Source organism: Populus nigra, chromosome 1, assembly GCF_951802175.1.
Source record: "Populus nigra chromosome 1, ddPopNigr1.1, whole genome shotgun sequence".
Classification (NCBI taxonomy): domain Eukaryota; kingdom Viridiplantae; phylum Streptophyta; class Magnoliopsida; order Malpighiales; family Salicaceae; genus Populus; species Populus nigra.
Genome location: NC_084852.1, coordinates 20,570,829 through 20,683,892, shown reverse-complemented (window position 1 = coordinate 20,683,892; position 113,064 = coordinate 20,570,829). Strand labels below are relative to the sequence as shown.

Below are 113,064 nucleotides of genomic sequence, written 5' to 3'. Positions count from 1 at the left end.
TTTAGATTTTAATTTTTATCAATCTATTGGTTGGAGCTCCGCTACGGTCGGACTATTTGTTTTAAATGTAAAAAAAAGTTTATGACAGTGTTATTAAATCTGTTCAAATAGGCTAATCTTAAAAATTTTTTACTCAACTTTTTGACTAACTTGAATTTCCAGTTAAATCATAAAAGAATTAATTTAAATTGATTAATTTCATATATTTCAAAGACAACTTGTATTATGATTTAGTTTTTTAAAAAAACTACAAGATGATAATTTTTAAAAAAATATATTGTGAAAACGACATATTAAATTGACTGTGATTTCTCAGTAACCCAAATCATGGACTCTATTGGATTTAATATTTTTTTATTTAATAATTTTTTTAACTTAATTATATGATAAAAATATATTCTTGCAAAATTAAGCATTAACTCTAAAATAAATTTTTATTAGAGAAAGTCATAACCTTATATAAATTATGAAGGATGAGATAAAAAAATCAATTAAAGAAAATTAAAGGACCAAAAACAAAAAAAATATCCGACCGGTTGATAAACATTAAACTCATGAATCTAGTAACCCGGGCTAGCACGACAACATATAAACCTGGTTATGAAATCCACTAATATTATAGTTTGTTTTTTCAAAACCATTTTTTATTTAATTATATAATAATAAAAATAGACGATTATAAAATCGAACACCAATCTAATACCAACATTTTTTTTAGACCGCAATAACCTTATAAAAAACAAAATAAAACCAATTATAAAACTGAATTCTTAATTAACCCAATATTCAAGGATGAAATAAAAAAATAATTAAAAAAACTTGTTAAACCTGTGAATCAGGTCAATCAACCAAACTTGTGAATAAGTCCATGAATTTTTTAAAATTTGATAACTTAGTTTTTTTCTAAAATTATTTTTTTAACTATATAAAAAAAATATACGATAAAAAAATCAATTTTAATTAAAATAATAAAAAAATATCACACTAAATTTACAAGTTAGTGCAACTTAAGTTTTCTTGATAAACTCAAAAACGACATTAACTCTATAAAAAAAATTAAATAAAAGGAAACAAATTAAAAAAAAAAGTTCTTTAACTATCCTAATATAAAAATATAAAATCAACAAAAAAAAAAAAAAGTAATTCACGGGTGTAATGAACGTGGATCAACAATAATTTCGCCCATCACCTTTTAGTTTTTGTTAATAATTAATAACAATTAATAATAATAATGAACAAACATGAGGGGACTAAAGAGTATGCCATAGTATCGTATTCACCATCACATCTCCGTCTTCCTCGAGATTTTTTTTTTACCTTTTTAAATAATCCAGCGGTGGCTCATGAGCCTGGAACAATGAGGTTGAGGTGATGGCTTTTTTCCCTTCGCTTTGCTCTCAATCTGTCTCTTCCCTTCGCTTTGCTTTCAATGGAAAACAAAATTTTCATTGAAACGAACGCGAAAAATAATATAATAAGATGTTAAATCATTGCAGATAAAATGAGGGTCTTCAATCCGCGCTCAGCTCAGCTCCAAATAAGGTGGTCTCTGATGAAGAATTGCAGAACTGAAATTGAATTATCCTTCTTAGGTTTTAGATAAAAGACTACCAGCCTTTTTGTTTTTATATTTAAATTTGTTTTTTTTCTCTTACTTGAAATTATTTCTTTTTATATTTTCAGATTTATTTAATATATTAATATCAAAAATAATTTTTTCAAATAAAAAAATACTTTAAAAAATAACTACTTGAACAGTAACTATTGGTTGTATATTTATCCACTCCGATGACCGTGCGGCAATCATCTAAACTTTACAGGGGAGAGCAGGAGGCATTGCATGCCTTTTTATTTTCCTTTTCTCTGTTCTTTTTTAGGTCGCCTTCTGACCTCCTTCCCGCCATCAATGGGGGCTCCAAAACTAACCCTACCGTACGAGTAGATGCAAGCTGTCTATAGTCTACACCAGGGTAGTGTTAAAAAATGAAAAAAGAAAAAGAAAAAGAAAATAGCATGGGCCATGTAAACAAGCCTCAAAAACTCACGAGCCGCTAGAGTAGGCCTTAAAAACTTATAAAGTGGGCTTTTTATCTACTGTTCAATAACAAGAGCCCATGAAAATAACGGTTCAAAAAAAAAAAAAAAACGGTTACTCCCTTCTTCCTCTTTTTTAAACGCTAATAATAATAATAATAGACAGCGTCGTTAACCAGCTAGGGTTTTTGATTGCCGCCTATTCCCTACCCTGCTTAGAAGAAGAAGAAGAAGACTCTCTGTCTTCTACAGGTAACACTTAGAATGCATAACCTCTCTCAATGTACCTTTATTAGGTTTTCTTTCTCCTCCTTTCTATTCATTTCTTTAACCTTTTTTTTAAAAAAAAAATATTGAAGCTTTGTTAACCTCCAGTTTATACCGAATCGTCCCTACACGTTTCGCTCACCAAAGGACAGGGATTTATGCTTGTTTTCTAATTTTATATTTGACTTTATGCTCCTTTTCTTATTTTGTATTTGGTATTTTTATTGTTTTTCAAATTCCTTTTGTTTTTATTTTCAGAAATAAGCTCAGTTTAGTTGCTGTTGTTTCCTCTTATTTTTTTTTTTATAGTTTTAAATGCAACCCTGTGGTTGTTATTGATGCTTGAGCTTCAGCCTCACTGCATTTTGTGTATTTTGAAGATGGACTTTTCTGGGTTTTACTTATTCTTTGCATTGGTGTATGGTATATACAGTTTTAGCTCGAGAACATATTTTCTGGCATAAATGGGAAGCAAGAAAAGAAGCTCCAATTCAGCAGAGGAAGTTGAGGATTCAGATAATACAAATACAAAAACTGAGAATGCAAACTTGGAGGATATGAATAATGATATTGCAAGTTCAAATCTAAGTAGAAAGAAAATGAAGAAAGATAAGAATAAAGATAATGAAACCCTGGACGGAGATGCTTCTAAAGCAGGCCTTCATAATAATAATTCTAGTTCGCTGAAACCCATGGAAAGACGAAAGAAGAGGAAAGCATTGGATAAAGAGCGCCAGCATGCTACTTTAGACGATAAGGATGGGAAGACTAAAAAAATGGATGTTGATTCAAAGGTTACCGAAAATAAAGAGCAGATGGGAGCTTCCTCAAGTGGGGTGTTGCCGGAGTTTCACATTGGCGTCTTTACAGAACTGATATCGGCTGATGTGTCTGTGAGAGAAGCTGCAGTGGAGAGATTGGTCATGGAGTTGCAAAAGGTTCAGAAGGCGTTTGAAAATGCAGAGAATAAGGTGGTGGTAGAAGATGGGTTGAAACTGGAAGCGAAGAAGGATGATGGGTTGAATGACTGTGCTCCTTCTGTGAGATATGCTGTGCGTAGGCTTATTCGTGGTGCTTCTTCATCAAGGGAGGTATGATTGGTTAAATTGCAGACTGTTCTCTTCTTTCTTCTTTGTGAAAGCTATGTATCACGTACAAACTCACAACTTTTGAACCAAGATTGTGATTCTTTATATATGCTATGAGGGAATGGACATTTGATTCATAATATCTAACAGTGAACTTTTTACTTGTTTTCGAAGTTCAATCCTGTTAAGGAGAAGTGTTTCTTGGAGTTGAATTAACCTTAGGAACTGTCTTTTTAATGAAAATGGTACATTAGTTTAGTTTGATCATCACCTTGCTGCTGTGTAATAACTGTGCAATCATGTCTAATGCCTGCTGGGTTTTGAATTTGATGGATGATTATGTAAAACATGCATTCTCGGTGTATCTGTTACAATGGCGTATTTCTCAGTGCTTGTTCATCTTATTGTTAATACTTGCTTTGTATTTTGACTCCGAATTTTATATAACATTATACACATTATCTGATTCTTGTTTCTTGGGGTGTTATATCCTACTGGTTGTTATGCAAACATTCTTTATCAGGGCATTTAGATCTTACTAAAGCTAGATAAAATGTTAAACCATACAACATTAACTGGAAACTGAAAATGGTCAAATGCCCAACCTTTTTAGCATTATATAATTTCTTCCATAGACCATAGTATCTATTGCGTGGCTCTAAACTTGGGCTATCTATAACAAGAGGTTGTTTGCTAACTTGTGTATTTCACATAATCTGGTTTCCCTTTTGCAGTGCGCAAGGCAAGGGTTTGCATTGGGCTTGGCGGTGTTAATTGGTACAATTCCTAGCATCAAAGTGGACTCAGTGATGAAACTAATAGTTGACATGTTAGAAGTTTCTTCATCAATGAAGGGTCAGGTGAGCGAGGATTGCCATTTTGTATTCTGTTGCTATCTTCTCTATATGAAATTCCTGAAGTTGATTCTTTATGGCACCGCAGGACATAAGGGATTGCCTTTTAGGTCGGCTATTTGCTTATGGTGCTCTTGCCCGATCAGGAAGACTGGTGGAAGAGTGGATTTCTGATCATAACACCCTCTTCATTAAGGAATTCACCAATGTACTTATCTCCCTTGCATCAAAAAAACGATATTTGCAAGAGCCTGCTGTTGCAATTATTTTAGAATTGGTCGAAAAGGTATCTTACTCTGACAAATGAAGAAACTTGATTTTATTGGACATTTGCATCCTTTTTTATTTTTCCATGGGGCTTATCATATCTTTTTTGGGAGGGGGGGTTCTTTTGCTTCAGATTTCCTATTCATTATGTATGTCTTGCAATTCCTACTTTGTCTCTTGATCCCTCCACTGTTATGTCTTGTGATTGCAGTTGCCAACTGAGGCTGTGTTGAATCACGTACTTGAAGCTCCAAGACTGTGTGAGTGGTTTGAAGGTGATGCCGATGCTGGAAATCCTGATGCTTTGCTTTTAGCTTTGAGAATTCAGGAGAAAGTTTCTGTTGATAGTGAAATGTTTGGAAAGATTTTGCCACATCCGTTCAGCCCTAGTAGGCTTTTTGCATCTGATCATTTGTCCTCTATTATTAACTGCCTGAAGGTGACTCTTTAATTATTTGTGTATGAAGCGTGAGTTGTCAGTTTTGTAAAAGGTTTTATATTTACTCATGATATTATTGTTTGTGGAATATGGCAGGAATCAACATTCTGTCAGCCTAGAATTCACGGTGTGTGGCCTGTTCTGGTAAATATTCTTTTACCTGATGTCGTTATGCAAGCTGAAGATGTGGTATCAGCTTCTAATTCTCTAAAAAAGCATAAAAAAAGTCGCAAGTCTAGCTCTTCTGAAGAAGAAGTTGTCAAGATTGTTCAGTGTTTCCGTGAAGTTGTTATTGAAGGGTCCCTTCTTCTCTCTTCTCATGATCGCAAGCACTTGGCATTTCATATTCTGCTTCTTCTCCTCCCAAGGCTCCCCGCATCATTCATTCCATATGTTCTTTCTCAAAAAATTGTGCAATGCTTGATGGATATACTTTCAACAAAGGACTCTTGGCTGTATAAAGTCGCGCAGCATTTTCTTAAGGAATTATCTGATTGGGTAGGAAATGATGATGTCAGAAGGGTTGCTGTTATAGTGGCTTTACAAAGGCACAGCAATGCAAGATTTGATGGCATCACCAGAACAAAAACAGTTAGAGCTTTGGTGACAGAGTTTAAAACAGAATCTGGTTGCATGCTGTTTATTCAGAATTTAATGAACATGTTTGTGGATGAAGGTTGTTCTTCAGAGGAACCCTCAGATCAGAGTCAGACAACTGATGACAATTCAGAGATGGGTTCTGTCGAGGATAAGGATTCAAATGGTGCAATGGCAAACTCTGATTTCTTGAAGAGTTGGGTGGTGGAATCCCTCCCGAGTATTTTGAAACATTTGAAGCTGGAGCCTGAAGCAAAGTTTCGGGTACAGAGGGAAATTTTGAAGTTTCTAGCTGTTCAGGGTCTGTTCTCTGCATCTCTTGGCTCTGAAGTTACATCTTTTGAATTGAAGGAGAAATTTAAATGGCCAAAGGCAGCCACTTCAAGTGCAATTTGCAGAATGTGCATCGAGCAGATCCAATCACTGCTGGCAAATGCTCAAAAGATAGAGGGATTACATTCTTTGGCAAGTGGCCTGGAGCACAGTGATCTTGGATCTTACTTCATGCGTTTTCTCAGTACACTCGGAAACATTCCTTCGGTTTCTCTTTTCCGATCTTTGAGTGATGAAGATGAAAAGGCATTTGAAAAATTGCAAGAAATGGAAACTAGGCTGTCTAGAGAGGTAAACTGTGTCTTTCTTGCTTTCACCAACACGAATTATTCTTACATTTGAATATGGACATGAAATTGGTTCTGATTTCAGACTTGGGATGCATACTGAATCCTCAAATTACAGATTATGATGTATGTGTTGAGTAAACTTTAAAAATTGAATGAATGAAGGGCTTACCTTTTGATGTGATTCAGAATGTTTTCACCTGTAGCTTGCAAATTTTTTTCAGTATGGGGTTTCCCTCGTGTAGGACTTTTCCTAGTAAGTCTACCAATTACTGTTTTCCCTTGCATTATTATGGTTGCTTGAGAACTAATATATTTGCTCTTTGGTCTCAAATGCTAGCAAATCATATGTACATATGTTCTCAAACATCTCAGCTGTCACCTTTATCTGCCCTTTTATCTTGTGCCCAGCTTTTAAAATGTTTTAATGATGCAGGAAAAAAATTTTGTGGTTGGTGCTGAAGCAAATAAATTGCATGCAATGAGGTACTTGCTGATCCAGTTGCTGCTTCAAGTACTCCTTCGACCTGGAGAATTCTCAGAAGCTGCATCTGAACTTATTATATGTTGTAAGAAAGCTTTTGCTGCTTCTGATCTTCTTGACTCCTCGGGAGAAGAGGAGTTGGATAATGATGCAGATCCTAAGTTAATGGATGTCCTTGTGGACACATTCCTTTCATTGTTGCCACAGTCATCAGCTCCCCTGCGCTCTGCTATTGAGCAGGTGTGTGTAGTGATGGAAGGTTTAGTTTTGTATTTGTATTTGCACATGTATGTTGCATATCTATATGTCTCGACTTTAATTTGGCTTTACAATGCGCATTTATAATTAAAGTTGTGTATTACTTCATGATAGGATGAGTTCGAGTAATTAAAAGTGATTTTCTAAATGTTAATACATTGCTTCTTTGCGATTGTTTTTGACATTTTGGCATTTCAATTTGCCAGTGGAATTGTTCAGTTGGCTGTGTCCAGATTGAATAGCTGAACTTTTAGTCAAGTATGAGGTGCTTTTTACAATTCTTGTGCATGATGTGCTTAGTATTTGTTTCATAACTTATTTAGGGAAAAGGTCAATGCGCTTAGAGTGAAGGATTACTGAAAATGGCTCTTCCTACCCATGGATTCCCATTATCAACATGATATTAACTGTGGCAATAATTTATGTTTGTAGGTTTTTAAGCACTTCTGTAATGATGTGACAAATGATGGACTTCTTCGGATGTTGCGTGTCATTAAGAAAGATTTGAAGCCAGCTAGACATCGGGAAGAAGGCAGTGAAGATGATGAAGATTTTCTTGGTATTGAAGAAGAAGAAGAAGAAGAAATAGAAGAAGAAGAAGAAGTGGATGAAGCTGAGACAGGTGAAACAGGTGAAGATGAAGAACAGACTGATGATTGTGAGGTAGTGGTTGAAGTTGAAGAAGCTGGCAAAGAGCTGCCTGATGATTCTGATGATTCTGATGGAGGAATGGATGATGATGCAATGTTCCGGATGGACGCTTATCTTGCACAGATTTTCAAAGATAGAAAGAATCAGGCTGGGGGTGAAACTGCACAATCTCAGCTTGTTTTGTTTAAACTTCGTGTTCTTTCATTGCTGGAGGTTTACCTGCATGAAAATCCAGGCAAGTAATTGTTTCTTGTGTTTAGTTAGCTGGGATATGCAAATTAGACTCTTGTTTGTTTTAGCGTAATTGATTAATTCCTTGTAATTCTCTTCCTGCTGAATTTAGCAGTGGCTTCAGATCAATAAGAAAGTTATGATTTAGATATATATGAAAGTAGTTGTGTTGTGACTTGTCACAACTGCTAAATAATATTTCCTGTCAGGAGCTGGGCTTTGGCAAGCTGCTTGTTGTGGCTGTGTTGACAGAATCTCCAGTCTCAGTTGCAAGGAATATTTATTTCTACATTATGTTGCAATTTTAAAAATTCTATTTTTTTTTTTTTGCTTGGAAGGCCTTTTGTTAAAAAACTTATTTCTAATTTGTGCTTTCTTGCTGTCTTCATTCTACAGCTGAGCCTGGGGTTCTGATGGTTTTCTCGAACTTGGCTCAGGCATTTGTTAATCCTCAGACTGCAGAAATCGGCGAGCAGCTCGGACAGCGAATATGGGGAATTTTGCAAAAGAAAATATTCAAAGCGAAGGACTTCCCAAAGGGTGATGCTGTGCTACTACCTAATCTTGAATCTTTGTTAGAAAGGAACTTAAAGTTAGCATCAAAGCCATTGAAGAGAAAGAAATCTGCTGGTATCTTATCCAAGAAAAAACAGTCAGCCATGTGGAAACGACACAAAATGATTGTTTCCCTTGCTCAGGATTCCACCTTTTGGATTCTGAAAATTATTGATGCCAGAAATTTTTCAGAGTCTGAACTAAAAGGGGTTTTTGATATTTTCAAGGGTGAACTGGCACGGTATTTTGAGAGTAAAACATCTCAAATAAAATCTGAATTTTTAAAGGAAATATTTCGAAGAAGGCCATGGATTGGCCATCATCTCTTGGAGTTCCTTTTGGAGATATGTGGCAGTGCAAAGTCAGAGTTTCGTCGAGTTGGAGCACTTGATCTATTAATGGAAATATTGAAGTCAATGGTTCCTTCTGGTAATGATGAAAGTAACCGCGATGCATCAAAGAAAATCTTGAAAAATCATCTGCAAAAACTCAGTCATCTGATAAAGGAGTTGGTAACAAAAATTCCAGAAAAGCAGTCAAGGCGGGCTGAAGTACGCAAGTTTTGTGGTAAAGTCTTCCGGTATGTGTCAACATATGACCTGACCAAATGTTTTCTTAAATATCTGGGCCCAGAAGCCGAAGCTGCTTGTGAATCTCAACTTGGAGAGCTGTATCTCAATTTCAAGGAGGTCGAGAGTTAACTGTAACTGATAGTGCTGAGCCCTCGATAGCATTTTGTGCCTGGGGAAAACTTATTTCAGCTCCTGTTCTGTTCGAACGTGCCCAGGTACTATTCTGGATTTTCCCCTTGAAATGGGGAGAAGGAACTTCGCTTGCAAAATTTGCTTTATGATGGTTGCTTGGTGTTTAGCTCTATAACCTAGCAAGCTCTTATATTTTATACCATCAAGTTACATATTGGTACGGCTTTTTAAAGCTGGCGTTAGATGCTATGTCTTCAGGTTTTCTTTATATAAAGACGAATTATTCATTTGTTTTCATATAGGAAAAAGCTCAATCATAGTAGGGAAAAAAAAAAAAAAACCTTGAACCTACTTGTTCGCCAAATGATCTGCTTTTCTATTGAGAGAGGTGAAAATCCTTTGCCATTTTTGCCAAACACACGTGCTATCTAATCACCATTCAAGTTTATTTATTTACTCTCTTTGCTTGCTATGGAAAATTACCAAAGTTTTGATGTATGATGTTTCAATTTTGCTGATGATTTTATGCTCTCATGACTTTTGGATATCAAGTTTTTTTTTTTTTTTTTGAAATGTTTATGAAGTTGTCAAATAACATGGAGTTTCTAGAATATGGTATGCACAGGAAGACAAGAAGATCATGAACTCAGTTACTGTTAGTACATGAATTGACTTCCACTAAAGTTATCAAAGTCACCTCCAAGGCTTTTCCGGTGGAGTAGTTGGATCGGCAGTGAGCCCTCAAATTTGTACTAGTTTTGCACTGGTTTATTTATTACTCGACTGAGGATTCATGAAAATTAGCTAATGTAGTTGTGCTCATCGTAACAGAGCGTGTTTGCTTCAACTCAGTTAATGGGAGAGGGAGCAACTGGGTAGTCAGGGTCTCACGTAAAATTACTAAAAATCTCAAAGGCATGTCTTTTCACTGTGCACATGTTCTTCTCTTTTCTTTTTCATTTTGGTTAAATTTTTTTTGTGATTTGTTTTCATGATTACATCATTTTTTAGATAAATTGAATGACAATTAGATCAAGTTTGTTGAATAAGGATAAGATTGAAAGCTAGGAGATTAAAGTAGAAAAGACATCACAAGCAGATGATGATTTTAAAGTTCACATAAAAAATTTAATTTAGTCCTTAGAGCTTTACAAATTAAACATTTTCAGCTACTTTACTGTTTTTTCAATTCAATTTTGTTGATATAAAAATTCATCAGTCTAGCAGCCAAACTCTAGCATTCATGGCTGCGTTATGGATAGCGTATGTGGTAAAAATATATTAGGTTTTGTATTGGTGGCTGTTTTTTTCCCCCTTCTTGCCTTCTTTTCAACTCTAGAGTCTTCTTTTGCATATTTTTAAAGTAGTTTTTTGATTTATTTTTCTTTTAGATTTTTTCATTGTTTTTTATTGCTATTTATTTTATTTTAAAATATTCATATAATTAGAATTTTTTTCAATTTAATCCTCCTTTAGTTTTTTTACCTTTCGGAATTGTTTTCTCATTTTTTTTATTGTGATTGTTTTTAATAATCATGCTTTTAATTAAATTATCTTTTCAATTGCATCTCTCAATATTTTATATTATTTTTTCAATTGAATTATTCTTTTAATTGCATCCTTTAATATTTTAGTCCATTTTATTTTATATTAGATTTGATATTTATTCTTTTGATTACTATATAATCCTTGTTTATTAGAACTCTTAATATTATCCTTCAACATTTTATTAATCGGGATTTTATTAACCTTTCGGGTTACAGATTTGAAGGATTGAATCGGGTTGATTTATTATTTTTTTTTTTCAGATTCTTTTTTACCATTGATTTTTATTGATTCTATCCTAAGATTATCTCAATCTCATGAATTAAGTTATTGATTTTGATATTAACCCAACTTTGCTCAAGCCAATTATTTTTTTATTATACTTTCAAATTAATAAGTTGAATCCAACTTTCAAATTTCTTTTTCTGTCTTGGAAACACAACCGTCTCTTAAACAATTTTTTGTGGGCGTTGAATTTGTTTTTTGGGTACAACTTGAGATGTTTCGCGGCACCAATCAAGTTTAATTTACCAATTACCAAGCTGGAATGCTTCTTGCAAAATTGAAGCATGACACGATTGAAAACAGCATTTTTGAATTATTATTGTGTTAGTAAGGTCATTTTCAAACTAGGTTTTGCTAAGAAATATCTCAATGGTGGCTGACGTACAATCTTCAAAGCAACGCCCTTGTGTTCATACGAAACTTCCGTGGTAAAAAGTCCACCTGCAAGTGACTAGCAGGAAACTTCATTTATTAAAAAACATTACCGCTTTCTTCTTCTTCTCAGTGAATAATTTTCTGAACACAATGAACCACTGCCACTACATGAATTGCTAGTAGTGGCATCGCTAACTTCAATTTGGAGAGCCCAATTATTACATTCCTTCTCTTGTCTCTCCCCTCAGTTTAGAGCGTGTGAGAACCTTAATTCCACAGGATTTGGCGAATGTCTTACAAATTAGTGGCATGAAAGATTTGAAATTTCAACTCGATGACCGAAATGGACTGTAGCAAGTTGATTGCTAATCTTGCCTATTTACAATGGCGTTTCTTTCATGCATAATCAATTCTATCGATTCAAATCCATCTATCTACCATTTTAGTCCTCCTCTTAGGTCAAACTCTTAAAGCTCATGTTTCTCCTGACGTCAATGAAGTTGTTCCTAGGCAGAGACCTAGGATTTCAGTTGACGAGGAGACAGTGACGATAGAAGAATCTCCACGTTACTCTATTTACAATTAATTCCAAATATGACTAGGCCCCCCATGTTAGCCATTAGAAAGAACAAGGACATTAAAAAGAGGAGGCGAGCTAAGAATCCAATCTCTGTCTAACAAAAGCCTTGGAAGGCCAGCAACTCCTTAAATACGGCATGGAGAGCTCGCTCGAGTATTGGCCGTCTAATGGGCACAGCAAATTAACATTCGCACCTCGTCTCGTTCGAACGGTGGCTATGGACAAATATTTTTCCAGATGAGAAAAGCACATGGCCTGATCACACTTTTTTCCCATTAGGTAGCATAATAATTAAGTAAAGCACGAGTCCGTTGCCCCGCCATCAGATCAGCCGCGGGCTTGATCAATCTTTTTACACATAAAAAACAACATTAAAAGTGTACAGGGGATTATTATTACTATTTTTTATAATATTATTAAATTCTGACAAGCTGTAGCTGTTTATTGGAATGAGTTTCCAATTAAATTATATTAAAACTAATTCGATATGAATGATTAATTTTATAAATTTATAATTAATCTGAATAATTGATAAAAAAAATTCTTTTAAATATTAAAATAATAATACATTAGACGCTTTGAACTAATAAAAGAATCTTAAATTAAAAAACTAACAAAAGCAAAGAAGCACAAAACATGAAAGAAAAAAATAAATGAAGGGGTGAAGTTAAAAAAAAAACACAAATCTTAAGTAGAAAGAATAAGGACACTTTTCTACCAAATTTCACATGCTAATTAGTTGCACCTGTTGGATCTATTTATTTGGCACACCTGTCCGTTTAGCGAAATATCCATTGCAGAGATGGGATATTGCTTCGCTTCCTAGCTTTTCTGGCAGGGAAAGAAAGCACCGCTGATTTTCTGGGTATCCCTAGTCCAGTCCTCCTTTCGTGTTTGTGCAAAATGTTTAAAACTTGGGAATTGGGAGTGTCTTATTGGTTGTTCATCAGTTGATCAATGATATAAATCACGCGAGAGAGAGCATTCGCTGATGCTGAAAATCATGTATTAAGTGTTGTAACGTGTACAAGTGATTCAACTATCTCTCTTAAGAATCTAACAGTCTATGCTCTACCTTGTCACCACTTTCTTACCCTCCTAACCTACACCTTCATCTCTCTCTCTACTATTTTCTTCATCTTTTTACACAAAAGCTAGCGCTTTCGGCCCCCGGTCAATGCAAAGCCACTTCCCAGGCAGCAGCCCACCACCGCAACACAATTGCAGACCCTTCCCTGTACAAAAAGCACCAGGGTTCGTACAACTCCATCAGTCTTTTACTGGGGATGGAAAAACTAGATTTTCAACAGCAACGACAACAACAAGCGAATTGCTACATACCTCATCCATGACCCAATCCCAAAGAACCTCAAAGACCCTCTCCTGAAAAGCTTTAAAGCAATCCAGCATTCATTCAACTCGGAAAAAAAGAGCTCATCATGAATGCGCATCCTCTGAATCACTCCCTGAAGAACTCCCTGAATCAGAATCTGCAATTTAACTCAAGGTTAGCATTTCCGCACCACAATAAACTCAGTGAAATTTAGACTCCGCAACATCAGGATTGAGCTTTACCACTTGAAGATGAAGAATCATCACTTGAACTGCTGGAGCTACTAGAACTGCTACTTGCATGGCCATTATCCTTCTCAATCTCCACTGGTGGAAAACTACTCATTGGCATCTCGTCACCAATGTCCACATCTTCATCCCCGACATCCCCTTTCTTTGGCTTCTTCGCCTCATTTACCACTTCCATTCTATCATTCCCAGGAACATCCTACACAGTAAAACACCCATAAGCAAACCATATATTTACCACAAAACCGATAAAAAGCAAAGAAACAATGGCATACTAGAAAACTAGGACAGTTCACATACCTTATTATTGCCTTCGCTGGTAGAAATAGCACCCACATTGTTGTTTATACCCATCAAAGCTTGCCGCTTTATCTTGCTAACCATCTTCTTGTAATTAGTCACAAACCGATCCAACTCCCATAACGTCTCTGTATCAACAGCCTCAATATCAAGCTCAATCTCATCACCCTCTTGCCTCAAATGCCCATTCCTCTTCCTAATAATCTGCACAACTTGCTCCATTTTCTCTTGTGGCAAACTCTGCAACCCCACTCCCAGCTTATGCTTCTCTTCGAGGCTCATCTCTCTTTTATTTGGATCCTTTGCTTTCGGTTTTGGTTGCTTCACTGGCTTCACTTGGGGCATTCTCATTGGCGAAGGCGTCCTCACCAAATTAGGGTTTTGATTCAACCCGGTTGGCTGCTGTAGTGGTTGCTGATGCATCTGGTGCCCAATTGGATCAGATTTCGCTGTAACTTGCATAAAGTCATCATCAATTTGATTAACCCTTTCTGGCTCTCCTCTAATATGATCCCACGAACTCGCTTGCACTTCTTGAACCTGATCATTCTCCTCCTCATCAAAATCCTCACCCACCTTCTCCTTAATCGGCCGATAGAAATCCTCAAATCTAGTTAAAAACTGCTCAGCGAGCATATAAACCTCATGACCCTTAGGGTTATACTTCATAGCATTATTAAAAGTCAATCTAACATCAGCAGCGAAATCCCTTGGCGATTCATAAAAATTCTTGGTCAATTTTGACTTTACCGTACCCAAATCCATTGGGCTCTTGATTATATCATGATAATCATGTAATTGCATACCAACAACATCAACTGGAGAATTAAAAATATACCCTAATTTGTGCTTCATCAATTTTGACAAAATTTGACTGCAATTCTTCATCAATTGCGCATTCTCTGGATTCGATCGCTTCAAATTGTTAAAATTTGAAGGAGCCGGAAACGGCCGCTTGTTGCCTGATACTTTCTTGTTTGTAGAGGTTTGTTTTTTGTAGCTGAAATTGGAGGATTGCCGGATCTGGGAATCGGAGGATTCGATTCTATTTTTCAACTCTCGGATCTTTTCAAGCTCATGAACCAATCGATTTTTTAGCTCGATTAATTCTTTTTTTGAATACGAGCCAACATTGAACGTCACGACTCCTCCGGTGTTGAAATCTTGGTGATTGTTCTGTGGACGGCGGTTTATCGACGACGCGTCATCTGATGCGGCTGACGGAGACTCATCGACGTCGAGGATTTGCGGTTGTTGTGGTGGTTGAAATTGGCGTTTTTTGGAGAATTTAGGGTTAGGGTTAGAGAAAGGGATCTTGCCCATGAATTTAGCTCCACCACCGCGTTGCTGTGGCTGTGGCTGGGTCCAACTGGGTTCGTTCCGGTTCGCTAAGACAGCTGACGCCATGAGTCCGGTACGATTCCGGTAGATCTCCGGTGAGCATTTAACATGAATCAAGTGGAGCGTGACTGACACGCGTTGCAGGGATTTTGCCTCCACGCGCGCCAAGAAAATATAATTGGAAACTCCCAAAAGATTAAAAATCAAACAGACGTGAAGGGTTAGGGTTTGTGAGGGATTGATTTAGAGCGAGGAAGATAGGAGGCGGGGGTAGGTTCTTAAAGGCAATGAGATCTGCCCGAAGATGTTACGGTCAAGATCTGGGCCATTGATTTTAGTTTTGTTTCTTGAGAAGCTGCCCGGTAACCTGACCGACAGACCTGTCATGGATGGTGAGGATCTGATGTCGATGACACGCGGTGGTGTTTAGAGGCGTTGGATTGTGATTTTGATTTAGGGTGAATTTGGGTTGAATTTGTCGTGAATTTAGGGTTTTTCTAGTTGTGAGGGCCCAGTGGGGTGATGAGGTGGAGGGAGAACAGCTGGGTGGTCCGGCGTAAGTGAGAAGTTAACGCGCATGTGATAATACCGTATGCATGTGAGGGTAATTGAGTCATTTGATATCTGCATCGAAGGGAAGAATGATTGGAGTGGCGGAAGTGAGGTTTCTGCTTTAATGTGATGAGATTACAAAATCACCCTTCCCCACGCAAATATAAAAGGCAGGAGTTCGTTTTTTCTCTCTGATTTGCAAATATATCAAATTTTTGTTTCCGAAAGTAATCATTGAATGCAGTGGCTGAAGAAAAAAGAATAAATAATATATGAATTTGATCTCAGGCAAATTCAGTGCAGTACAGCAGCAGTATTTCATCAAGGGGAGGTACGGCAGTTTTGATGTAATTGTTTTTTAAAGAATATTTTTATTTTGAAAATAAATTAAAATAATATATATTTTATTTTTTAATATTAACACAATAAAATAATTCAAAAATATATAATTTTTGTTTTAAAAAAATACTATTTAGAACACTATTCTAAACACAGAAAAATGGTCCGACAGTGTTTTTAGGGAGGGAAAGTGAAATTTTAGACTCCCTCTCCCTCCGTTGCCATTGCATCCGTTTTTTTTGTTTTTTTGTTTTTTTTCTGGGAAGGGCGCTTTGAAGTTCTTGTTTATATGATGACTACATTGGTCCTCGCCGCTTAGAATGCATAAATAAATACAAGTGGGTGGGTTTTACTCTCTTTTTCCCCCCGGAGCTCCTCCCTCGAGGGACTAAAACAGGTACCGCTGCTATGCATCTGTAATATTTTAACGTGATTCTGGGGTTTGAAAGAAGGGCAAAGAGCAAGGCAAGTGCCATGAACATCTCCACTGCAAGATGTAGATAACATTAGGAACAGAGAACTGATCACAGTAGTGGAGTATTTCTTGAATTGATGGCATTTGATGATGAAGCTGAAAAGCAAATCTTACATCATTGCTTCAACTGTTGGCCATGTGATGTTGATTTTGTGTGAAGAAATCCGTCTTGCCTTCTCTTCTCTCTCTCTCGAGTGGTATTCATGCAAGTGTTAAATTGAGCGACAAGCTGTCCTTTTATTTGTTGAAGTATCGGGTCAAACCCCCCCATTGAGATCGGCAGAGAAATCACGAGAATCATCATCCATTACCTCTGTCCTTTCCTAGTTCGGCCAACCTGTCCCTTCCTATCTTTCTTGTGCTTGTTTTGTTTCCATGGCAGATCTACAATAATCTACTTATCCATATCCATGTTCCTGTTTATCAAATTATAAATCCGAAATCGAGGAAGATAGCCAGGGAGGCTGATTTGGAGTTTAATCCGAGCTAGGTTTTATAATGATTCAGACCTAGTGAAACCCAGGGGATTTTACAAGTTGATCAATGTCTTGATTTATAATGTGTTTAGAAACGTGGTGGAAATGATATTTTTAAATTGTTTTAATATATTAATGTTAAAAATTAATAACTTTTAAAAAATAAAAAAACATTTTAAACACTACAATCCAAACACAGCTACGTGGTTAATTCAAGTAAATATCCAGTCCACTCAACTTTAAATAATACACGAAAAAAACTAAAACAACATTATTTAAAAGAAGATGGTTGATAGGAAGAACCGAACCGAATGGAAGACGAGTGATGTCCCACAGGTATGATTATTAATGGAGACGAGGAGTGGTTCAACTTTCAAGGATGTTTTTTTGAGGTATTCTCAATGTTTTTTGCACATTTAAGATGACAAGACACATGTTCTTCCACTGGACTTGAAAAATTAACTCGTCTATCATCATCTCTGCAAAGTCTTTAATTGCATGAACTAATTCTTTGGTCAAATATATAGTTTTGGCCTCGGATCTTGATGATTTTATTGAACACCCTTGTACCAAGTTAAATCTTTTAGCCATCAACACAATCAACGAGGCTTCCCCCATTTATTTACTGTGTAAGTATGTATATCTATAATTATTTTTTAAAATGTTTTTTATATAAAAATACATAAAAATAATATTTTTTATTTTTAAAAAATTTTGACATCAACATATTAAAATAATCTGAAAATCTAAAAAAAAAAATATTAATTTAAAACAAAAATTTTATTTTTTTAAAAAAACTTTTGACGTCAACGTATTAAAATAATCTGAAAATCTAAAAAAAAATATTAATTTAAAATAAAAATAAAATAAAATAAAAATTAATATTTTTTAAGAAAAAACTTTTAAATTTTTTAAAACAAACAGGTCTTTATTCAAGGATTTAAGCATTGGATCTTTTTTTCTCACCACCAAAAACTAATCTAAGAATCAGGTTTTTATTTCTAAACCCTGATTCAATACTTCATTTTAGAGTTTTCCAGGATGTTCATGGATATCAAAAATAAATTGTAAAAATTAAAAAATTATTATTTAAATATATTTTTAATTAAAAAAATAATTTTAAAAATATTTATTAAACACAAACAAAAAGATTACTAACAATCCTGAGACATATAACTCAATTAGTCAAGTTTTATATTTATTTTTTAAAAATTATTAATTTAAATCTTATAAAATTCAGACTATTAAAAATTTATATAATTATTAATATCATGATATATAAGATTAGTCTATACATGCAGGTACAGAGATTCAGAGATTCATTTTAATAATAAGAATAATAAAAGGACCACCAGCTAAATTAGCAAAGATTCATGAGAGTGGGTGGGGACTTGGGAGACTTGGATTCTTCTTCTTCGATCACTGCACAGAACAATAACTCGATACAACTCACCGGTCAGGTAATGGAATGTCACTATTTTTGTACATGGCTTCAGAAATCCGTACGAGTTGAAATTCCCGCCAACCAAATTGTTAAGAGTAAAAAAGAAAAAGGAAAATGACACGTGTCGCCTTTCCCACTCCCTATTTCGCTTAGCCAACCTTTTAAATTAAAAGCTAAGAGCCTCGGGGTTTTCAATGTATAAATATGCCTTTTCTTACCGTTGATTGAAACAGTGAGATTTTACTCTTACAAAAACTATCCAAATGTTTTCTTTTCAGGGTAAAATGAAATTTTCAGTAGGTTAATTTGTCATTGTTATTATAATAATAACAAAATTAATAATAGTTATAATAACTACAAGAATAATAATAGTATTAATTTATTATTTCATATTAGATTTATTAAAAATTAACTTTTATTATTTTTTTATGTATGATATTTCTGATCTAATATCTCGGATAATTGGTTTGAAAGGTTTACGTGAGATCCTTTTATATTTTTTGTTTTATTGTTTTTTTTTAAAATTTATTATTTTATATTAGTTTTTTTAAAAATAATAAATTGTTATTGAAGTATACTTTAAATCTATTGAAGAAATCAATTCAGTTCGCTCTTATGTACTCATCAAATTCTTTTTCAGCTCAAATTTTATGAAAACGTCTAAGCTGGAGAAAAGGGCCCCCATTACTCTGCTGGCTTTTTTCGTTTTACTGTTTCTTCAGTCAGAAGGGTCGAATGTCAAATGGCAATGGTGATAGGACACTATAATGGTCCTTTCCTTTGACATTTGGTCCATTTTCTAGGACCCTAATGATCAGATGCTGTGTGTTGATCTTAAAGCATAGACGAAACCGTCCAAAGGTTGTTGCTTCACAAATTTCATGTTAGTTGAGTTGTCTATACAAAGAAATTAATCCTCTTGCTCTGACAATTCTCTTTCTTTTCCCATCTTGCAGAGGTTTTGGAATCACAATCACATATTTTGTGCTGTGCTGTGCTGTTCTTGTTTCACATCAAAGAAGGGCTATGCATAATTCACTTGGTTTTTTAAAAAAAAACCTTACAGAAACACAAACCTTTTTCTTCTTCTTTTTGACGAATGAGATCATTGTCTGGAAAAGGTTTCTCAATGGTGTGAGCTGCTTCGCTTTGGTGTTTGATTTGGAGAAATGGCCCAAGAAAACCCTGTATTTTGGAGGGCAAGTTGTTAGAGTCAATATCACAATTGGATGCATGTGGCATCTCTTGTTGATGAACTCGACAGAGAGATCTTGAGGTTCCAACATGGTATCAGGCAATAGGTTTTAATGAATCTGACAATTTTCAAACCCAGATTCCTCCACATTTTTAGAACATATTCTTTGAGTACTGATTCCATGATACATCTACTGTTGCCGGCCAAACTAATTTGGAAGTGCACAACTTATGAAAACTTCACCGCATATCTGTATACTCCATTGCTGCAGAATCTATGCACTTAAGACATAAAGAAAGACTGTTAATAATCTTATTATTTGTTCATGATGTTAAGCTTCACAAAAGAAATTGAGAAGATGGATATAAGCCTCGAAAGCAAGGCCAGTGAAACTTTTTTTTGACAATTCAGAAATCAGAATCCCCCTAAAGCATGTCGAGATTTTGAACACTTTGACATCCAAAAATGCTGATGTGTCATTTTCAGGAATCCTTGAGAAGCTGCTAAAATCTGAGAAGTGAGTTGGATAAATGCTTTGGCAACCAGCCCTGATGGATGCGCAGATGGCAATCCAGGTAATCGTAACAGCGGGGATTACCTCTGTTCAAGGGAGCATAGTACTGACAGGAAAGGGTTTATGAGCAACATCGTATACGAATTACTAGTAGCATTCAAAATCTCATTTTTGTGAAAATCGTGAGTTTTGGATTGATGAGGCAATCCCCATTTATATATGTACAGTGACTTGAATAAATTGAAGTGTCTAGATCATAATACCAGGTATACTTTGCCAAGTTTTATTTTGCTGGGCAGCTGGCTTGGCCTTACTAACTAACCAAATACTGTTGTTATACGTTATATAATTCAGTTTTGATATGCTGATGAAGTTTTTGGTCTATTCCTACCTAGCACACAGCAGCACAAAGTTCTGAACTATCCATGCTGAATTTCCTGAAAGAAAGTGATGATCTCTTCAAACTTCAGACCTTGTTAAGTTACATCAGTTTATTTTTTAAAAGCATATTGAATCGACATTTCATCTCTACCACTCCTGCTGCTAATCTATATGCAAAAGGGTAGCATCTGATATTAATTATGAAGATAAAAGGTAAATGGGAAAACTACATCCTGAATGTGCCAAAGCTAAATCCTGGTCACCGAAATGCACTAGAAAGATACTTCAAGATCAATAAAAGATAAATTTAATCCGAAAAAATATATGAAGGGATATTATAAGATAGCGGAATCATATTGCATACTCATCAATCAATTGTTTTATCTATATAATCAAACAAACACCTTTACATGTGTCCTAATATAACACACATAAAAACTCTTTGTGCCGTATAATCACAGGCATCATTAGGTGACGAATACAACTGCAGGGTCACAGCAGCACTCATCCAAGAGACAGCAGCAACATAAAGCTGCCAGACTGCAAATCACATGTACGATAAAAAGAACAATCTTTAGATCATCAACATGACAACTACTGCAGAGTTATGAGCATGTAGCAAATATAGAATTCATACCATCCCTCAAGAAAGCCTACTTGCCGTCACGGGAGGCGGCCCTTGATAAACTCCTGCATCATATTATTCTGGCCAAGAAAAACTAAAATTGCAAAAAAAAAATAAAAAATAAAAAAATTGGTGCGCGTAGCTTGCTTAGGATCCATTCAATTCTGCCGATTTATTTTGCATCTGTAAAATTAGTTTGTAAGCAAGGAAGCTGCCATCTAACCGTCGAAGCTAAGATTGGATTATCATTAGTACCATGATGACAAGAAGAAAAAAGTTCTCAGTCCATGACTTGGGATTAAATGCTGACAATGATGCATCTGTATGTATGGTGCAACATGCAAGTGCCTTAATTGATGACAGTAACATATAACCACCAGTACTGATGACAAAGAATTGTCATTCAAAGAGGAATAAGAAAGAAAAAATAAAACAAGTAATACCTTGAGGGTGGTACGGATAACCATACTTGGGGTCATTCATATTGGCAAAAGACAGATCAAAAACCAAAAAGAGTTGATGGAAGATGGGGTTTGTGGGCTTAGACGCTTGGCCTCTTTATCTGTGCAAGAAAGCTGAGGGAATATCTTGTGAGGAAAGGAACAGAAAGCTCCAGAGAGACATATCTGTCAAGTATTGCTAGCACCCCTAAAGTATAAACTATATATGCATTGGATGAACTGGAACATGTCCATTTTCAGACGGTCATCCTCTGCATTTGTGATGATTTAAAATTCTAATGAACTACGTTAATGTATTTTTTTAAATAATCACTGGGCGTTTTGTTAGTTCAGCTATGTTTTAATCGGTGGATACTGGGGAAGGATAGATATCTACACTATAGGCATGCAAATTGGAAAGCAATCGTGTTGCTCTAGATTTTAAGTTCTCCTTAAAAGAGGCCTAACCACCTGTTAAGATTGATCTGTTCCGGTCTGCATCCACTGTGCTAAATATTCCTACAGAAATGGAAAGCTTTCACATTAGCTTCCGGTTTGTAAGCGCGTATTAGTGGTCTTCATCAAGAATATTGAGTCCCTCTAGCAAATGTTCCTTGCACACTGTAAGACTTGTGTGGTTATCTTTTTCTCTTTTTTTTTGTATTAATATAAGTATTCGAATACCTTGCATGTAATTCGGCTAATACTACTGATCCTGAGAGTACCTTGTGTGGTTGTTTTATTAGCATGGTTGCAGGCTGAGTCCGTTTGGCAATTCATAGTTTTTTTTTGCTTTTTTCATTTCTTTTCAATAACCAGATTAGAACTGCGTTTAGTGAAACACGGGATCATCAAGAAATGATACCCATGTTTCCATTTCTGGCAATACTGTTTATCACTTGCCACGGTGCTTTGAGCACCTGAAAAATGTCTCTCTCTCTCTCTCTCTCTCTCTCTCTCTCTCTCTCTCTCTCTATATATATATATATATATATATATATATATATATATATATATATATATATATATAAAGAAACGATTCTCTTAGTTATGCTCTCATCACTTTACAGGGAATTCCATTTCACTTTATTCCCTTTTCCTCTAATAAAACAACTTATACCTTTCATCTTGTTGCAGGCCCCCCCTTATACAGCTCAACGTTTCTAGACATTCATGGTCTTTATGCATGCATTTTCTTTTGTATATCGTGTTTTCACTAGCAATGTCATGCCCTGCATTTTTCAGATGTGATAAAACTGATGTGTAAGATGAATACGCGAAGCTTTCACCATGCATTTTGGCTCTACTAGCTATGCTTCTGAAAGGTACCAGCTACCAAGCAGTATCCTCTTTCTTCGGTGAGCTATGAACCTTGGATGTGCTGTCCTGTCAATTATCAACGTAATGTGCAAACAAAAATACTTTTTGGAAATAGAGTGAGTCTAAATCCAATATTTCAAATTCTAAATCTACACCAACTGTATGTGCAATCTAGTGTGGAGGATCAAAGTAGACAAAAGCAGCGCATGAATTATTAAAGGGTGTTGATACCTTGTGTTCATATTGCAAAAATTAAAGCAGGTAAACATTTTTATTTATATAAATCATATACATAAAATGAATTGATCTTTATAGAAGTGGTCAAAATTAAAACCTTGGAATATACGAACGATACCTATAAGAGCTTGCACCATGCTGTAATTACATTTCAAGTCCACATTACGAGCACCAGATTGAGTGGATAATGAAAAACTAGATAATTTACCCGCCTTATATTGCAGTTTGGATAAAAAAAAATGAATATAAAAAAAAATTAAAAATTACTAATGTGGTTTTTAATAAAAAAAAATAAATTAAATCATGTGTAGATTGATATGATATGACTCAGTCAATTTGTCAGGTTCAAAAGCAACCTGGACAAATAATAAAAATATAGTTTCACTCAAAAAAAATTCAAAATGATTTTTTTTAATATTGAGACAACAACATATTAAATCATCTTGGATTCACCAGTAAAATCCATAATCTGGATCATAAGACCGTAATAGCCTTTTAGAAAGTAACTCAATATTAAAAGATAAAATTAAAAAAATCAATTAAAAAAAGATAAAAAAACTCAAGTCAACCAGTTTTAACCCACCGAATATGTGACTTGGATCATAAAACTGAAATAACCCCGTAGAAAGCAAATTAAAACAAATAATGACATGTAATCTCTAGTAAACATAATATTAAAAAATAAATCAAACAAAATAAAGCATTGTTACGTGAGAAAGTGAACAATGAATTTATCTTTTCTTTTATTTATTTTTTAACAATAACAACAACAACAATAAATGAGTGAGAAAGTTATTTTTGGAGGAAAAATTTCCATTTCCTTATAAATTTTGTATTTATAAAAACATATTTTTTTTTAAAAAAAAATCATCGTAATGTAAGTGGCTATATGAAAAAATAAAGTGTCAGAATAATTAATTTATAAAAACCTTATAAAATTAACAATCAAAAGACTATTTAATTCATATTAGGCTAAAATATATTTTTTTAAAAAAACCATTGCACATGCATATACATAGAAAAGTGTATTCTCATATGGTTAAAGCTCATTTTGATATAAAACACCTCTAAAATATAATAGAAACCTAATTTATCTCATTTTAAATCAATCACCCTAAAATAACTTTAAAAATAAAAAATCAAATCGTATTTAAAGTCTCGATTTACTTTTTTTTTGGAATGTTAATTAGCAAAACACCATCATTGAACTTTTTTTTTCAAGACAAACTCATGGACACTAAATTTAGCCTTATTGTGGCTAAAACATGACAAAGCAATTTTTTTCTCTTTCCTTGTCATTTTCCATCAACTTTCTCTCTCTTATTTCAAAACTCATGGACTGAAAGTGATAAAAATAAAGCTTGGGGATCAAAAAAGAAAACTATCAAATTTGAAGGACCGAGTTGTGAGAAAACAAAAATATCAAAAACAAGGTTATTTTGTACCCCAAGACTCATCAACATTGTTCATGTCAATACAACGCTACAACAGTCATATGAACAATGTTGTTGAGTCTTAGGATACAGTAAAACCATGTTTTCACATAGCATGTTAAACTATAGTGATATGAATTGTGATGATGAGTCTTAGGATATAGTAAAACTCGGTTTCATGTAGTATATTTTATAATTATAATTATAATTAACAGAAAAGCTAAATCGCGTAGCAAAAGTCATGTTTATCAAGACTTTTAAGACTATGGATTGGAACAGTATCCTGAGCCAACATACCCTTTCAGTTTTTTTTTCATGCTCGATCTCTACCTTTCATGCTAAGGTTCTCTCAAGCTTCATGTGACTGGGTTTGCTACCTATTTACCCTCACATTAGGTCTCTCTCCTGTATTGGAAAAGTTGTTGTGGTTTGCTTGGGGAATAACATCACATTTGTTTTAGACAAAGATTTCCACTCTCAGCATGTGATTTTATTGTGCCTCAAGTTGTGCTCTTCTTTTAGTCTAACCAGAATTTAGTTTTTTCCTATTCTTTTTAAGTTTGCAGGCAAGGCATTTTCTTTTGGTTTGCCTTTCGTTGTCTAAGTGCATGTGATGGGCTTTTGTTGGAGGTGTTTTTGGTTTTTCCTTTTTATGGTTTTTTGACATGGTGATATGTCAGTTCTTGAGTCTTTATGGTAAGGATTTTTCTTGGGGTTGAGTTATAAGGTTTCCAGATTGCTTTTCATTTTTGTGTTTCTATTACTTTTAAATTTAGGCATTACTCTTTGGTCATTTGTTGTTGCACCATTAGTTTAGTCATCTTATTTTTCTCTATTGCCTCTTCTATTATCTCTATTATTTTAGTTTTCTAATACTTCCTTTTTTTATCGTTGCTTCTTTCAGATGCTCTTAGTTTTTAAATGTTGTACATGTGCCTTTTTTATTATTAAACCTATTGCCCTTCACTGCTGTCAAATTGCTATTGTAGCTGAGGTTAACTGATCTTTGTACTGGGTTTTTGCTTAGTTATTTTAAACATTCTTCTCATTGTGCAGTTCGTACATATCCTCTACATTAACATTAGTGCTTTCTACAAGATTTAGCTGGGGTGCAATGTTATTTTATGTTGAAATTTGCATATATTTCTTTCGTTGCTGGCAAGGTTCCCAACTTTACTTTTTCTTTCATTGTGTTCCATTATACTTTAAGCTTTATATGTTGCTCTTTTGTCTTTGCTTTTTTAGTTTCTTCTTTGTTCCTCCCTTCATTGCATTTTTAATATGATTTGTGTTGTGCATTTATTTTCAACAGCTTTGTTGAGCCTTTCTAGTCTTTTTTCTAGTCAGATAATTGCTTTGTTAGGATTACGACTTGCATGTCTTCCTCTGCTGTTCTGTGTAAGTTTTTCTCGCTTGGAAGGTTTATTACAGTCTTTTTTGTGCTTGCTTGGATGTTGATGGGTCATGATTTTCTAAACCCCCTCATTCAAAGGCCATCACACGAAAGTCATAACCCAAAATAAGGTTATGTTTTTTGCGCGCCCAAACTCCAAGTCGGGCCATAACATGTTCGCGCCGAACTTCTCTTGGGTTCAGCTGTACACTTGGGTTTAGCGTGCAAGTTAAACCTATCTCCTCTTAGGTTCAGCGTGCAAGCTGAACCCACATATACCTGAGTTCAGTGTATAGCTTAAAAGTAACCTCACTCTAAGTCTCCTCTACTCTAGGCTTGGTCTAGTGATTATGATACCCATCACATTCCATTAATTATGAACAAGCAGTCTAGACTTATATTAATGAGATGTGATGGCATGAACAATGGAATAATATTATTTTACTATTATGAGATTACATCTTTATCCCTCATATGTCGTATGAAGCAAGTCAAGATAAATAATATAAAAGAAAGCTTGAGTACACTGAAAAAAGGTTTGAAACCTTATGCTCTCAGACATAAACACATTCTTTCTCTTCTTCTCTCACACCTACATCCTCTTTTACATCTCTTTCTTCTCTATCTTCATAAAAGTTCATTAATACCTTCATTAATGTCTTTTTATCACACAAAATACCTCGTATTGACTTGATCTTTGGAGGGTCTCTAAGGGACTTTGTGCAGGTATTCATTCAAGAGAAGATTTACAACCCTTGAAGATATCCATTAAAAAGGAAGCTGATACAGTTTGAAAGTTAAGGTCATAGAACATATTGTGAATGATCTACAAGGGTCTTCGGGAATAATTCCTTCCAGAATATTCCCTGTGATTTTATAGCCTTATTAGATGTGTTTGTAGTTAGTTTTTTTCTTTTCAATGAGCTTCAAGAAACTTGACCTCTTCTGTTGTAGCTTTGTTGTGCTTTACTTTTTGCCTCTCTATTTTTTCCCATGCCTTTGAACTTACCAGCAATGGCATTGTTTGCGAGAAGTTTGTTTTTAAAATTATTTATCCTTTGTTTTCTTCCTTTTTAAAGGCAGACAGATTTGCAGATTCCCCTCTTTTTTATAGTTCATCCATATTGTCGTATGCGTATATGCTTTTCATGGCTAACCTTTTGATGCCAGTAATTGGTTGGTGCAACATTGAATATGTCTTCAGTTTAACACCTTGCTTGAAATAATTAGTTAGTTAAGTTAAATTTGTTGTTATAGCTCTGTTATTTATATGCTCAGAGATTTATTGTCAATGTGGAGCACATAAACTGCTTTATAGGCTTTCATTTGATTTTTTTTTTCCTTTATATGTTAACAACATGGAGCCCATAACAAAGTGTAGAAATTCAAATTGTTTCTTTGATTTCTTTGTTAGTTAGGTTTGATAAGTTTGATTGGCTTTCTTTTGGAAAAAAAAGAAATAAAACCTTGGTTACAGGTCCACCCAGGTAAATAAATGATGTAGGTTCTGTTGAAAAATTCTTCATTCACAACATAAATGTCTTTGGAATTGTGGTTTGGTGGTTGAAGAACAAAATAAAGACGATGACCACAACATTTGGATCTTGGAATTTTAAAACAAGGAGACAAAGTGGCAGCGACTTAGTTCTGTGCATCCTCAATTAAGATGGGGGGCTAAGGGATTTTATTGCTTTTTTTAGCATGAATAATTTTGTAAGAACTACATGTAGTTGAGCTGAGATTGATAACGGTTATAAGCATGTTAGTTTTACTTTGACAAGAAAAGCAATATCCAGATGGTGTGTTTACTTGCTAGGATTAAGAGTTTTTTAAGCAGTAGGGGGTCATTATCATTGTTAAGTTGTCTTTGTTTGGGCTACATCTTAAGAGGCTAAAAAACTAACAATTTAGTGTTTTTAAATTGATTATGAAAACAAGTTGTCTTGTTTACATTGTTAGTCATTTTGTGTATAGCCATTAATTGTTTTTTAGTGTTTTTTTCCCATAAGTTTAGCTATCCTATTCTTTTAATTCCATTTATAAAAATCATGTTATGATTGTTTCAAGTGGTTGTATGTTAAATTTACCCAAAGTGATTTGTTATTTTAAGGACTTTTTCTTTATATCTTTAAGATGTATTGTTTTTGGACTAGATTACGATGTTTGTACACACACACACTAGTTTTCATATAACGTGTGGAAAGCATACATTGATATTTTTCCTTTTTCGTTGCTAAATTAGTATTTTCCAGATGTGGATCTTAAAAAGTTATTATTTACACAGTAATTCTCATGAATGATTTTAAGTAGTTAGACGTGGATTTGTCACAGACAAATTACATGAATGACCTAACAAATAAATTTATGGATCAATAGAACAGATTTAAACCCAAGAGTAGGTTTGATTGCGCCTTACCATAATAATGGCTCGAATGGACTATAACTTTTAATCCGACTGGAGACCATTTTCTTTAAAGTAGTCATAGAATCACTACTCTAATTGTCGGATCTTAAAATTTAAAAAACCTCATTCTAGGATCCTGGTTTTTGAAGTTTTATAGTTTTCCTTACAAACTAGTCAACCAATTTAATAAATTGATTGACCAGTTTAACAAACTAGTCAACTAGTTTGCCTTGAATTTCAATAGATTTTGCAGTGTACAACTATGATTTCACATCAATTAATTTTATCTTTTTCACAGTTTCCAACCACGATATAAAATGGATGGATGTCTTGATTGGAAACCACCACATTTAATTAAATGTTGCGGTTTGGAACATACAAAAATGTGTTGTTTTACCAAAACTTTTTGCATCCATATCATTTCATCATTTATTTGTATATTAAAATAATATTTTTATTATTATTTTTTAAAATTTATTTTTAACATCAATAAATTAAAATATATAAAAACATTAAATAAATATTTTTAAAATAAATAAAGAAAGTTACTATTACAATAATCATCCACCACAAAGCAAAAGTCAAGATTAAGATATCATCCACTATCAACCTCGAACTAACCACCTAAGTAAAATAATTATTTAGGAACACAAAAGGAACATGTTACTTCAGAGAAAAAGGGAAATCACTTTCAACAGCAGAAAAATTCCGGAAGAATAGTAGAGAGAGAGAGAGAGAGAGAGAGGAGAATCTTTCGGATAATATTTGCTGGATTGAAACTAGTGACACCAGCCAAACTAAGCCTTTTAAAAAACCTAGGTGAGAAACTATCTGTTAACAATTTTTAAAATAAAATTAAAAAAATGGAGTGTAAATTCCACATTTCAATGCTGGGAATAATGTTGCTGGATTGAAACCAGACAAGTGGACCTATCATGATCAAGATCAACCAAATAACTAATCAAAAAGACATTAGCATTTAGCACAACCAATCAACAACAAGAAATCAACAAAAAGTCAAACAAACTACTAGCGTTACGGTGATAATAAACTCATTTCATCTCCGCCACCACTGCGTACAAAAAGTTGGACAGTAAAAAATAAAAAAACTTTTTTAACTTGCAAAACACATCTGCATATCTATTATATATATATATATATATATATATATATATATATATATATATAATCACACTGAAGTCTGCGTCACCTTTGTTGTAACAACCTTGACTTCAGGAGCCAATTGCCCACCACCGCCGACGTGTCTCATCTCACCACCACCAATACCTTGAAACTGTGGTGGCATCTGCTGCTGCTGCTGCAGCTGCTGGTGGTGCACTACACCACCTGCCGCAGTGTAGTAAACCTGTCTACCAACCGCACTATCATACGCTACCTGTGCATATCCGCCATCATTCACTGCTACCCCAGGCCCACTGGGCCTCATCACTCCCATGGGACCCATCGGTGGTGGGGGCTGATGGTGTTGTGGGACCACATTATATACCGGCTGCTCCCTGTAAACATCAGGACCATGCCCTGGAGCACCCATTCTCTGCATGTAATATCCTTGACCCGTTTGTCCGGTAACCTGTCGCATTACTTGAGGTGCGTGATAAGCAGTTCCTTGAGCTGGACCCGATATCATATAAACGGGTTGCTCCATTTGACCCGGTGCAGTGGTCACCGCCACGGCTGCCGGAAACCCACCTCCAGCAGCCTGTTTCTCCGGCCAATAACCCGGTGGAGCAGTCACCTGGGGTGGCATTGTCACGGGTAGATTCGCCGGAGACACCTTTTCAGGCAATTTTTGCATGTAATAATCACCGCCAGCGGCAGCATAACCACCAACCAAATTCTCATCGCTGTTTTTTCTATTACACCCAATTGATTGCTCATGTTCTCTAATTTGCATTCTCTGCAAGTGGGCCTGCAAATTCGAAGGATCCGACCCAATAAACCTGTCATCATGACCAGACCCAACATGGATTTCAGGCAAATCTGGCACTTTAACAGGCGGAGGCGGTGGTGGAGCTCCTTTATCTAAACCAAATAAGAAATCAACGTTATTCGCTGGCGTTTTGGTTGCTTCCACAACCTGACTCGGACCCGAATTCAAAGCCTCAACAAAGCGCTCCCGATCCGATTTGCCACCATCGGACCCGAAACTTGCATGTGACGGGTTAACCGGGAAAAGAAACAACCTCATGCGAGCAGGCTTAGCAGAGGCACGATAAAGACGATCATACTCATGCATCATGTGTTCTAGATCATCATCATTAGTGACAGATATTAAAGCGTCAAGATCTTCACCTGGGAGCTGGTACTTGAACGCCACGTCGGTGTCACCACAAAGAGCTGAGAGTTTGCTTATCATGACAGGGAATTTAAGGTTTCGATCAACCGCAAGGATTTTGGTCTCTCCACCTATGTAAGAAAGCTGGTTGTCATGCGGACGCGGGTGGATCTTGCCCCCATAACTACACATGAACTTAACTTTGTAGTTTTGAGATTGTTGCGATTGTTCTTCCCATGGTGTCGGGTTGTCAAAATCAATTTCACGAGATCTGGGCGACGAGTCGCCTGAATCCGGGTATGAATTAAAAGAATAGTTGTTTTCCATGAAGAAATTTTTTTGGTAGAAAATAGAGTCCTGTGGCTTTTTGTGCGCGCTGGATAGTTAGCAAGCCATGATACTTGAGGAGGAGGGGAGAGAATCCGAGCGGACTAGACAAATCTTTTATAGATCTTTTTCGTTTTGCTGTGGGCACTGAAGGTTTGATGGACTTTTTGTGCAATGTGCAGTTTTATTGGGTGTTTGGGACAGGTGGTGGTGTGAGAAATGGGGAGGGACGGAATAGAGTGAAACACGGTTCCAGAGGGAGAGTTCAGTACAAGGGTTAGATGGACTTTCTGGGTAGAGTGGTGGGGTCCCGATGAGCATCGATTGAGAGGGTGAAAGAGAAAGTGATAAGACAGTGACGTGTTGACCGGGGGAGGGTGAGGGAGGAGCTGGAGGGTAACTTTGGTAATTATCTTTTAAAATCTTTTATTTTAAAATATATAAAAATAATATTCTTTTATATTTAAAAGATTATTTTAAATATTATAAATTAAAATGATTCAAAAATATAAAAAATAATTAACACGTGCCAGCTGGGAAGTGAAGCATGCGGAAAACACTCCAATCAGTTGAAAAGGGTTAGTTGAGATGTACACTCCAAAGAAAGGATTAGATTAGTAGATTGATCAGAATGCTGATATTTCCCTCTCGGAGGATACGTTTTTTGATATGCTACTCTACATTATCCTACAGGTATATATATATATATATAGAGAGAGAGATCTTATGAATGCATTGATGCGATTTTTCTGTCGGACAATAAAATATATTTCAGGTAATTTATTGTTTTAACCTTTATGTATTTTAATGTGACAATCTTAAATTATATTTTTATATTGACTTGATGTATTTAATAAAATATATTTATCAAAATAATCTAAAATTCAGATTTTTAAAATGTAAAGTAGAAAATCACTAGTACATGTCGGAATGACTGGTTTAAAATTGGATATTAAATAAAGCTGTGAAGGAAATAGTCCTCGTAGTAAAATATAGCTTGAAAATATTTTTATAGTTAAAAAGCTAAAAAGATGCTCCTAATTTCAGAAATGGACGAGTATGGGCAATGTTGGGATAACGGGGAGTAGAAGCAAACAGCTCTAGATTTTTAGTTGTTTATAGTAAATTTAATCTTGTTTGTTTTTATATTTTAAAAATGTTTTAAAAAAATTTAAAATTTTAGTCAAATAATAGCATTTACATCTAATAGCATTCACTCTAAACAAGTTTTAAAAAACTCTCATGATGACTCTGTCAAAGATCTCATAACAAGAAGCTGATCTTTTATCACATTCTAACAAAAAAGTTAAGTTAGTTTTATGGAAACAATCTGTATTGAAGGAAGCTAATTCTCATTTGGCAAAAGAGCCAAAAGAAATAAATGAAGGTTTCAGTTATCAAGACTCTTTTATGAGAGACTCTTTTTTGAATTAAAAGATGGTTGAACAATGCAAAGAGAAGAGTATATCTCAGAAGATGATGAAGATAACTAACTTAAGTGTGAGACTTCATTAGAGAAATTAAACCTTAAACCCTAGTGGATGCGGGTATACCAATTCAATTGGTAGATCTAATTATTCATTGTATTGAGACAAGCAGTTTAAGTGTTTCATGGAATGATAGTCCTTATTCTAGTTTCACAACTTTGAGAGTTATTCGTTAATGTGATATCCTCTCTCCGTATATTTTTGTTTGTGTCTGGAAAGACTATCCCAACTTATTTGTCAAACGGTTGAGTTGGGTGCATAAAATCCTTTTTAGGTACATAGAAAGAGACCTAAGTTGTCTCATTCATGCTTTGTGTACAACATGTTGTTTTTTTGTTGAAGTTAATGAGTACCAAATAAAGCTAGTTATAAACTACTTGAATTTTTTTTGTGATGCTTCAAGATAAAAGGTGAGCGTTGACAAAACAACGATGTCTTGCTCTAAAAATATCTCTCACGCGGTGGAAAAACATTAAATCGAATGAGTGGGTTTACTATTACTAGAGATCCTAGGAAGTATTTGAGGGTACCTATATTACATCAAAGGATTGACAAGCACACGTATAGTTACTTAATTGAGAATATGCATCAGAAGTTGGCTAGCTAGAAAGCTAAGAGTTTATCATTAGTAGAAAGAATTACACTTTGTAAATCATTCCTTGCAACGGTTCACTTATATATAATGCAATCCTCTCTCATTCCAAAATCAATATGTATGGATATTGTGAAAATACATTGAATGTTTATATGGGGGGGTAATGAAGGAGGCAATATAGTTCACATTATTATTTGGAATGTTTTATCCCCACTTAGATTGGAGGGAGGTTTAGACTTTAAGAAAATGCATCTGATGAATAAGGTTTTTTTTATGAAGTCAGGGTGGGGTATTTATTATACACAATAACACTAGTCTTTAGGCGAGTGTTTTACGAGGAAAATATATCAAGTTGAATGTTCATGTTTCAAATATCTAAGCTAAAGGTAGAGACTCCTCATAATAGAAAACAATATGCAAAATTAAACGTCAAGTTGTTGATGACGTGGGTTGGTCCATTGGTAATGAAGCATATATTTGGTTTCAGAAGGATAACTAGTTTGAAGGATTTGGGCCATTAATGAATTATGTTTTGTAAGAGATACCAAAAGAGATATTAAATGCGATTGTTGTTGAGATGGTATCCATTAATAATCAATGGAGGTGGGAAGAGTTTGTTCATTTAATTTCAGTGCAGATGGTAATGGTTATAGCCAACTACCATCCCCCTACTAATATAATGGAATGTGATTAAGTTTTTAGGCATAATTATTCTAATGGTATATTTTCTATTCATTATGCTTATGTAGCCCAAATGGAGACATTGAACCAACAATGCTACATGAAGCCAATTTGGAAACTAATTTAGACATGGCAGAGGCCAGAACTTATTTAGGTATTTTTGTGGACTACTACACATAACAATCTATTGACAAATAAGAATTGCATACGTAGGAACTTGATTAGAGATCCTAATTGTCATCATTGCCAATAAAAAATGGAGTCTGTAATTCATGTATTGAGAGATTGTCACTTTGCTTATACAGTGTGCAAGGTGCTAGTCAAGTCCAGAAATAGTTGAAGTTCTTCAATGAAATTTTAAACTAGTGGTAAATAAATAATTTGGCGTCCAATGAATGCAGCATGGAAGAAGTTTCATAGGCAATATGGTTTGGGGTTATTACCTGGTGTATATGAGAATGAATAAACTTTAGATTTTTTTTTCACATGAATACTATATTTCACTCCACCTCATTAAATGTTATAAAGTGTTTTGTGGAAAACATCTAGGCTGCTAATAAGACTGGAGCTGGACTTTTAAATAAAAGTAAATAAATTTGTATGCTTGGCTAGAAATATCCCTCGTTGGAGTGGACAAGATTAAATATGAATGGTTGTAGCAAAAGTAACATAGGTGATGTTGGAGCAAGAGGACTTTTTGGGACTTAGATTACTGGTTTTGCTATCAACACCATAATTTGCATCAATCGTAACTGAGTTGTGAGTGACTATTACCGGGTTAGGACTTACATGGTCGTTGGGTACTCATAAGTTAATTTTGAAGTTAGGTTATGTTCTTGATAAAGAATTAATAACAAATAAATACGTGAAAGTTGATGCAAATTATATGTTAATTAACAATAAGGGCTAGATAATTATTGGTAAGGTAGTGAGAAGTTAAAGTACAATATGCATTTTGAAAGCCAATTTAGAAGCTGGATGGTTAGCTAATTTTGGGCTGTTAAGAAGTTGTTTTGATAAGGACCACTGGATTATTAATGACCCTGTTGAGTTTTTATTTGATTTTGTATTACGACTAATTAGTTATAAGCTCCGATTTTTACAAAAAAAACTAATAACATTAACATGGGTACTCTCTCATTTTTAATTAACTCTTAATTAAATATCTAAAAAACAATTTTAACTATTTTAAAAAAAAAATTATCACATTCAATATTTTTAGACTAACACAAACCATAACACCATCATCAATCAATCAATCCCTACCAACTTTGAACAACCTACCATCACCGCTATAATGAACCTAACATATTATCCTCTCACCAATAATCCCTTCTCTCCCTTTACCATACCAACAACTCTCTTGAGCCATCATCACAACATATCCACCAATGATGTCGACATGTATAGTACATATCAAAGCAAAACCTATTTTTCATAACATGACTATGCACCTCTATACCTTCCCACACAACACCATCCTCAAAACACAAGACTTCACTGATGTAGTAAACATGAAATTACCATCTACATAACATTTTACCATCTACATAACATTTTATGGCCTAAGCTTTTTATAAAAAGTGAAAGCATCGGTGAATTGATGTATCGCATGAGCCTTGATCATGAAATTGTAAAGCAAGATGTCATCTTTGTGAGCCTTATTATTGAATATATGGCTAGCATGATGGATAATAAAAAACTTCTCGCATGTAGTAATTCATTTGGTAAAAATATCTACATTAATATCAATGGCATTTTGAAAAATAAGAGCATGGATTTAGAAGATGTTTTCTTTCTCGTCCTTCATCGTTGAAGAAGATACAGAAGCTATATTTCTATGTAGTTGTTGTGTGTTGCTTTTATTGCTAGCAAGAGAACTTTGCCACGTGCTACGGTACTCATTATATGCAGTGGGTATTATTCACAAAACTAAAACATACAAATATTAAAAGAGCAACGATATTTTAGATGAAAAACATATTTGTTAGCTACTATTATAAGTTATAAATTGTAATTGTAAAAAATTAATAATAATAACCTTTAGCAAAACAATAATATGAAAAATTTTACTAGTGACATCCTAGTAATTACATTCTAGGGTAGCTTTTAAGAAAGAGACAGACACGTGAAAGAGAGAGAAAATAAAATTTATAATCCATCAAAAATGATAAAAATATCAATATCAACTCATTCTCTTTCATACTTATATCTATCTTTTTTTTTTAAATGGACCTAATGGAGTAGCTACTATCATATCACTAGTTACTCCCTGAACACCATAAAATTACTCGTACTAGTGTTTTTTAGTCCCTAAGATTTTTCATACTTTGGCCCCTTATTTCTTTTGCCATCTAATTTGGTCCTTTTAAATTGCTTTGATTTGCAATTGGTCCTGGTAATTTACTTTCCATGCATGCATATAGGGATTTTGAGAGGTCAAGAAAATCTTATGTCTCGGTTAATTCTCAATTTTTCAAAACAAATAGGTTTTGCCCATGTTCAAACTATTTTTTAGCCAACTTTAGGGACTTATTTGCACGGTCAATGATAAAGTTCAAGGCTTTTTTTTTCAATTTGGTCTCTTAATTTTTTTAAAAAAATAATAATCCCAGCACATTGGCTTTATTTAGGATTTGACTTGATGTTTTGTTTTCTTTGATAAGAGGATCTTGTAATATTAAGGGAGATTCTGGTGCTCTTTTGACAATTAAGCTAATTTAAAACAATTAAATGTTGGGGATCAAAATTGAAACTAGGAAAAATGTGGAAAATAGGATAAATAGACAAGGAAAATAGGTTGGTGCATACAACACCAGGAGGTGGAATTACGTTGGCCTACCAAAATTAAGAGTTTTCTTGTTGTTTTTTTATATCAAATATGGTCATCTTTCTTTTGATTATTATTTATTTTATTTGGATCCTTTTTTTATTGACTTTTTTTTTCAACTCGCCCCTTAGGATTTGATTTCAATTAGTTTTTATATTAAATCTGGTCCTTATTTTTTTGCTTGTTAATTTTTTCTATCATTTTCTTAATTTGTTTTTTCAATTTCATCTTTGAACATTTTGTTTCATTTAATTTCTCTGTTAAATTTGGTTTTATTTCTTTTGATAATTATTTGTTTTTGTTTTCATTCTTTTTTGATTGATTTTTTTTCAATTTCATCCCTCAATATTTTAGTGACTTGGTATTTAGCTTCATGATTTTTTTTAGGATTGCCTTCAATAGGGTCAGTCTCGGTATCATGACATAGGTCTCAAGTTTTGAAAATTAGCTCGAGTTGACATTGATCTTTTTTAGGTCTTTTTTTAAATTGTTTTTTTTTTAATTTCATCCTTGAATATTTGGTTGGTTATGGATTGAATTTCATGTTCACTTTTCTTTCTATGGGTTGTCCTAATCTCATGTCCCAGGTTGCAGGTTTCACATGTTAACCTGATTGACTTGGATCTTTGTTTTTCATTCCTCTTGTTTATATTGAATTTTTGTTTCAACTTTCCCCTTCAACATTTTGTTTTATGAGATTAGAGTTTTATTGTTTTATTCAATTTTATTTGTACGAGATTATCCTAGTCTCAGGATCATATCGTGTATTTGACAGGCTAATTCGGAACTAGTTTTTGGTCCTTTTTTAACTGATTTTTTTTTTCAAATTCATCTTTCAACATTTGATTTTCTTATAATTGAACTTTGAATTTCTTTTTCCTTTCTATAGGTTATCATGTTCTCATTTAATTTTTTCTTCGTTATCAAATCTTGGGAGGATATATTTATGTAGTATTCTCTAACATTCATTTTTTAAGTTGATCATTTTATATTTTTTTTTAGTTTGGTTTATTTATTGTCATTGTTTTTTTTAATCATATATTTAAATTAATCGTGCTTACTGTCAAGTCAAGTTAATGAACTGATTCTCAATTATTTTTTTCTTACTTCATTAAAAATGCTAGTGTCACCTTAACATTTTTTTTAAAATTTTGAGAAAAATTTGATTTGGCCAACAACATAGTGCAAGCCACCTCTCTAGTAATTAAGAAACTTCATTAGATAGCATGGATATGAACGTGATGCTCTAATATGATTAAATTAGAAACTATTAATATATACTAAAAGGCTTGGCTTTTCACTATAGCAATGAATAATGAAATGACAAGCTCTTTTTCACTTTGGTCCTCAAATGTTATTAGGAATTTTTTTTATTTCAAATTTTTTTTTCAATCTTATCCTCCAATATTGAATCTACTAGGCATTGAATTTTATAATTTATTTTAATTTTCTTTCTATGGAGTTATTCATGTCTCATGACTTAGGTCACAAGTTTTGTGGGTTAGTCGTGTTGACTCCGGTCATTTTATCCTTTTTAATTGATTTTTTCTCAATTTCATCCTTTAACATTGGTTTGATTAAAAATTGAGTTTTATAATTGTTTTTTTATTTATTTTTTATGAGGTTATTATGATCTCATGACTCCATTCGCGAGTATTGCAGGTTAAACATATTGACTCGATTTTTTTTGTCATTTCTTTAATTAAATAGTTTTTTTATTTCATCCTTCAACATTAGGTTAATTAAAAATTTTGAATTTATAATTTTTATGATTTTATTTCTATAGAGTTATTGTGATCTCCTGACCTAGGTTTGACATATTAACCCGAGTTGACCAGAGTCAATTTTTTTGTTGTTTTCTTTGTTTGATTTTTTTCAATTTAATCCATTAACATTGGGTTGATTGAAAAATGAGCTTCATAATTTTTGTTTATTTATTTTCTATGGGAATATCATAATCTTATGACATGATGCGCGAGTTAAGTCAATTAACTCTGGGTTTTTTTTGTCTTTTTTTAGCTGAATCTTTTTTAATTTCATCATTTAGTATCAGGTTGATTGGAAATTAGGCTTCATAATCTATTTTGGTTTATATTTTATGAATTTATTATGGTTCTGTAACTTAGGTCATGAGTTTAATCGATTGACTTGAGTGGTTTTTTATGTCCTTTATTCAATTAATTTTTCTTAATTTCATCATACAATAATTGTTTGATTAGGAATTGAGCTTCATAATTTATTTTGATCATCTTTTTATGGGGTTATTTTGGTCTCATGACCAAAGCTTGACATATTAACCCGGGTTGACTCGGCTTATTTTTTTTGTTGATATTTATTTTTAATTTTATACTTCAACATTGTGTTGGTTGAGAATTGAATTTAATAAAAAAAATATTTTTTTCTATAGGGTTATCAGGGTCCCATGACATGGGTAGCGGATTTGACATGTTAACTCGATTTGATATGAATCAATCTAATATGTTGTCATTTTAATGTTTTAAAAAAGATGTCATTGATTTTTTTAGTTAAACTATTTTTTATCGGTCGTCCGAGTTGTACCTGGACATGCCAAGTCGATCTGGTTATATCAGGTTAATTCTCATATAGTTTTAAGAAAATTTACTAAAACAACACATTAACAATACTTGAATTTTTTTTTTTACATCCAACAAAAACTAATCTGACCCATAATGCAGCGCGAGCAATAATCTATTTTGTATTTGTAATTAAATCATATTAGAAAATTTTTAATTGGATATCAGTGTGCTACCTCCTCGTTAACTGCTAATGGCTAACTTGGAGTCGTCCTGGAAAATCTGAGGTTGAAAATTAATTCACAGAGAGTGAAGAAAGGATAACCCCAATATACTATCTAATTACTAGGGAGAAAAAATTAAAAATCCTATTTATTTTTGGGTTTCAAAAATATTTTAAAAAAATTTGAGTTTATTTTTATTTTTTTACTTCAAATTAAATTTCTTTTAGTGTTTCCAGATCGTTTTGATGTGTTAATGTCAATAATAATTTTTTTAAAAAAAAATTATTTTAATATATTTTCAAGCGAAAAACATTTTAAAAAATAATTATTACAACGCTCTCAAACATCTTCTAAAACTATGGTGAACATATGGAATGCGTCAATCCACACGAAGTATGTAATATAAATGTATGATTTTCTAATGAAAATCATATGATATTATGGTTAATAAAATAACACCGTAAAGTCCTAGAACTAGAAATAGAAAAGAGTGACGAAGTTAATTGTAATTTATATAGATAGACAGAGTAATGCTACCAAAACAAATAATCATATAAATTGTCACAAGATCTCATAGCATAGTTATTTTTAATGTCTTGATACTAAATATTTCTGAAATTATCACTTGTTAAATTGATTTGTATAATGATTAAAAAACACCCTTGTATATTTCAATTAAGACACGACAAAGAGAACACCCGTCCTCCTCCTTACATGGCATGGAATTGGACCGTTAGGCGTCGCCTTTTTATAAAATGGATGCGGGGCTTCCGTACAGGCCCTGCCACCCACCCCTTTGTCCTCAGGGGAAAAACCGACGTGTCGTGTCTTTTAAGGAACAGGGGGGGCAGTTACTGATGCACATGCTTTAACGCGATCACTGTATAAAAATGGAAATCACTTTCACCGGCTGGTTTTGGATGTGCTCAGATAAATGCATCCTGGACTCTTGCACCTTATACAAATCCACGCATAAGACCATTTTCTCTTTTATTTTTATTTTATTTTTTTATCGGATTGAGGACCGGTGTATATAGCTCCTGCTACAAATATAATGTTTATTGGTAGCTCGCATCAGCTTCGAGCCAGGTTGTTTGGAATTGTTATAGTAATGATTATTTATAGTGCTATTTTATTTAGAAATGTATTAAAATAAAAAAATTATTTTTGACATCGGCATATTAAAACGATCTGAAAATATATACAAAAAAATTATTTTAAATAAAAAAAAATAAAAATTTTTAGGAACGCGGTTTGCACGGCGTTCCCGAACACTCCTTGGGGGTGTTTGAGAGTGCAGAGACGATTATTTTTCAAAGTGTTTTTTACTCGAAAATGCATCAAAATAATATTTTTTTTATTTTTAAAAATTATTTTTAATATCAGCATATCAAAATGATCTGAAAACATCAAAAAATATTAATTTAAAGCAAAAAAAATTAAAAAAATTTTAAATTTTTTCAAAAATACTTTTAAAACACAAAAACAAACAATAATTACAAAAACAAGGACAATAATGTGAGCCACTGCTATAAAAGAAAAAAATTGAAACTATTACCATAAAAGAAATTTGAATACAATTCTAATTTTCTCTAACCAAACATTTTCTAGTGTTTCAAATTATGGTTAAAAAAAAATCAAGGATAAATATATTTCTAGGTAGTGTTTGGAATTGTAATATAATGTAATTTTTATAGTGATTTTTCACTTGAAAATATATTAAAATATTTTTAATATCAAAATATAAAAAATACTAAAATATATTAATTTAATTTTTAAAAAAAAAAATCAAAACCAGTAGAAATCGAATACCACCGACAACTACAGTTAAATTGGGTCCGGTGCCTCGGAGAGATCAAATTTAGGTAAAACACCCTTTTGGATTAACCTCTTTTACACTCAATTTGCCCTATTTAAATCTCCCGATGAAAAGAGGCCTCCACATATATATAAATCAATGTAATTTAAAGCAATAAAGCAAAGAATTTATGTGTCATGTGAGGATATTTATATGTAACCTATCTAGTTTTGGATGTTTACTGGTTCATTAGCTCACTTTATGAGCCAAAAAAATTTTAAAACTTAAAAAATATCATAATTATATTTAGTATCATTAGATCAAAAATCAAGTAAGTTAATCTTGAAATCTTTTAATTCAACTTTTTACTTAACTTAAGTTTTCAATTAAATCTCGTTGAAGCTAACTCGACTTGAATTGGTTGATTTTACAGGTCTAAATGCAATTTCAATAACTAGTAAAAACATAACTTAATTTTTAAATAAACTTTAAGATAATAATTTTTAAAAAAAATATTGAGACGATGTTAGATTTGATTAACCTTCGTCACCACGCAACCCAAGTCATAGACCTCACTGAATTTAATAACTTTGTTGTTCCTGCAAACTATTTTTATCTAGCTATATGATAAAAAACAGATTCTCGCAAAATCGAGCTCCAACACTAAAATAGATGTTTATTTGAGATTGTGATAACCTTATATAAAAAAAAATCATGAAGTTCATTTCCTAACCGATCCAATATTAAAGAATGGTGAGAAAAAAAAATCAATTAAGAAATAATGGACCAAAAACTAAGAAAAAAAACATATTAGGGTGGATAGGTAAACTCGTAAATCAAGTAACTTGGACCAACATATCAAACCCGTGAATGGTGTCATAGACACCATTGGAATTAATTATTTTTTTTCGAAACTATTGTTTATTTAACTATATGATAAGAAAAATAGATGATCGTAAAATCAAGCATCAGTCCAATACTAGGATATTTTTTTGAGACCGCGATAACCTTATAGAAAGTGAATAAAATAAATTGTGAAACTTAATTCTCAATAGTAGATGATGAAATAAAAAAAATGAATAACATGGTTTTTTTGAAAAAAAAATATTTGTGTTTACCTACATGATAAAAAAAAAGTAGACGATCACAAAACCAAGTTCAATTGGAAAAAAGAAAAAAGCACCCCACCAAACCCATAAACCAAGACAACCTAAATTACCCCGCTAAACTTGCAAACTGATTCATTGACTCCACATAGTTTAATAAATTAGTTTTCATTAATTATTATTCTTTAACTAATTCTTTTTTTTAATAGACCATATTATGGTGTCAAGATATTTTTTTGATTGTAACCTGATGCCGAGATATTTCTTAATATTGTGATAACCATATAAAAGATGAACTAAAATAAATTATCAAATCTAAATCCCAATAAAAACATAGTATGAGAACCAAGTTAAAAAACAATCACTAACCAAAGTAAAGAAGAGAAGAGAAGAGAAGAGAAGAGAAGAGAAGAGAAGAGAAGAGAGAGAGAGAGAGAGAGAGAGATCAAAACACAAAAAAAAATTATAAAAACTGAATTACTATTTATAATCCACAATATTTATTGCGTGAAGAAAATGTGTTTTTTTCATTAATTTTAGGGTATATTTGCTTTTGTGGTTGAGATTAAATTTTATGCATGAGATTCATAAAAAAAACTAAAATAAATAAGAAAAATTAGTTTTTATAATTAAATTTTGTATATTATTAGATTATATATCTAACCTTAACCTCAACCTCAACCTCAACCTTAACTACAAAAACAAATATGTTCAGTGAACATAACAAAATGTAAACTTCTTTTAAGGTTGGAATGAGCGGTGCATTGGTTTGTATACCTGGTATACTTACCAAACAAATATCCTTGTACTAATGTGTAAGTCAATTTCAATAAGAGAATGAGTTTTTTTTTTAGATTAATATTGATATTCGAGTTAGTTTACACGTATCTCAATTAATCTTATAAGTCCTGAAATTAACGACTATATAAATTTCTAATAACCTTAAAATTTATAAAATTTAAACCAGTAAACTTTAAATAATAAATATAAGATCTAACTAATTAAGGAATACTCCTCTCTCGGTAATTTATAAAGCTAGGCGGATGTGTCAGTTTAATTACAGAGAGTTTGAGGTCCGAAGAAGACAAGGGCTGTAGCCTGTAAGTGTTAGCTCGGAAATCAATACTTATTTAAATCTTAAATTCACGTGGATGTATTGGCATGTGCCATTCCTAGGTTTATGGTTTTCCCGAGACCATTTCTGTACGGGCTCTAGGCCTGGGCGAGGAGCAAAGACTCCTCGGCCCATCAAATATTCATTAAATACTATCTAACTAACTTATTTAAGGGTGGTTAGAAAAATATCGGTATTTGAATTTTTTTAAAGTATTTTTTATTTAAAAATATATTAAAATAATATATTTTTTTTAATTCAATTTTTTTTAAGTAGTATTATGCTAATTTATTGTAATAAAATTTTTTATTTTTTCCGATAATATTTCTATTTATTATTTACAATTTTTAAGTTTTATATTCAACCTAAAATAATATCTATCTAAAAAATATCAATTCATTCCATTCATTTCGGATAAATATTAATTGAATTCAAGTTTAAGTTAATTTGGTCATATTAAACCAATTCCTGCATGATTTTTTTTCTCTTCTTAAAAATACATTAGCAATACCTGAGGATTTTTTTAACATTTTTAAAAACATTAATTTGACTCCCAGTATAGTATAGTATGGGTAAATCAAGAATTCTGTTTATAAGATATGTTCTTGGGCTCTTTCATGATGTGATTATCAATCAAAACTAGGATCTGTAACTAATTTCACTTTTATTTTTTCACATTCCTTGTTGCACCATTAATTTATGCTAGTGGTTGATGTTATAGGGTTTTAATTTGTTTTTAAAATTTTATACTGATTTTGTGTTGGAAAAGTCATATTTAAGAATAAATATATTTTTTAACTTTGTTATTTTTGGGTCTTGCCCCCTTTTGTTTAGAATCAAATAATATGAATATAATAAATAACAATGAATTAAAAAAATTCTAATAAATGAATATCACAAGTAGGATGCAATGCGAGTAGAGATTTTTAAAACTCGTTCAACTCAGTTCCACCCGCATAACCCAATATAAATAATCCTAATTTTTGGTGTAAATAATTTTTTTTCTCTTTATTTTTTCCCTCTTTTCCCTTCACACTTCTCATTCTCTTAATCTCTTTCCCTTCAATTTTCTCCTTTAAATTTTATATACTTAATTACTTATTAATTTTTTTTTTATCTTTAACCTGTATAACTATGTTCCTAGCAAGCTATGAACTTGAAGTTTCTTTCCGATCATTCCTCTTGTATCTTGGACAAATTTCAGGTAGGATCTCTCTCTCTCCCGGATAAATTTTTTTCCTCTTTTCTTGAATATTAACTATTTTGCTTTGATGGTTACAAGTTAGACTTTGTTAATGACTTTCTTTAAAAGGAAACTCTTATCGGATTTATAGCCGGTGCCGCCGTGTGTCACTGCAACGGTTAGAAGGATGGCTTAGAATTGTTCACTTCACTACCAATATGCAATTTATTACTGTAATTTTCTCTATTTGCAGCCACAGAGACGAGGTAAATGGCATTACTCAGTGCACTAAGCATTTTTGTTTTAGGCTCTGTTTGTTTTCTGAAAAGTAGTTTTTTTTTGGAAAGTAAATTCTGAAAAAGTGAATTACTTTCTAATGTTTGGTGGTATAATAAAAAATAAGTTGGAAAACATTTTCTAGTGTTTGGTTATGTCATGGAAAATGAGTTGAAAAATAACTTATTAATATTTTATTTTTCTCAAGTTTATTAAAATATTGATGAAGAAATCTTACAAATTAAATAGTTGAATGAGAATGAAATTGAAAAAAAATATAATTTCATAAATTATCTCAAATAAAATAAATAATAATCAAAATAATAGAGTTCAAATCTAAAAAATTAAAAAAAATGAAAGATGAAGAAATTAAAATAATAATAATCAACATTTCATAAATTATTTCAAATAAAATAAGTAACAATCAAAAGAATGAGGACCAAATTTGATAGATAAAAAATTTCAATAAAAAAATGATAAGAAAAAAGCAAATAGTAATTATTAAAATGAGAACTAAAGTTAATATAAAAATTAAATTTTAAGAGATGAAATTGAAAAATAAATATTCAAAACAAAATATATATATATATATAGCAATCAAAAGTTTGAGGATCAAATTTGATATAATCAGCAAATAATGACATTTCTAAATTTTTCACAACTTTCAGAAAGTGTTTTTCGTCCAAATTTTCTAGGAAAACACTTTCCTGAAAACTAAGCCAAATTTTCCTTTGACTGGAAAGTGTTTTCCGTTAACCAACATTCCTAATGGCAAACAAATACAGGAAAGTTTATAAATTGATTTCTTGGAAACCATTTTCTGGAAAACAAACATAACAAAAAAAAAATACTTTTCTAAAAATCAAGTTAAATTTTCTATTGACCAGAAAATATTTTTCGTTAATTAATTTATCTAATAACAAACAAACCAATAAAAATTTAGAAAATTGTTTCTTAAAAACTACTTTCCGCGACAAAAGATACCTTAATCTAAGACTTTATTATTGACTTTCATTGTCGCTTGCTCGCCTCGCCTCGCCATGCATACGCTCTTTGTTTTTTTTCTTTTTGGACGAGAATTGAGCGACAACACTTGCCATTTCTACTGTGAAGTAACCTTTTCACAAATCTCCAGTTCTTACTTGCAGGTACAATCCACTTTCAAATTCATTCCCCACTTTTACGAAAATTATAAAATTTTTTATTTTAAAGTTTGATCTGATAAAATAATAATGCATTTTACAATTCTAATTTTTTGTTTAGTAACTAAAAAATCATTAAAAAAAATATTATTATCACTATTTTGAGCTACTCTATTTTGAGCTACTCTATTTTTATATTTTAAAATTAATTTTTGAAAAAAATTAAATTTTATTTTATTTATTTATATTTTCAGATTATTTTAATGTATCAGTGTAAAAAATAAATTTTTTAAAAATAAAAAATGATTTTTTAAAATATTTTAAAAGACAATTATTATGACGATAAACAACAAATCACAACATGTATTTATTATTATTATTTTGAACAAAGGCTATCATTTCACTATCTATATATAAGATTTCATATAGAAAAAAAAAGAGATAAGTTTATGTTTTAGAAATAAACTCGTGCTATACTGCGGGTCAATTTTTTTATATAAAAAAATTAAAAAAAGCTAAAATATAGGAGTTTTAGGTATTTTTGTAAAACTATACCCAAGAGTCTTGGATCTGACTGCAACGCGTGACCCAAGAGTAATATTTATAAAATTAATAATAATATTAAACTTGCATGACCCAAGTTTAAGTAAGTTTAACTGTAACACCAGACCCAAGAGCCTTAAAATGTGATAACAAAATAGAAAAAAATTTAATATTACATGATGAAATTAAACAAAAAAAAATATTAATAAAAAAAAAAATAACAAAGCAAAGCACTATTCCAATGAATAGTGCTTTGCGAGGAGGGGCACAACAAAATCCCCTCATGAGATTATAATAATCTAATGAAAAGTAAATAAAACAAATCATAAAGTTTAACTCTTAATCAAATCGATATTAAAAGATGAAATTATAAGAAAAAAACTACTTAAGAAAAAGAAAAAAATTGAATCAACTGGTTTCACCCGCCAAACCAGGTTAACCCGTTAAACTTGTGATCTATATCATGAGAGTGTGTGATAACTAAATAGAAAAAAAATTAATATTAACAAACTCAATTAAACAAAAAAAATATTAATTAAAAAAAAGCAACAAAAAAAAACCTATAACTAAAATTGGAAGAAAAAACACTAATGAAGAAAAGGAAAAAAATCTGAATCAACTGGGTTAACCAGTCAAATCAAGTTAACCCATCAAACTTGAGATTCGTGTCATGAGAGTGCGATAACTAAATAGAAAAATTTTTAATATTAATGAACTAATTAAACAAAAAAATTAAAAAGAAAAAAACACAGAAAAAAAGCCTATACGAAGAAAAAAACTAATCAACAAAAGAAAACGAATCTAAATTAACTGGGTTAACCTATGAAAGTTTAATGACTAAATAGAAAGAAATTTAATATCAACAAACTAAATTAAAAAAATTAATTAAAAAGGAAAAAACAAAGAAGAAAAAACCTATACGAAGAAAAAAAATAATGAACAAAAAGAAAAAAAAAATCTGAATTAACTGGGCTAACCCATCAAACCTGAGATCCGTGTCATGAAAGTCTTATAACTAGATAAAAAAAATAATATTAACAAACCAAATTAAAACAAAAAACATTAATTAAAAAAAAAAAAACAAAAGACATAAGCTTTTTCACTGTGGACTGCACTGTGGAGTCCACAGTCAAAGACATAAAAACAACAAAAAAGCAAAAAAAAAACTAAAGGCATCAGCCGATAAATAAATAGAAAAAAATTTAATATTAATGAACTAAATTAAAGAAAAAAAATATTAATTAAAAAGAAAAAATAAAAGAAAAAAAAACTTATAAGAAGAAAAAAACTAATGAAGAAAAAAAAACAATTTTAAATTAATTGGGTTAACCCATCAAACCAGGGATCCGTGTCATGAAAATCTGATAACTAAATAGAAAAAAATTTAATATTAACAAACTAAATTTAAAAAACAAATACTTAAAAATAAAAAGAAGAAGACATCAGTCTTTTCACCATGGACTGCACTGTGTAGTCCACATTGAAAGATATAAAAAGGAAAAAAAAGCAAAAAAAAAAAAACTAAAGGCATCAGTCTTTTCATTGTAGATTGCATACAATATTAAAAGATAAAATTGGAAGAAAAAAACTAATGAAGAAAAAGAAAAAAAATTGAATCAATTGGGTTAACCCGCCAAATCAGGTTAATCCGTCAAATCTGGAATTCATGTCATGAAAGTGTGATAATTAAATAGAAAAAACATTTAATATTAATAAACTAAATTAAAAAAAGATTAATTAAAAAGGAAAAAAACAAAGAGAAAAAAACCTACATGAAGAAAAAAACTAATGAAGAAAAGGAAAAAAAATCTGAATCAACTGGATTAACCCGTCAAACCAGGTTAACTTGTCAAACTTGGGATCCGTGTCATGAAAGTATGATAATTAAATTGAAAAAAATTTAATATTAAGAAACTAATTTAAAAAAACTAATAGAAAACAAAGAAAAAAGCCAAAAAAAAACTAAAGACATCAGTTTTTTCACTGTGGACTGCACTGTGCAGTCCACAGTAAAATGCTTAAAAATAAAAAAAAAGAAAAAAAAATCAAAGGCATACGCCACGAGTTAATTTTTTTTTCTTGCATAAAAAATTTCAAAAAAGGTTAAGATCTAAGAATGTTAGGTCTTTCTGCAAATATATGCCCAAGAGTCTTGGGTCTAACTGTCACGCTTGACTTAAGAGTAATATTTATAATATTAATAATAATATTAAACTTACATGACTCAAGTTTCAGTGAGTCTGACTGCAACACCAGACCCAGGAGACTTAGATGTAGGTCTGTCTGCAAGGTCGTGTCATAAAAGTGTGATAATTAAATAGATTAATTAAAAAGAAAAAAACAAAGAAAAAAACCCACAGGAAGAAAAAAAAACTAATGAAGAAAAAGAAAAAAAATCTGAATTAACTGGGTTAACCCTACAAACCAGGTTAACCCGTCAAACCTGGGATTCACGTAATAAAAGTTTGATAACTAAATAGAAAAAAAAAACTGACAGGTTAACCCGTCAAACCAGGTTAACCTGTAAAACCCGGGATATGTGTCATGAAAGTCTAATAATTAAATAGAAAAAAATTTAATATTAACAAACTATATTAAACAAAAAAATTTAATTAAAAAGAAAAAAATAAAAAAAAATTGGGTTAACTCGTCAAATCAGGTTAACTCGTCAAACCTGGAATTCGTGTTATGAAAATCTGATAATTAAATAAAAAAATTTAACATTAACAAACTAGATTAAACAAAAAAAAATTATTAAAATAAAAAAAACAAAGAAAAAAAAACAAAAAACATAAAAAACAGGGAAAAAAAAGAAAAATAAAAAAAAATAAAAACAAAAACAACTCAATCTTTACACTGTAGGACTGCACTGACAAAAACCGGCTGAGCCGTTTTAGTTATAGCTAATTAATTTATAAATATGGGTGCGTTTTGTTCATTTGCGAAAGAAAAACTATAGTAGGCCCCGCGAATTGATTAAGGGTAGTTGAAGACGATTAACATCTCCCACGCGCATTTTCTTGGTCAAGCCGTTCCTAACCCGCACCTGACCTGCCACCCGTTTGTCAATATCATTTCATGCAATTTATTTATTTATTTTAATTTCACATCTGAAACCTCATTTATTTATCATTTCTCACTCTTTCCTACCGTTCACTCAGTGTCTGAGTGGATTAATTTATTTTTTTTGTGTTGTAAAAATATTTTTTAAATAAATAATTTTTTTTATATTTTTAGATTTGATGTCAAAAATATTTTTTAAAATTTTAAAAAATATTATTTTAGTATATCTTTAAGTAAAATATATTTAAAAACAAATTATTAAAGTGTAGTGAAGGAGCAAAAATCATGATATTTATATTTAATTTATTAAGTAAACCATCGGAACTTGAAACTGATAACGATGTCTTTCCTTCATGACAAGACTGCAACCATCCCCCCTCCTGCACAAACCAGGATAAAATACTCTTCTTTTTTCATCTCTGTAAGTTGCTGCAAAATCACCGAGATTCTTATAATCATGAGGAAACAAAAGCATCAATATTCTAAAATTTTCTCAAGTCCACATTCAACTGCAATTCACAAAGAAAAACTTCTTAGGAATGGTTTTTCAAATGTTCGATTTCAGGTTGGTTAAGGGCTTCCAATAGGGTTGCAGCTAATTGGCCGTCCATGGGGGGAAGCAACGATCTTGCGTTTAGCTGCCGCAGTAGAGCTATACTTTCCTGAGAACTGCAAAGAAGATAGCTATTTACGGTGCTTTGCATTCCTCGTGTGTTTGCAGGAACTATGCGCAAAATCCAAGAAGCAGCAGCCTGCATCGTCTTTTGATGTTTTGAAGACAAAATAGGAAGCCGCATCGATTTCTGTCAATTCATTTCAAGACCCCTCTCGTGGTTCCCTTCATGTTTGAGAAACACAGCCTGTTATTCTGTCATGAAAGCACCGACTCATTTTCCCAGCTTGAAAATTCTCAGAATGCTTAGTCAGTACCCTTTAATTTGAGAGCGAGTTGCGCTAGAACGTCTCCTGGATACTTACTGTTTAAAATCTAAACAAGATAATAGAAAATCCAATCCCTCTATATGCTCGGTGATGACGATTCTTACTTAATTGCTAGTTTATTTTATTTATCTATTTAAATGTTTTTTTTTGACGATGTTGAATTTGGATTGTAAATGTGTGAGAATGAGAAAACGGGAATTAAAGAAAATGTACAGTTCAGTTCTTTACGTTGGAAAATCTCTAGCCTAAGCTCACATGCTGGTTTTTTTGTCCTTTTCAGTGGAGTTTGATGGAAAATCCAAGCCATATATTATTTTTTTCATTAACGTTCTATTCGAATCAGTTTATATATACCTCGACTAATCTTATAGATACTAAAATTAATAATCATATAAATTTTTAATAATCATTATATTAGCAACCACTAAACTCAAATATGAGATCGTAGGAGGAGTAAACCCTTGGTTCAAATCCAAGCTATTTTTAATAAGGCAAGTGGTCATGAAGAGTTAAAGGTCTAAATTGCAATCGAGTCCAGAATCCAGGGACCAACTAAAAAACTATATCACTCAAAAGAGGAATATAAAAAATAGTCGAGAGAGAGAGAGAGCGCGGTGGGGCGGGGCGGGGGCAGTTGAGCATTATGCAAATGGAGACAAGAGCATTTAAATGTCGCCCTAACAACCATAATTATAAAGATGTAACACGGGGCTCATTCAATCCAAGGCCTGGATTATAGGTGTGGATGAATTCAAGCTTAGATTTTTTTTTCCCAAGTCTGTAACAATTTTTTCATCGACCCAACTCGAAATAAACGGCAAACCAGCTGGTTACCGGGTTGATTCGCCGGTCAGTCCAACTCCTATAAGGAGGTTATCGAACAATAGGAAAGCAACAGAAGTAACCCATTAAAAAAATACACGAAGCTTTGAAGCATTCAACTACTAATCTCTATATGACAAGACAGATTACAACTTCTATACTCTCTCTTTTTTCCTCCTCCTCCTCTCATAGAATTCCACGCCCAGATCAGAACCATCTTCGTGTTTGTCAATCTATTCAATGGTTGAGAAACCAAACACAGTTTGAGTATTGTTGACTTTGTTATATACAGAAAGCAGTTCAAGTTTTACACATCAAAATATCTCTTGATTTCTCTGTTCGATTGATCATCAATAGAGGGGTCCTGTTTTGTTTTTGTTTTCCATAAAGAATGGGAAAGAAACGTGTAATGGTGCCGGCTGAGGACGTCGACTTGTCCGCTGTCAAGTACCAGCATGAAGCAATCCAAGGTTTTCTTTGCATTTTCCTCGTGAATTTTATTTATTTGTGTATATCATGAATTTATTTGTTTGTTTTTTTAAAAAAAAAATTACAGCTCCGCATTTGACTGGATTGAAATTTAAGCTGTTTGTAAAGTTGCTTGAGACTCCGCTTGTTGGTCCTTTGATTATATCACATTTGAAGAAGGAGAACAAGATAGTTGAGGTCTGCTTCTTATTTTTTTTCAAAGTATTATGTTGATTTTTGCGTCATGAAGGAGACAGTTGATTAAAAGTGCTTTAAATGTTTCCTTGTTTGTTAATGCCAGTTGCTGCAAAAAACTGTGATACCGGAAGCGCCTATGTATAAACCTGAATATCCTCCACAAGGTTTTTTTTCACTATACTGATGCTTAATGATTTGTTAGTCTCTACTTGTGACACTGATGCTGTTAGTATGAATGTGCTTACAGAACCAGAACCTGGCGTTGTCGTTGTGGATGAAGATGGAAAACCAGAAGACCGGGTAGAGTTAGCTATGAACTGCCTTCCTCCTTATAATTCTGCCAGCTGCTGGAATGAGGACTTGGCTTCACCGTTTAGGTATTGGAAGATACGCGATTATGCACATGCTTATCGGTCACAGTTTGTTACTCCATCTATGGTAAGTGGCTAAAGGTTCAGTTTCGTTCTTTTTTTTTTCTTTTAACAAATTTCAGAGGATCTCACATTTATCTTGCAGGTTGCTGAGAAGATCATCTCAGTTATAGAAGAACTCAACAAAAAGGATCCCCCAATGCCATTATTGATTTCTTTTGATGCTGAAGAAGTCAGGAAACAAGCTGCAGCTTCTACAAAGAGATTTGAGGAAGGTATTGCTAAATTACATTTGATAATATATACTGGTTTCCAGATACACCGTGGTAGACTTTTGGATTTACAGATAAGCTGTGGTATAACCTAAACTGCAATCAATCATCTTATGTGCTTTGTGGGTTGCTGACTGTGTAGGAAGTCCAATATCCATCCTGGATGGCATTTTCATCGCAATCAAGGATGATATAGATTTGTATCCACATCCATCCAAGGGTACATAATGGCACCACTTTTCCTGATTTCTCGACATATTTTGTAAAGATTCTTAAAAGTCTAGGTAAAACTTGATCTTTGATGACAGGTGGGACAACATGGATGCATGAGGTCCGCCCTGTGGAAGAGGACGCGGTTAGTGTTTCTAGACTGCGTTGCTGTGGCGTGATATTTGTAGGAAAGGCAAATATGCATGAGTTTGGCATGGGTACTACTGGGAACAATCCAAATTATGGGTCAGTTCATTAAACCTCCTAATGGATGTTATTCATTATTGCATGATTAACTAGATTCTTTTAGTTTTTAGTTCTTAATTACAATTTTATGGTGCAGAACAACGAGAAACCCTCATGCATTGGATAGGTACACAGGCGGATCTTCCTCAGGCCCGGCAGCAATTGTAGCCTCTGGTCTATGCTCTGCTGCCTTGGGAACTGATGGTGGAGGTTGTGCAGTTATTTTTGTTGGTCTAGTTTGTGATTGGTTTTAACAATACACTAATTGTGTACGTTTGATTTAATGAAAGAAATGCAGGTTCAATCCGCATTCCCTCTTCTCTCTGTGGTGTAGTGGGTTTGAAAACAACATATGGTCGGACAAACATCAGAGGGTAAGCTTTTTATGATTGTTCCATTGTTGCAAGTTATTACCAGCGCTTTGGTATTCCTGTGTTTCTTAACAGTACTCTTTTAAGACTTGATTAAATAAAAAAAGGGCAAAAAATGAATGGCGTGGATGACTTGCTATGAAAAGTTTAGTTTTCAGACACCAGAGATTTCTTTAGCCCTAACTCTTTCTTGGTGATATAATGATGTAGTTCCTTGTGTGATCATGGGACCGTGGCAATTATCGGACCAATTGCATCTTCTGTGGAGGATGTCATGCTTGTGTAAGTATTTCAATCTTGTTAATGGATTTTACTGGCTAGAGAGTTATCTGTAAGCAGTCAGACCATACATATATCTGTATTGTGGTTGAGCAAGCTGCTGTATGTTTTTTCTGCTGAAACTTCACGTAGGTAACACAAACTGAGAAGCTTCTCATTGACCGCATGGCTTCAAAATATTTGCTAAATACATGTATTCTATGTAGAAAGAGATATCATCCATTGCTGAGCATGTTCATTACTAGTCTGCTACCCTTACTCATTAGAAGATATTCCAGCGGATAAAAATGAAAAAGAGGGGGAGAGAAAATACACTGTTTGAATTCTTGGTGTAATTTGTGGTTGCATTCATTACACATTTACACTCACTAAAGCCAAGACATGGACTTAGTTGATGTTTGAATTTTTGATGAAATGAACAGTTGATTTCAATGTTTTCTTTGTAAAAAAAAAAATCACCTTACAATCTGTTGATTTATCAGGTATGCAGCAATTTTGGGCTCCAATCCTGCAGATAGGATCAGTTTGAATCCGGTAATTTCATAAAAATCATCATCTGTCTAAAAAATTAAAAATCTACTCTAGTCACTCTACCAGCTCCCCCTTGATCTTTTTGAAGTTTGACTCCTTTCACCACAAATAACACATCAATTAGTTTCTGTGGTTTCCTGCTTTCATGAGCTGACAAGCTTTTTATTTCTGAAACTTGTAGAGATCTTGAGTTTATAGTCATCGTTGTCTGTGTCTAAATCCACACATTGGTGTTCATTTTCGCTATAATTCACTCTGCTATTCTTCCTGTTATTAAGATTCATGAGACTTGTTTGCCTATTCTTTCACGCATTGTTGTTCATCTTCACTCCATGCATCTTGTGGGAAACCTTAATGTTCCAAGCATATAGTTCTGACACAGATGTTACGTCCTTTGCACAGCATTCACATATTTTAGACTTTTAACTGAAGCTAATGATTCCTTATAACTTCTAACTACTTGTTAGGATGCAGTTTTCTTGCTATCTACTTTCTTTATAATGCTGTGCATGTCCTTTGTAGTCACCCCCTTGTTTGCCAAATTTGTCATCATGTGACGGTGCAGATGCTTTAGGATCATTGCGACTGGGAAAATATACTGCGGTGATTCCATTTCTCTTTTAATTTTAAGTGGATTGATTCAATGTTTAAACAATCAAAAGAGTAGTTTTGAGTAAAATTATTATTATCCTGCAGTGGTTTAATGATGTACAGTCAACTGATGTCTCTGATACGTGTGAGGATATGCTTAACCTTTTATCCAAAACACATGGGTGTGAAGTAAGTCCACATAATGCACTCCGTTTTAAATCCATTCTTACCATATAATCTGATTGGAATAATTGTTTTTATATATACATAAACGATCTCCTCATATACTGAGAATTAAATTTTCTTGGAATATGGTTCAAGATGGTAGAGATTGTCATACCTGAGATGCAAGAGATGCGCACTGCTCATCTTCTTTCAATTGGATCTGAGTTTATGCAGTCACTGATTCCTGATATTGAGGATGGGTAAGTCTCTTGCCTCTCCTGAAGAGTACAATAATAGATCGACAACAGAACCAAAAATCATTTGAGAATCCATCAAATGCATAATTAGAACCACTCAAGAAGATCATTGTCATTGCTGAATTTACACAGGTAAGAAATTTTGGATTAATAGTGATATCCTGTTCTTTCTTATTCTTTTGCAGGAAAGGTGTGAGGTTGAACTACGATTCCCGTACTAGTGTTGCACTTTTTCGATCATTCAGTGCATCAGACTACATTGCTGCCCAGTGTCTTAGGTGCGGATAACAAGAACAATCTCTAGATTTTCATTTGAGATACAAAGTCTATACATGTGCTTTTGATATTTTTGAAGTTTCTAATTTTATAGCTCGAGTTTCTGAAGGTCTACATCTATTAGAGGTATAACATGACTAATTATATCTAACTAAAATGCGAATAATCCTTAATGTTCATCATGCTCCATAAAGAGAGAGTAGCTCTACTTCATAGCATGTCTTTAAGCCATCAAGATAGGAAACCTAGCCCATTTCAATTGTGAATTTGCTTTGGTATAGGGTGCTCCTATAATGCCCTTCGCCTTTTCACACATGGTAGCATTCTGACACAGAATTCCTCTTGCTTCTCTTCTCTCCCCATTTCTTGCAGTCCCACTTGACATTCAAGTCTAGATGTACATAGTTGTGGAACTCTTATTCTTAATTGGTGTTCTCCACCTTCTAAAGTAAACCAAGCAACCAGTTATTGGTAGGATGTACTTGAAGCTGTATCAGACACATTTCTATATCAGCTGCATGGTCTTGTAATCTAGTTTCTTGTACTGTCAAGGAGTTGTCAATTTTGACAAAAACTTTTAAATAGTAGATAGTAACATTTTCTAAAAACTCGTCTAACTCTAGAGCAATGTTACATATCAAAATTCCTGAACAAATAGATATTGATTCTCATTGTTGTCTTTCCTCATTCCCATTCCTACGTTCTTCATATTTAGGGTCTAGTATTGCAATTACTTGATGAGATAGTTTTATCTTTTATCTGAATAAATGACACGTGATATCTGGGTTTAGTAGTTCCGGCAAATCATGTAGCTTCCTATGTTCATTGAAAAAAATATATAATGGTTATGTTAGGTGTTGTTATTTTCTAAATTATATGTTTGAGCGTTTAAGTTGGATGCATTTCTTACTTTTTAATCTGATTCCATCAGGCGAAGACTAATGTGCCATCATATGGAGATTTTCAAAAAGGTTGATGTCATAGTGACACCAACAACTGGGTATGCAAGTTTTACTATTATCAAGAGTATATTGTTCTTTCACAGTAAAGTCATTATTTGCAAACTCAATCAATGAACCTAACTGGGTGGATTTTACTTCTATCTGTTAAACATTTGAGTTTCAATTTTCTTTCTTTGTTTTATTATTATCATTATCATTATCATTATCACTATCATTATTATTATTTTGTATAATATTACTAGTGCCATAAGAGATCACTGTGATTTACATAAGCATTGACTTGCATATTGATTTCTGGATTCACTCTAATACTTTACATGATGGGAAAAGAATGTCATTTTCGTTCAAAATTGAGTTGTTACCTCAAGTTCTATGCACTTTTTGGAAGAAGATGCTCCTGCTACACTTCTTGTTGATTATGCACCACTTATACGGAACCTCTGCATGTTGCGTTTAAGTTGAAATGAGGTCTTCTTTTTCTTTGGGATTAACAGCATGACAGCACCCAAAATACCTTCTGGTGCCCTTAGCTATGGAGAGACAAATTTGCAGGCTACAGGTTTGTCCATTGATGCTTATCTTTTGTAACAAAAACTAGAGCACCCCGCAACAGGAGGGCATTCAACTAGTTTTCTTGTACAATCGTATTCTATATTAATGAATAAACTCTTGCATTCAGGTTACCTTATGCGCTTTGTTGTTGCTGCAAATCTTCTTGGTTTCCCTGCCATTTCTATACCTGTGAGTTCTTTTCCCTGGGAAAATATCGTGAATCATTTTTATTTTTATTTCCATCTTACATATTCATTCCACATCCCATTTACTCCATTATTTCTCGTAATTCATGGTATCTCTTTGCATCACTAAAATCCAAGTGCAATTGGTAAATATCTGAAACAAGGACGATGGCCTGTCATAAGTCATGCAGCCGGGAGCAAACAAAAACATCAATATCTATATTTTTTTTTTATTTAGTTCATCCTCGGTAAGCGCTGCATAATGACACATCCAATATGGTCAATTTTCAGGTTGGTTATGATAAACAAGGGCTTCCGATTGGGTTGCAGCTTATTAGCAGGCCATGGGGTGAAGCAACACTGTTGCGTTTAGCTTCTGCAGTAGAGGTATAATTTCTTGAGGCCTGAGAAGAAATAGCCATTTACTTCGTGATTGATGTTTAGTCGTTTAATATAATGTTTTTATGTTTCCAGGAACTACATGCTAAACCTAAGAAGCAGCCCGCGTCATTTTATGATGTTTTGAAGACGAAATAAAACATTGCATCTACCTTCTATTCCTTGTACTTCCATCTCATGATTGAAAAGGACAGTTTGTTACCATACTTTAATAACTGAACCATTTTCAAATAAATTCGTCAACAAATTGTCATTGTCTACAACTCTAGAGCAATTCAAGTCTATTATTGAATCCTATGAGTGTAAATTAAGTAATGTTTATATCCTCAAGCAACAAAGAAGTTGGAAGATCAAAGGACCGAATTTATATGCTCTACCTGCTTGATAACTTTGGTGATGTGGCCAAATTAATCCATGAATGTGAAAAATCCTCAATGAGACCAGTGCCATGGCACAAACAAGATTCACATAAATGTTTGTAACTTGAAATAATGTCAGTAGTTTGGCGTTGGAAGGGACATGTCAGTTTCAATATGGAGACATTGACCCAAATTGAGTGTTGATTTAACTGCAAAAGCTTTTGGTAAACGCTTTGACAGGTTTCAATTTCACTGTACCCTGCCATGCCGGAATGCACCTTAGTCTTGTCTGTTTCCTACATGTTTCAAATAACATGACTCCTGACTGGGAATGCATCCCAGTTCCAGGTAACAGGGGTGAACAAATCAATAGCCACAGTTTTCCAAGAAAGCCAAACATATAATTTATAATGCTCAAATCAATTTCAATCTGTTCATCACCTAAATGGAATTGGGTGCTTCCTCCTCCCCAACATCACTAGGGAAATCCAGCCCGGAAGGAATCTTTCCAGGATAGTTAGTCGTTGAAACATCTGATCCAATCATACTGGAGAAAGAACACGAACTCATATAAGAAGCTGTAAAGATAGCACGATTCATTATACTTTATTAAAGATTACCAACTCACCTTCTGTCAACAATGACCATAGATCGAAGCTCGCAATTAGCAAAGCTGCAAGTAAAAGAAGTCATTTCTTATTTTAGGAAAGGATTGTACATTAAAAGAAATTTAATTTGACATCAAGTGCAGTCCAATTAAATACTGCAAGAAAGTTCCTGCCCTAAACTGCAGCGCGTATCATATTAGAACATAAGACGCATAAGAAAAGCATGAGAATAAGGCAGTAGGGCACCAATAGGGAAGGTAAAGATTTTCAGTTCAAATTTCATTGGCCAAAATATACATTCCTTTTAAGCTCAAATTCAAGCAGAAAGGAAAAAAAGTAACCAATAACTTCTAGTGGAGAAGATTGCAGGAAAAAAATGGACGAATAAATTGTTGTTAATAACCCATGAAAAAACATCAGAAAACTCCAGGAGTTCAGAAGAGCCATTGCTCGGTGCAATGGTAGAAGCAAGGCATGCAACACGTGGTGGCAGCTTCAAATTTTGAGCAGCCACATAATGCAAAATTGCTAAAAGTCAACTCCAACTTCTCCAATGGCATGTGCACCTAGCAGGCTAAGAATTTTGTGATTAAAGAATGCCATTTAGATGCAAAAGCTAAAATAGCAGGTAGCTTACCGTGTGCCCATTTCTTTCTTCACCGATGGATGACAGTCATTTCCAAATGCACGTAATGTATGAACCAAAAACCCGCTATGGGTAACAATGGCTATCTCCTTCTCTTTCCTTGTCCACAGCCTGACAAGTGCATGGTTGGGGCCCAAGACACATGTTAGATAAATCTACAACAAATTCCACACATAGGAAATCACAAGTTTTTTTATTGAAGTTTTTTGCAGAGATTTTATTGCAAGATCAAAGCAACAATAGCTGAAATTAGAAGTTCAAAATTGCACATGACAGCAAATTGAATAACAAATAATATCAAGCAAAACCCATAAAGTCTGATGAAAAGCAACCCTCATTCTAGTCACTTAGATGGTGAAGCGTAGATAAAACATAAGAGCCTATACAGAAACAACGCCATGTCAATGGAGAGCAAGTATTCACCAGTTTAAAAACTTCAGTCCCCTTGCAGCCAGTTCTTCAGTTGTCTCTCTCACATCGGCCTTCCACAGTACATCCTCATCAGTTTCTATCTGAACAGAACATCAAAAGGTTATTTAGTTTAAAATTCATGAAAATAACGAGGATTTAACCTCAACTAAATAGCCACCAAAGCTAACATGCACAGTAAATGAATTTATAACTGTTACTTTATCACTTTATCTTATATATCCAAGTACTTGCCAGTGAAAAGTCAACTGCAGGAAAAAGAAATTGATACTCGCTGACATTGTGTCTCTTGTCACAAGGATGTACACCCTGCAACCCATAGGACACATAAGAGAACTGTGTAAAGCTTTATTATTCTTTAGTTTCCATCTGCGTGTGAGAAAATATGAAATCATTAAAAACTAAGTTTATAGGAGCTTAAAGAGTTCTTTTAATGCATAAAAGTGAATGAACTTTAGAATCAACGTCAATGCCCAATTTTTCTCAAATAAAGCATCAATTATTCTCTGCAGAACTTAGAAATGTGGAACTCGTTCAGTTAGAAGTATCTGGTATTTCAAGGAAAAAAAAAATAGTACACTAGACGTACAAAATGTTCTCGACAATCTTCTACTGCAATGAATGGCGGAGAATTAAGACTTGAAATTGCTTCTCGACCACTGTTTCCAACATTTGCCACCATTAGTGGAAGTGCATTCATCCCATCTGTGTAGCCCTCCCCACCAAAAACTCCAACAGCTGTTTGCAATGTCCTGCACGCCACAGTGATCGAAATTTTACTAAAAGAACATCTCGGAAAAGAAGAATAAGGGAATGAGGAAGTGTCTAATGATCAAAAGCAAAGAATAGAAAAATACAGATAGTAAATTGAGAATATATTCTCCCTTCTGAAGCCTATTGCTTCTAGTTGCATGCATAAATGAGAATTTATGGCCCTCGTTAATAGTTAGAAGTTTGATTAATCTAGAACTTGACATAAGATCAATTTTGACCAGAAAAGAGCTGCATTTATCAACAAAAGAAATCCCATCTATCCATACTGAAATGAGTGAAAATATATCCATAAAGTCACTACCTGAGCAATGGGGATGTAACAACTAAGTCAACCCTCTTGGAGAGCCCAGATGCATGGACATGCTTCCGCAAATAATTAACCTATAACAAAAGCAAAAACTTCTTTTATGAGATATCTTCCTTTATAGAACAAAATTCAGTTCAGGACTAGTATGAATCGAATGAGTTTCCTCTCATATGAAATGTGATTGATTGGTGTGCTACCTGCTGCCAGCCTAGTTGAGTGAGGGGAGCATCTAAATATTCAGGATTCAAGTATGCTTTGTAGTTCTTTTCTCCCTCGACATTATGCAATCCTTGTGCATGCCTCACCTGGATGCAAGGTTTTGTAAGACCAAAAAAAATGCATTGATGTCAGTGGAAAAGCCAAAAAAGAAGGCAATCTTTTACATCCTTCATTCATTCAGACCAAATAAACAGCATATTCATATCCAAAGTTGACACAGTAACATAATTTATGAAACAAGATCTCGATACCAACCACATGAATTGTTTTGCAGCGGTGCAATGGATACAAACTTGGATCTGGACCACTATCCATAATCTGCAACTTAACCAAGTAAAAACAGTCCAAGCGCTCACCGGTTCAGCTTCGGGAGGACAAAAAAATGATACGAACTAGTTAAAAGAGCGCAATCAACTAAATCAGTAATCGGTTTCATAAATGAACTACAATAGGCACAAAACATAGGAGCAAGTAAAGTTGAAGTTTCTCTAAGCAGATTCAAAATTAAAACAGGAATCAAGTGTAAATTCATCAACATTACCTCATAAAGAACGAAAAAAATATCGTGCAATCATGCTAAATAAAGAAATTAAAGAACGGCCGCATTTCTCTACAGACAGAAAGAAAGAAAAAGAACAGAGAGAGAACATCACACGATTACCGAAGCGACGAATAAAGAAAATAGAAGTGGAGGAGAATGACTGAAAAAGGAAAGAAACAGACAGAGACAGGCAAGTCATACATGTAAAATATATATGCAATAAGGTTTTAGGGATAGTGTTGTGTTCTTAGTTCCTACCAGAGAGGGGAGGAGCGTTTGACAGCCGCAGTGACGGTCACTCCAGGATTATAGCGTTCCTGTTTAACCGCCGTTTTATTATTTTTTAAAATTTGTTTTTATTTAAAATTAATTTTTTAAAAAATATTTTCATGTGGTTTTGATATTACAAAATCAAAAATATTTTAAAATATTTTTTAAATTAAAAACATTTTAAAATCACTCCTTAGCGGTCCCTGAAAATGTCAGGGAAACACTACTTTCTTTTTAATTTTTCCTATTAATAATAGCTCCACTGTCTGCCTGATATAATATCTCTGTGCTCATCCCCGTGTCGAGACTCGCTTGAATACAGAGTCGATTTCTTTTATTTTAGCCTGTTTTTAAGTCAATCTGCATGTTTTTTAAAATTATTTTTCAATTAAAAATGTATATTTTTTTAAGTTCTTACATTAATGTTTTAAAATCATGAAAAAGCATAAATTTAATATTTTTCAAATAAAAATAATTTTAAAAGCATTGAACCAATAAACGAAGAATCCCTAGAAAAGTGAACAATGAAGTTTTTTATTATAATATTATATTTTAGTTATTCGACATGTGATGGGAATAATATTTCGCATGTGATGGGAATAATATTCACACCTTTTTTCATGATTACTTGGAAGTTGAGCATCCATCCTATGGGCATGTTTCTTTCTGTATTTTAAAAGTATTTTTAATAAAATTTAAATTTTTTTAATTTTTTTTTAATTTTAAATTAATATGTTTTTAGTATTTTTAAATCATTTTGATGTGCTGATGTCAAAAATGATTTTTAAAAAATAAAAAAACATCATTAACATGTATTTTGGCACGAAAAACTATTTAAAAAACAACCGTAACCACACTACCAAACAAACCCTCTACTGGCTGGTAGATCTTATCGAGTGTTTCTTTCAACTTCTCGCCTTTTTACATGCGCGCCCCAGCAATGTTTTTCAGATTTCTAGAAATAATTCATCCTTAAAAAAATTGAGAAGGGCTAAATTAAAAGAATCATTTTAAGAAAATTTATTTTATTGAAATATATATTAAATAAGGGCCAAGAGAGGAGCTGGAAAAATTTTCTTTGCAGAGGCCGGGTCCCTGTCAACCTCCATGCCTCCGCTGCTAATTTTAAAGATTTATCTAAAAATAAATCTACTTGATTTAAAGAAATTCTAGAAATAATTCATCCTTGAACATTCTCGGAATTTGCATGCCCTCGTCAATAAGTAAAGTGGATGCCTTGGGATAGAATGTTATGCTGAAATGCCGAGGATCGGAGAACCTGTGTCACCGAGTGGACAGCTTATACTAATACATATCCATCCCCATTATTCTTCCATGTTAAAAAAAAATAAAAAAACGAAATAATTTAACTCATTTGGTTTGGACCCATCGTCATTCCTTTTCATAAACTCCCCAAGCGCTGCTATTCATGATTTATAGCATGATCTTGTACAATAATATATATATATATATATATATATATATATATATATATATATATATTAAACTAATATAAAAAGACCTGTATTTACAGTGTCAAGCGACCAAAACTAGTGTTTTATTGTCTTTTGTTCATAAAGTGCAGTAAATTCCCCAAAACAAAACATGATATTTAAATGAGAGAATTGTTATTTTAAGATTAAGTCAATAATAATTTTAAGGGGATGACTTAGATGTGATATTAATAATAATAAACATTAAAGTTAATTCAATTAAACATATTAAACACAAATAATTAATAATATAATTAAGATGTTTAAAGTAAAGAGTATAGGGAAATAAATTATTTTTTAGCAAATAAACGGGACTTTAAACTTTATCTAGATATTTGGAATTTTTTAAATTTAATTCAAATTAGAGTTTTAAATCAATTTTTATGTTTTTAATTTTTGAAGAATAAGGATTCGAGTTCCGAATAAAAATAATCTACTGAAATCATATAGAAACAAATCACAAGAATACTCTCTGATTTACTATTGAACACTTTTACAAGGTTTACAGCTTCTTTTCATTCCCAACTAAAAACCTCAGTGGTTTAACCAATTAGGTGGTGTTTCAAGTAAATTATGATGCGTGTATTTAGCAGTATGGTTGCGTGTATTTTTTAAATAATTTTTTGTGCTAAAATACATGTCAATAATTTTTTTATTTTTTAAAAATTATTTTTGACATCAGCACATTAAAACGATCTAAAACATACAAATCATATTAAATTTTAATAAAAAAAACAAAAAAATTCTAAACTTTTTAAAAATATAGCTGCAGTTGTGTTCTCAAGCGTTCCCAGGTCTGGTCAGTATGTGATTACTGGAAGAGCATTCTTGTTGAAGGATTGTGTTTTTGATGACACGTGTCAAATTAAATATTGAAAATAGTAATGCAACTGTTGATTCAATTTACATACTCTCTTTTGTTAATTTATGGCATGCACATTTATTAATTCGCATTGATATTTATGAACCTGAAGGAATTCATACCAATCGCGAATGTCAGCCGGTACATGGATGGCACGTGCGATTGACTTGAACAGTGAAAAACTTTTTTTAACCATGTTATTGGTTTCCATATGGTGCCTTTTTTTTAGGAGACAACACGTGTTGGTTCTCGATAAATTATCGCTGGGAGTCCTCTCTCTCTCTCTCTTCCTCATTGAAATTTTGGCCATAAAAGATTCCAGGATAGTCCCTTTAATTGTGTGTATTTGAGTATCTGGCATTGTTTTTTTATTTATAATTTTTATCTTTAATTTTTTTTATAAGTTTTGTATTTTTTTTCAATTTTATTTTTTAATATATTTTTTTAATTTTATTCCTCATTATTTTTATTTTTTATTTTTTTTCTTGATTTTTTTGTAAACTTTCAATTATTTTTAATTTCATCATTTGATAAATGTATTATTTTTTTAATTTAAACTTATTTGTTTGGTGGCTTTTTCTTTTAATTTTTATGTAAAATTAATTTTTCTTTTCAATTTATTTCTTCAATCTAAAATTACTCATCCTCTCACTAGTTTAATTCTTATGTAAAATTAATTTTTCTTTTCAATTTAATTCTTCAATCCAAAATTACTCATCCTCTCACTAGTTTTTCTTTCAAATTTTTTTCTTATTTTTTTAATTGTTATTTTTTCTTTTCAATCTTCTTATATAATTGATTATTTTTTAATTTTATGGTTTTTTTAAGTTTGGATCTTATGATCAAATGGCTTAGGTCACGAGTTTTACAAGTTAACATAAGTTACTTCTCTCTTTTCACTTGTTCTCCTTTCTATTTCATTACTCGACATTTATTTTTTTTACAAAATAACCTTTGTGGTTTTCTTTATTTTTATTTTAATTGAGTTATCTTAATCTCATGACTTGATCTATAGTTCTAGCGAGTTAACCTGAGTGGGCTTATTTTTTTTTCCTTTTAATTAATTTTTTTGAATCATTTTATATGGTTGATTTTTTTGTAATTTTATTTTTTAATATTTGATTTATTGATAATTCAGTTTTGTAGGTTTTTTTTGTATATATTTGGTGTTTATGATCAAATGGCCTGGGTCATATATTTTATAAACTAACAATGGTTTTTTTTTAAAAAAATAAAATTAAGTTTTGTGATTTTTTTTAATTTTTTTTATATCAGGTTATCCTAATTTCATAATTTAACTAATGGGGTGACAGGTTAACTTGGGTTAGCTCAAGCTTTTTTTATATATATAATTGCTATTTTTTTTAATCTTTTTGTATGATTGATTTATTTTTTCAATTTTATCTTTTAACATTTGATTTGTTGAAAATTAAGTTTTAATTTTTTTTATAGATTTGATGTTTATAGTTAAATAACTCGAATCATAAATTTAATAGGTTAACACAAATTAATATTTTTTTATTTAACATTATTATTATTTTTTATTTAAAACATGCTTATATCGACTAACATTAATTTTTGTGCTTAAATTTTTCTTATCTAACTCGTGATGGAGCATGAGCCACCTAATAAATAACTTGTTTATTTTTACATTTTAAAAGTGCTTTTAAAAAAATTGATTTTTTTTTATTTTAAATCAGTTTTTTTATATTTATAAATTGTTTTGATTTCGTAATATCTAAAATAAATTTTAAAAATAAAAAAAATACTATTTAAATACAACTGTGTTTTTTTTAAAATAGGTGTAAACTGTAAAGGCAAGCAATCAGGAGAAGAGTGACAGATCGTTCGCGATGAAACATCGTGTCGCTGACCACGAAGCTACATGTCGGTTTCGTCTTAAACAACAGAGCTCTGAGATGGAAGGCCAGAGTGAAGTCTGAAAAGAACAACACCTTTCTTTTCACAAAACCTATTGACGGTGGTGGATCCAAAATGCCACCAAAACTCCCACCAGCACTCCCATACTTGATCCTCCTCTCCTTCCTCTTCTTCTACATCTACTCCACTTCTCTCGTCCCTCACTCCACCACCACCACCACCACCACCACAACAACAACAACAACAACAAAAACAAAAACAAAAACAACTTCCTGTAATCTCTTCAAAGGCAACTGGGTCCTAGACCGCACCAAATCCACAAAACCTCTTTACGATGAGTCCTGCCCATTTCACAGAAATGCATGGAATTGCCTTAGAAACCAGAGAGAAAACATGGGTTTGATTAATTCTTGGAGATGGGTACCTAAAGATTGTGAGTTGCCAAAGATTGATCCTGAGAGGTTTCTTGAGTTGATGAGGAATAGGAATATCGGATTGGTTGGAGATTCTTTGAATGAGAATTTTTTGGTTTCTTTCTTGTGTATTCTTAGAGTTGCTGATGGCAGTGCTAAGAAGTGGAAAAGGAAAGGAGCTTGGAGAGGTGCTTATTTCCCTAAGTTCAATGTCACCGTTGCTTATCACCGGGCTGTTTTGCTTTCCAAATATGAGTAAGGCTTTTTAAATGCTTGTTTCTGTTTATTTTGTCATTTGGTTTTACCGCTTGGTTGATAATGCACTGTGGATGTTATTGTTTTGAACTAAATGTAGCGCTTGAATTTAGGAGCAGTTTAGCTAAAGGAATAGACTTGTAGCCATATATATCTTCTAGATAGAATGGAACAGGGTGTGGAGTTTTAGGCCAATGCAGGGGAAGAATGGATTTACGTCAATCAAAGAACTAAACTTTGCATGCTATAAAACTAGTGAGATTGATTCGCCTAATGTTGGTTATCGAGACCAGGCTTAATGAAAGGTGCTTCATATTTTCTTTTCCAAGTGGTATTTTGATATACAACACTGTTCTATTGTCAAGTGTCCTAATTTGGATTCCGGGAAAACATATTTTAGCTTCACAGGTTTCATACAGATTTTTATCAAGTACCCTGATGGATTACTGGTTGTTATTGATGAAATTGTTTGTTGTCCCAAACTGTTGCTCAAAGCTGCGCTACCCTATGATTGCAATATCCATGTTTGCTTTTGAGAGATGCTAAAGTCTCTATGGGATACAGTTCATCACTAAAGAATTGGATACTTGGGATTTTGAAAGTATATTTGAATCACTCAGTTAGAATAGTTCAATGAGAATGCAACTTATGCTGGATACCATTGGTGCAACCTACATCAGTTTATTTTCTGTCCCTTATTGCAGTTGATTTTCCATTGATTTAACTTGGGATTGAATTGGGCTGACAGTTTGGTTTGTTCATACTATGTTTGTTTGAACTCATATTTCATGTTTGTGGGGATATTAACAGCCTTGTAAGTGAACAGTGATTTTTTTCTTATTTAGTCGTGTGCACTCTCTGCTTTGGTTCTGTTTTGTTGATAGTCATATGAGTCATGTCTGCTATACCTTAATCTTTAAATGGTTCCTTAATTTATCATGTTTGGAAAGTTTGAAAATGACGACTCACTTGCTCATAACATGATCAAATAAAGGTGGCAGCCAAAACAGCCTACTGTGAATGATGGACGGAAGGGAATGTATCGTGTAGATGTTGATATACCTGCAGAAGATTGGGCCACCATAACCGACTACTATGATGTTCTCATCTTTAATACTGGTCATTGGTAATTTCCTTTTCCTCTCTGAAATTTAGGGAAACATTGGAAATGAATTTATATTTTCATCCTGTAATGCTTTGACATTACATATGCATGATTTAGATTTAAAAGAAGCCTGGTTAATTGAATGAAAAAGGCATTTTGGTTTTTCCAAAACCTAATTTTTGGGGGGTTCACAGAAAAAAAATTGCTTTCTAGGTCTTAATTTTGCTGCGCCTGGCACCGATATGTTTTCTCTTTTTCCTGTTACAAGTAAAACAAAAGCATGCAAAGGTTATTCTGGCAGCTTGTTTACTCTCAACCTTCTTCCCTTGCATTAATTTTGATGCTTTCATTTGTTAGCTAGTACTATATTTATTGTGGTATCTTTAACATTTGGTCTGGTCTTACTAGGTGGGGTTATGACAAATTCCCAAAAGAGACGCCTCTTGTTTTCTATCGTGCTGGGCAACCAATACTTCCTCCCCTTGAATTGTTTGAAGGACTTAAAGTTGTTCTTGAGAGTATGGTCTCGTACATTGAAAGAGAAGTTCCTCGCAAGACACTCAAGTTTTGGCGGTTGCAATCGCCACGCCATTTTTATGGTGGTGAGTGGAATCAAAATGGCAGTTGCTTGCTTAATGAGCCCCTTAAGGAACATGAGGTAATACATTGATGACAGCTATTTACTCTTTACATTTCTTTCCCATGTCATTTTGATGATAGTTAATTTTTTGCTGTGGCCCCTATCCAAATCAAGCTCAGAGTCTTTCATCAAATTTGTTTGAATGTGCTGAAATGTTATGACAATTGTTCAAATTTTGAAATAGATATTCTGAGATGAAAAGTTTCTCCTTTGACACCTTCACCTTCTGACGTGTTTCCATATATATATGTATGCATGTATGTATATGTATAATAATTTTTTTCCTCTTTCTTTATTTCCTTGCTCAAGAGATTTTGATACTGATACCTGCACAGCTGGACTTGTGGTTTGACCCCAGCAACAATGGAGTGAATAAAGAGGCAAGAAAGATAAATCATGTGATTGAAGAGACGCTGCAAGGTACAGATATCCAATTGCTGGATCTTACTCATTTGAGTGAGTTTAGGGCAGATGCCCACCCAGCGATTTGGTTAGGAAAGAAGGATGCTGTGGCAATATGGGGTCAGGACTGCATGCATTGGTGCCTACCTGGTGTCCCGGACACATGGGTTGATATCTTGTCAGGGCTGATTCACAGTAGCTTGTAGATGGGGTGGTGAACCGTGAGGAGGATATTGTAAAATCTCTAATTTCCTTGTGCAAATATTTATATGACACACTTAAGCTGAGTTGCTGCTGCACTTTCATGGAGACCAGGTTGTTAGAATCTGTTTATCGGCATGCCAGGCTAAAGACGAGTCTTGATGGAGATATATGCTGATGGACAAAGGTTGCTGCTCTATTCTTTCTCGGAAGTTTTGAACGGAAATGAATTGATTCATGTTGTAAAAGAGAAGGAGAAAGATGAAGGAAGAAGAGAGAAATCATAGGAAATTCTTTTTGCAGGTGGGGAAGGTGGTTCTGAGGCTTACTTAATATGGCATCATGCTTTCACTAGATCTAACATGTTTTTAATTTAGAAAGTCATCTTTATGCCATTATTCATTTCTTTTCTTTTTTATCCAATTCATTTTATTCCTTTATGATATTTTTTTTCCTTTCAACGCATACAATTTGACCTTAGCATTGCCACAAATTCTGTTGTGTGCAACCTCACTACTTTGAGCTCCCAGGTTCCTGTTTCGTCAAGTTTAAGTGTTTGGTTCATGATGAAATGTGGCATAGTTGATTTCTTTCTCCAAAGAGTGTTTCCTTGTACTGGCCATTTGATGCCTTGTTCCCCTATATTGATTTCTAGCTTGCTGTTTGCCAAGCACAGCAATTGCTGATCTTCTATCCCAATTCTAAACTAGCTCACGTGACCTATCTGTTTATAACCTTTTTTTGTCCTGGCACTGTAGCTTGGTTTATATAATGGAATTGTTGGGTGAGTAGTGTTGCCTCCATTCCTAAATTCAAGTCTTTCTGGGATTCTAACATAAAACCTTCAAGACCCAATTTAACCAGTTGACTGACGTGTGTCCATTGTAAATGGAAGGTTATTCCATTTGCATTATCCATGATTCATCTTTATAAATCACACGATTTCTTATGTTGTTGAAGTCAAAACTTCAGTAGAACTTGTGCAAACCAAATTCCAGACACTGCCCTGGCTCTACTTTAATGTGACAAGCAACTATTATCGTGTCAGTCATGTCCTATGATGAAATATTATTAGCTTGTGCTCATTCCTCTCACACAAAAATCGCATATACGATGGATCTTACAAAGATTTTGTGATAAGGAGTTGTACGACTCTGAATGATAAGGGTTTTTTTGGTTCCAAACACTGCACGACGCAGGGATTCCTCTGTTTCTAACAAAATCTTCCTTAACCACCAAACCCTAAAAACCTCAATTTCTCCAAAATCCCAACCGACCTGTTGATTCAAAACCTCAAAAATGGCCCTCAGAACGAATCTATTTTTTCCAAACACAATTCTTCAACGTCCGAAATCCCACTTTTGTCCCTCCCCCACTACAACCCATTTCAGAACTCGAATCCTATGCACCCACAAAAAATGCAGTAGTGATGCTGATCTTGCATCAGACTTGGCATCAGAAGTAGCAAAAATAAACATCCATTTGGTGCAACGAGAAGAGGCCATGAAGAAAAGCAGAGAACTACTTTTCGCTGAGCTTTGCAAATACTTGGCTTTGGATAAAGAGGAAGTGAAGAGGAAATGGAGCAAAATGGATCAAGAGGAGAAAAGGGTTTTTGATTAAAGGGTTTGTTGAAGAACGGGGTGTCAATTTTCACCCTTTATCTGCTAGGTCTGTCAAGGAAATGATTGGAGAGTACTTACATGAAGGGAAGCCACCTTCACATTCTTCTGGTTCCATGCTGTTTCCAGGTTTGAAGAGGATAATGGGGTTTTCTCAATAAGTTCAAACGTATAAGATATGTCATCTAGTGATAGAAACTTAATCGGAATGGCTGGTTTGTTGTTTGTTGTTTAAGTGCTGGATATTGCTGACAATCGGATTTGGCTTCTTTTTGACTAGTAAAGTTTGATAAATTCACAGAAAAAGAAGATTGATCAGTGAATGCTTTTATTAATGTGTATGATAATTTGTTTCCCCTGAAAGTTGCTCCGATGTTCTTTTTATTGAACATTGGTGGAAAAATCATGGTAGACACCAATTGCCAGGGTTATTAGAATGGAAATGATGTCTTAAACATCTGTCGTGCAAATTCATCTGAATTCCTTTCTGATTTCTGACCATAGAGCTTCACAGCCCCTCTGAATCCGGTAAAGCTGCCCCCCTCTTACATATAACGAGCAGTGATACCTGAATCTAAACACACCAACCTCAAGATTACTGCACTCGCGTTCTGCTGACATGAATTCCATGTTCCAATCTATTTTCTGCAACTCTAATAATAACCCAAAGATTTTGGAAGTGAATAACTAATCAGATCTAGGTGTTGTGGTTATTGTCGGCATACATAGAATTCTCCATAATCTTTTTTATTTCTGCTTGTACAGTACAACTGAACAAAGTTATACAGCAATGGAAAGTTATCCTCAATCTCTGAATATGATCACTGGACAAAAATATCACCTGAATGATGACGCCTGATGTCAGTATCATGATAAAAGTGAAACGATGGTAATCACCTTGTTTTTATGTATTTACATCCGTATACGTGGGATTTCAGCAACTGAAAAGTCTGAAAATCAAAACATAAATTTGAAAAGAATGTTTACATACAGTAACCCCCAAGCAAAAACAAGTTCTCACCACAGCTGAGGCAAATTTTCCAGTCTATTCCTACAGAGGAGTGAAAAATTCTTCAGATATATAGCTGCCTGCACACCACAGCTGAGGCCTCAGCTGGACAGTAAGGACACTTGAATGACCGGGAGCTGCTTTTTGATAGCTTCATGATTGACTGCTTGCAGAGAACATGGAAGCATGGCAGCAGCATCGGCGGATTCTCCTCATTGCCTTGATCCCGACTTACAGGACAGACAAAAATAGAATGGAACTGAAATTCCTTTCCCAGCTCTACTGGCACTGGCAACTGTTTCAAAGCCTGCCACTCTTGTTTCTTTGCAGCCATTACATTCACCAGCTTCAAGAGAGTTGGCAACCCTTCAATCCCAGCTGCTATTGCCACACTCAATGGACTCTGAAGGGACTGGCCAATGAATTTGCAGAAATCCCTATTCAACTCCTCAGTCAACTTCTCCCAACAGATTGGAGCAAACAGTTCAGAGTGAGGACATTTTTCAAGTCTGCCCATCCACATAATGCAAACTGTTAGCTTCTGAAACTCTTTCATGTGACTAGAAGCAAAAGAAGCAAGGTGAGTTTTCACATAGTTGAGGGCATCAGCACGACTTCCTCTCTTCAGAATCTCCACAAACTGCTGCTGGTGAAGCTTCAGCTCAAGGTTTGAACCATTCTGCTTTAGTTTTTCACGGTTGGTAGAGACCCACTTCAGAGCTGGCTCAATATTTTTAATCCTCATTGCCTCGAGTATTTGATGTAGTTCCAAGAGATGAGATCTTAGAGCAGCTGCTTCTGGTTCTCCAGCTTCATTTATTAGGCAATCTCCAAGATCAAACAAGCCTTGACGGTAAAAATGACTTGCTATTATCTGATTAATGATATGAAAGTCAAAGTCAACATTTCTGTATGCCATGGATAAGTCAGGAAATGATTTTTCAAGGAGCTTAGGCAACTTGCTAAGATTTAAATTCAATTCCTTCTGTGACCCTTCTAATTGCTTGAGAGGAGCAATTGCGATAAGCTTGTGCTTTAGTTCTGTGAGAATTGATTTCTGATCAATGGGAAACATAGGATCTTCATCTGACTGGATTTTTACCAATGCCTGCTCAATTTCATGGCTCACTTGATGGATCACTTCATGAGATTTAGAAAATGACAGTTTTTGTTTCTTAGCAACACGATCAAATGCATCTTTGGCAGTACTTGGTACCATTCCTGTAGAAAAAGGAAACCCAATAACATCACTCATCCCAAATACAACAATTAATAAGTACTGATTTTACTTAAAATGGTGGAATAGCATAAAAATTCTAAATCACACTTGCTAAACAATAACAGATACCCCCATTATAGCTATTGCCAATAAATTGTTGAGCACCTCATAGATACAAGCAGGCAGAACAGCAAACTTTAAACAGCAGTAAGGTACAAGAGAATGGAAATTTAACAGAGAAAAAAAAACTGTCATTCATCTTTTCTGTCAATCAATCAAAACAATGATTGCACTAGTTATTCACCACAATCATTTTTCCAGCTTTTAGGTTAAATACAGGACACATATCCTTCTCTAAGAAACCAAGAAGAAGAAAAAAGAAAAGGTAAGGGATACAAATTAAATACAGGACACATATCCTTCTCTAAGAAACCAAGAAGAAGAACAAAGAAAAGGATAAGGGATACAAATAACAGACAACAATTAGGAGATCGTCCCAGCTAAAAACTAATTAGGGTACATACCAAGCCTATAGATGTTGTTAGGACACAAATCACAGACAGCATTACAAGATCATCCAAGAGGATAAAACTTGCATGATAACAATAAATACAGAACAGAAAATACACTGACGAGTAATAGAAGTCATCAATTCTGGATGGAGGCATTGTTTGGGAAACATGGTTGATATAACACTGTAGGACTTTCTCTTCCTGTTTCTTCACTTTTTTCTCCTTCTAAACTCACATGATAACAACAAATACAGAACAGGAGATGCACTGACAAGCAACAAAAAGTCGTCAATTCTGGGTGGAGGTAATGTTTGGAAACTTGGCTGAAATAACACCTTAGGACCTTCTCTTCTTGTTTCTGTTCATTTTTTTATGATCAATCTTTAACGATCAAATGTATATCAATGGATCGACTGGTGTAGGTTCAATTTAATAAGTGGCACACCAGAACAAGAAGAGGGAGTTGTTTGAAGTGGGCCAGGCAGAGGGGTGTTATAGTCGGTTGCTCAAAAGGACTATCAAACGAAACAATCATCCACCCGTTTTAAAGCTACCAAAGTTCAAAGCAACCGGCATGTAGAAAATCATCAACAATTAACAACGAGAAGTTTAAGATACAATAAGCAACTTCAACTTCAATACACCGTGAGATCATTTAATCATCAATTACAATGATCCGTGGTAGCAAAAATCAAAGGACTCCCTCCACTCCCAGAAACCAGAAAACCAATAAAACAAGGAGAAATACCTTTTCTTAGTTCTCGAAAAACCAGGAACTTACCCTCTGCAATCAAAATAACACTCAGTCATTACACACAGAGCACAATCACAGCAAAACCAAAACCTCAAGCAAGGTTTAACCAAAAACAACAGCACATGCGCGTACAGATTAGTACAAAAAGCATAATCTAACATAATACACACTCAATTGAGTCTCTCCAGACATTTATTATTATTGTTGTTGTTGAGGTTTTATTTGGAAATTAGAGAAATGAAAAAAGAAAAGGCAAACTGGTACCTATTGAAATAAGAGAAAAATGAAGCGAATTTCAAGAAAGAAACTGTGACTAACTGCTATATGAAAGCGAATTTCGAGAAAGAAAATGTAACAAACCGCTATGTGAGTGAGTAAGATATTGGCAACAGATCACAGTTACTTAAAATTAAATCTTGTAATTGCCCAAAATCATAATCAAATTTGTATTTCGATAAAGATTAAAGAGGTAAAGGGAATGGAAAATGGAGATACCTTACCTGGAGAATGTTACTGGGGGAAGGGGACTGCGAGAGCGAGCGAGCGAGGGAGAGAGAGAATGAGAGAGCGTGGGAATCGAGAAGGAAATCTCGTAAGAGGACTCCGTTGGAGAGAGAAACACGTGTGAGTTTTATGTTTCTTTGGACGATATTACTCCTCATTTATTTCTTATTTACCTCTCATACCCACCTAGTATTCAACTTTTCAATTAATATTTTGATTATTTTTTATTGGACATGTTTACGTGGAGAAGCTGTGAAATAAAATATTAATTAAAAAGGGGTAATAAAAAAGTGTATAGAATCTTGCGAATACGGTAAACTGTGTTTTTAAAAAATTTAAATTTTTTTATTAAAATTTAATATAATTTATATGTTTTAAATTATTTTAATGTGCTGATATTAAAAATAATTTTTTAAAAATAAAAAAATTTATTAGCATACATTTCGGCACAAAAAGTTATTTAAAAAACAACTGTTATCACACTGTCAAGCACCCTTGTAATCGTGTGTTTTTTAAAAAATATTTTTTTTAATTTTAATTTTTTAATTATTTTTTAAATGTATTAATGTAAAAAATAAATTTTAAAAATAAAAAAAATATTATTATAATATATTTTTAAGTTTGCAAGTGATAAAATAAACTATAAAACAAGAGGGGAAGATTTCCTATGAATCCTTCTTTAGCATTTCAAAAGTTAAAGATGTGACACCTTTTTTTTATGGAAATTTATAGTTTTAAATTTATTGAAGTACTAGATAATTAATAAATTTAAATTTAACGGTCTAAAAAATCCCAAGAATTATCCTTCTTTGAACTCTACAAAGAGACAAACTCATCCTCCCTTAAAATCAATCAAAAAAATAAAATCATCATCTCTTTCGGGAATGTCCAAGAGACAGACCTAGCCTCCCTTGAACTCCTTCAAGAGATGGACCCGGCCTCCCCTGGTTTCACCGGAAAATTTACTCACTTTTCTTGGATTTAGCCTAGGAAAAAGAATTCAGTGTTTATGGGTTATTCTACATTTAACATTATAAACTCTAATCTCTTTATATCAAGATAAATATATAAAATTTCCTTAAAAATCAATTATATTTTCATCAAATATTAATATAAATATGAGAGATATATATTCCTCGTAAAATACTATCAATATAAAATTACACTCCAGATCCTCTTCTTACAAAATAATAAGATTCATAAGCTATAAATATACCATGAAATTTTCAAAATAAATGTTCATAATCTCCATTCTCTATATATATATTCTATCAAAAGAAATCTTTTGCAAGTACTAGCCACAAGTCACCATGGTCTACTAAACACCAAGGCAATGTTTGGAAACATGGTTACAACCATATTTTCTAAAAATTTAAAATTTATTTTTGCTTAAAATTATTTTTTGTTTATATTTTCAAATCGTTTTGATGTGCTAATGTCAATAATTTTTAAAAAATTAAAAAAAATTATTTTGATGTATATACAAGCAAAATACACTTTAAATCGTAATTGTTATCACATTCTCAAATACTTTCTAAATATAAGTTACCAACCACCTGACTAGGAAAAATAAATAAAATTATTTGGACCAATTGATTAATCAATTATTCAACTTAGAACCTTATCCCTAAACTATTTTAATTTTTTACACATCGTGGATCAATAACGTCAATCAATAACGATATGGAAGTAATAAAGAATATTTGTGCAAAAGGTGATAAACAGAGATATGAACATATTATTTACACAAAAAATGGATGAAAGTAAATGATTGAATTTTATTTAAAAATCAGTGTACTCAAACAAACAAAAATTAAGAGCCTATTTATTTTTGAAAATTTTTTATTTTTTTGTTTTTAAAATTATTTTAACATGCTGAATTTTTAAAAAATAATATTATTTTAATATATTTTTAAATAAAAAATACTTTAACATACAATAACTTTTACATGTAAAAAAACCTATAAATTCAATGGAGAAAAAAAATGAAAAGGTGGTGTACTAGTACAATTATTCCAATTTTAAACTGCCAACAACTGTCGTATGACTCGTATCAGAACAGAGTTACAGTAAAACCTTGGAAGACAACTCCTAGGATGACATCTCGAAAGTAAGAATAAAATCCGTGAAATAATTACAAGAACACAGAATCACGCTCCTCGTTCCTCAACAATCCGTTGCTACAAAATTTGCAACTGAATCACTACCATCCTGACTCTAGATTACTTTAGAGCTAAGAGCACCAAAAAAATAAGGGGAGCTGCTGTTGAGGACAGTAGCACTTCTTTTTCCTCTCCAAAAATCGGTATCCAAAGAATGTATTATTCTGTTTGAATGTGTAAGAGCACAACAAGAACTCGTAAGGAACGTCCCTTTGCTGCCGTAAAATGGAGCTGTACCCTTTAATGAAGAGCTCACTTCTTGGTTCTTTCCATTTTTGTTCGAACTGTCTCCAAAATTATCTCCGTCTCTAGGTCAAACATTCTATTGACAGCATGCATAATCTCAAGCATCTCTTCTGGTTTTTGGCAGTCACTCCTCCCATCACATCTTAGTTGCTGCATTGGACCATGAAGGAACTTCTTCATCATACCCATGCTAAGATCATAAATGGCTTTCTTCTGTTTATCTGTAATGTCACCGATCTTTGACAAACACTTGTCTACTTCGGAAGCTCTAATTCTTTCAAGATAAGCTCGTAGCTTCTTGATGGTGGGAACGGCCTCTAGGGAATCCTTCCAAGCTTCAAAGTTCTGCAATTCCTCGGAAATAATTGCTTGTGCTTCGATAGCTTTCCGGAGGCGATCCTCCTTATTGGCTGCCACTACATCCTTGAGATTGTCCACGTTGTAGACTTCTACTGTTTCAAGATCTGAGACACATGGTTCTACATTCCTGGGAACTGAAATGTCAATGAAAAGCCGCCTTGCCATTTCCGTGTCTGCAGGGAATGTTTGCACGTGCTCTTTGAAGAACAGCGGAGTCTCTGATGCAGTGCATGTGAAAATAACATCTGCTTCGGCAGCACATCCCATCATTTCTGAAAGCGGCTTATAGACAATCTGAATATCCTTGAGCTCTTCACGGATTACGGCAACTTTCTCCTCAGTTCTGTTCACAACCACCATTTCTTTGCACCCATTGGCAGCCAAGTGTTTTATCACAAGCTTCCCCATTTTGCCAGCTCCAATTACTAATACCCTAACAGTAGCATATGAAGACTCTGGAAGCTTTGTTAATGCAAGCTCTACAGCAGCTGAACTGACAGAAACTGACCCTGAGGAAATGTTGGTTTCAGTTCTGACTCGTTTCCCAGTAATGATTGCATGCTCAAACAACCCACCAATTTTCCTATTAAAGCCATCAACTCCTTGTCCAAGTTTTTTAACTTGCTTCACCTGAGCAAGGATTTGACCCTCTCCGAGAACAATCGAGTCGAGCCCAGAAGCTACTTCAAAAAGGTGTCTTGTGGCATCTTTATTATACAACATAAATCGGTGTTGACAAAGCTCTGAAGCAGGAACCCCGCTAATCTGTCAAAAGAAAATTTGTTAATTGGACCATGGTTGACATTGCTTTTAAAATTATTTCTAATATGAACAATTTAATATGATATTTTCCTAAAGATGCATCCTTATTCAATAGATGTTATGACCAAATACATGTAGAACAGTATTCACGGTTGATTTAGGTAGAGTTGATATCAAATAAATTTGAAAAGTCTATATACAGTAAGAAATGCCTAGGAATTTCCCGATATTAGCAGGCTAGGCAGATTTGGAGCAGAATGAGTCCGATCAATTAAAAAGCACACTCGAATCAAAAACACGACTTATAGGTCTCTCTCTCTCTCTCTCTTAAGATGCACAAAAGAAGGCAAATAAGTACCTTCGACATCCATTCAGTCACTTCTTTAACTCCACGATGTTGGGACAGAGCCACAGCATATATTTCCATTCTGTTACAAGTGCTAAGAACAGCAGCCTCTTCTATATGATTTAAAGCACAAAGATCACTAATGGCTCGAGGCCACTGGGCTTCTGGGATGGCAAGTTTCTCACGAACATCAACCGGTGCTGTGTGTACATTGAGTCCAATGACAATAAGGCTGCTCTTTTCCTTTGTATATCCTGATATTAGGCATTAACGTTTCAGCAATTAGCATCAATGGACAATTGCCAGGTAGGTTTGGCAAGAAGGCATGTAAGAACAAGAAAATAAAAACAGAAAAAACCTGAAAGTATAGCTACAGATAAAGGAAATTAGAGATTTCATTAAGACCATTAAAGGACGTCAACAAGCAGTTGTCAACACAACCAAGAAGGTTGGTATCAACTATCAACAACTTCAGCGCTTGGGCGACACAAGACACTGCTTCTTCAAAATTGGTAGAACCTTTTTTTGCTAGTTAATGACATCGCAATCATCCAACACCCATACAAGCAAACAATTAATCTAAATACACACAAAATTAAGCGATCCTTTTAAGTTAAATAATTTTTTGAACCCAAAAAAAATCCTCCATGATCCATAACAACAACATTGAAACTTTCTTGTGTCATCAAATCAATTTAAGATCCTTCCACATCATTATTCTTACTGCACAATACTCAAATCACCACCACCATTATCATCTCTTTCTTCTCTAATAAAGCTAAATTCCAATACTTTTACAAGGTTTCAAGCCCATGTTTCTAAATAGAAAGTGGATTTTTGCAAGCTACAAAAACGGCCGTTTTGGACCACGTAATAAAATGCGCGCGTACGCGTTATCCAAGTCCCACATAATCGAAACTCAAAACTCAACAAAAAGGGAAAACTCACTGTCAATTGCAGAAGCCTTGAGCTGCTCAAGAGCGATAACATTCGATCTCTTCGATTCTTCTTTATGGATTGAACTCAAATTCTGACTCGCACTTTCACATTTCAAACAAAGTCTTTGGTTTGAAGCCGATGTCCTTCTACTGTCCAAGGGTTTATAGAAGGTCTGCGACTGAATCTGAGGACAAGGCACAGCCTGTGAGCGGAGGTTACCATTTGATTGTGTAGAAGAAGCAATAGAGGTGGCGAAACCGCCCGCCGCCGCCGCCATCGGTGAAGAAGGAGATGGGGGCGGCGACAAGAGAGATTGTAAAATTTGATCCCCGAGTAATGAGAGGAGAAGAGAGGAATGGAAGAAAGGAATAAAATTTTCAAGTTTTATGTTGGGTGAGGTTTGGTGACAAAAGAGAAAGAAGACAAACAACCACTACTGAATTATTTATTAGGCACGTTGAAACGGTCTCGTTTGGCTTTGGGTTACAACTTCTGCCTATCCATTATGACTTCTGCTTCCTCTTTTTTTCCTTCTCTCTCTAAAAGTTGAGGATTTAGATTTTAGATAGATTGGCAGAATAGAATAGTTGAAGTTGTTTTTTTAAATGTCTTTTATTTATAAATATATTAAAATAATTTATTTTTAATTAATATATAAAAATGATCTAAAAATAAAAAAATTAATTTAAAATAAAAAAATTGAAATTTACTGAGATTGCAGTAGAAACAAAACAGAGTCACCTGGACAGAAGGGAAATGGAATGGGATTTTACGCGTTTTGTCCACACGCCACCGTGGACCGGACCGAGGAACAAGGAAAGGTCAGCAGTTTGATTCTTCTTGTAGCCACCATGGATTTGTTTTTAATAATTCATCCTCCGTTATTTGTCAACTATACAGGGCTCATGTGTTTTGTTTCTAATAATGTAGGATTGTAGATTAACTAAGATAAGATGTGGGACGCACCTTCACATATGATAAAGGTGTTTATTATAAAATATATTCATGTAATTATGGATGATAATTAATTTTGTTGCGGAAATATTGATTTGATAATATTTCAATTCTTGTAAAACCAATTTTATTTTATTTTTTTTAACTTGGAATTTGAGTTTTGAAAAGATTAGAATGTTGGATTTGTTCACGAGAAAGAGATTATGATAGTGTTTATAAACGCGGTTAAAATTGTTTTTTTTAATTTTAATTTTTTTTATTTTTAAATTATATTAATATTTAAAATAATATTTAAAAAATTAAAAAAACACTTAAAAAACAACTCTTTCATCACTCTTAGATGCTATTTGGATATGCTGCTGCGGTCACGGTTGAAATTAAAATCTGCAACATAGTGTTTGATTAACACCAACCACGTTTTTAATTGGCGTGGGTCCCAGTCCAAAACTAAGGTTGGACTGTAGTTTTTGAAAAGCAATTACCCATTACTTTTCATGCGTTTTCTCCTCTCTCTCATCGCCGACACTTTCCCCTTACTTTCCTAACAGTCGCAAAACTTTCTCGTTCCTCACCCCAATTGTTCACAGCATGGTTAATTGGCAGATCAATTTGGCCATTGATCTACAAACTCTCATTTTCCACCTTCCCCCGACTGTTCCCCTCTCTCGTCTCTTGTCGACAACAATCCCGTTTCAAAATTTTGCAAAAACAACCACGTACAGGACGACACCAGTTCTGAGAGCATCCTTCTTCCCCAGTCCCTTCTTATTTCCAAACACCTACAAAGATCATCACCCAAACCTTCACCGATCTATTCCTCCATTGTTACCATTGCAGAAAAACCCAATAGCTTCGTGCTGGGAAAGGTCACATGAGCGAGAGACTCGTAAGTACCTGCCTTATCTTCGTCAATTTTTTTTAAAATTCAGCTCAAAATTTCATTTCTATTTTGGGTCTCCATTGTTTCTTTTTGCAGAAAAACACTGCAGAATTGTGCTAGGAAAAGTCACATAAGAGAGAGACAGAGGTAAGTTCTCGCCTTTATCTCCATTTTCATTTTTTAGCTAAAAATTGCATTTTTGTGATGCTGCATGATCTGTTTACTGTGCGTTCTTGGTTTGTTTGAATTGAGCTAAAAAGAGTAGTTTGATGTTGCTGCTTCTTTTCTGTTTATTATGCCTTCGTCAATTTTTTCATTGAGCAAATTTCATCGTATTTCTGTGCTGCTTCATGACTTGTAATGTGCATTCTTTAATTTTTTTTTACTTGAGCTAAAAATTTCATTTTTGTGTTGCTGCTTGGTCTTTGTATTGTGCGTAATTATGTGTTGTTCTTTGTTGAAATTTGTTTTTCTGATGATGTCTAGCTTACAGTGTTGCTGCTTCATTAAAATTAATTAATCTGGAAACAATGTGATGCATTCATGCTGATCTGTTTACTATGCACATTGAGGTTGTTTCTGCTTGATAAACTATAGAGTTCTTTACTGTGCACATTACATGTGTTTTATATTGGAATTAAGGTACCATGAAATTAATTTTGGGTCAATTGGATTATTTGCTCTATTGTATTATGTTCCCAATTGAAATATCTTGGCCCACTTCGTTGGTTGGTAGTTTTCCTACTGTTACAATAAAAACTAATTTATTTCTCTGCTTTTCATTTCATAATATTTACTTGTTTGTTGAATTTGATGGTCTTGTCCATAAATGCTGACTTTTTTTTGGTTGTTGGTTTAGATATTTCCCTTTTCTCTTTAACAAGATTTTCATACAAGACATGGTCAATAATACATGTATGTAGATCTCTTAGTTTTCTAGTTTCTCATATCGCTAGTAGATAGCAAAACCTTGATTATTGCTAGAAAACATGGTAAGATAAATCTCATAATATTAACTTTCAATGAGACCTGCAGAGGCCAAATTCTAGTATAGCTCACACTTTTGTGATTTGTAATATTGGACATGGATATTATGATGGATTGTGATAACCTTGTGCACAATATAGTAACAAAGGCAAGAGGTATCACTTCTAAGAATTTAGGCGTTATGGACAACCAAATGGTCGGAAAGAAGTGTTTAATTGCTTATATGTATTGCTTGTCTGCTGTTGTTCTTTGTTTAAATCTGGTTTTGTTTTTTTATGTCTGCTACCAGCTGACAGTGCTGCTGCTTGATTATTTTTTTACTGGAAACAATGTGATGCTTTGAAATTTCATTTATGTGTTGTTCTTCATGGTCTGATATGTTTACTATGCACATTGATGTTGTTTCTGTTTGAGCAACCATAGCTTTCTTTACTATGCATGTGTTTATTGTAATCGTAATGAGTGCCCTGTTAGCATGTCATGTAAGAATACTTTTATTTCTACTTGTGCAGTCAAAATCAGAATTTTAAGTTTTCTTTTGTGTGTTTGCATGATGCGAAAGAAAGTTGGGTTACTTTGAATGTAGAAATAGATTCTGTTCTGTTTGTTTTTTTCCCTCCTTTTTTAGCTTCCAAACAGCATGATGACAATGAAGTGTTGCTTGATAATTCAAATATTATATCATGGCTGAAACTGAGTTTTCTGAACAGATGAAAATTAATGGGTTTCAATTAGTTTTCATTACAAATTAACGGGAACATTCTCATTCAAATACATGCATGGTTAATGTTTGTTGCTAAACACACAACTTTTATAAATGCTAAACATTGAGTGTTTTATTATTGTTTTAGTCCACGGTTTATGTATGTGCCACAATGTAATTGATTGATTTCAAACTTTTGTTAAATGTTTTAAAAGATATCATGGAAGGTCTTGAATCTTTTGATAAGACTGCTTGGACAAAGGAAATGTTGCAAATATTTTGTGATATATGCATTAAGGCAATTGATATGGGAATGAGATCTAATATTCATTTTGATAAAACGGGGTGGAAATTTCTCTTAACATCATTCAAAGAACAAATTGGCCATGCATTCACCAAAACACAATTGAAAAACAAATGAGATGGATGCAAAAAGGATTGAAAGATATGGAATAAGCTGGTTTCTGAAACTGGTGTTGGCTGGAATAGTGAATTAGGCACAATTTTAGCTAGCAATGAGTGGTGGAAACAAAAAATTCAGGTACATTCCTTGTTATCCTAACACTTTCTTTTATTATTGTCAAATTCCAACACCAAAATTTTACTAGTCTTGATCTTTCATTACTTGATTTAATTTATATGCAGGAAATTAGAGGACCAAAAAAATTCAGACATGTCGGTATTGAGCCATCTTTGAAGAATAAATTTAATCGAATGTATTCCAACATTGTCGTAATTGGAGCATTTGCATGGGCTCCTTCATCAGGTGTACCTGCTGACAGTGATGTTGATCCTGGAACAAGCAATGCCGACATTGCTCATGATGGTTTGGAAGAGAGCAGCGGTGATTCGGAGGAAGATGTGATTCCAGATTTCCAGACTTACATGGCTCGAATGGTTGGAGGGATAAATATGTCTAGCAGCAGCAACACAAAAAGCGGTGGCAAAAGAAAAGAATGAGATCATTATGATGTGCGAGGTAGAAAGAAGAAAACATCTGGAATTCAGCTGCTGTCAAGGTGCAATCAACTACTTGAGAGTAAATCGACTAAGAGTGATTCCACGTCTGTTAATTTGGATCAAGAAGGCTGTAGTATTCACGAGGTGATGGCTGAGCTGCACTCAACTACTTAAGAGTATATCGACTAAGAGTGATTCCACGTCTATTAATTTGGATCACAAAGGCTGTAGTATTCATGAGGTGATGGTTGAGCTGCACTCAACTACTTAAGAGTATATCGACTAAGAGTGGTTCCATGTCTGTTAATTTGGATCGCGAAGGTTGTAGTATTCACGAGGTGATGGCTGAGCTGCACTCAATTCTTGGAGTTTCAATTGAAGATGAGTTTCACGACTTTGCTATAGAGTATTTGAGTTTAAGAAGGAAAAGAGAAATGTGGGCTAGTATGGGTGATAAGGAGCAGAAGTTGAGATAACTACAACGAATGTATGCACGCACTAAACGTGCTTAGCTGACATGGTATTATTATATTTTCTTAACCATTAATCAATTAACTATTCATTTGCTTAATTTATTTATACAAGTTTATTTTATTGTTGTAGAATAATGGGATGCCGGTTTTAAAAATGAGTTTTTTCCAATTACCGAAGTTTATCCGAGTCATTGTATTCTTCCATATTTTGTGTTGAGATATATGGGCATTTTCATTTGCGGTAATTTGTTTACTGTTGTATTTATATTAAACTGCTTTTCGGGAGCTAATATACTTGTATGAGGATATTGTTAGTTTTTAATGTTGTATTTTATCAATGAATTAAAACTGTCACTTCTGTTGTTATTAATGTTAAATGGTTGATCATTGGATTGAATTTGTTGGTAATTTTCCTTCACTGTGGTGTTCCCTGAAGGTCTTGAATATTAAGTGTTGCTGTTAAAATGTATGTTCTATTATAATATACCATGTGCAGCCTTGTTTGTTTTCTTTTATGCCATGAGTTAATGGGATATGTTACCTTGTGTGTCCAACTATAATTGTAATAAACCATGTGCAGCTACTGTGTGAAATATTGGTGTGTTTTCTTTTCTGCCATGAGGTGATGGGAGCTGCAGCCTTGTGTGTGAAGCTGTATTCATTGATATACCATGTGCAGCTACTGTGTGAACATTTGTTGTTTTCTTTTTCTACTGTGAATTGATGGGTGCTGCATGGTGATAAGAAAGCTGCAAGTAACTGAGATACCATGTGCAACTACTATATGCTTGTGCAGTGTGATAAGGAGAATTTATGTTCTGTTCTGTAGTGAGAATTGATGGAAGCTGATGCCTTATTTGTTAATGCTATTCATTGTTGTTAACATGATTGTTTCAGCTATTGTATGCAAGTGAGTTTTGAATATTGTCTCAGCTATTATGTGCATGGGAGCCAGTGCATGAAAAATATGTGTATGTGCTACTGTCATTGATGTTTGAGCTGCTGGATTTGTCACCGATTATTGCAATACATGCTGCTCTCTTTGGTGCGTTGCTGTTGGAGTTCATATATATAAATTATATTTATTTTATGAGGTGTCAATTGAATCTCCAGTTACAATTCTTGGAATACAATATTTGTTGTTTTTCATATAATTTCTGTACATGTTGGTGTGTACCGTCATGGTGATAAGAAAAGAAAAAAAAGTGGGCCAAGGAATCTTGAATAATAAAATGAGAACAAAAGGTGAAAAAAATACATGTCAGAATATATTAGCTGTAAAATTAACATTATATGTTACTTTTATAGTCTATACATGTGATAATGTACTTGTATTGTAAGTTGGATAAAATTGCTTGTAAAAGAGACGTAAAAAGCAGTGAGTTTTTTCTATATAAAGAGGATTGTTTGTAAGCCAACTTTCAAAGAACTTTTTTGCTTCATAACAAACCTCTCAAACCTCCTCAACTTCATACAAGCAAGTTGAACACTGTCTTTGTTTGGCTTTACAGGTATGAAAAAACTTATGTTGCACCAACTATTTGATAGTTCTTTTTTATTGAATGATATTTAATTATTTAAATATTTTTATTAACAACATATAATTTTTTTTGTTTTCATGTAATTGAAGTTATGGATGATTCAAGGTTTAATGACATATTTAATGGGGATTTCGATGACAATTATGATAATGTAATGAACCGCATTATAGACCACATTAATTATCCTAGTTGTGAAGGTAGTGGTGCCTCATTTTCTGGTGCTGGAGATGACAGTGATGGAAACGACGCCGATGATAGTAACGATGATAATGATGATGATGGTGATGATAACATTGATGATGACGGTAAATTTATTTTAATGATGCATTTTGATATGAAAAAATTAATTATATGCACAACTAGAGCTATAAACATGTGTTATATTAATTATATGTATAAAGAACCATGTATGGTTTCGTATAATACATGGATGCGTTAGTTGATAAAGGTTTTAAGAGGTCATTGGAAATGAAGTGTTAACATGTTCAGGATTGACACAACCACTTTGTTGAGTCTGTGCACTGAATTAGAAACGCACAATGACTTAAAACCGTCAAGAAGAATAAGCGTTATTGAAAAGGTGGCAATGTTTCTATTTACAATAGCAGTTAGGGCGTCAAATAGACAAGTGCAGGAACAATTTCAGCATTCAGGTGAAACTATTAGTAGATGTTTTAATGAAGTGCTTAAATCATTACGTTTGTTTGCTGTGGAAGTCATAAAACCAGTAGATCCACAATTTACGAGCATACCAAGAGAAATTGCTATGAATCCAAGATTTATGCCACATTTCAAGGTAAGATGAATTTTTGTTTAATTAAGTAGTTTAATTAAGTTGTTCACATGAATATGAAATATGTTATAAATGTTTATGAGTACTTAATGTTTTTTTGGCCTGTAGAATTGTGTCGGTGCAATTGATGGAACACATGTTCGTGCCTCCATATCATCTGCAAATCAAATTCCATATATTGGAAGAAAAGGTGTACCAACACAAAATGTCATGGCCGCTTGTAGTTTCGACATGCAATTCATGTTCGTGTGGACAGAATGGGAAGGCAGTGCACACAATACGCGTATTTTTCTTGAGGCTATTGACAATAACAATATCAAATTTCCAAAACCTCTAGAAGGTTGTGATTTTGACTAAATTGAAGATTTGGTAATTGAAGGAACATAATATTTTTTTTAAGTTCTGTTATTAATTACCATATTGTTATTATTTGCAGGAAAATACAATTTGGTTGATACTGGATATCCAAATGAGTATGGGTATTTAGGTCCCTACAAAGGTGAGAGGTATCACTTCCAAGAATTTAGGCGGCATGGACAACCAAATGGTCGGAAAGAAGTGTTTAATCGTGCACACTTGTCACTACGTAACTTAATCGAACGTTCTTTTGGGGTATGGAAACAAAGGTGGAAAATTTTATAAAACATGCCTGCTTATCCATACAAAACACAAGTTGAGATTGTAGTTGCATCAATCGCACTACATAACTATATTAGAAGGAGATCGCAAGATGATGTAGTTTTTTCTGAGTATGATCGCAACCCCAATTTAATTCCAGATGACTTTTTACCTAATATTGTTCAGGCTTCGGCCGTTCAAGGCTCACAAAGACCTTCATGTATGGATTTTATACGCGATGAAATTGCAAATAGTTTGATGGAACAATAAAGGAGTACATTAATGTATAAGGATATTTCATTTTGTTATGTAATCATAATTACAAAACACCTATGTTTTGGAATTATATATGTGTGTCTATATTTGTCCTTTTAATTAATTCAAATCAAATATAAAACACAAACCATATTAACCAAACAAAAAAAACTGCTTGTTTTCTACCATAATTTAAATCACAGTTTTACCAAACACAAAACTGCTTTTTTTTCTATCACAATTTCAACCACAGTTTTTTAACCAAACACAAGAAACTGTTTTTTTTTAAACCATAACTTCAACTATATTTTTAACCAAACATCAACTTTTTTGAAATCAACCTCACAAAAAATACATTTTATTAAACTGCTTTTTTCAAATCACAACCATAAAAACTATAACAATACTAAATACGCTCCTTACCATCTGCTATGTATTTTTGCTTCCTCCTGGGACGACAGGTAAGGCCTATAACCTGTTCTAAGGCCCATTTCACAACGCTCTTTTTTTTTCTTTTTACTTATCATGAGGAAGAAAATTACCATACACCGGAACTGGTCTTAAGTCTAAAACAATATCCAAACAAAACTTCATCACTCACTCCGAGTCTCAAATGGGCTTTAACATCCTCATACCTTCACCTCTCCCCTCCACCAAAACAATTCTCTACACCAAACCCACTTTTCCCAAACTTGCCTCTGCACTCCAATCTATTCCCAACTCCTTCACCAAAACCCACTTCAAGTTTTCATCCCCAAAACCTACTGCCCACTCCATTTCGGCAGCTGGTTTTGTTGTGTCAATCTACCAAACCAAGCGTCAGTTTCGTGGTGGTGGGGTCATAGCCATGGCTGCCCCCGGATCCGTCCAGAAGTCCGAGGACGAATGGCGTGCTGTTTTGTCCCCAGAGCAGTTTCGGATTCTGAGACAGAAAGACACAGAGTAAGATTCTTATTTGTAACTAAATCTTGTATCTTTTTTTCTACGTTGTTTTCTGGCTTTATGTTCTCGTTAACATATCGGGAATTATTGGTTTGTGTTTTTCTTTTTTATTGTTTTGTCCTGCTTTTGGTTCTGATTCACTTATCAACAAGTAAAACTCAAGTAATTCACTTGAAATGATCTCAATTAGAGACCTTGATTGTTATCCTTATCGAAATGCATGTAAAAAATCCTGTTTGCAAGGAGAATTCTGAGGATGTATCGCAAGAGGTGCATCTGGTTTTCACCTTATTTGGTGGCTTAATGGTTTATTGAATATCGTTGGATCTGGTGTTTCGTTCTGTTGCTTCGTGCTGTTCGGTTTTAAGAAACTTTCAATGATGTTGCGACTTCTGGGCATACAGTCTTTAATATAACCTGGGATTCAGGAGTTTGTAGGAAAATAACTGTGAAAATTGAACTTCGAGGAACAAACGATAAGTATGCAATTTTGTTTTGCAGGTGAGAGATTGTGGATGAAATAGATTTTAAGAAGCTCAGGGAAAAAATTTTAATCTAAAAATTTAACCTGTATGGAATTCCACTGCAGCAAAAAAATAAAATAAAATCCTGGAGCAATAACAGTATAGCCTACTGGTTAGAGGAATCTTTTTTGCAGCTCTTTCTTTACACAATAAGGTACAGTGTGTAGTAGCAAATTGATTTCCTTTACAGCAACAAAACCCTGGAGCAATAGAAGTATAGCCTATTGGTTAGGACTGGTTAGAAGAATCTCTTCACAGTTCTTTCTTTAGTCAATAAGGTGTGGTTTGTAGTGGTAAATTGAATGTAAAGCTTGAGTATAGCTATGCTCTGTTCTGTGATTTGCCAATGTAAGTGATCCCTAGCTTTGGTTGAGAGTAAAAAAGGTAATTGATGTACGCCTTGGCAACTAGCATTTTGCTTTTATGGCTGTCTTTAAGTTGGACGAGTGGCTTTTTAGCGTTCAGTTCACATGCTGTTGTCAGGATGATCATAGATTTGGTGAAGTGGCAATGCTAAAAATATAGACTCGGGTGTTGCTAACTTAGCTGGATGTCATGCTGATTGCCATGACTTACAGAGGCAAGAGGGAAGGAGTAGGGTACCTACATGAAGGGGATGAGCAGCAGAAGATGGGTGTTTGTCAGGATAATATTAGTGTATTAGAATTTTATTGCTGGATGGGGTTGAATTGGCTGTTAGAAAGATCTCAAATTTTCCTTTCTTCTGCGTTGATTCTTCAAAATTGAAACAAAGGACTACAGACGAACATTAGAATCCCCAAATATGGATTCTTTTGCACCATGTTGCGAGATCATATACAATCTGCTGAATCTGGTAATATGAGATTTCTATTACTAGATGAGGTGCATAATGGTCAAGTGCTCTTGAATGAATCCTGTGGATGTTTCTCAAGAAAACTTAGTGAAGTTTGTATTTTATTCATAGTGATTTTTCGCATCGTTTGGTGTCATGCAGGTATCCTGGCACAGGAGAATATGACAAGCTTTTTGAAGAGGGTGTCTACAAATGTGCAGGATGTGGAACACCTCTCTACAGGTCGACAACCAAATTTAATTCCGGTTGTGGTTGGCCAGCTTTCTACGAGGGTCTTCCTGGAGCCATAAATCGCACTGTGAGCTCATTTGCTCTGCTAGTTTCCCCCTTTTCTTTTACCATTTTACAACAATTTATTTCGTGACATATTAACAAGGTTGGCATTTGTTATCAGCCGGATCCAGATGGTAGGAGGATCGAAATCACATGCGCTGCCTGTGGTGGACACCTGGGCCATGTATTTAAAGGCGAAGGTTTTCCAACTCCCACAAATGAACGCCATTGTGTCAATAGTATATCACTCAAGTTTGCTCCTGCAGATTCTTCCCTGTAAAACCTAATGGCGTGCTTGCTTCATTGCCAAACATGTTCAATACCATCGGCTCTGTGTAAAACATGGCAATAATGTTGTGTTTAGCCAAATAAAAACCGACGCAGTTACTATTTATTATACCTTCCCTCTGCCTGTGTCTATGGAAGTCCTGGAATAAAGAGAATGCTGTTATTTAGCCAATGTGCTTCTTGTGATATGAAGATGAGACATTCCTGCGTGGAAGATGAATAGAGTTTGCTTGAGAAGATGACCTGTAAATTAAGGCTAAAAGTTGCGCAAAAAAAGAATTGCTGTTAATTAAGCAATTTTTTGTTTAAACAAAAGACTTGGTTTGTTTAACAAGCGGGTTAACTGTGTCCGTCGCTCTTTTGCTATGATTAGTTGAGTCAATTATTTGAGTCTTTCTACTGTTTAATTATTACATATTTGAGATAGTTAATTTATAAAATCGTTAAAAGGAGTGTGCTGTCATCATAATAGCGTGACAAGTGTCCAGGACATAGAGAGTGTTTGAAAATGTTGTTATGTTATTAATTTTTTTAATTTTTAAAAATTATTTTTGATATTAGCGTATCAAAATAATTAAAAAATATTAATTTAAAAATTAAAAATTAAAATTTTTAAAAGTATTTTTAAAATATAAAAACAAAAATAAATAATAAAGGGTTGTTTGAAAATTCAGTTTTCTCAAAATTCTTCATCTTTTTTAAGGAAAAGAAAACATAATAAATAAAAATTATGAAAGAAAATAAAAATTCAAAAAATCCTTGGTATCCAACTCCAACACAAAAAAAAAAAACCTTTTCCCGATCCAACTCACACAAACAACATTGACAAGATATAAAAACACAAAATATAAAAAACAAAAGTGGACCTCCCAAAAATATTTTCATATATATATATATATATATATATATATATATATATATATATATAAAAGTGTTTGGACTAACTTGTGTGTATTTCAACTAATCTTACGAACTCTAAAATTAACAATTATATAAGTCTCTAATAGTCCAAAGATTTATGAGACTTGAACTAATAATATTTATAGAGTAAACTTAGAACATGACGAATTGAACTATAATATTTTCATACATTATATATACACACACATTTTATAGTTCAATAGTATCAAATACTTTATAATTAAATAATTATAAATAGTTAGATTAAAAATAGAAAGATACTAATTAAATCGTCTTTATACATAATTTAGTGTTTTACTATAATATAAAATAAAAAATATTATTTCTAAATTAACATGTTAAAATGAAAAAAAATAAAAATTTAAAGGAAAAAATATTTTAATTTAAAAAAAAAACATCCACACCATAAAAATAAAGACAGCCTTCGTGTGTTTGTTTATTAAAGAGTTCTTGTTGGCTTCTCGCCTTTACGTTTCCATTTCCTCTTCCACAAACAAATTTCACATTCCAAATTCTCCCCTTTCAATTTCTGTCGGATCCAGAATCACAGGGATTAATTATAAACGTGTGGCAACTGGCGGCCCTCTCCTTTTAGCCCCTGTAAATAGAAACACGAACACAAGACAAGTCATTGCTCCTTTGTTTCAGGAAATATTCTTGATGGAAAATCTTCGTTAACTTTCAGATTGTCTGGTTCAGGAGGGTTGTATCTGTCCAGACATAGATTGAACCGTGGGGAAAGATCTCAGATCTGCGGAGCGCAGCTATTGGTTGTTCCTGTGCTCAAGATAATTAGATTTAGCCCTGTAAGATTAATGTCCGTGTCAGTAAAAACATGTATCACTTAGAGCAGTAGTTAGATTAATTCTTGTGTTACTTGGAAGTGTCAATGGACTTCATCACTGGAAAAGGGTGCAACCCAGCAAATGGCATTCAGCTGAAGAATGGTAGCTTTATCTGGGCCTCGCATGGTTGAAAAAATAACTGTATGCTATTATTGTCTTTATATTAATTTGTAAAACGATTACCATAAATCCGTTGTAGTCTAGTTGGTTAGGATACTCGGCTCTCACCCGAGAGACCCGGGTTCAAGTCCCGGCAACGGAACTTTTTTCTTTTTATATTAAACTGACTTGAAATCTTTGTCGATTTATCACTAACATGAAAAAGGGATATACAAATATTATTATCTTACATGGAGGGATTTTTGTTTTTTTATTGTCTTGTAAGTTATACAAATAAGTATATATATATATATATATATATATTTGCCTATGCTTCAAAAGTTTTCTCAAATTAACTTTCAGAAGATAGAATTTATTGTCGTTTACTTGTTTGAAGAGTAATTATTTGTTTGAAATTGTGATAATGGTTATCATTTAACGTATTTTTTGCTTAGAAATATAACAAAATAATGTTTTTAAATTTAAATGAAACTAATTTATTCAATTTATACAGGTCTATAACTCAAGTTGGAGTTTTTAAAAAGAAAACATGTTTATGACCATTGAATATCATTTTTTATAGGAAAACATAATCTAATCCATAACGAATCACGAACTATAGTTTTAAAACCCGGTCCAGGACCTGAGGCTGGAATCGGGCCGGGTTGAAGAAAAAACAGGGAAAAGAAAAACCTGGTGTGACTCGGCGGGTTGACCCGGCAAGACCCAGTCAAAAACTCGTTTGTAACCCGTTGACTTTTGTTTTTTTAACTAAAACGACATCGTTTTGATTTTTAAAATAAACAATAATTGACTCGGGCGACCCGTCGACCCGGTCAAAACCTGGAACCCGAGCCTTTGACCAGGCCAACCACAAGACCAAGTCTAAAAAGTATGTCATGAACACCACAACTAGTTATCTAACTAAACAACCAACTTGCGTAGCTTTAGTTGAAATAAACTTGAATTATAAGGTTAATATAACTAATGAAAAGAGAAAGATTCAAATATAATAATGGAAAAAGTTTGTGCATCTATAATTATTTAGAGGCAAACAATACCAAGTCCATGAAGGTATTCATGCGTATCACAACATTTTCATCGTGAATTAGGTTAGTATCCGAATCCAAATAACTCGAGGCTGCTTCATCGACAAAATCAAGTAGCACTTGGCAGAACGAAAGAAAGAGCAATGCCTCGTTTTCAATTTGTTGTTTCCATCATGAGATCCAAACACATCCTTAATTGAGGATGGCAAGAGAAAAGAACGGGGATGGGTTTAAAGACAGAAAAACGGAGAAGCTGCAACAACACCTATAAAACCCATGGAATAATAGGGCCAAACCACCATTGAAACCTCACGTTATTGGTATTACGAGATTAGAGATTATTAGCTAGCGTTGCAAGTAGTATCAAAATTTTAAATATTATTAACGTGTTTTTTTATAAAATAAAAAAATAACTATAAATTCAAAACATGATTCATCATAATGCAAACCTTTTATTTACATGGTTAAACAATCCTTGATGAAATAGATAACAATCTGGAATGTCAAAATCATATTTGATAGAACCTTATTCCAGAGGTAACCATATATCTAAGAATCAAATGTATTAAAAAGAAACAACCATTTAGTTGGTGGCTCAGTGGTAAGAGTTTGGAATTAAGATGTTTGCTCTCCTTGTAGTCTCAAGTTTGAGCCATATGGTTGCTAACATAATGGCCACTGGAGGCTTACATAGTCATTAACTTCAGGGGCCGTGGGATTAGTCGAGGTGCGCGTAAGCTGACCCGGACATCTACGTTAATAAAAAAAAATATTGAAAAGAAGAGTACATGGACCCAAAGATAAACATATATCTAAAAATCCTAAGTATATGAATAATGTTACGAAGCTAGTTAACCTTCAATAAGTCAATATAAAATATTTGTCCATGCAACGAAAGGTTGTTTTGCCACAAACAAACAAAGTGAAAACTCATGTTTATTCTTCAACTTGTTGCAGAAATTTACAACTAAAAAAATATGATATATTATTCTCTAACTGACCCTAATGAATCCCTTTTGTGTTGCAAGGTAATAAATTTAAACTAATAATCAACTAATATAAATCTAATAATAAAATGAATTCCTAAACAATGTCTAATAAGATAGAAAAAAAATCCAAAACAAATAAATAAACAAGATAATAAAACAAACTCTTTATGATAGAATTCCTCTATATAGCCAAAATCTCAAATTTTAGCACATTATTGGCATATTTTAGTCTTGACTTCAAACATGTTATTTTTTTTTCTGAATGAATTAATGGGTCTGCCATATATATTTGAAAATTTTGAGATGTCTAGTTTCTAGCAACAACTTGTATCGCAACAAAATCTCACATATAGCTCCAGATATGTCTCCAACATTACACAAAGGTCTAATTTTGCAGATTTCATAAAATTCCTTTAGTAACTTCAACCCTCTAAAATAATATGTTCCATAAATTCATTTCATCTGAAAATTTACCACAATATATTTACATATGTTTTAGTATTTCCCTGTAAAATTTCAGCTCAATCCGATGTACGGTTTAAGAGTTATATCTGATTTTACAAAACTAGTCAGCATATATTTTAAAATCAAATTCAAACATGACATGGTTCGTATCATGTTGGATGATATCTTTTTAAAATATTAATATGGTGACATATTATATGATTTTTGTTTTTCAAATATTGAGACGATAAAATATTTGATTAACACAATTTAAATTGTCAACTATACAACTCAAGTCATAAGATCGTGATAATTTTAAGAAAAACACATCAAAATAAATTATGAAGGTCAATCATTGTTCAACCTAATGTCAAGGGACAAAATTAAAAAAAGAACAAAAACTACTCAAGTCAATTCAAGTTAACTTGCCAAAACTCGCAACTTAGATAATGAGATCGAGAAAACTTCATTGAAAGTAAATAAAAAAAAATCACGAACCCTAATTTTCAACTAACCTAATGTTGAAAAATAAAATTAAAATAAATCAATTAAAAAAAAAACCAAGAAACAACCCACGTCAACCCAAACTAACTAATTAAACTCGTGACCTGGGTCGCAAGATCATGATAACTTCATAAAAAAAAATAAAAAAAAAATTATGAAGCTCCGTTTCCAATTGATACAATGTTAAAGATTGAACTTAAGGAAAAAAAACTAAATTCACGAGATCAAGATAACTCTAAAAAAAATTAAAAAATATAACAGTGCTCAAATCCTAAAGAACTCAATATTGAAGGATAAACTTAAAAAAAAATGATTGAGATTGTAGAGGGTGAAATTGAAAAAAAAACATTCAATTAAAAAATGAAGCGAGTCAACTCAGGTCAACTTGTGAAACTCACACCTTTGATCAGTAAATTAAAATAACTTTATATAAAACAAAAAAAAAATCATGAAGCCCAATTAAAAATTATTAAATTAAAAAACAGTCCCAAAAAAATAAATAAAATCAACTCGGGTTAACTTGCCAAACCAACAATTTAGGTCAAAAGATCGGGATAACCTTATAAAAAGTAAAATAGAAAAAATTACAAAGTTCAATTTTTAACCAATCCAGTGTTGAAGGATAAAAAAAATTAACAAAAAAAAAACAATAAGTTAATCCGGAGTAACATGTTAAACTCGTGACCTGAGTCATGAAATTAAAATAAATTTATAGAAAATAAATAAAAAAAATTATAAAGCTCCAAATTCAATTGATGTAATATTCAAGGTTGGAAAAAAATTAAATACAAGATATTAATATATAACCAAATAAAAAAACAAAAAAAATATGAAACACAATTTTCAAATATAATTTAATATTAAAAAATCTAAATAAAAAAATTATATTATTAAAAAATAAAATAAAAAACACAAAATAAAATTCAAAACACTATTCTTATGAGGATGGTTACAATAATTTAGTGTTTTGTTAGTTAATTATTTCTCATTAAACAGATTTTCTCCTTTTTTTTCTCGGGTTGAAAAACTGTCGGTCAGGTTTAAAGCATTCTAGAGTCCCGATCCAGTGCTATTTAATAACCCAGCCTCACGATAACTTTCAGTAAATACCCCCGAAATCATAATTGCCCCATTACTATCTGTTGACGTGTCAACCCTGAGTGCCATCTTCTGTCAACAAACCAAGGCACATAAATGAGGCTGACACAGAAGATCCAAACCCAAACTCGAAAAAAATCAAGGAATAAACTACCAGATTCCAGATTCGTTTTCGATAGATTTAAGTCTTTAACAATAAAATCATTACTAAGCAAGCGGTAATGGAAGCATCTTTGCTCATCGCTTGAAGCCAAAGCCTTACCCTTTAGTGTTGGGAAAAAGTTAAATTAATTTACTGAAAACCCCTCTCGCCATTTAAGCCAATTAAAAAAAAGAAAGAAAAAATAACCTGGCTTAAGATTTTTTTGAAGAAAGGGAGGGACAGAGGGGAGGGATCAAGTAAAATCTCTCTCTGTCTTTCTCCCTTTCTTTCTCAAACTACCATTCAAGAGAATAGTCACGATATCTACCACCTACCACCTCCCACCTCTTTATTACATTCTTTATTTGGCTTCTTAACACGAAAAAACTTTCGTGTTAAGGAACCGAAACACTGGCAGGAAAAGTAATTTCTTTCAACTGCTCAGGTCCAATTAGTTTGTGTGTTCGTGTCGTATTCATCATTGAGAAGAAACTAGCGTTGCTGTGCCGTACAGCTTGTCATGCAGTCCTATAAGTTTTAAAAGAAACAACCGAACTGTGGTCATAGAGATGGCGAGTAGTTCCACTGCATTATCACCTCCCAAACCTTCATGGTTCACTCCAGAGAGGTACCTTTTTTATGGGTTTTGAACGTTGAGGCCTGAACAGGATTTTTTTAGTTTCAGTTTTTGGTTCCGGGCTGTGGGTTTTCTTGCATATTTTAGAATAAGATCAAAAAATATCTTATTTTGGGTATGTATATGAATATTTTTTATGCATGAATGGATGGATATTTTGGGAATTTAAAGATTGATTTTTTACGTTTTTGTGCTAGTATTAGTTTTTTTTTATAAAAAAAACCATAATTGGATTAAGGTTTCTGTAGTTGTTGAGGTGATGCATATTTAGTTTTTTCATACATCATGAGGGAAATATTGGCAAATTATGCAATTGAATTTCAACTTTTTTGTATTTATAGGAAAAGTCTTGTTAAAAACATGACACCGCTCTTGATTTTTTACCCCTTTTGTTTTCGTTATTGGATATGTTAACGTGCCGTGTTATTCGTGACGACGGACCTTGAGCCCAGATAGGCTTCTTGTGCTTTCTTTAATCTAATTTTTGTGGTCGTTCCGAGATTGGGGGAAAGTTGTTCCAGGATAAATTGCAAATTTTGTGGCCCAAATCTGAAGTGTTTTGCTTTCTAGTTGCTAAATTAGGCCTAATGAACTCTGTAATTTTCGCTTTACAGGCTGCTAGTTATCTTTTGTGTGATCAACTTGATAAATTATGTGGATAGAGGAACGATTGCAAGCAATGGTGTCAATGGGAGTCGTAGAAGCTGCTCAAAAAGTGGTACATGCACATCCGGCAGAGGAATACAGTAAGATCTATTTGGATGCTTTTGTTTGAGCCTGATACAAGTTGTATTTTTGTTTTTGGAGGATTTGGTGATTGCGGCCACTGTTTCCTTTCTTGTTCTTGGGGGAAGAAATGCTAATTTTACATGATGGCCGATCTTCCCTTTTTAAATGTGCTCTCTAATAGAAACAGATTGGACATTGTAGGTTTATTTAAAATGTTAGCATTCCATTATTTTTTACTTCGACAAAGAAAGTGTCTGTCCGTCCCCTCAAAGTAAAGATCCTTCAAGTTAACACGTGTATAAGCATATGATAACTATATTTGCATTTTGTATAAAACCAAAAAGATAAAAGTAAGTATTAGTAACAAGACAAGTATGCTAAATTTGTTCCTTACTTAACCTGCAAGGTGAAAGTTTTAGAGACTGAGAAACCAGATTCTGAATTGTGTCCTATCACTTCTGCTGTTAAGTGGCCGGGGTGTCAAACTGTAATACATTCTGCTTTATTCCTTATATACGTTGTATTCGTGCTTGCCTAATCTGGAACTTACTGTTGACGGGAAATAGCAAGCATAGATACTATTTTGCTGGGAAAAAAAACATTCTGACTAATTTTAGTTACTTGGTTTTCATAGAGGGGATTTTAACCTGAGCAATTTTGAAGATGGAGTTTTATCCTCAGCTTTCATGGTTGGACTTCTCGTGGCTTGCCCAATATTTGCATCATTAGCAAAGAGGTAATGAGCTTCTAGTTCTTTCATCCTAGCTTATGATGAATTACTATTGTTGGAAGTAAAACTTCAATATATATGATTCTAGGGAGTTGGATGGTGCGGAAAAGAAAGGGCCACTAAAGTTTACTAATTTTCAAATGAAAACATGGTCAATTATTGGAGAGACTAACATTTAATTGATATGATGGCCCGTGAGTAAAATGCACTGGTAGATAGGCTTTTGGTTCTAATATGCTGATGACAGGTCCTAGAACGGCAATGGGGGACCTCCGATAAGCATGCCTGAAACATTTCTGTCACATGAAGTTTACTTCTATTTGTCTAGGAATAGCCATCATAATACCTCGGGATGTATAAGTTAGGAATAGTGTCCCTATTTTGTGATGTTTGTAAGCACGGATGCCTATGAAGCGGCAATTATGCTATGCTAGGTGTCTTCCCTGGTGCATCGTTTTCAAGTTCAAAATGTTATGTAGATTTCATGGAGCTGGTTCAAGAAATATGCAATAAAAGTTGTTTGCCAGTTTATCAGATTATAAAATAGGATTTAGAAAGTGGGGCAAAGGGGAAGGCGAGCTAATCTAAGTCAGAAGAAAAACTAACTGACCAAACCACTGGTCAGAAACCTTACCTGATGCATGTTTCATTTATGTATTTTATTGCTAAAGTGTGTGTTTGGTAAATTGTCTATCTTTTTTCATAAACTGAAAGATCTCCCAACAGTCATCCCGTAAGAACTAGATATGCATAAAAACACAAAAATAAGTTCCTCTAGGGCTTCAATGGATCTGGAACTATCATCTTGTGGCGTAGAAGTATGAGCTTGGCATTTTGCAGTCAAGCAGGCAATGTGGACAGTTCATTGCCTTGTTTCTTGATATGGTGTAATGGAGCAAGTTACCTGCATTTATGCATTGTTGTTGCATTCACAACCACGTAGAACTAAAGGAAAGAGTATTCGACTTCTTATTCTCTTTTATAATTTGTGGCATAGAAGTTAGATTATGATTTAATTCTCATTGATTTAATTCTTTATTGAGCCCTTATGCATTCATGAAAATTTGCAGCGTGAATCCATTTAGGCTCATTGGAGTTGGATTATCAGTTTGGACGGTTGCCGTTGTTGGTTGTGGGTTTTCAATTAATTTCTGGAGCATTACAGTCTGCCGCATGTAAGTACATTATCAATCTTGTGCTGTTCTTCGTAATATTGTTTCACTAAACAATTAAATAAAATATCCTTTTATACGGGAAGAACAGTTTTTGCACATGTCAATGATAAGCTGCTTTCTCATGCACCCCAGTTCTGATGTTTTGTTCTTTTTTTAGGCTAGTCGGTGTTGGTGAGGCTTCATTTATAAGTCTTGCAGCCCCTTTTATCGATGATAACGCCCCTCCTGCCAAGGTTTCGTTTCTTTCTTTTAGATCATGCCAAATTATGTATTATTGATGATTGTTTTTTATTTCTGTTAACTTTGCATTAATTTCTTCTATGGAATTATACTTACATAAAGCTAAAACGGGTGGTATTTTTACTGTTTACAAAAACACTATTTACCCTCATATTTTACCGTGAATTACAATAGTATAATTTTTGAAAATCTTCAATTTGATCCTTGAACTCTTTTTTTTTTTTTTGCACAATTGAACTCTTTTGAAACCAGATTAGAGCTCAATTGCATGTTTTTTTTTTTGTTAGAGAGGGTTGAACTGAAAGAAAAAAAACTGAAATGAAAAAAAAAGTAACATAGGTGGCGAATTGAAAATTTTTGTTAAAAATTCATTTGAGTAGAGCCCAATTGCATGTTTTTTTTTGTAAGGGAGGGTTGAATTGAAAGAAAATGAGCTAAAATGAAAACCTGGCAACATAGGTGGTGGATTGAAATTTTTTGTCAAAGATTCATTTGCGTCTCTTATCTTTTTTAGCTATTAGGTGACCACTCCATTAAATTTTACAAAATTCAATTTTGGTACCAGACTTCATTTTACTTATTTTCAATCTTTTTTTGGTTGGAGAGGAGAGAGGAGGTCGCCAGATTCTAGCTTAAAGAGAGAAAGTATCTGTTGGTGAGGAATTTGATCACCAAAACGATCGTTTTTTGTGTTAAATGGTTCCGTATGATGGGAAGAGTTAAGATTATGTGTTTTTTAACTTGAAAAACATGTTAAAAATCATATTTGATCTCGGCGAGTTTTTTTTTGTTTCGGGTGGAGTTCGGGTTTTACAGCGGTTTTTTATGTTTTTCATGACTATAAATTGGTTTAACAAAGTCTGTATTGTGTTTCCTAGGTGTTTTGAGCCAAAAATGGGTTGAAGATGAGTTTTTTTGGGTAAAAAACAAAGGACATCGTATTCGGCCACAACAATGGCCAGATGATGCGTTGTTTGTTGATGTAGACGACGTGTCATTTTTTTTCCTGATGTATGGGGCGAATGACGCATTGTCCATCCCATTAAACTTAAAAAAATATAGGCCTGCACGTGGGCATTGCATGATTAGACCAGATGCTAGGCTGGCCTGATTTTTTTAAATAACAAAATTTATATTTAAAAAAAATAATGCATTGGTTGATAATTTTTTCAATAAATTGTTGGTTTATATTTTAATTAGTTTGTGATGATATTTTAATGATATTAGGTGTGTTTAGTTTTTAAAGAGGGAGGTATGATTTATCTATGATTTTTTCTTAATTTTACATAGTTTTTTTTTCTTTTTAAAATGTTGATTTTTATATTAGATTTTTTGTATGTGCAGCCTTGTATTTTTTTTATTCAATAAATTTTGTGTGTAGGTTTTTATTATAAATTTTATGTATTTTTCTAAAACAAATTTATTTTGATAGAGAAATTCATTAAACACAATAAGATAAATTACCTGTGTTGCGATGTTAAAAATTTTGATCTTCACTTGTTGCTTAATTTTTTACAGCATTTCAATATTAGGATGATATTTTATTTTCCGATCGTATATATATTTTTTATCATGTAAATAAATAAAAAAATAGTTTTGAAAAAAAATTATAACCCAACTAGGGTTTATAACCTGGTTCATAAGTTTGATGTGCTAGCTCGGATTACCTGGTTCATAAGTTTGATGTGCTAGCTCGGATTACCCTGTTCATAGGTTTGATGAGTTCACTCACTGACTGGATATGATTTTTTTCGTTATTTTAATTGTTTTTAATAGTTTTTTTCTCTATTTTATTCTTCAATATTGGATTAATTGGAAAATAAATTGCATGATTTATTTATTTATTTTTAGAGTTATCATTGTTTCAAATAATTTTTTATTTTTAGGTTGTAACTATATATTTTTATTATATAATTAAAAATATATTTTATAAAAAAACAAATTATTAAACTCAATGGAGTTCATGACACAATTTATTTGGTGACTGATTGAGAACTGAGACCAATCTAATATGTCATTGTTTCAATAGTTTTTTTTAAAATTATTATCTTGAAGTTTTCTTAAAAATTAAAATTATTTTTTAATCAATTATCATGATTGCATTTTAATTTGTGAAATCAATTCATTTAATTTGAGCTAATTTCTATGTAATTTAATTTTAAAATTTAAATTAGAAAAAGAATTAGGTTTCAAGTTTTTAAAATTAACCAATTAAACTAGATTTAATAACAAGGAAAAAATAATAATAATTTTGTTGCTCTAAATATTTTTTCTAACATTGAAAATAATTTATTTGACGTACATGTACATGTACATGTAACAATTTACACATATGCGGGAAAACTATGTGACTTAGCACGAAGTACATGCATTGTCCACTTATCAAATGTTTTAGTTTTTTTAAAAAAATATATTTTTTAAAGTATATTTTATTTAAAAATATATTAAATTAATTTTTTTAAAAAAAATTATTTTTGATATCAATATATCAAAACATTAAAAAAATAAATTTAAACAAAAAAAATTAACTAAAATTAAGTTTGACAAATTTAATTATGTGCACAAGAAATAAATAGAATTCCTTAATTTTATCATACAATAATTAATTTTTAAATTATACATGTTAAATTTATTAGGAGATTTAAAAAAAAAAAATATTGTTAAGTCTCAATATTTTATATTTCACTAGAAAAAATATTAATTATTCTATTTATATATTATTAATAGGTTTCATTTTTACTTGTAATTTTGATATAGTTATATGTTTCTTTTTAATTATTAAATCCGAACCCAAACTCAAGATAATTAGTTCAATGTATTTGAATTGTGAGATAAAAACTCAAAGTAACTTTTTGTAAGTCAAATCGGAAGCTATTGAAATAAATAATTTCAGAAGGTTTTGTAAGAAAAATAGGAATAAAAACAATTTTGGAAATAAGAATAAAATGAATAGATAAACAAAAGAAAAAGGATAGGCCAGCGCACCATGCCTGTGCACTTAGGACCTGGAAAACTAGAGCTGCCCCCGCTTGGGCTGGGCCTGCAGCCTAGCAAATTAAAACAAAAAACAAAAAAAAAAAAACAATTTAAGGATGACGCACCATCACTGCACCACTGTCAACACCGATATTGTCGAATCCAATGGCCAGAGCCGTTTCTCACTCCTCTCTCTCTCAACCAATAGAGCCAAGAATCAAAACATGATGCAAATGGATTACAAGAGTGAAATATAAAGGGTTCCAAAAATACTGGGATTGGAAAGAAAAAAACACCAAAAACTAGCATTTAAATGCCCTCAGAAGGTGTAAAAAGTAGCGGATTTTGTTTTATTGTGTGATATACTTCCTTCTTGTGCTGTTACATTCCATCAACTTTCATCTGCTCTGACCCTGTGTTTTACACCCTCGTTTTTGTCAGAAAACTTTATGGCTTGGAATACTTCCTTCTTGTGCTGTTATATTCCATCAATTTTCATCTGCTCTGACCCTGTGTTTTACACCCTCGTTTTTGTCAGAAAACTTTATGGCTTGGAATGTTTTACATGTTTATACCAGCTGGATACGCTGCTGGCTACGTATATGGTGGACTGGTAAGCTTATTATATGATTGTTAAGATTCTTTTCGTCAAAGAAAATCTCACTTACATATGCAGAATAGAATAGAATTACTCTGAGGAAAGGACCAGCTCTTAGTTTTTCATATTAAAAATTTATGGCATATTTCATCTGCTTTGAAACTGTCAACACCTGGGGTTACTATATAACTGTATTCTCTTATTCTCAAATAGGTTGGTGACCATTTCAGTTGGCGCTACGCTTTCTTTGGAGAGGCGGTTTTGATGCTTCCATTTGCTGTTTTAGGTTTTGTCATGAAACCTTTGCAGTTGAAAGGTGAGGGTTCTTTACATCTTGGTTTTTTGAGCTGAAGATAATTCCAGCTGATCCTAAAAAATTACTGGTACAGGTTTTGCTCCTGCTGAATCTACCGAAGCGCTGACATCCATAGAGACAACTTCTTTGGAAGTTCAAGGTGCTGTGTTTAATGATAATATGGAATCTAATTATTTTGTATAATCTATACGTTTTCTGATTTTAAAGAAATGAATAAATAAGTCAAGATTTGAAGAGAAGCCATCTCACCTGATCACTTCCACTTGAAAATCTCACAGAAAATAATGAGCTCTAAAGAAATGCAATTGAATGAGGTTTTTAAACACTTGCTTGAAGCATGTGGCTAGACAACCATGGATTTGGAAAGAAGCAACATAAATAGATGATAACGTTTATACTGTGATGGATTCAAAAAGGAACAATAGGTTGGATAAAAATCTCTAGAGTTATGTATCACGTTAGGCACCCAAGTACAGCCTCATACAACATCGTTTAAATTTTCATGAAAGAAGAGCAAGTGGACTGGTTTATCATCTATTTCTTTTTCGAAGGCCCTTTCTTTTAGGATTTTTAATGTGCCTCTATGTTCTGTTATTTAGTTTCTAATAAATTCAAGACTTTTTTCTCGTAATCTATTAACTGTGTTTACATCTGAAAGCAGATACAGATGTCTCTGTTGTCAAAGGCTCAATGAAATCTTCCAAGTGAGCTTAACTGTCCTTAGCTCATAACATGTGCGGTATAGATTGCATACTGTAATAGATATATTGCTATCTTTCCGATTTAGATTTTTTATACACCATTGTGTGTGTGTGTGCACGTGCACATCCAAGTTAGGATATGTTGGTGATTTATTGGATTTAAATTTGTTGCAGGTCAAAATGTGCATTTGTTGATTTGAAGCAATTCTCAAGATTTATGAAAGACTTGAAAGTGCTTTTGCTTGACAAGGTTTATGTAGTGAATGTTATAGGTATTCTTTTTCACGCTACTTTATGTTAACCATCAACTTTTCAGCTAGTCTTTTCTTTAAGAAGACCAAAATGTCAGGTTAAAACTAATTTCTTGTGCTCCTACTGTCTTTTCGGGTCTTATTTAGTTCATTGTCTGCCTTGATAGTCAACTCTCAGCTAGTTTTCTGGAAATTTTGTTCATTATGAGTATTTTCCAGGACATCTGCAATTTTACCATCTCTGAAATCATGCTGATTTGCTGCATCTCTGTAAACTTATTGCCTGAACAGTATCTGGCTTTTTTTATTAGGTTACATAGTGTACAATTTCGTCCTTGGTGCATATTCATATTGGGGACCTAAAGCAGGCTATAGCATTTATAACATGGTAAGCTTTCAGATTTGATGTGGCAACGACATTAAGTATAAAAGCACTGATAACACTTCCCAATACATAAATGTTCTTTTTTCTTTCTATCTCATTACTTTTATATTAAAGGTAAAAACTTTTCAAAATAAACTATCGCAAAAAGTTGAGAGTGAGTTTATGATGTATTTATTCTACTTGAAGTGGTTTTTTTGCAGAGCAATGCAGATCTGATATTTGGAGGAATTACCATAGTCTGTGGTATAGTTGGCACACTAGCAGGGGGTTATCTTCTGGATCTCATAAATTCCACAATTTCTAATGCTTTTAAGGTACGTAGTCTTGCATATAAAGGGAATGTTCTAAGATATGTTTAAGTGCCTTGTGCAATTATTTTTACAACGTGAGCTGCTATGCTGATTAGTATGGAATATCCACTATTTTGTCTTGTTTAATTGCTAAATGGTGTTTGGTATCTCTTCGGTTTTTGTTTTTTTCCATTTCTAGGGAACTCCTTTTCTCAACTAATACCCTCTTGTTCATCCAGTATTTTAAATATCCTTGCTCTCAAGACATAGTAATTTTAATTGGATGATCATGAATGATACTAAGGAGAACAAAGGTGTCAATAATTTACAGCTGATTGAAGTAATAGCTTGCACGTACTTTTGGTATTAACGAGACTCAGAATTTTCAAAATAGCTCTAGGCTATTTAAATATCTGGCTTTGAATTAGTTTATGTCTCTAAAATTATTGAACTCTTTTTTTCTCTGAAATTGTTGAACTCTTTGCAGCTTCTTTCAGCAGTTACATTTGCCGGGGCAATATTTTGTTTCAGTGCCTTCTGTTTTAAGAGCATGTATCCCTTCCTTGCCCTTTTTGCTATTGGTGAACTATTTGTCTTTGCAACTCAGGTACTAGATTTTGCTGTTAGCATCTGTTATACGTTTAGCATTTATATTGCACGTGTTTTTAACACTGTACCAAATATTTGTGTTCATTTCCAGGCTCCTGTAAATTTCATATGTCTTCACTGTGTTAAACCAAGTTTGAGACCAATATCTATGGCTATCTCCACTGTTGCAATTCACCTCTTTGGAGATGTGCCTTCCTCACCACTTGTTGGTGTTCTCCAGGTTTGCCTTCATAGATTCAATTTTTGTTTGAACGATGTGCCTTTGCTGAACTGATGTTTTTTTTTTCAGAAAAGATAAACATACATCTGTTTTTCTCCCAAAAAAAAGAAAAGAAATTGCAGGATTTTCATGAATCTTAAAGAAAAAAAGGAAGCATGGTCCTAGTTCTTTCCTGTGAGCATATTTCTCAAACTACAGAATAATTCAGTGAAAGAAAAATGACAACGAAGATAGCTAAATATTAGTGAACATAATTTTTTTCACCCGCAGCATTCTGAATATGTTATGCAGAATTTCATGCAGACCTGAAAGGGACACATGGATTTTGTCTGGAGTGTAGCTTCTTTTTAAAAAATCAGTTTTGAAGAGTATTTTGCCATTTATAAATTGGATCTATGAAGCTGTTTTATTTTGAAACTACATGCAGAGAGAGTTCATTCGAATTTGGGATTATCCATCTATCACAATATCACCTGATTTGCTGTAGTTTATACCTTCCCAGCATCAACCTATGAAGTTTAACTTTCACATCGTTAAGATTGGATTGATATTTTTATTTTATGCTTGCATGATGATAATTTTAGTTCCTCAACCTCAACAGTGGAAAATATCTTGCAGGATCAAACTAACAACTGGAGGAAGACTGCTCTTATTCTGACATTCATTTTGTTTCCAGCAGCTGTGATATGGTTTATAGGTAATTTTTCATAGTGATTCGTCAATGGTATATCAGAGTTGCATAAACTCACCATTTTGCTCTACGACAGGTATATTCCTGCACAGCGTGGATAGATTTGATGAAGCAAGTGAGCATCCTGAAGTGACTACAACTGACGGATCTAACACAACGCCTTTGCTTGATAGGAAGGCAGCAGGAACAACAGAAACAGAACCATAAAGTTTTCACTGGAATTGTGTACGGTAGTATTTTGTTTTCTGCACAATTTCTGAGCTTGTGCACGCGCAAACCCAAGTTTTTCTGGTGTATATATATATTAATCTTCCTACTGCGGATAGGAATTGATTATCTTTAATTCAATGCCTCTAAATAATCCTTGCAGATTCTAACAAAAAGTGTAATGTTTGACTTCGGCAGAACCATAAAGTTTTCACCGGAATTGTATACGGTGTCATTTTGTTTTCTGCACAATTTCTGAGCTTGTCCACGCGCAAACCCAAGTTTTTCTGGTTTATATTCCTACTGCGAATATGAATTGATTATCTTTAAGTCAATGCCTCTAATGGTGTGTGTGGGAACGATTCTAAAAATTTTGAATATTTTATTTTTACTTAAAATTAACTAAGAAATTATATTTTTAAATTATTTTGATGTGATGAAGTTAAAAGCAAAATTTTTTTTAACTATATTAACACTTAAAACATGTCACCGTGTTATTAAATTGGAAATATGACAAATAGAAAAACTATGAACCTTAATCCCAAATAAATCAAACACCAATGGATGTAACCTGGAAAAAAAATCAATTACATAAAAAAATTAAAAAAAAAATAAGGATGGAAACCGAAATAAAAAATAAATTCGAGGGCATTTAAAAATTTAAAAGGAAAAAAACAATTAACAAAAGGAAAAAAAATCAAAAGAATGAATGTTAAGTTGAAAAAAAAATAAAAATATAACAACATATACTTTGATTAAATGATGAAATTAAATACTAATAAAACTTTAATAAAAAATCAAAGTGTAAAAATGGTCATTCAAAAGAACAATGACCGAATTGAAAAAAACAATATATGAAAAATTGTAATTTAAAGACAAAATTAAAAACACAAAAAACTTTTTTTTAAAAGGGTGAAGGAAGAAAATAAGCAATAAAAAATATAAAAACTGAAGTTGAAAAACAAAAAAAAAAAGATAACAAACATGTACTTTAACTAAAAAAAAAAAAAAAAAGAATAGAGAAGAAATAATCACGAGTAATAAATTGTTGGTCCACCACCAACACACTTCTTACCAAGAGGAAAAGAACATGGCAGCATTTCCATTAACATGGCAAAAGGCTATTTTTGAACGACATAGTGGCATTACATGTGCTGTCGAAAGAGCACGAATGTCACCAACACGCACCCACAATTTTTTTGAATTTAATGTTAAAAATAATTATTAAATTGCTAAAAATCCCTTTATAGCCCTGTAAATAACAAATAAACCAATATGAAAATACCAAAATACCCTTGAATGCATATAAGCTACTTTGTCTTATCCAAGAGCAAAAAAATATTTTACTTAATTTAAAGTTCATGCAAAGTAAAAAAAAACTCTTGGTCAATATGTTCAAATTTCATTAACTTTGGAGGTAGAAGAATATTTTTATTGTACAAATAATCTAAAAAGAACAACAATATCCTTATTCAGTTTTTTAATAACTAATAGGTCAACGTAAAACACCAAAATACCCATGAATCTCAACTTTTCAATTTTTTTTCCATCAAGGATCATAAAAATAAATTCCCTATAACAATTCACAATAAACTATATTTATTACTATAATAAATTCATCATACATTTTAGAGTTTTGTTGCAGTGATATCCACGTATGCTAATCTAAGATAGATATTATATGATATATTAATGGTATGTGTTAACGTTTAATCTAAGATAGATCAATATTTCCATGATTTGAAAAATTTCGGTTACCATTTGTTATTTAATTTTAAAAAATTTTAAATTAATATTTTTTTTATTTTTATAATGATTTTAATATGTTGATGTTAAAAATAAAAAAATTAAAAAAACATTAAATTTGATGCTTTTAATTTAATAACTCGTGTCACAGATTCAAAAATTTACATATATTTTTTAAAAAACTCTATAATTATATTTATTTTTTTATTGAATTATTCTAATTATATAATTTGAACTGCGGCTCTAACAAGATATCCCGTTTTACCTAGGCCTAATTAGTGTTGTTATATATTTATTCGTGACTGATTTTTAATTTTTTTTTTATTTCATTTTAATACTTCAATATTATTTTTTGTATAAAAATATAGTCTGATTTCACGGTAAAACGCGGGCACGAAAGCTACTACTTCTGTGAGTGTGTGTGTGTGTGTAATTTACGTTTTAATCATTTTTATAAACGTGGGCCCAACGGGGCAATCTGAGTTCTGAGGATGAAAAAGAAAAAGAAAATAAGAAAAGCAAGGGCACAATAGAGGAGGTATGAACACTACTACTACTACTACTACATAGTAAATACGAAAAAAAAAAAGACGGCCTGGTTAAAAGTACAGGTCGGTCACGGAAAAGAAGATTCTAGTATGTCAATGTCAACATAGAGAAGAAGGATCTAGAATAAAGAACGACCTTCCCTTTTTCTATAAAACCACACTCAAGACTTCCTCTTTTTATTGCTTCAATTTCTTCCAAAACCCTAGATCTCCCTTTTCCCTCTACTATCTCTTGTGTTGGCGTGTTGTTTCGGTTTCCTTCTTTGTGAGCACAGCAAAAACAATGGCGGAGGCGGAGACGTTTGCTTTCCAAGCTGAGATCAATCAGCTGCTGAGTTTGATCATCAACACTTTCTACAGCAACAAAGAGATATTTCTTCGTGAACTCATCAGCAATTCCTCTGATGTATGTCTCATTTTATCTAATTTTCTGCTTCTGTTATCTATCTGTCTCATGGTTTTACGTTTGAATAGAGTGATTAAAATGTCGGGACTTTGATGAGTGTTGGGACTATGATTTTTTGTTTGATAAACCCTCTTGTTGTTCTGTTTTAATGACGTTAAAGATCTAAACTTTTCTTTTCTTTTTTATCGTTTTATGTATGAATAGGGTAATTAATTTATGTATTAACGTGTATTAATGTTTTTCAGTTGAATTTTGGGACTTCGATGCTTGTTTGATAAACTTTGTTGTGTTTTACTCAAGTTAAAGATTTCGTGTAATGTGGTGCGATTTGATTGGAATGGTAGAGTCAATGGGTGCGAATCAGCAGATGGTAGCAATAGCTTATGATGTTACCGTGTTTCTGTGTTTTATAGGCTTTGGATAAGATTCGATTTGATAGTTTGACTGACAAGAGCAAGCTCGATGCCCAACCCGAGCTTTTCATTCACATTATTCCTGACAAGGCCAGCAATACTCTCACTATTATTGATAGTGGTATTGGAATGACCAAGTCTGGTGAGCATCTAATTTTTGTTTGAAACCATTAATGTTTGAATTTTGTTGCAATTGTTAATTATGATTCTGTTTTTGTTTGATATCTGATTCTGCTTTTCTTCTCGTGTGTGTGTCAGACTTGGTGAACAACCTCGGTACCATTGCAAGGTCTGGAACCAAGGAGTTCATGGAAGCTGTTACTGCTGGCGCTGATGTTAGTATGATTGGACAGTTTGGCGTCGGGTTCTACTCGGCTTACTTGGTTGCTGACAAGGTTGTTGTCACCACCAAACACAATGATGATGAGCAGTATGTGTGGGAGTCTCAGGCTGGTGGTTCATTCACGGTCACCAGGGATACCTCTGGTGAGAACCTTGGCAGAGGTACTAAGATCACTCTCTTCCTTAAGGAAGACCAATTGGAGTACCTTGAGGAGCGTCGTCTCAAGGATCTGATTAAGAAACATTCTGAGTTTATTAGCTATCCGATTTCCCTTTGGATTGAGAAGACCACTGAGAAGGAGATTTCTGATGATGAGGACGAGGAAGATAAGAAGGACGAGGAAGATAAGAAGGATGAGGAGGGTAATGTAGAGGATGTTGATGAGGAGAAGGACAAGGAAGAGAAGAAAAAGAAGAAGATCAAGGAAATTTCACATGAGTGGTCTTTGGTGAACAAGCAGAAGCCCATCTGGATGAGGAAACCAGAGGAGATCACTAAAGAGGAGTATGGTGCCTTTTACAAGAGCCTTACCAATGACTGGGAGGAGCACCTTGCAGTGAAGCACTTCTCAGTTGAGGGCCAGCTTGAGTTCAAAGCTGTCCTCTTTGTTCCTAAGAGGGCACCATTTGACCTCTTTGACACCAAGAAGAAGCAGAACAACATCAAGCTCTATGTCCGCCGTGTCTTCATCATGGACAACTGTGAGGAGTTGATGCCTGAATACTTGAGCTTTGTGAAGGGTATAGTGGATTCTGAGGATCTTCCTCTCAATATTTCAAGAGAAATGCTTCAGCAGAACAAGATCCTCAAGGTTATCCGCAAGAACTTGGTCAAGAAGTGCGTTGAGCTCTTCTTTGAGATTGCCGAGAACAAGGAAGATTATGACAAATTCTACGAGGCATTCTCTAAGAATTTGAAGCTTGGTATTCATGAGGATTCTCAGAACAAATCTAAGATTGCTGAGTTACTTCGATATCACTCGACTAAGAGTGGTGATGAGTTGACCAGCCTGAAGGATTATGTGACAAGGATGAAGGAGGGCCAGAGTGATATCTATTACATTACAGGAGAGAGCAAGAAGGCTGTTGAGAACTCCCCGTTCCTTGAGAAGCTGAAGAAGAAGGGATATGAGGTTCTGTATATGGTCGATGCAATTGATGAATATGCCGTGGGACAACTAAAGGAATTTGAAGGAAAGAAATTGGTGTCTGCAACCAAGGAAGGTCTTAAGATTGACGAGACTGAAGATGAGAAAAAGAAGAAAGAAGAGTTGACGGAGAAGTTTGAGGGTCTGTGCAAGGTGATCAAGGATGTGCTTGGTGACAGGGTGGAGAAGGTTGTGGTATCTGATCGTGTGGTGGACTCTCCCTGCTGCTTGGTCACTGGAGAGTATGGTTGGAGTGCGAACATGGAAAGAATCATGAAGGCACAAGCACTGAGGGATAACAGCATGGCTGGGTATATGTCAAGCAAGAAGACAATGGAGATTAATCCGGAGAACCCAATCATGGATGAGTTGAGGAAGAGGGCTGATGCTGACAAGAATGACAAATCAGTGAAGGACCTGGTCCTCTTGCTATTTGAGACTGCTTTGCTAACATCTGGGTTCAGCTTGGATGATCCTAACACCTTTGGCAGTCGCATCCACAGAATGCTGAAATTGGGACTGAGCATTGATGAAGACACTGCTGGTGCTGACACTGACATGCCTCCTTTGGAAGATGCTGCTGATGATGCTGAGGAGGGTAGCAAGATGGAGGAGGTTGACTAAACCCCGGCACTGCAACAGGCCCGTCTCAAGAAGTAGTAGCATCTACTAGAGTGGTCCCCTCCTATCCTTCTCCTTCATTAATCTAATCTCAGTCTTCACAATTATTGATTTTGGTTTTGTTAGGGTTTATCAAGGATGGTATCTACTTTTGTTATTAAGACATGGTTTCTTTTTCAATTTAAGCAAGGTACATGGAATTTCATCCCCACTGCCCTTTTCCTGATGTTTCGTTAAATTTTCTTTCATGCTGTCAATGTTGATATGGCACAGAAATTTGCTACTGAAAGTTCTATCCTTAACACGCTATACTACTATTGGGTTAAAAGCTGAGTTTGGGTTAAAATAATGGTCTCTACAGAAGTAGAGGCACATGCCGCCATTGTTTTACAATTCAATCATGCTAGAAGGTTTTAAAAATCATGTAGGAGAATCTATCTTAATATAACACTTACTATATATATATAATTTCCAAAAGAAAAATCCGGGCAACTTCAGTCAGCCGCTGAGCAAAGTAGAAAGTACAGCTGTCGTTTTTGGACACCTAT

The 113,064-nt window shown here is 33.3% G+C and overlaps 11 protein-coding genes, 1 long non-coding RNA gene, 1 other non-coding gene and 1 pseudogene across 23 annotated transcripts; 8 read left to right on the top strand and 6 right to left on the bottom strand.

Moving 5' to 3' along the window:
• The first annotated feature begins 2,155 nt into the window (after nt 1–2,155).
• LOC133667872 (rDNA transcriptional regulator pol5-like) lies at nt 2,156–9,896 on the top strand. 3 transcript variants are annotated; one of them, XR_009833579.1, is made up of 10 exons: nt 2,156–2,286; nt 2,735–3,392; nt 4,124–4,249; nt 4,332–4,529; nt 4,722–4,949; nt 5,046–6,170; nt 6,603–6,890; nt 7,341–7,794; nt 8,187–9,132; nt 9,675–9,896. XR_009833579.1 is itself a non-coding variant. In XM_062087560.1 (9 exons), exons 2-9 carry the CDS (start codon nt 2,766–2,768, stop codon nt 9,044–9,046), a joined length of 3,906 nt encoding a protein of 1,301 aa, XP_061943544.1. In that variant the 5' UTR covers nt 2,156–2,286; nt 2,735–2,765; the 3' UTR covers nt 9,047–9,547. The 3 variants fall into 3 exon arrangements, 1 of the variants encoding a protein (XP_061943544.1); XR_009833578.1 differs by having other exon boundaries at nt 9,659–9,896; XM_062087560.1 differs by lacking the exon at nt 9,675–9,896 and having other exon boundaries at nt 8,187–9,547.
• Nucleotides 9,897–12,818: 2,922 nt separating this feature from the next.
• Nucleotides 12,819–15,318, bottom strand: LOC133699889 (transcription factor GTE7-like). The gene is made up of 4 exons (XM_062123400.1): nt 13,716–15,318; nt 13,410–13,614; nt 13,176–13,324; nt 12,819–13,069 (listed from the first exon to the last, which is right to left on the bottom strand). The coding sequence occupies exons 1-3, from the start codon at nt 15,120–15,122 to the stop codon at nt 13,272–13,274; spliced, it is 1,665 nt and encodes a 554-aa protein (XP_061979384.1). The 5' UTR covers nt 15,123–15,318; the 3' UTR covers nt 12,819–13,069; nt 13,176–13,271.
• Nucleotides 15,319–20,738: 5,420 nt separating this feature from the next.
• Nucleotides 20,739–21,656, bottom strand: LOC133704547 (uncharacterized). The gene is made up of 2 exons (XR_009844085.1): nt 21,070–21,656; nt 20,739–20,972 (listed from the first exon to the last, which is right to left on the bottom strand). It is a non-coding gene; the product is annotated as an uncharacterized LOC133704547 (long non-coding RNA).
• Nucleotides 21,657–29,238: 7,582 nt separating this feature from the next.
• LOC133673990 (uncharacterized) lies at nt 29,239–31,124 on the bottom strand. The gene has a single exon (XM_062094951.1). It carries the CDS (start codon nt 30,905–30,907, stop codon nt 29,474–29,476), a length of 1,434 nt encoding a protein of 477 aa, XP_061950935.1. The 5' UTR covers nt 30,908–31,124; the 3' UTR covers nt 29,239–29,473.
• Nucleotides 31,125–51,155: 20,031 nt separating this feature from the next.
• On the top strand, nt 51,156–57,935 carry LOC133705079 (fatty acid amide hydrolase). The gene is made up of 20 exons (XM_062130173.1): nt 51,156–51,717; nt 51,804–51,913; nt 52,017–52,077; nt 52,161–52,351; nt 52,430–52,559; nt 52,699–52,776; nt 52,865–53,012; nt 53,110–53,222; nt 53,311–53,386; nt 53,594–53,665; nt 54,145–54,196; nt 54,716–54,796; nt 54,890–54,973; nt 55,106–55,209; nt 55,392–55,484; nt 56,414–56,482; nt 56,939–57,003; nt 57,124–57,185; nt 57,473–57,568; nt 57,656–57,935. The coding sequence occupies exons 1-20, from the start codon at nt 51,639–51,641 to the stop codon at nt 57,716–57,718; spliced, it is 1,827 nt and encodes a 608-aa protein (XP_061986157.1). The 5' UTR covers nt 51,156–51,638; the 3' UTR covers nt 57,719–57,935.
• Nucleotides 57,936–58,029: 94 nt separating this feature from the next.
• LOC133705089 (phosphoglycerate mutase-like protein 1) lies at nt 58,030–61,869 on the bottom strand. Of its 7 annotated transcripts, none has more exons than XM_062130193.1 (10): nt 61,722–61,869; nt 61,178–61,286; nt 60,901–61,008; nt 60,698–60,777; nt 60,212–60,374; nt 59,853–59,931; nt 59,617–59,701; nt 59,185–59,304; nt 58,568–58,612; nt 58,030–58,486 (listed from the first exon to the last, which is right to left on the bottom strand). In XM_062130193.1, the coding sequence occupies exons 2-10, from the start codon at nt 61,235–61,237 to the stop codon at nt 58,381–58,383; spliced, it is 846 nt and encodes a 281-aa protein (XP_061986177.1). In that variant the 5' UTR covers nt 61,238–61,286; nt 61,722–61,869; the 3' UTR covers nt 58,030–58,380. The 7 variants fall into 7 exon arrangements, with proteins under 7 accessions (XP_061986177.1, XP_061986199.1, XP_061986215.1 ...); XM_062130215.1 differs by having other exon boundaries at nt 61,178–61,246; nt 61,722–61,766; XM_062130231.1 differs by having other exon boundaries at nt 61,178–61,240; nt 61,722–61,743.
• Nucleotides 61,870–65,968: 4,099 nt separating this feature from the next.
• On the top strand, nt 65,969–69,425 carry LOC133705718 (protein trichome birefringence-like 12). Its single transcript, XM_062131082.1, has 4 exons — nt 65,969–66,637; nt 67,632–67,763; nt 68,151–68,400; nt 68,718–69,425. The coding sequence occupies exons 1-4, from the start codon at nt 66,084–66,086 to the stop codon at nt 68,988–68,990; spliced, it is 1,209 nt and encodes a 402-aa protein (XP_061987066.1). The 5' UTR covers nt 65,969–66,083; the 3' UTR covers nt 68,991–69,425.
• Nucleotides 69,426–69,556: 131 nt separating this feature from the next.
• On the top strand, nt 69,557–71,077 carry LOC133705740 (uncharacterized; annotated as a pseudogene).
• Nucleotides 71,078–71,444: 367 nt separating this feature from the next.
• Nucleotides 71,445–74,736, bottom strand: LOC133705726 (protein RMD5 homolog). Of its 3 annotated transcripts, none has more exons than XM_062131094.1 (3): nt 74,602–74,736; nt 74,096–74,131; nt 71,445–72,837 (listed from the first exon to the last, which is right to left on the bottom strand). In XM_062131094.1, exon 3 carries the CDS (start codon nt 72,833–72,835, stop codon nt 71,681–71,683), a length of 1,155 nt encoding a protein of 384 aa, XP_061987078.1. In that variant the 5' UTR covers nt 72,836–72,837; nt 74,096–74,131; nt 74,602–74,736; the 3' UTR covers nt 71,445–71,680. The 3 variants fall into 3 exon arrangements, with proteins under 3 accessions (XP_061987078.1, XP_061987087.1, XP_061987094.1); XM_062131103.1 differs by having other exon boundaries at nt 74,597–74,725; XM_062131110.1 differs by lacking the exon at nt 74,096–74,131 and having other exon boundaries at nt 74,602–74,728.
• A 1,855-nt stretch (nt 74,737–76,591) lies between these two features.
• Nucleotides 76,592–79,890, bottom strand: LOC133704623 (glutamyl-tRNA reductase 1, chloroplastic-like). Its single transcript, XM_062129506.1, has 3 exons — nt 79,430–79,890; nt 78,494–78,735; nt 76,592–78,138 (listed from the first exon to the last, which is right to left on the bottom strand). Exons 1-3 carry the CDS (start codon nt 79,695–79,697, stop codon nt 77,020–77,022), a joined length of 1,629 nt encoding a protein of 542 aa, XP_061985490.1. The 5' UTR covers nt 79,698–79,890; the 3' UTR covers nt 76,592–77,019.
• Nucleotides 79,891–88,119: 8,229 nt separating this feature from the next.
• LOC133704631 (peptide methionine sulfoxide reductase B5-like) lies at nt 88,120–90,618 on the top strand. The gene is made up of 3 exons (XM_062129518.1): nt 88,120–88,526; nt 90,027–90,183; nt 90,280–90,618. The coding sequence occupies exons 1-3, from the start codon at nt 88,198–88,200 to the stop codon at nt 90,436–90,438; spliced, it is 645 nt and encodes a 214-aa protein (XP_061985502.1). The 5' UTR covers nt 88,120–88,197; the 3' UTR covers nt 90,439–90,618.
• Nucleotides 90,619–92,401: 1,783 nt separating this feature from the next.
• Nucleotides 92,402–92,474, top strand: TRNAE-CUC (transfer RNA glutamic acid (anticodon CUC)). Its single transcript has one exon. It is a non-coding gene; the product is annotated as a tRNA-Glu (tRNA).
• Nucleotides 92,475–96,736: 4,262 nt separating this feature from the next.
• Nucleotides 96,737–107,544, top strand: LOC133699663 (probable sphingolipid transporter spinster homolog 2). The gene is made up of 16 exons (XM_062123015.1): nt 96,737–97,165; nt 97,789–97,920; nt 98,538–98,639; nt 99,704–99,808; nt 99,966–100,041; nt 103,563–103,637; nt 103,836–103,938; nt 104,012–104,077; nt 104,600–104,642; nt 104,814–104,911; nt 105,202–105,278; nt 105,476–105,589; nt 106,053–106,172; nt 106,266–106,394; nt 107,013–107,091; nt 107,162–107,544. Exons 1-16 carry the CDS (start codon nt 97,107–97,109, stop codon nt 107,290–107,292), a joined length of 1,509 nt encoding a protein of 502 aa, XP_061978999.1. The 5' UTR covers nt 96,737–97,106; the 3' UTR covers nt 107,293–107,544.
• A 2,185-nt stretch (nt 107,545–109,729) lies between these two features.
• LOC133699655 (heat shock protein 81-1-like) lies at nt 109,730–112,727 on the top strand. Its single transcript, XM_062123002.1, has 3 exons — nt 109,730–109,992; nt 110,406–110,547; nt 110,664–112,727. The coding sequence occupies exons 1-3, from the start codon at nt 109,870–109,872 to the stop codon at nt 112,517–112,519; spliced, it is 2,121 nt and encodes a 706-aa protein (XP_061978986.1). The 5' UTR covers nt 109,730–109,869; the 3' UTR covers nt 112,520–112,727.
• Nucleotides 112,728–113,064: the final 337 nt, after the last annotated feature.

Excerpts from the sequence above, each read along its gene's own strand:
- LOC133667872 (XM_062087560.1), top strand. The coding sequence starts at position 2,766 with ATGGGAAGCAAGAAAAGAAGCTCCAATTCAGCAGAGGAAGTTGAGGAT. Across the intron at positions 4,250-4,331 it reads CTTCATCAATGAAGGGTCAG|GACATAAGGGATTGCCTTTT; the intron begins GTGAGCGAGGAT and ends ATGGCACCGCAG. Across the intron at positions 4,950-5,045 it reads CTATTATTAACTGCCTGAAG|GAATCAACATTCTGTCAGCC; the intron begins GTGACTCTTTAA and ends GGAATATGGCAG.
- LOC133699889 (XM_062123400.1), bottom strand. The coding sequence starts at position 15,122 with ATGGCGTCAGCTGTCTTAGCGAACCGGAACGAACCCAGTTGGACCCAG. Across the intron at positions 13,615-13,715 it reads CCAGCGAAGGCAATAATAAG|GATGTTCCTGGGAATGATAG; the intron begins GTATGTGAACTG and ends TTTACTGTGTAG. Across the intron at positions 13,325-13,409 it reads TGATTCTTCATCTTCAAGTG|ATTCTGATTCAGGGAGTTCT; the intron begins GTAAAGCTCAAT and ends GTTAAATTGCAG.
- LOC133673990 (XM_062094951.1), bottom strand. The coding sequence starts at position 30,907 with ATGGAAAACAACTATTCTTTTAATTCATACCCGGATTCAGGCGACTCG.
- LOC133705079 (XM_062130173.1), top strand. The coding sequence starts at position 51,639 with ATGGGAAAGAAACGTGTAATGGTGCCGGCTGAGGACGTCGACTTGTCC. Across the intron at positions 51,718-51,803 it reads CCAGCATGAAGCAATCCAAG|CTCCGCATTTGACTGGATTG; the intron begins GTTTTCTTTGCA and ends AAAAAATTACAG. Across the intron at positions 55,210-55,391 it reads ATTCCTGATATTGAGGATGG|GAAAGGTGTGAGGTTGAACT; the intron begins GTAAGTCTCTTG and ends ATTCTTTTGCAG.
- LOC133705089 (XM_062130193.1), bottom strand. The coding sequence starts at position 61,237 with ATGGATAGTGGTCCAGATCCAAGTTTGTATCCATTGCACCGCTGCAAA. Across the intron at positions 60,375-60,697 it reads GTTACATCCCCATTGCTCAG|GACATTGCAAACAGCTGTTG; the intron begins GTAGTGACTTTA and ends TGTGGCGTGCAG. Across the intron at positions 58,613-59,184 it reads AAGAAAGAAATGGGCACACG|CTTTGCTAATTGCGAGCTTC; the intron begins GTAAGCTACCTG and ends TTTTACTTGCAG.
- LOC133705718 (XM_062131082.1), top strand. The coding sequence starts at position 66,084 with ATGCCACCAAAACTCCCACCAGCACTCCCATACTTGATCCTCCTCTCC. Across the intron at positions 67,764-68,150 it reads ATCTTTAATACTGGTCATTG|GTGGGGTTATGACAAATTCC; the intron begins GTAATTTCCTTT and ends TGGTCTTACTAG. Across the intron at positions 68,401-68,717 it reads AGCCCCTTAAGGAACATGAG|CTGGACTTGTGGTTTGACCC; the intron begins GTAATACATTGA and ends ATACCTGCACAG.
- LOC133705726 (XM_062131094.1), bottom strand. The coding sequence starts at position 72,835 with ATGGTACCAAGTACTGCCAAAGATGCATTTGATCGTGTTGCTAAGAAA.
- LOC133704623 (XM_062129506.1), bottom strand. The coding sequence starts at position 79,697 with ATGGCGGCGGCGGCGGGCGGTTTCGCCACCTCTATTGCTTCTTCTACA. Across the intron at positions 78,736-79,429 it reads CAAGGCTTCTGCAATTGACA|GATATACAAAGGAAAAGAGC; the intron begins GTGAGTTTTCCC and ends GCCTAATATCAG. Across the intron at positions 78,139-78,493 it reads TGACTGAATGGATGTCGAAG|ATTAGCGGGGTTCCTGCTTC; the intron begins GTACTTATTTGC and ends TTCTTTTGACAG.
- LOC133704631 (XM_062129518.1), top strand. The coding sequence starts at position 88,198 with ATGGGCTTTAACATCCTCATACCTTCACCTCTCCCCTCCACCAAAACA. Across the intron at positions 88,527-90,026 it reads CTGAGACAGAAAGACACAGA|GTATCCTGGCACAGGAGAAT; the intron begins GTAAGATTCTTA and ends GGTGTCATGCAG. Across the intron at positions 90,184-90,279 it reads CTGGAGCCATAAATCGCACT|CCGGATCCAGATGGTAGGAG; the intron begins GTGAGCTCATTT and ends ATTTGTTATCAG.
- LOC133699663 (XM_062123015.1), top strand. The coding sequence starts at position 97,107 with ATGGCGAGTAGTTCCACTGCATTATCACCTCCCAAACCTTCATGGTTC. Across the intron at positions 100,042-103,562 it reads ATAACGCCCCTCCTGCCAAG|AAAACTTTATGGCTTGGAAT; the intron begins GTTTCGTTTCTT and ends CGTTTTTGTCAG. Across the intron at positions 104,643-104,813 it reads GGCTCAATGAAATCTTCCAA|GTCAAAATGTGCATTTGTTG; the intron begins GTGAGCTTAACT and ends AATTTGTTGCAG.
- LOC133699655 (XM_062123002.1), top strand. The coding sequence starts at position 109,870 with ATGGCGGAGGCGGAGACGTTTGCTTTCCAAGCTGAGATCAATCAGCTG. Across the intron at positions 109,993-110,405 it reads TCATCAGCAATTCCTCTGAT|GCTTTGGATAAGATTCGATT; the intron begins GTATGTCTCATT and ends TGTGTTTTATAG. Across the intron at positions 110,548-110,663 it reads TATTGGAATGACCAAGTCTG|ACTTGGTGAACAACCTCGGT; the intron begins GTGAGCATCTAA and ends TGTGTGTGTCAG.